A 144,179-nucleotide genomic window follows, 5' to 3' on the forward strand; every position below is an offset into this window, starting at 1 on the left:
CAACGCTTGAAAAGTAATCCTACCTAAGCGAAAACAAATTAAAAATAAATTATACAAGTAATTGGAATCAGTGTATTTTTCTGCGTCGTTTGATCTAGGTTTTGTAGCTCTAGGACGTGTTTAATATCATTCGACTATATTTCGATAAATTAAGAAGTTTCATCATTATGAATTTTTTACTAAAACGAAAATTTTAATCGCTATACCTAAACGTTTACTAATTGTCGCTTAAATATGATTGCCTTTCAAGAGATAATGTTTAAATACAGGTGTTTCTAATCACAATAAGTGACATCCGTATTCATACGTACATTAGGGTCATTATCGAAACTAAGCTTAACGTATTAATGTTGCAGACAGAACTCTATAACTTAAAGTTGTCTGGACTATGTATTGCAGTGGCGTACCTACTGCTTTGGGTGTAGGCAAAGCAGCACGAAAAAAAGATCGCGTCTTCGGTTCATATAAAATGTGCGTTAGAAAATAAAATAGGTATCTAATAATGTATTGCTACCTTTTATCGTGCTCACTATCAGACGAACAAGCCACTAATCGTTTAGTTATATACAAAAACTCAAACAAAGCTTTATTTTTAACAGGGAGTAAAATATTTTTAATAAAACCCTAAAATGAAGTAAGTACGTAATTTACATTTTTGTGTTATAGTTATAAAAAGCATTATCGGACATTTCTAAAATAATTGAATTTCACAATTTATGCAAAGAAATTGTAATATCGAGTTAAAAAATAAAATTTCGGATATTGATGAAATATTTCAAGGATTCCGGGAGTCAATATTACATAAATGGTATCTATAAATCGTTTTATATATCACTATTTCATATATATGTCTATTGGCGTGCAGCGTGGCGCAATGGCGGTGTCACTAAAAGTCGCGGGTTGAAATTCCGGAGACACAAATGTAATCATCAATATTTGTTTATCTGTTATGGACCGTAACTTACCCCTTTGTCTTTTCTTACTACAATACAATAATATGAATTCATTGATATTTTGATTACTTTGTACTTAGACAGTAATTAGGTACTGGCGTTTGTAACACTGTTTTTGCACAGCAAAGGAACCCCACTGCACCTGATAGTAAGTAGAGTTCAATAGAATGTCGACTGACGAGACATGATTACCCCTTGGTAATCGACACAATTATGCCGGCCTGTTGGAATCGCATATACACAAGCTAATCGTGCGACGTAACCCATACCTTGTATAAATAAGTTCTATATGCTAATAATCAGGTAAAAAAACTGCTCCTCACTTTGTTTTGTTTTTCAAATACAGCATGTAATATTATGTAATACAAGTGAAATTTTTGGCAACCAAACATATCTTTCTCTGCAGGAGATTACAACGGCTAAGACAAAGTGTCAGAAAAGTACGAGACGAACCAAATTTAATCATCATACATCCATGTACACTTTGAACACACCCATATCGCCTACTTATAGCCCCCCAGAGAGGGCTGCAGTCTTCAAAACTTTCTCGCGGATATACTTATATAATAATTTTCGGGAATTTATAATATGGAAATCTGAGATAAAATTCGTAAAATAGTTTTCTTTCAACCGGTATTTCAAGTGATCTGAGCGTATAGCTAATATTTAGATAAAGACAATAATAATGAAAATATTTATTTACATTATAATTACACATTTAATTAAATTATTAGACATGTAAATATTGCATCGTAAATATCAAATACTATGAAAGATAGTCATGCGCGTTGTGACAAATATTTTTTGAAGACAAATGTAACGGGAGTCAGGTGAAAAGAAAATTCAAAATGTTTGACATATTTTGTACTACTACTAAAATTACTTCATGGTATGGTATTGTATAAGATATTTTTTTATTTCTACCTTCATGATGGAAAAGTAAAACAGTTCGTAAAATGGGCGTTTATAATAATATAAAATGAGCACTTATTAATAAAATTTTAATTCTACATAAAGGCCGTTATTATCTATAACTCTCTATTATCTCTAACTATTATTATCAGTCAAAAAGTGAAAATTTTCCATTGATAACCCCAAAAGCAATGAAAATGATTAATTGTTTATCAAAACAATGACTTATGTTTATTTACCAGGCTGCAAATTAAAATGTATTAAGCGCCAATTATAAATTTATGTATTTTTTTTTACATAATAATGTATCTTTTAGAACAACTCTATTAAATATATTGTGCAAATCAAGTGCAGTGTATATTCAAAAGATTATCTTTCATTATATGTAAATTATTATTTTAGATTAGTAGGTAGATACAAATGTTTTTCCGAAGCGGAATTAAATTTGCATAACCCCGACCTGTCAATGTTTTTTATCCTTATTTGAACAAAACACCCCATTTAAACTTCTTTATATTAAGGATGAAGAAAAAAAAACCTAGAAATATTAAAAAAACATACGCACCTTTAAAATTAGAATACTAACCAACACTATCACAATATATTCCACGCACTAACACAAAATAAACACTATATTCTATTTTCAAAACCAATTGAGTTTGACACAAGTTTGCGCGGGAACGATCTCACTGAACGGGGCGCGCGCGAAGCGTCCTACCTCAAAGAAATCGCGAATAATACTGGCGATAATCGACGAAACTCAAACATTGATAGATAAAAAATGCAACCGGCCAGTAATATGCCGTTGGTAATTAATAAACGGATTATTGAAATTTATTTCAGGTTGATTATTGAACTTTGACTTTATTACGAATGATATAGAATTTGAATTCACGCAATCAAATAATGGCATCCAATAGTACTTTTATAACAAAATATTATAAGAAGATAACTGCATTTACACTATGTATTATTATGTACTACTATGAATTTGGGAGTTGGTTTGTTAGTTCCTAGAACTATTAACTATGTGTACTTAGTATTATTATACCATGCATTGACATATATTCTATAGACATATATATTTGTTTAAAATCTGAACTAAAATGGCAAACAAAACATCACTGTTATAACCTATTTATTTACTTGAGCAACAAATAATTTTACTTATTTGACTAATATTTTTCATTCACATTCAGGTTTACACTTAGACTCGAGTTCTTACAATATGAGCGCCAGTTCATACATAACCACAAGCTGTCCGTATTGACACCATACTAGTCAGTTTGAATGGATTGCAGTTCAATTTTGTTGAACATTTATGTAATAGATTAACTAATTTATAAAAGATCTTGATGAAATACATTAAAAACTATCCAGACACAGAGGTCTTTATTTCGTGGTATACCCTAAATTAAGCCGAGTAGCATGAATGAAAGGATCATTTAATCAACAGCAATATATTTTAATTATTTTTATAAATAGGAGGAGGTTAAGGTTGAAAGGTTATGCTCTCGAGTGGAAATTTAAAATTAATTTATAAATTATTTTGCGAGCATATAAATAAACTGCTTGAAACAACAATAAAAAAAAATTAAATTTCTTTTGCTTCTCTGTATCATGTGCTGTAGTTTATGTATACCTTAATTTTGAAAAGAGCAACACCAAAGTTTCTTGCCCGTTCTTTTCTAATGAACTGCTTTCGATCTAGTGGTAGAGTTAATATTGATGGAATCTAAATAATGTATAACATTTTACAGATTCAAATAAATTATTTCATTTCATTAAATACCCACTTGACAGTGAAGTTTTCCTCTGGACTTTTCTGCTTACTATTCGTTCGAAGTCTAAAATTTGAATATGGCGATTGGCTTCCTCCATATCCTATCATGGGACAAAACATAAATAGTTGAAAGTGGGTGGCCCTTAGGGATTACCACAGCCGCCACCTCCTAGGTGGCCGATGGTGAAAATAACCCCATATTTGTTCAAGATTAGGTCTACCTATGTGCTAGATAGTCACATCGATTGTAAAAAGTTTGATTGTGGTAGGATATATTTTATATCCGCCCGGATAGCGACCACCGTACATAAGATAACCGCCATAGTGGCTCAAATGTATTGCGTTCCGAGATCAGCCTGTACATCCAACAGGCCGGCATAATTGTGTCGATTGCCGAGTGGTAATCATCTCTCGTCAGTCGACATTCTATTGTGTCACTCCACTTACCACCAGGTGAGGACACCTTTCGTGCCCATACAAAAAAAATACCCTATGAATTAATTCAGATCTTGGCTTGCCCTTGAGCGATATATTCAAACCAAGTTCGGAAATTAAAATCCAAATCTGAACCGCAATTTACAGCTACGTAGCCATATTGACGAGATGTTTGTCAGGGCCAACATATAATAATAATAATAATATCAGCCCTGTATTATATACTTGCCCACTGCTGAGCACGGGCCTCCTCTACTGCTAAGAGGGATTAGGCCTTTAGTCCACCACGCTGGCTTAGTGCGGATTGGTAGACTTCACACACCTTCGAAATTCCTATAGAGAACTTCTCAGATGTGCAGGTTTCCTCACGATGTTTTCCTTCACCGTTAAAGCGAACGATTAATTCACAAAGAATACACACATGATTTTTTAGAAAAGTCAGAGGTGTGTGCCCTTGGGATTTGAACCTACGGACATTCGCCTCGGCAGTCTGTTCCACACCAAACTAGGCTATCGCCGCTTTTTTACATAGTACATCAAACGTTTCGCTACTTAGGGGAGCACTCTATCCCTAAATGATGCTGTGTAAGGGTTCAATCAGATAATACGAGAGTACTAACCCGTAGAATGAGTGTTCATAACAGCTTCCCGACAAGAAATAAATCTTTTGAGGATATTGCGTTTTTCATCATGGCTCCCGTTACGGAATCCATTTTCAAATTCTTTGAGTTATGTGAAAGTGTTAGTGTGAGTAAAAAATTTTGCAATCTGTAGAGGTTTCTTGTATCGGTAAGTTCACGCCTTCACTTTTAGAGGTTAGGCAGTGATAAAAATACGCAACATCACGCATTTATCCTAGAAGCGGTATGCAGATGGTATGTGGTATGCGCAACCAGGGTAACCACTTTTCACCAACTGTGTTCCGTCCCATAATGTGATAGGGATCGAACCTATCGCCATATCGAGCCGAAATTGCAGACCAGGCTCATACTGAGCCAAAAAACCCAGAGAGTGACATAAAAATGCCTGTAATGATAACCGATTCTATTTCCGTCTCATACTTGGAACTCTCATAGGAACCAAATTCACTGTCGTATACGACACAAATAAATCCCAAACAATCTGTATATTTTCGAAAATCTTATGTAAAATTTATTGTATGTTCTGGGTAACCAACCTAATGTATACATCCGTGGCCTTCAGATTAACGATGCGGTTTCTATAATGTATCAAATTTAGACATTATTTCATTAGACACTTAATAACGCTTAAATAACTATTTCTAAAACCTATATACCTAACTTGTATAGAATTACCAAAAAAAATGTTTTATCTACTGCCCATACTGGCCACATGGTTGATTAAAAAAATAATTAATTTTTCTGGTTATCAAGCGTCAATTCATAGTTCACGTATAGTATTCCATATTCATTGATGAACGTGAACGTGATGCGTGATCTACATAATATCAGTTACTACACATCGTAGTCCATAATTTTATGCTGGATTTATAACAGATTTTTTATTGCTTTTAATGACGAGACGAGCTTGCCGTTCGCCTGATGGTAAGCGATACGAACAGTATAAACAGTAGAAACACCATCCAACACCTTGAATTCAAAGTTTTGTTTGTTATTCTACTGCGCTCGCCATCCTGAGACATGAGATGTTAAGTCTTATTATGTCCAGTAGTTACTCTGGCTACAACGTTAACTTGTTAGGTTTAATAAGGCTTCGGTTGCGATCAACAATGTACTTATTTATTGTTTTATACAGAACCCAAAAGAGAGCAACAGTCTCGACGCCATAACCAGAGAGAGAGAGAGTTAATCACATTTAGTAATGTGTCACAACTCTGGCTATGAGCCTTTTTGCCCTTAACAAAACTTTGTCATAGCTTTGTCATTTACATATTATAAACAAATTCTTTTTTTAGTAATTAAAAAGATTTTTTTTAATAATTAAAGTCGATAGGTTTATATCATCTCCATCTCGAATCAAGACAAAGCACATGTCACGTCCGATGACCGTCCAAATCCTAAATCCAATTTTATTTATTTTATTTTTTTATTTTAATAAAATTAAGACGCAAAACAGATTACAATCAAAATTAAAGCTAATTATAAAATATACAAGCATAAAAACTAGACTGTATTCCTAAACATTGCGCCCTTACACTAGTTAATTACTTAAAGTGCGGACTAAAATAAATTAAGACTATTAAGTACTGTGTAAAGTTAAAAAATTTAAACAAGAAAGTAGTATAAGTGTAACTTAAAAATATATGACTAACTATTGTGGGTAAATATTAATTGTTTAAGACCTCTTGAGAATGATCCAAATCTGCCATTCATAATGTCAAGGTTTTTGTGTTTTTTTGCCAAGTCATTATACGACTTTACTTATACTTCTATAATTATTACTTCTCGCTGTCCCATTTAGAGCTTCAGTTCATTAGCTTGTTAGGGACCACACTCGTTTCTCTTCATCACTCAAAATTGACTGGTAATCCGTCACTTAAATAAGAGTTTCGGGGTTTAAGATATATTTTTATTTATGAGAGTGTTATTGATTTTGCCTTCTTACCTAGTTTGTGCGTGGGGTGTAGATTTAGATTTCCATTTTAGATCATAATGAATTTGAGTTATAACGGTTGTAACTTTTGATCGACATAGCGCTGAATGCCTTATTATACTATCGCAAATAGAATAGAGAAAAAAAAATATTTTTAAATATTATAAGAATTTATGGAATTAGAAAATTATAATTATTATTAGAATAAAATCAGATTTATCAAAACGGCTTAACGCCGGCCTCAGCAAGAATATACCTCTAACAACTACTTCAAGGCCGGCAAAATTGTAACAACTGACGAGAAATAATCCCTCATCAGTCAATCTGGACACGCATACCATCAGTAGGTGACGTGCCAGAAAAATAATAAGGATACCCGCCAAAAATCAACACCGCCATAAGTATATCAACCACTTGAGATAACATGGGACATATTAAAAGGCTTATCTACGTTTTTATTAATTTACTTAATATATTAATTGAGTAGCACGTATATCTTATCTACTGATATTGAATGTGGAATTTTGGCTTTTAATAAACAGATTGTAGTGAAATAGGTGGACGTAGTACGGAGGGGGAAGATGACTCATTTTTACAATATAACTACTTTCAGAAAACGGCACGAGTCGTGAGCACAGAACAGAGGCGGGGAAAGATTGCGTATGTAAAAACTGGACGAAGACCTACTATAGTTTGACTGTATTATAGATAGTTGTACCGCTTGCGATTAGAAGAGCAACTTACTCGTCTCATCATTCAAATGCATTGCACGCATTGATCAATACATCAAGCCTTTATCCCAGAAGGGATAGGCAGAAGTGCAACCAGAATACTCACTTTTCACCTTTGTGTTCCGCCTCGAGTTAGGGGCGAGCCTATCGCCATGACGGGCACAAATTCCAGACTCCGGGCTAATAAAGAGAAACCCAATATTACTTGTCCGACTCAAGATCGAACCCAGGACCTCAGAGCGATGTCATACCGCATACGCAAAACTACACCAACGAGGCAGTCAATTATGTGCCCTAAATATGCGTAAATTGACAAATGTCAATGGAGAGGTCGGCGAACATCCGAAGCCTTCGAAAATAGGTCACTTTCGACCTCAGCAACGATACGATTTGTCACGTTAACGCAAGGACATAGGCCATTTGGGTAAATGGGTTAACTCTTAGAAGCATTGTAGGCGTCGTTAGCATTCGCGTTTTGATGTTTGTGTGGAATCAACTGAAAAACTTTTGAACCGATTAAAATATTATCCCGTAAGCTACGCGTTAAATTGATTCACCTAAATTATTAATTGGTCTTAGTATACTATTTTATGGTAGTGAGTAGCAATATGAAATTAGATTGGTATCAAAATTATATAACTCCAATAATGAAATAAAATCAGCGTTGTTTGAGAAAATGATAAAACAAATAATAATCGTATTTTTACAAACGCCTAAATCACCAGAATATATATTTAACAAAGCTTTTATTTCAAATTTACACATGAATGTCGCAGCAAGCAACGCATTGATGTGCATTCTTTACCATTGATGGTAAAGAATGCACATTAACAAAGGGACGGCTGCAGCGTCGTATTCGCGCTGTTTCGTAAATCCATAATATAAAAAAACAAGCGCTGCAGCCGCTATACCACCGCATGGCACTTTAGTCTCAATTAGACGGACCAGATTTCTTGCAGTAAGTTTAATTACAAGTTTGTTGAGGTGAGTTTTGTCTGTCAACGCGGGCTGGAATTGCTTCCATTGTGTTTAGAATTTAGATGGGACGAGTATTTATGTGCTTTTAAGAATAACAGGTGCAAAGCGAGTTTGCTAACATTTCATTTTTTATATTCAAACGTTTATCTGTACAAATTATAAAACAAAGTCCCCTTTTTGTCTGTCTGTATGTTTATTTATTTATTTATTAAGCACTTCATATAAAAATGTATATAGGCGGACTTAACGCCATAGGCATATGTATTGTATGTTATTGATTTTCTCAAAATCTATTGAACGGATTTTTATGAAATTTGGTATGGAGATAGTTTAAGACCTTGGGAGGGTTATTCGCTACTTTTTACCCCAATAAAATATATAATGCGGAACTCGGAAAACTTCTCCATGTTGGTGAAGCTGCGAGCAAAAGCTAGTATTTTATGAAACTATATCTATAATTATGAGTCCCATATATTTTCTTTTTCAAATTCAGATATTTGGATTCATGATTTCCACTTTTAATTTTGTTTTATTCTTAATCGTCGTAAGCACCAAATGACGTCATATAAACGGCTCAAGACGTAATAGCCTATGCTTTGCAGTAAAAAAACGTGACAAGTGACACTTGTAACGTACCAATCCTGACATTGACATTTGCCAAATGACAGTGTATTAGTTTATTTAAATAAATGGTGAGATAGGCCAAGAAAACTAGTTAATTCTTGCTTGACGTCATCATGCATTTTGCGATTTTTCTTTTTTATTCTTCGAAATTAAATATTTAAAAATACATGTCGAAGTCACAGTAGAAAAATTAAGTAATGGAGTTTTTGTTTTAAGCACGTTTAGATTTTAAGTTTAAGTAAAGTTATCACTGCATCATCTCATTGCTGCATCTCAAGCTTTAACAGCAAAGAAGACGCCTTAAGCCACAGAAATCCACACGCCATTTCGTTAATTTATAAATTCAAGCATACACAGAAATAGTTAATTTGCTCGATTCTCTACAAACATGCATATTAACACTGAACTGCCAAAAACCAATATTGAGTAAGCCGATCGAAGTTCATTAGTTGAGATTCAAATACGCTCGAAATAACCGTGACTTTTCCTTTGATGTACACAAAATATAAAGGATTGCAGATCGGTTTAATCTAGATTAATTACCCTGAAAGTTTATTAAATAACAATGTGCAAGATAAACGGATATAAAAGATGGATTAAAAATATATATTATATATTTGTAAACTGTAGGTAAATATTGTAATGTTGACTTTTGGGACGAGCAATACCTTGTCCACGCCATGACCACAGAGGCTGTAGTCTTCAAAACGACCGGAGAAAGTTATAAGAAGCCACGATAAAGTCCGAAAACTAGTCTTATTTAGATTCTAACATTCCGGAAACATAAAAAATCATTACGGAGTTTAGACTTGTATGCCGTATTTTCAGTGTAAAGGTTTTTTATCCGAATCATCTAGGGCGTGGGATGTTCCTTCGCTGTGACCGGTCATTTGGTGAACTAGCCACAACTGCTTTAAGTTTTCCGAGCAACTATCTGAGAGACGTAACCTGAATAACCTTATTTTTTACGAGCACTCCAAATTACCTCACTGCACCTGATGGTAAGATTAATAGAACAATAGATTGTCGACTGAAGAGAGATCATTACCTCTCAGAAGTCGACATAATAATGCCGACCTGTTGGAATCGGATATACATTTTTTTTTGTTGCTGACGAGATAGGAAAAACATTACTATAACTTTTTTAATAATAATAATCATAATATCAGCACTGTATTATATACTTGCCCACTGCTGAGCACGGGCCTCCTCTACTACTGAGAGGGATTAGGCCTTAGTCCACCACGCTGGCCTAGTGCGGATTGGTAGACTTCACACACCTTCGAAATTCCTATAGAGAATTTCTCAGATGTGCAGGTTTCCTCACGATATTTTCCTTCACCGTTAAAGCGAACGATAAATTCACAAAGAATACACACATGATTTTAGAAAAGTCAGTGGTGTGTGGCCTTGGGATTTGAACCTGCGGACATTTGTCTTCGCAGTCCGTTCCACACCCAACTAGGCTATCGCCGCTTGATATAACTTTTTTTGCTAAAATAAAATGTGTGTGTTCAAAAAAGTTGGCAGGATAATTCACATTATCGCAGTTTCCAACCAAAACACCACCATCATCAGCCGAAGGATGTCCACTGCTGAACATGGGCCGCCCTAAAATATTTCCAGCTTGACCTATTGGAAGTGGCCCGCATACAGCGACCTCCTGTGACTTATTAGGTCCAACGCTGCGCTTACCAATTGCAAGTCTCCAATCTAGAACCTTCGTGGCCCAACGGCCATCAGTTCTGCGAGCTATATGCCCATTGCCATTTCACCTTGCTAATCCGATAGGCTATCAGTGGCGAAGCGTCTATACAACCCAATTCCTACCGACTTCCCTTTTAGGGAGGTTAGGTTTTTTACATTTGTATTTTCAGTAAAATTGGCCGCGATATGTTAACTAAGGCATTTTTGTTGCCACGGGTTACCTTTGGAAGAATTTCACACTTCGCCACTTTAGGCTATGTCGACCAGCTACGACCAAAGCATACTGTTGCTAAATTAATAAAACTCTGGTTGTTTTACTAATGGTAGGTTTCTTGTATGCGATAGGTCGTCTGGATAGGGACCAACGCAATATGTATTTCTAACGCCAAACAACAGGATCCATGTCATCGATGTGTACTACGTACTAGATGTGGCGTTCCAAACACTCAGGGTTGAACTGAATTGAACTGCAATCCATTCAAACTGACTTTAGTATGGTGTCAATATTGACTTTTTAAAGCGCTTTAGCGCTACATGTTTTAAAAGTTTGGAGATCTTACGTCTCAGGGTAAGGAAAACACTGGGTTGGACAGTACTGTATATTTCAAAGTTTTGTATGGTGTTGCTACTGTTTATGGGCGGTCGCATCGCTTACAATCAGTAGAGCGAGATGCTCGTCATTCAAATGATATTTAAATTTATTGAACACATAACTGATTATAATATTTTTCCTTTACTAACTCAGTCAGTTAGCACACACCTGACGTAATAATTTTGTATATATTTTTCAAGCTTTTTACACAAAGGAATAATCAATCCTGCTTCAACTAAAATAAATAATACACGATAATGTTAAAAATATAATTTAATTGTAAAAACTAAATCAACAATGGCAATTGAGTTAGACATTATAATTACACACTAATGAACAATATCTTTATAAGATATCATAATTACATATTTATACGGACTTATTTTAAATATACACAATTATAGTACAGCATAGTATTATACAAGCAAGGTTTGTTCACACACATCCGTGCGCAGGCCGTGTGCTATCAGGCACGAAATATAAATATTTATAAAGATGACCTTAGCAAATTCGTCTTCAAAGCGCGAATGCTCCTCAATCAGTCAGAATGCCGCTTAGACATAGCTGCCTTGAAGCTAATTACGACACTCGACCTTAGCATCTTATGTTATCCAGTATTCGGAAATAATGGCTTTGTCTCCATTCGTGACCTACAATTCAAGTCAGCCATGACTAAGTGGCTGTATACTTAACTTCTTAGAAGAGTCAGCTCGTTCTTTTATTAAAATAATATCGTGCTAGACACCCTAACAACAACGTTCCCGTCATTCATCAAATCCAACACGTCTACGTGTGACCAAACCTTTAATCGAATTACTAATAATGATCATATCACAGTTTTGAAATAAGAATACCGGAGCAGAAAATTAAAAAATAAAACATAAATAAAAAAATAAAAATAGGAACTACTAAATAATTGTAGGCACGGGTATTTTTATAGACCGACAAGGATTGTAATGAACGTGGCCAAAATCGGAACTAACGTCCGCTATCTTGCAAAAGGGCATCCGCATAATTGACGTTTTGCAAGATGGCGGGACGAAAAATGTTGCCTCCATCAGTACATACGCATGTATTTTCATATATTTGTTAGAAAAATCCAAAACCTTGTTTTATTTTTTACCGTTATATTACAAAGATTAAGCAATAAAAATGTAATTATATAGTTTTTTAATGAATATTTATGCATTTCTGATAAGGAAAACTAAAATTCGTTTTTAAGCAATTCTCTTTGGGGCTATAATTGTATCCAGTTTTAAAACTTAGATAAAAATTACCTATGTGGTATTTTTATTATATTATTTATTATCTGTTTAAATCATCTACCGTGGATAAAACAAGCCAATGTCGGTATTTATTGCTTTATCGAATGATGTTCCACAAATCTCTTTTCTATTTAATTGTTTCAATTCATCATTCCAAACATACATAAAGGGTTCAAATCAACCCTTGTCGACCTTAAAATACGTATACTTTATTTATTAACAATAATTGTAATGAAGTACTTTGTAACTTAAATTTCTAGGTGCTGTTGCTATAGTTTGTTACCATACATACGTAAAGTAAGATCAATCTGCTGATATAATTAGGTTAATAATTAAAAAAATATATTTTACAAGTAAACTGAGACTTACCCGCTAATTAGGTTTTGTAAATAAAAAATATATTTTACAAAAATCGTGGGACCATAATTTTAGACGCGGCTACCAGTTATTTGTATTGTTATGAAGGCAATATTGGGCTAATCATAATGTAGTCAGTCTTTATTAAATTCCATAGTCTTTTATTAAAATTAATATCCAACAAAAGGATTATTTACATTTTTCACTCATAACGTAGGCAAAAAATGTTATTGAGAATTTTTATAAATCTCAGGGATAGAATTAATTACAAGCGTATAAAAAAAGGTTTCAACCAAAAATAATAAAAAATATTAATTTTTGGGCAGACGGATCAGTATGCAATAGATTCCTTTGCCCTTTCTCCGAAAAAGTATACTTAACTATACGACCATTATTAGCATAAAATTCTTTTTACAGGAACTTTACATGTTACATTAAAACTATTTGTTAATAATCACACATCAAACGGAAAGCACTTAACTCCATATTCAGGAAACAAAAAAATTCAGTGTAAATGAATATCTACCCCCTTTTTATATTTTACCTTCGGTGACATTAAGTTCTAAAAAATATTTGTACTACGGTTAAAAAGAAATCAAATTTAGGTCAAGATTACCAGAAAAAACAAATTGTTATTCAAATCGTCATTTTCGTTACCATTGTGCACGAGAAAATTTATTTCTATAGTTTCCCCATCGGAATAATTTTGATTTATAATTCGTCCCTTTTCACCCCATTGGATCCTATTCATCCGATTTTACCGATATTGTTTTTACATAGTTTTTTCTTTCCCTCAATATGTTGCATAATCAGGAACAGAAGTAACTGAACAAATTAGAAATTTAAAAATCATCTTTAATCCTTTGACTCCGTACCAACATTCGATGTTTCTTCACTAAAAGAAACTAGAAAGTGTAAACTTTATAAGTGATAAAAAAATCCATTGAAGTTTACGTGTAAAGACGTTTCGAAGTTTTTAATTTATTCAGTTACTTTTAGGGCTGATAGTACAATAGTGCTATGCGATGGACTGGGGCTGTCACCCTTATAGGTGCTATGGCAAGGGTATTATCCAATTCCAATCTAAAATAAATATTCGCGTGAATTATAAAATTATATTACAACATATAAAAAATAACCGACCAAATATAAATAACAGCCAAAATTTAAAAACAGCTTTATACATATAATGTAATGTTCGAAATTCAAAATGTTTTGAGCATTACCAGTTTATAGCAGATAATATTTTAAATTTCGAATACACCTACTTGATACTGATTTTATTGTTCTATTCAGTCGCAATGACTATAATAATTACAGCGTGTCGGAACTATTTATGAACTTGTCAGATGAAGCAAAACATACTAACATTTTCGAAAAAACTTGAAAGCCCCCCTCCCCCTTTCCCTCCTCCTTTGAAAGTAGACTATGGGACCACAAAATATATCTAACAGACACATTTGTTTCAAGTTAATGACCACATCATTTTGAAAGACAAAACATCACAGTTGGGAAAATAAATACACGCGAAAAAGATCTTAAATAACCAAATAAGAAGTACAAATACATTTTCAAATTGATTATATTTTAAAAACGGCAATTATGCTGATATTTTATCACTAAAACACCCTGTTTATATTCGTTATAAACATAACAACTAATGAATTATTATTAAAGCATTTACAAAATTTATAGTATTATTTATTATTAAGCACTATTTATATTTTTGTACAGAGATTTAAGACACCATAATTTTGGCTCTATGCAACAATTGTCTATATTTTCTAATATGTAGAATAAATATATTTTAATTTTTTCTACGAATATAGCACAATAAATCCTCTTTTTTCAAATGTCTCTTTTAAATTTAGAACAGCAAAATTAAATATAAATTATCGTATACACAAAAAAATAAGTATATTTTCCGACTTTCTTCTCCTCTATATTTATCCTCTTGCATCCAAGACAAATCATTATCGTTAGCAAACATTGAATCCAAGATAGGTCTAATTTTTTTCTATACATTTTACAATAGCTATGTTTTCAATCTCAAACATTCCATCCTCTCTTTGCTAAACCAAACAGCTTAGACACTTCATTTCCCCACAGTAATCTCCAGCAAAGAAAACCCAATATGGGACAGTATTCCAGAGCACCAAAGACTATTTATCAAATCCGCAATACAAGTTCTGGAAAGTTCAACACGGCTTCAAGGCCAATGTATCCAAGAAACCAAGTATAAGATCAGAGACTTTAGACAAGATGCCTTTCTACAATTATTACCGCTAATAAAGAATGATTAGATAAAAAATATGTAGAAAGAATATAGCAAAGAAACACTTGCTACTTATCTAAGGCCTCAGAACTGTAACACGAAATTCACTAATCCAGTTATTTGACTAGCCTCAGGGTCTGAAGATAACATCCATGTTATTAGACTAGCATGAAAGCTAAATATAGCTGACATCACTCAGTCACTGGACTAGCACCTAGATCTAAAGATGATTCAGTAGCACCAACACATAAAGTATCCAATTTTCCCGTTGCACTAGCAGAACCCAGGGTTCGTATGCTCGATAACACATCTTTTACAGTACTTCTTCACAGCTCTGTACCCTCGCAGCGTCACCGGCGTGTCCTGGATGTTGAGCTGCGTCAACCCTCGGCAGTAGTACGCAACTGCTTCCAAACCATCGTCTCCAACAAGCTCGCAGCCTCGGAGAGCCAGCTTCTTCAGGTTTGGACAGCATCGGGCTAATATCTGTCATAATATTTATCAATTTAATCTAGTTTGAATGTGTAATGTTGACCTTCTTTATTCACTGCCCTAATAGACATACATCATCAAAAAAACCAAAATTTTAATTGGTAAAATACCAAATGATTGAACAAGAAATATTTTTAAATGCATTAGCAGTTTGCGCGCCAAATGGTATCTAATTTATATGCTGCCGCAAAATATTCACGCTATGAATGAAGTTGAGCTGACATTGACTAATTGTACGAAGGAACGAATGAACTAACTTATCGCTACGTGAGTTTTAGTGAAGAGATAGCTACGAATCTGATATTGATGGTACGTCACATGAAGAATCATTAAGCGCCGTGGTGTCATCTTGGTAAGAATGAAAACACAAATGGCATCACCCTGTCACCTAATGTTAAATAATCTTCTTTTTTTACAGACACGGCGGTGACCCCACTACACCTGATGGTAAGTGGAGCAGGGTTCTTTAGATTGTCGACTGAGAAGATGTGATTACCTCTTGACAGTCAACCCAATTATGCCGGCCTGTTGGAACCGAGTATACACAGAGTGATCCTGAAACGCAATACATTTCGTGCCACTATGGCGGGTTTTAACACGGTGTGGTAGTCGCTATCATAAAAGTGGGCAAACTATTGCGTGCGAGTATAAAAAAAAAACTGCAGTTATAAAGTCTACAAACCTGCAGCCCAGCTTCAGAGACATCAGTAGCGCCAAGATCCAAGGCTCGAAGCCTTGAGCACCCTCTGGCAATGGCTTCTACTCCATCATCTCCCAAAGCTCCACATCCTCTCGCGTTCAGATATCTTAACTTATAGCATCGGCGGGCCAATGTTCGAATCCCGGAATCTGATACCTGAGGAACAGTAGAAGTTTTATTAATTGCCGTCAATTTGTAATCATCGCAATGACTTCGTATTAACGTATTTCGTGTGTTAATTGTGATGTTCAGAATTTAATTCCCGCTGATAACAATAATTTTAGTTAGTAAGTGTTTATAATATTTCAATTGACATTAATTATTAATATTATGAATACAAAATACTGTCGATGTTTGGATGTGTGTAAATAGTAAACGCATAAACCTAAATGCAATTTGATGAAACATATACTAACAACAAGAAAGACTATAGCAGCACATAGTCTTTTAATCCCGAACAGTCTCCAATAGAAGTTTTAATCTGAGAAAAGAATTTCACACAAACAACCCATTGGCAAAAGCTAGTACACCAAGCCTTTGACATCCATAATCCTTTGTAAAAGAAACTAAAGACTATAAGAAGGTTTTAATACATTGTGTAGTGAGACGTTACGTTAGTGCCTTCTTCTTTGAAATAAAACACTTAAGGCTTTCGCATCTTTCTCTTATTACGTAGTAGAAACATTAAAGACAAACACGTTTAGATTTTCTTTGCAAAGTATACATAAGAGCAAAATCGAAATAACTTGGAAAAATAGCATTAAGTCAATCTACTTTATGATTGTTGGTAAATATGAAAATATCGTTGTCATAAATATAGCGAAAAAAGGATGGATAAGTTAATTGCTAAATAGGAGGAAGAGTGCCACCATATGAGGAGAAATGGGACTTAAATCATATAGCTGGACTTTTATCTCAGAAACCTTATACATGCAGCCAGAGTCGCGAGCAAAAGCTAGTATTATAAATGGGAAAATAAGTATACATATTTGGAGCTAGAAATAAATATAGCATCTCCCAAATATATTTGGATGAAATTTAGCACTCAGATAAATAATATCCTGGTTGTTAATAACACAGTACTGTATTTCGAAAAAAAATTTCACGCATACAAATCTGCGAACGACACTTAGTATAATTATTCAATTTATATTATATAGATTAATATTTAACGATGTATTACTGGGTGTAATTAAGCAATATATATCCACCAGCAGCAGGAATGTGTGACTGTGAATGCGCGCGCTTTTGTGTGTGTATGTATGTATGTTTGTGTGTGTTTTTTTACCTGAGTACACTTAGCGACGGAGAGGTACCGCAGCGCAGGCCCCAACTTTGCCAGCTCGTACAGCCCGAAGTCCGTGACGCCGGTACAGTCAGAGACGCTGAGTTCTTTCAGCGCGCAGTACGATGGGACCCATCTCACACCCGCGTCTGGAACAAACCGCTTGATTAGGTACATGCAAATAGAGTCCATAAAAAAAATAAAGCTGACGAATTTATTTGTTATGAACTCTTTACTTGAAACTCTGTTTAGTAGTTAGTTACTCTCAGAAACAACAAAACTGATTTTGATTGTTTTGACTAATAGAAAAACTTCTGAATGCTGTAGGCTACTTTTTAGCTGAAGAAAATATAAAGTGAGAACTTTATCCCGGAAAAACTTGGACGCGGGGGGTGCCGCAAACAGCAGCTAATATAATATTATGTTTATACTTATTTTCACGCAGCGATATACATTGCATACCTTTAATAAATGTCGCCTTCAGTTTTGTCTCTTATTTAGCTTTAGTATGCAAGTTTGGTGGTAGGATATATTTTATATCTGCCCGGATAGCGACTACCGTACACTAGGTGTTACAACCCGCCATAGTGGCCCACGTAAGTGTGTCGCGTGCCGGGATCAGCCTGTGTATAACCAGTTCCAACATGCCGGCATAATTGTGTTAACTACCGAAAGATAATCGTTTCTCGTCAGTCGACATTCTATTACACCCTCCTACAATAAAGTACTGTGGGATCACCATATAAAAAAACATTCTGTAGTAAAATATTTTGTTTCAGCTTACGTATATATAAGTAAACAAACATTTAATACAGTTCTCATTTACGTCTCCTCTGCGTAAGCACTTGGTTATCTAGATACAAAATTCCAGCTAAGCAAAAACTAAAGTAATATCACAGCAAATTCTTATACAAGCAAAAGGCGGGTTTATGATAATTTTATGCCAACCACTTAATTGTTGAACGAAGACCAGAAAATTATCTGAATTTGCAAATTTGAACTGACTGGTTACAAAAAACAAGCGCATCGGATTTTATAACACAAATTTACTAACAGGGCCCTTATTCTGTATGATAGTGTAAACGCGTAACGCGGCCGTGTCATGTTATCTTCATAAAATGTGCGTGGAAGGTATTCTGTAAGCCAAATTTCTATAGTTCTAAACATGATGCGTTGTGTTACGTGCTTGTTACGCACTGTTTAAATAACGTGCGGGATAGAGAATAAGGCCCCTGGTCTCATAATAGTTATTTTTACGCAAAGAGTCCTAAAATTATATAGAGCGGACATGGTGGTAGATCTCTCATATGTGAGAGTCCGCCTGGGTATGTACCACCGCAATGTCTATTTCGGCTGCCAAGCAGCAGTGTGTGGTCACTGTTGTGTTTTGGTTTGAAGGATACTGTAGCCAGTGCAACTACTGGACATAATGAGACTTAAAATCTCAGGATGGCGAGCGCAGTGGAATACCAAACAATACGTTGTAATTCAAGGTGTTGGATGATGTTTCTACTGTTTATAGGTGATCGTATCGCTTACCTTCAGGTGAACGGCAAGCTCGTCGCGTCAATCAAGTAACAATAAAAATTAAATTTAAAAAATATAGAAACACATTTAATCCTTATTTACACAGATAACAATAAGAACAATGTTGTTAACGAACAGACACAAACGAAACGCTTTGTGCGGCAACGTTTTAGTCTATTGTTTCATTGTGCCATTATTTGATTGAGGTTTCTTTGGGACAATAACGTGGGGTTTGGGAACACAAATTAGTATTTAACTAGCTTATACTGCCGGGTTTTTGTGAATATCTTTCCCGAGACAAGTTAACCGAGAACTACTTGTAGGTGAATTGACGGTGTCATCGTAAATTTCGGGTTTATGTTCGCCATTATTTATGAATTTACAACTATGTATCTATGTCTTAACCGACTGCAAAAACGGAGGTGGTACTTAAATTTTTTTTTATTGCTTGTTTTTATAGAACTCATTTATTTAATAACAATTTGTAAACATATTTTTTTATTTGAAAGGATTGTTTTTAAAATCGGTTCAGTTTTGTTTTTATCGTAGACATGTTTATATAACTATATTGTGCCATATTGCGTATGTATGGTATATAATATATTTATTAATTATAGATATTACCTAATACGTATATCATTTTATTTATCTTAGTATTATAAATTACTATTATACATATATTACTGTATCTACACCGTTTAAATCAGTGGCGTGCTCCTATGTTTTTGTCCACTGCCCCACTGACTGGTGGAGAATGCCTTCAGCATTAAATCCGCTTTTACATAACTATGTTTTAGTGAGGAAGGGTCCATATAAACGACGTACCGACTTCCCTTTCGTAATTTATGTAAAATATAATTATCATTAGAACGATTTGAAGACCGTATTTATGCATTATAATAATAAAAAAATAATATCAGCCCTGTATTATATGTAATATACTTGCCCACTGCTGAGCACGGGCCTCCTCTACTACTGAGAGGGATTAGGCTTTAGTCCAGCACGCTGGCCTAGTGCGGATTGGTAGACTTCACACACCTTCGAAATTCCTATAGAGAACTTCTCAGATGTGCAGGTTTCCTCACGATGTTTTCCTTCGCCGTTAAAGCGAACGATAAATTCACAAAGAATACACACATAATTTTTTAGAAAAGTCAGAGGTGTGTGCCCCTGGGATTTGAACCTGCGGACATTAGTCTTGGCAAGCCTTTCCACACCCAACTAGGCTATCGCGCTTGCTATGCATTATAACTAGGATTTAATTGTTACTCAAGGGCACACACCTCTGACTTTTCTAAAATTATGTATGTATTCTTTGAGAATTATCGCTTCCTTTAACGGTGAAGGAAAACATCGTGAGAAAACCTACACACCTGAGAAGTTCTCTATAGGAGTTTCGAAGGTGCATGAAGTCTACCAATCCGCACTAGGCCAGCGTGGTGGACTAAGGCCTAATCCCTCTCAGTAGTAGAGGAGGCCCGTGCCCAACAGTGGGACAGTATATAATACAGGGCTGACATTATTATTATTTCTTATTAGAATTAATTAGTTGTATTGGGTTCCTTTTTGGAAAATTGCAACCTTCCCCATTGCTATAAAGTGCAAATAAATAAATCTATCGTTACATTTTGACATGAAAAATGTTCATGCGCTTGCTATTTGTGGGTTATCAAAGAGGGGATATGCCTCTGTGCTATAATTCATCAATTTCGCTCCAAAACACATTGACAGTCGCACAGGGGGTATATTGAAAATGTATCTCGGAAATATATATTCAAAATGAAAACTTTATGTGAGTATGTGTTATTTTCATTGAATATATGTTTTAACCTTCATTGTGAGACTTATATAGGCTAATATAGGTTAACTTATTGCGTGAACGCCTCTTAATTATAATTTACTAGCGACCCGCCCCGGCTTCGCACGGGTATAACATAACAAAATAACAGTATTTCTCCACTTTTTAATGGATGTTATTATACATATAAATCTTCCTCTTGAATCACTCTATCTATTTAAAAAAACCGCATCAAAATCCGTTGCGTAGTTTTAAAGAATAACACACATAGATAGGGACAGAGAAAGCGACTTTGTTTTATACTATGTAGTGATAGTGATATCGTGTTTAATTCGCTGCGCTTGAAATCAGTTTTAAATTGAATTATATACATGTTGAGTTTCTTAGCTTTAAGTTAAATTATTGTAATCATAGTATTAAGTCTGCTAGAGCAGTAAAAAGTAAACTAACGCACATCACACCTTTATCCTCAAAGGGGTAGGCGCAACTTAGTACAACAGGATACCCCGGGCCGTTTCGTTTGTGCCAACGAAGATTCCAACAGATTCTGGTTGGTATGCCGGTGTCAATGTACCCTATGGTGTACAATTGTACATAGTGTCATAGCGAATAATACTGCTCCCGAGTGTTCACATTGAGCTGTTAGGCAGGTGAAATCAACATAACCGTTCCACTAAGTAGTGGTAGCGAAAACGTGTTTTTCCTCGCAAGAAAAAACAAATAAAACACCCTCAAAGCATAAGCTTTTTGGTCCCTGAATTTCAGTCAGTCCTTGCTTAAAACCATTAACCTTTGAAATATGGATACCTTTGAAAACAAAGTCACGAGTAAAGCTACTCCCATCAAATTCCGCTTTACCAACCATTTCCTTGTTTTATGTAAATATCGCCATTTTTCAAAGCATTCACGTTTGATCAGTACCGAATGTGTACGATCGAGGGCTTTACAACTTGAATTTTAAACGGTTTGCTTTTATTTCTCATCTACAACGTTTTCATTTTCTTTTTTTTTTCTTTTATAGCTTTGAATGACAAGGCGAGCTTGACGTTCGCCTGATGGTAAGCGATGCAACTTCCCATAAACAGTAGAAACACCAACACCTTGATTTACAAAGTATTGTTTGATATTCCACTGCGCTCGCCATCCTGACATGAGATATTAAGTCTTATTATGTCCAATAGTTAGTAGAAGTCTCTGACATGTAAGAGACTTACCACCAGTACTTGCTTCGTGTTTTATTTGATAACTATTTAAAATTGTATGCGTCAGCCAGAATTTTATATAATTTTAGTCTTTTGTTTGCGGCTCCAGTCGCCTGAAAAGTACTTCGAGATAAATATTTTCCCGGGATATGTCATGTAACGTTACCAATTATTGTCTATATTCTGTTAACTCTAATGCTTTTCTAATTAGGCCATTGACTCCTGGTGTCTAACACCAGCAACCAGTGCCGAGTGTAACGCGAAGGTTCAAAAATAAAGCTCATTCCACGTAATAACCCTGGTTTTATTTCATTGTCTCACACTATACCTACTATGGGCGGGCCCTAACCGCCGCAAGCACTCAGGAGTAATGTAGCTCCATATTAGTGAAAGAATTTTCAAAATCGGTTCAGAAGATACAGAGATTAATCCCTACAAACAAACAGCTTTTCCTCTTTATAATATTATTATACACAAATAAAAGCAGACCGTGTTTGTGTGTCCTATCTTCGTAAGAGCCGGCGCATATATAGCGAAGCGCAGCGCTGAGAATTTTTTACTGTCAAACTATTATCGACATTGTCTTCATTGAAATAATATTCAAAATCAATAATCACAACAATGTAATACAAATTTATTGTTGTGTTGATGGATTTTGAATATTATTTCATTGATGACAATGTCGATAATAGTTTGACAGTAAAAAATTCTCAGCGCTGCGCTCCGTCATATATCACCGGTCTTAAAACTGCGACTGTGCGTCGCTTTGCCTTTGCTTTATTATCTGCACTACGAAACGGTAATGTGGATATAATAGAGATTTACGATGCTCGGTCGTCATCTATTTGTGATTATAGGGCTCTGTAGGTTTATGTTTAGAACAGCACGTTCAGCCTTATCTCCAATATTTCTCTGACAATATTTTTCAAAAATTAGGTATCTTAATTCATTTTTAGTAATTAAATTTCAGCTCTATTTGTATATAGGGACATTTTGCTACTGCGTTACTACATGACACTACATACTGGTCTTGAAATAATACTTTACAATAAGAAACTCCAACTGTAGATGTAACGTAAAAAAATAAGTTAACAAAATACCAATAAAATGTGATTGAATTTTTACAAGCCCTGATGCCACTAACACACATCGGAAGAAAACCACGAGGAAAATTTTGGAAAATAAAAAACCTCATGTTCTGGTGAAATATGGAACTTTAAAACGAGAAGGCAAACACGACGCCACCAAAGCAGGTTTTTTTTATTTTCCTCATCAAGCTATACTTCATTAAACACAGAAGATTATTATTACGTTATATTAAACTAACTAACTTCTTTAAGTTTTTGTTGGTTATTAAAAATAAATAAAAATATAATGGCATAAGAATTCTAATTTGGAATAGTTACAATCAAATTTTAAATAGTTACAATAAAACATCGCAAAAGAGAGAGCAAAAGTACAATAAATACTGTATAAATCATTTATAATTGATTTAACATTTCGTAGCGATCATTATACTAATTAACTTCTTTGTATGTCACTGTTTGTAGTCCAAAATAGAACGAAATAAAAATAAAATGTTTTTTTTTTGTAATTTTGAGTAGTTCAAATCGGATAAACAATCAATAGTCATTAATAAGGTCTAATTGGTTTTACATTTTGCAGCGGAAATTGTAATATTTTCAGAAACGTATTGAACATCGAAACCAGTTAATAAAGTACGTTCAAGTATTCACTCTTATCAAATTTGTACAGTCGCTCCGGAAGGACCAATTACGACTGAAGGATAGCGGTTTGAATACAAATGACGCATTGATCGACATAACAGCGTTATTTTCTGTGGAAATTTTGTAAATAAAACGTAATAACAAAAAATTATAACCATGACAGTCTCATGCCGAAAGAAGCTATAATTATTGATTTCCCTGGCTAAGCAGTGTCGGTAGGCAACGACTTGGTTGTGCCTCTGCCACAACCAAGAACGTGAAATGCAAAGTCCATGGTGGCGGATGTAGCATACCATCAGGCGGCCCGCTTGCTCGTTTACCTATTAATGCATTAAAAAAAATCTTATTGAATCAGAAACTTCACCAAAAGGATACATGTAAGCATTGCACATACATATAAGTAAATGTAAGGTCCTTTGATGTTTTTTTGTTAAATGATCACCTGCAGAATATATTAAACTTAGTGCGGGGATATGGGACCGTATATTTCATGTTGTTATTAAGTACATTATTGATCTGTTTAATATTTTACTGCAGAAATATGTTGTTATTATTAACTTAATTAGTGTTATTGGTTTATCCGTTCTAATTGAAACAAATTAATAAATAAATGGTCAAAAATATTTGTCAACCTTATAATCTATGCATGTAAGAGACTTGTAACAGGATGATTTCTGTTCATTATCGAAAAAAAAGTGGGAATCTTTATAGTTGGATTGAAGATTGAGATAGCATCACCTATCGAAAACGGCTTTTACATAAACGACTCTACTCTAAATCTTCGATCCGAGAATAAATCAATCAAAACAAGTCATTTGTAAGTCAAAAATAGATTGAAAAAAGAATTTCGACGGTAAGAAAACGACTTTGCCTTATCATAAAAATGCTTAGAATAATTTATTTGGTGAAAAATAATCAAATTTAATCGTATATATTTATGTTTTATTAAATGATTTTTCTTTTTAATACTTTTTAAATGTTATTTCACTCAGTGAGTAAGCCTTAAGTGCATACGAACGTCCACGGCACATAGGCAACGACTGGCCTCACTTAGTCGAAACTAAAGCCGGTCGTAATATAAATCCGGGTTTACGCCTCATCCGTATCGTAAAGCTGGGGCTCTATGGTTAGTGATAAGAGACGAGACGATATCGTCTCGCTCCGCGCTATCCTCATATCACTACATAGTATAAAACAAAGTCGCTTTCTCTGTCCCTATGTCCCTTTGTATGCTTAAATCTTTAAAACTACGCAACGGATTTTAATGCGGTTTTTTTAATAGATAGAGTGATTCAAGAGGAAGGTTTATATGTATAATAACATCCATTAAACAGTGGATAAATACTGTTATTTTGTTATGTAATACCCGTGCGAAGCCAGAGCGGCTCGCTATGATTTTATATACAACGTTCACAGTTTTTCTGTAGCGTATTTAGTATCAGCATTGCACCCGTGCGAAGCCGGGACGGGTCGCTAGTAACTTATATAACCTATCCTCATAGATAATGGAAGCAAAGATTATTCGTACTTCAACGCATAAGTATACCGCCATTTTGAATAAACAATCTCAATCTATTTTGTCGATCTCAAAAATCGACCAATCAGAACAAAGTTATTTGACATGCTTACAAATGAGTTATTTTGATTGGTTCATTGTCGGAATCGGATTAGAGATTGAGGTTTGGATGGTTTATTGAAAACTGATTTTAGACGAAAAGTTTTAATTTAGAGTCGTTTCCGTTTGAGTATATAATTCTATTAAGGCTGTTTAACTTCTATCCCAAAGTATGTATGTCAGTGGATATAAACCAATGCTTATATATTAACGATCTATAGCTTAAAATGACAAAGCTTTGCATTATTGCCAAGCACTCATTACGGCCTATTGAAAACAAATTATCATATATACTAATATATGAAGCTGAAGAGTTTGTTTGAGCGCGCTAATCTCATCGATTGCTAAACCGATTTTGATTTTTTTTCGCTAATAGGCTACATTACTCTTTAGTACAAACAAACTTTGAATAGTTGAATAGGCTACTTTTTACCCGAGGAAAAAATTTATCCCGGAACAACTTTGTCACGCAGGCAGAGTCACAGGTAAAAGTTATAATGAATAATACAAAGCTAAAAGTCTATTCGATTTAATCGCTTCCTTTCATGAATATAAACACGCCCCAAAGGGCACGTGGAGGTCAATTGCAACGCACATCATTGCTAGCGATGACACGTTCCTAAAATACCATGATTTATAACCCTCTATATAAATAGACGAAATTGCGCCCTAAACACACAGTCATAGAATCCATCTTACTCCTTCAACGAGAAACGGAAAGACGGAAAACTAAAAGTCTTTTAACCGACTTCTAAAAAAGGAGGTTCTCGATTCGTGTATTTGTATCTGAATGTTTTATCAGTGGCGAAGGTCCATATAATCCGATTCCTGGCTTCTCTTTCATGTATAATCGTATTATCATTAGAATGATTTGCAAACCGAATTTATGCATAGTACCTGTATGTTGTTTCGGGTTACCTTTCATTAAACTTCACCCTTCGCCACTGACATTTACATCAATTTCTCAGATTTGTTGTCCGTTTTCTGCGATTCCTTTTTTTTATTGTTTGAATGACGAGAAGAGCTTACCGTTCGCCTGATGATAAGCGATACGACCGCCCATAAGCAACAGAAACACCATCCAACACCTTGAATTACAAAGTATTGTTTGGTATTCCACTACGCTCGCTATCCTGAGACATGAGATGTTAAGTATAATTATGTCCAGTAGTTACACTGGCTACAATGTCCTTCTAACCGGAACACAACAGTGACTATACACTGCTGCTTGGCGGCAGAAATAGACATTGCGGTGGTACCCACCCTGGCGGACTCTCACATATGAGAGACCTGCCACCAGTACCACCTTTTTAGTAATATTCACTGTTGTATATCAAACAAGCATCTCCTAATTACCTGTAACCAAAGTACACCGCCGAAGGTACAGGTACTGGAGCGAAGGACAAGTGTGAAGTAGCGCGCAGAGACCCGCGTCGGTAACCAAACCGCAGTCCGTCAGGTCGATGTACTCGACGGGGGGCCGCCGCGACCCCAGCCGCGTCTCCAACCAGGCCCACTCCGGCCAGTCCACGTTGGGACAACCTGGGAATGAAAGGGATTATTAGGACACTAAAATTCATATAAAAGAAGGTATTAAAATTAAACTACTTTTCGGATTTTATCTCGATTTTTTATATTTTAGTTTTCTCCCGACGTTTCGAAGACGAATTTTTAAAAACAATGTCCTTTAAACCGGAACACAACAGCGATTATACACTGCTACTTGAAAACAAAAATACCTTATTTTTAATTAATAAAAGTGAAAGTTTGTCAATTGTTACAATGTAGATATATTACAAATATGATTGGATGTTTGAAACATGGCAAAACATTCCATTGATAGATGAATGATATTAAGATTCGTCCATTCAATGTTATGTTAATATATAAGCGGCGATAGCCTAGTTGGGTGTGGAAAGGACTGCCGCGACGAATGTCCGCAGGTTCAAATCCCAAGGGCACACACCTCTGACTTTTCTAAAATCATGAGTGTATTCTTTGTGAATTTATCATTTGCTTTAACGGTGAAGGAAAACATCGTGAGGAAACCTGCACATCTGAGAAGTTCTCTATAGGAATTTCGAAGGTGTGTGAAGTCTACCAACCCGCACTAGGCCAGCGTGGTGGACTAAGGCCTAATCCCTCTCACTAGTAGAGGAGGCCCGTGCTCAGTAGTGGGCAAGTATAATACAGGGCTGATGATATTATTATTATTATTATAATGTTAATATCAAGTTACAATATTGAGATTCCATTGGTCCCAGTATTCGAAAACATTATACCATTAACATAGCTTCAAATGACATTAACTCGGAAAAACAAACTCTACCAGCCAGCTTCGAAGCTTTATAAAGAATTATGGTTTTACATGCAACGTTACCCCGATACGAGGAGCCAATACCTATAAAATAAGGGATCGTAGAACCATCGCCTTCTCTCTTTATCTAACAAGTATTCATTCACGTACTTGCAAGTCTTTTGTGTAAATCTTTGTTAGTGAATTTTGTACCTTAACACATTGTATTACAGTCTCAATTGTATAGATAAACCAGCTTTACTAGACAGTGAATTTCATTAAAGCATATCAAGCTATAAATCGACGTGGTAAAGTAGGATTTTGCTTACAATGATATCGAAAGAGCATTCATTTTCAAGCGTGATATCAGTTATTAAATGCAAGAAAATAAGCGTTTTGTGTAAAAGGAAAATGTTTTCCACACGTTAAAAACCGTTTTGATCCTTTTTGCTTTTACCATTTTCTGTGACAAAGCATGCACTTCATTATTTAAAAGGTTTGATCACAATGTAATAAAAGTGCGATGTTTTTTTTTTGTTTTTTTCTGTATTATAACGTTCTCTACCACTGGTATCTTTATTATCCTTACTAATATTAGGAATGGGAATCTCTGTGTCACTTACGCTTTCGCAGCTTATTCACTGAAATATTGGTCAACGGTGTAGAGAAAGTTTGTACGGAAAAATACAGGCTACTTTTTATGTTTGTACAAACTGAACACCTCGCGGACGATATCTGAGAAAATGTTATCAATGTTGAATGCATACCTGACGGCATATGAGCTAAAATATAATATCTTACCCCCTTATTCATAGACGTTTTTTATCTAACGACCGAGTAAGGCTGTGATAACAAGTCTGTTTCTCAGTGCTGACGGCATGGCAATCTTCGCAGTGCGTAGACGTAGGGCCGTTGTGATTGGCTAATATTGAAATACAACAATAATAACCAATCACAAAGGCCCTATGTCTGTTTCTCAGCGCCGTTGGGCACTGAGAAACAGGCTTGTTATCACAGCTTTACTCCGTCCTTAGATAAAAAACGTTTATGAATAAGGGGGTTAGTGTTTACCGTTATGCCATCAGGGGCCTTATTCTCTATCCCGCACGTTATTTTGACAGTGTGTAACAAGCACGTAACACAACGCATCATGTTTAGGACTATAGAAATTTGGCTTACAGAATACCATTCCACACACATTTCTCGAAGATAACATGACACGGCCGCGTTACGCGTTTACACTATCATACAGAATAAGGGCCCAGGTTAGAAAAAAGGATACAAATTTCTCCATATTTAAGCCTCTTCTCTGTTATTATTCAATATATTCTTTTGATTAGTTCATAGTATCTTTTACTTCGAGATTTTTTAGTAACACATACATTGTAAGTGTACTCATTGTTTGGTTTAACTTCTGAACTAACATAAAACTGAAGAGTTTGTTTGAACGCGCTTATCTCAGGAACTACGAAACCGATTATGATTTTTTTACTAGTGGAAAGCTACATTACTCCCTATTACTATAGGCTAATTTTTATCCCAGAAATTCTTTTTTACACGGACGGAGCTACAGCCAAAATAGTCATTCATATAGAAACTCTCGCGCTAGATATCTACCATAACAAACAAGATCAGTTCATATCTACCTCTCTTCGTTCCACCTAAAACTCATTTGTAACTTCGCAAATCCTTGTGACAGGCCGTAGAACTTCCTCAATAAATATCACAAGATAACCCTTTACACTTCTTTGAACCTTACTTAATTAGGAAGCCAAAACTTTGGACGTTTGCACCGTTTCCTTTTTAAGAAATACTCTTAACTTATTAATATATTTATTCGGGTATTTTATGGTATAAAATACCCGAATAAATATATATTTAACTTATTAATATATTTATTCGGGTATTATATTAGCATGAAGTCGATGTCTTTGTCTTATAGACAAGCAGGAACCACTTAGTAAATTAAATATGGCAATAGTTAGGTATGTAATATTATTGAACCAATAGTTCACTCGATTTACGTATTAAACTTCTTTCAGCCTAGGTGGCTAGTGGTTAAGAGTACTGGCCGAAAAAATTTCATTTTTAATTTAATTATTTTTGGATTTGGATGTTAGACATTGAGTATTAAACATTCGCGTGAATATAAGAAATCATTTAGTACATTTTAAATTTAGAACATCAAAGGATTGAATACCTTTCTTCCTTTACATGTTTTGAAATGAACTGTTCTCTTGATTTAGTTTACTTTTAAGTACAAGAGATTATTCTTCCGGTTTTACTCTATTCTCATGTTTTACTATAAATAACCTCTAAATAACTGTGGTGAAGGGTGACATTTTCCGGGTAGAAATCCCACATAATTATAGATAATAATATGCAGAGGCGGCCTTTGAGGGAGGCGAACCGGGCAACCGTCCGGGGCCTCGCGCTTACAGAGGCCTCGCACGGTGCCTCGCAGGACCTTTCTTTTACGTTGTTACCGACGAAACTGTTAAAACAGGGGAACGTTTTTTTACTGTGCCCGGGGCCTCGCGTCTGTTTCTTTTTGCTTTCGCCTGGGGCCTCGCGTCGTTTAGGTCTGCCACTGCTAATATGCATAAATGGGGTCTGCAAATCGTTCCAATGATAATTAGATTTTACATAAATTACGAAAGGGAAGCCGGCAGGAATCGGATTAAATTGACCTCCGCCACTACTAAATAATAATTATTTATAAATTTAAATAGAAAATATCAGTAAACAATAAACATTTCTACAATCGTGTCTAGATTGTGTACATGACAGGCAGTGAACGCTTTCCGATGAAACAACGGAATTTAATTTCTATTTGTTTAGCGGAATACAAACAAATTATGTTAAATATATTTTATAACGAAAATAAATATTAAAACCGTAGTTACCAGCTTTTATTCGCGGCTTCGCTTCGCGCGTGAAGGATTTTCCGAAAAAAAGTCCCGCTATATATTTTCCCGAAAGAGAAAGTAGCCTATAACCTTTCCAGGGTCTTAAACTATCTCCATACAAAATTTCATAAAAATCAACTAGATTTTAAGAAAATCGATAACATACAGACAGAAAAGGGGAATTTGTTTGATTATATGCATAGATTATAGACTGAAAGTTTTTGTTAGTTTGTTTGAAGCAATCTCTTGAACTACTTACTGGAGTCTGGTAATGATTTCCTTACTGAGAAGATAAATTATCCGTGAGTGCTAATAGCTACTTCTTTCTCCATGAAAATTTCTCAGCTAAATCATAAGCGATACGTATACACTAACTATATTCTGTCTGGTTTGTAAACATACTCACGCCTTTTTTTCCCGAAGGGGTAGGCAGAGGCGAGTGTGCACTGTGAAAAAGAAATGTGGGTGCAAAAGTTGTGCACGCTCTTTTCCACCGTATGTATTCCGTCCCATGATGTGATGAGGCGAGCCTATCTCCATATCGGGCATAAATTCATACAACCGATGTTTAAATTATGTCCACCATATTTAATTTGTTTTTAATATTTATGGTGTACAATGAAGTTTCAAATAAATAAATTCTAGACTCGGAGCTAATTCTAAGTAGAAAACTACAATATCACTGCCCAACCCGGGTATCGAACACAAGACCTCAGCACTACAGTCGTACGGTATTAAACTACGCCACCAAAGCAGTCTGCTTGGTTTGTACATCTTAATAATCAAAACAAATTGCTCGCAAACCTTTTAAGAGCTATTCCAACAAACTTTGGTACTCTGATGTGCACGAGCGCGTATTCAGAAGACACGAAGGGGGCACGACCTCTAGACATATAATTACAATTGTGCAATTTAAAGATGTTTGCAATTCTTTTTCGCCTTGGTGGTAGTATCTTGTAAAATTTTATTGTATATATTTCGGTTTATTTTCTATATATCGACTCAGAATAGAAAATTTGCATAAAAGTAGTGTATAATGTGTGTAAATAGTTTTGTGATTTATATTATACCTAAGCCGTATTTAACAGTCTATATCAACCATAACCTAAAACTATTTTAACTTCATATTATTATTTCTAATCTCATCTCATCAGACTACAACCCTCCACTGCTGAATATAGGCCTCCCCTTTGTGTAATTAAATTATAATTATTTCTATTTTAAAGTAATATAATTAAACTAGTATGTCCCCAAATAATATTTCCTTACACCCTCTCTGTTCAGAACAGCCCCTGTTATTATCGTTTTAATTAAAAGCACGTTTTGCCGGCCTGCCAATGCCGTGCCAATCGGTTTGCAATTTTATTGTTTACTAGAAATAAATTGCTTTTTAAGTCATTCTGTGGACTTAATTTGGATTGCGATCTCAATTAGCGGGACTATAAAGTATAAATTTTATTTTTCGATAATTAAAAATTCTATGTTTAGTTTTTTTTATAGAAACCTAAAGTGGCAATAGCGTAGTTGGTAATGGAATGGACTGCCGAGATATATGCCCGCAAGTTCAAAACCCAAGGGCATACACCTCTAAATGATGTGTGTATACTTTGTGAATGTATACAAAGTATACACACTACGTGAGTGTATACAATATGTGAGTGTGTATACTTTGTGAATCATTGCTTGCTTTAACGTTGAAAGAAAACGTTGTGTGGACACCTATATACATAAGAAATTCTCTAAGTGTTTTCCGGGTGTGTGAAGTCTGCTAATCCGCACTAGACCAGCATGGTGGACTAAGGACTAATCCCTCGAGATAGTAGAGGAGGCCTGTGCCCAGCAGTGGGACAATATAATAATATAGGGTTGATAATTTATATTATATTTTAATCTATTCAATCTCCATTCGACCTTCTATTTACTTAACACATGGTCAAAATTGTCTCTTATCAATTCAGTTTATGTTAAAGTTCCGCGCAAACGCTGTTATCTTGGCACCCCGAAATATACTACAAACAATGAAATGGACAATCGCTTCGGTAACTTCAGCTCGTGGGGGTGGCATACGTATCCCGTTTAGCGACCAGCGTATAGAGTGTCGAACCGGCCTAAATGGGATCAGCATGTATATATCTCAAACAGGCCGGCATAATAATGTCCATTGGCGAGGGGTAATCATCAATTGAAACTCTATCTGGATCCTGCTTCACTTAACATCAAGTGAAGTGGGATCATTTTGATAAAAAACCACGCTTCAGCTACTTCACCAACTGTTTCAAAATAATCCAGTTTTTCGTCATATGCGTCTGCGCAAGACCTGAAAGTAATAATGTGATTTACCGGTCAAATCAATATGCCTCAAGTCCACCAGGTCGGTAACTAGAGGCGCCAGAGCTCGCGCGTCCATACTGCTGGAGCCGGTCACTGCCAGATGCGTGAGGTTCCTGAAGGTCGCTGCTAGAAGCTGGGCACTCGCTACTGTCACCTGGAAGGTCCAATTACGAACTTAGATGTGAACAAATTAGGTTGACTTTTGTTTGGTTGAGTCACGCGGATGATTTTAATATAAGTTCAAATTACAAACATAGCTGAAGAAAAATTAAGTTGAATCTCGTGTGATTGTTTATTTAGTCTAATTTACAACATGCGAACACAATTTCGACTAGGACTGAATAATCGCTCGTCAGTCGGCTCTTTCTGAATGCCACTCCTTACCATCAGTCAGCATCAATTATCCGTGCCCATATAAGAAGAGCTAAGAAAATTATCTATATTCATCCAGTGCCGGGCGGTGCTAAGGCGATGCCTAGGCCCAAGGCACGGACCCTGGAAGGGCGCAAAATGACCAGACCAAGGATGCTGGAGAATGAAAGGATGAAGGACCATAGATGGGCGCAGTTGCAAAAGCTCACACAGGGCACATATATGGCTAGTTACGGCACTAACAGCTCGAAATACCCACCGCGCAATTCTTCGCGCGCCACTCCTTGACAGCATTAACACACGGGCCCGCGCGTGCGCCGGCGCATCTAGCAGCTATCTCCAAGGGTCCAGCGGCGCGGATCTTCTTCCAGATCTCGGGCCTGGTGGTGAGCCGCGCCACCAGTCGCGCCCAGCGCCTACACACACGAGAGACGCGGCACAAGTCTGATACCTGCAATTCATATTTATATTTTAGAAGTGACAAATATTGTAAATGCTAAAGTTTGGAGATGTTTGGATGTTTGTTAGAAGTAAACGCAGAAATAGCTGAACGGTTTGGATTCAATTCGGCGCAGGAGTAGACTATGTCCTGAACACAAGCTGTTTTAATATGTATAAGCTGTTTTTGGGGACTTTTGTACCGGAAAAGGCTTTAATCGCTGGTGAAACCACGAGCTACAATTAGTGTCAATAAATTAATTTATATTAAAACACAAACAATAAAATCAGAATTTGGGGCTTTCTAGTAAACAAGGAACTACTTATACTACGAACTAGTTTACACCTTTCTAACTACTAGATATTGACTTATAAGAACCAAAGTGTACACAAATCTCAAAAAAAGCTGGTGGAATTGTGCCCGATAATTAAAGAATAGACTCTTCCCATTACATGCCATCTAACGCAGCAAGCAAGGTGGAAAGACTTGATAAAAGTCGCAGAAACACTCTGAATTCAAGCCGCTTTCGACAGGTCCATCTGGAAATCTTTAGGGGAAGCCTATATTCACCAATGGACTTTATGTGGCTGATGATGCAGATCTATAAACACCTCTAAGAAAGAGCAAATGGCACTACGCTGCCTACGGCACAATACTAAGTCTTGAAACGGAGACGAGAGACTATTACAATCGTAACTACGTCACGTAGAATGCGAAACTCGACTCAAGTATTTCAATATCAAAATTCCATCCGCCCTGAAGCTTAGTTATAGATATTTCGTATGAAATCTCAAGTAATATCACTGACAGAGGTTGTTTCGAAGTCCCACCGATGCGATTACAAACGAGGAACACAGATGTCGCGTCTATATTCCGAAAGGGTAAATATAGGTGCAAACAGGCGTCTACTTTTCGCCAAGTGTTTTCTGTTCCTCGATTTCAGGCTCTGTGCTGATTATGACTACAATCGTAATTTTAATATGAGGTCAAAACAACACACTTTACAGGCGTTTTAAATGATACAGCCCTGTATTATGTGTGAGCCACTGGGCATGGGTCACCTCTACTACCAAAAGGGTTTAGGCCTTAGTCCACCACGCTGGCCTATTGCGGGTCAGCAGAATTCATATACCTACGAAATTCTTATGATACGTGAACTAACTAATAACTTTGAAAAGTCAGAGATTTATGCCTTGGGTTTTGAACCGGTAGTCATTCGTCACGGCAAATCGTTTCATTCAAAGTAAGCCATCGTGCGAGCCACTTCCAAGCATTTTACAGAAAGCTGATAGGTATGGACTGAAGAAGATTATGAGACAACCATTCCATCGTGTTTAAAATAGCAAAATACAAGGACTTACAAAACTACATATTTTCTAAAAATAAGATTATGTTATAGTACCCAAAGAGAACATAATTTTATTATAAATTCGCTTGTGGAACGTGTGTCTTGTAGAAACGCACACATGTTGAGCATACATACTATATGTAGTTTAACATGATGTGCCGCATTCAAATAACGTGAGATAATGGTAGATCAAAGAAAAATAACAATAACAAGTAATCTACATTAATGTTATAACGCGAAAAACTTTGTGAGTTTGTTTATAGGTTTGGAAGGAATCATCTGTTGAGTACTAAACCGATTTTGAATATTGTTTCATTAATAGAAATCTGCATTACTGCTGAATTATTTTTTCTAGGATAAACTTTCTCACGCTGACAGAGCTACAATATACAATTGCTTGCAGCAGTTTATATATTTGACATGTACCACCAGTTTTTTTATGTAGAAAATACTTTTTCCCACGATCGGAGTTGCAATAGCAATTTGTACATAAACTTGACGGTTACCAATAGATAATAACATTAAAATTTACAAATGAATTTTAACATAACTATTTTCTCGAAGTTTAGCTGTTAAAACATAAGCAACAACAACCGCAAACTAAAATAAACAGTTAGGAAACAAGTTTGCACAATAATATTTTTATATAGGTAGGGCGTCAATTAGCTAAGTACCAATAGAGTATTTGGGTCGATGCAACCAGTTTCTTTCCATAGTGAGATCAAAGCGAGTTAAGCTTATACGGCAGCGATAGTTGTTACATCGACTTAGAAATAATGGAGAGTTTGGACAAGTTCTAAATAATGATTTCTTTACGTGAATGTTAGATTGAAATAAAACTATTTTGCAGATTTTATCGTGGTTTTTTGTATTATATTTTTTTCCCGGCGTTTTGAAGGCTACTGCGCTTATGGTCACGGGGGGACTAAGGAGCGGGCCGTCAAAACGTAGGGAGAAAATTAATATAAAAAAATACGACAAAATCCGAAAATAGTTTTTTTTTCAATGTCTAAATAATTTACTTGAATGATCACGTCGTTGGAAAGTATAGATTAAACTATTATACTAAGGTTTATAATTAAAAACTTTTCGTGTAAACTCATTGATTTACAAGGTTTGCCTTACAGCTCCTTTATTATGTATCTTTATATTTTGATAATGTCATTTTTGTTTAATTTGGCAACTCACTGCTTAATCTTAATAAACTTAAGCATAAACATAATAAAAGTAAAAGTATCGCTATTCGACCTTACAAACGTAAATTTTCTGAATTTTACTAAATACTCTTAATACAAAGATTAGCGACAACCCTATCCACAAATAACATAAAAGAAACCCAACACACCTCTAAATAAGACAGTATTTTCAACCACAGCGCGTCGTTGAGGGTGTTGTCACGTCTTCTTCGGGGCGGGCCGCAGTCTGCCAGCGTGTGGTAGCCCTGGTCGAGGCTCAGCTCGCTCAGGTCGGCGGCTAGAGACAGGGCTGGCTCGGGCGGCGGTGGAGGTCGCCGACGCGCCCCGCCGCACACCCCTGGACCTGAGCAGCTGCCGCTAGACATGGTGAGAGCCTGGTGATAAAAAAAAATCATTAGGGCCCAATTTTTGTGGAGTTCATTGATTCCTTAGAACACATATCATTTTTTTCTAAACGAGATAAGTAACATAGTGACCTCACTGTATCGTATCGTAAAGTAGGATCTAATATAAAGTAATAGAGTATCGACTGATGAGAGCTGATTATCCCTGGCCAGTCGAAATGTTTGTCGACTTGTTCTATATCGGATATACGCACATATTATTGGGGCACTTTAGTTTTTAATGTATAACTTCTTTCTGTTTCTCTTGAACAAAATAAAATAAAACAAGAACCGTGCCTCGTTATTGCTGACAATTTTAATATCATTAATTCTTACACTTTAGCTTAATGTGAATATCACTGTATTTTGTAGTTAGCATTATATGCCTAACACCTACGTGATTTGATGTTTTTTTATTATACTATTGTTCTGTTTCCATCTTTGTTTGATACGTTTAAAATTATTATATTTACATGTAATGAATTGATAATTTAAAATTAAACTATTTTTCGGATTTTATCGCTGTTTTAATATTTTACTTTTCTCCCGATGTTTCGAAGACTTTGCAGCCCTCATGGTCCCTTCCATGACCAACATGTCTAATGTCTAACATTCGCATAAACATAAGACATTGATAATAATTATTCATAAGCAAATATTTGAATTGATTAGTATAAATTGTTTATTATAAACGTTCTAATGAAATAAATAAATAAGATTATGTTAAATTGATACCGACAGCGTAAGAACACGTATTTACAAGTCTACTATCTCGATGAAGTCAATCTCTACGTTACAGTTAGCATTCCCTTGATTAGAACGCATCAGATTACACGCTCGTTAACATTATCAAACTAAAGGATAGATGGACTTGTTGATATTAATCGTATGCAGACACGTCACTTAGTTTTTCTTTATAATAATTTACAGTTGTTGTTTAAAATGTACCTTACATTGGACGCAAATTTTCTTGCACTAGTATTTGGCGACAAAAAAATAAAGATAGCCATAGATAAACTGTCCTCGGTTCGGTGGCGCAGTTGTATTACGGTTTGCAGTGCTGAAGTCTTGGGGTCGATCCCCAGGTTTGGTAAACTAATTTGGGTTTTTCTACTCAAACGAAGTCTGGAATTTGCGTCCGATATGGGTATAGGATCGCCCCGTATCACGTCACGGGACGGAATAATGGCAGAAAGTGTATATACCTGTTGCGCCTCTGCCTACCACTTCGGGGATTTAGAAAAGGCGTGAGTACGTATGTAGATAGACATTCAAGTAAAAATTAACAATTATGTCAGTCAGTAGTGGACATAAGATATTTATAATTTAAAGGGATTCTTTTACATTAGTGATGAAGAAAGAAACAACGTTTCCTCATACGTATTTATTTGGAGCCCATCCTTCATCCCCACTTATCATTACGACAATTCAACACAGATCTGCTACTTTATACTACACCAAAATAGTCTGTAGTCTTTTTTCACATACCACAAAAGCTGTCAAGATGAATGTTCTACATGGCTGGAATTCGACAGACGAACCACAAATAAAACAAAATTTAATTAATATATTCCCGCATGCCACTTTGTATCGAGTTCCTTTGTTAATTAAACAAAAAGATCATGTTAAACACCTACAATTACAGCTGGTCTAGTGACATTTCAACGTACGGACAGACGTATGAAATGCCTTGAATAATTAATACGTTTATAAACTTAAAGTTTCCATTGTATGCGCAGGGCCCAATCAAACTATGGACACTTCATCGACTTTTTGTCGTCTCGACGCAAGATTTTTTGTCGACAATTTTTACATAATGTTCAATTTATTTCAAGTTGGTTTCTGAGCGTCATATTAAATATAAATATATATCAGTTAGGCTGGTTGTAAAGTTACGACTATTATAGTGCAATTATTCAAATGTATTATTCATTAATGCGTTATAATATATAATTTATAATTAAATTGTGTAGCTACACTGTTTCTGCAGTTAGATATCAGAATTGCAAAAATACAGGATATTAACGAACATAAGTAGTTACTAACTACTAATTCTAAACCTTTCTAAACAACGCCTACGCTACAGGCGACTTCGCTTCATCTTAATGAGTACGTGCAAGACTTCGTCACCTAACGGGAAACAAAAGATGCCTGAGGCAAGTTCTTAAGACAGAGGGATATTTTATTAATTTCATATTTTCATTTACTTATATACCTTACTTCTAATTCTTAGTGTTTAGATGTTGGATGTTTGTCAGAAGTAAATAATAGCTTCGGTGATTTAGGAAGTTTTATAGAGAGAAAGGCTATTCACACGGGCGACTCCGCGAACAATACCTAGTTTGTAAATATGACTAAAACTCTTTAATATATTTTGTCTATATCAAACTTCACAAACCCGACGCAAAACCATAACTAAAAACGTCATAGGAAAGCAAAATTTGCATTTTTGTTTATTTGTACGACGTAACTGTGGTATTTATTTTAGTTAAACTACTGAATTGATATTGAAAAGTCTATGCGACTAATTTGGAGATATATTCTTTCGAATAAAAAAAGATTTTTCCAAATCAGTTCATAAACGACCGAATTCTGATGTAACAAACATAAAAAAAATCGAAGCCGCTTTTTTTTAAGTCATTTAAAAATACACTGATCGATTAATATACGAAAGACTGGCATTTTGTCATCAATAAAATTGTCGTACAACTAAAAGTCGATCGTGTGCGGAAGCCTTACTTATTCATAAGGTGCAGTTAACGCTATAAATTGGTTAGCGCATCAAAGAATCCAATGGGAAATAAAAGCAAAGATGTTAAGTGAACGTACATTTGTGTTCCTTTACTGTTTAATTTACAATCGTGTTTAACGTTCTCACAATGTGACGTGTAAATTTAATTAATATTTTTTATTCGATACACAAATAGTAATAAATATGATTAAAAAGTCTGACAACTGCATTAAAACGTACCTTTTTTAACATGATTCTACGTTCGCCTGGCAAGGGTCGGACACAAATACACCGGACTTTTGGCAGAGTGTTTTAGGCGCTCGCAACCCTTGAAAACTAAGGGACCATGCTGAGGGCAACCTACTAACGGGCTACGAACCTCAACTCGTATTTTACCAGCAATACCAGTTTTAATTATCATTCTACCAACAAAAGAATACACAAGATATATACCTGATAGATATAACGTAATGTATCCCAAATAATTCATGAACGAAGGCGGCGAGAGACTATCTGTGGAATGCACTGCTGAGACAAAAGTCAAAACTCAAGAGCACGCTTATGACTTATTTAAAGTTATGTGTGTATTCTTTGTAAATTCTCACTTGCCTTAACTGTGAAGGAACACATCATGAGGAAACCTACACACCTAAGAATTTTGAGTTTATAATTCATGAGAAGGCACTAGGGAAGCCTTTACATTTGCCTTTTTTTGTCTACATATATCGCTAACTGTAGGCTTTATGTAGTCATGTGTATAAAATATAATGATAATGCGTCAAGCCATAGATTACTAGGAGATGGGCAGGGGAGGATCCCTCGCCACAACACCTAACAGTAATCAATAGCATTGAACGACAAACTCGTTTGATTTATGCCTCCATTGTGAAGACATGCATTAATTGCGAAATAAGGTCATGTCCATTGGCATACTTTGTCGCTATTATATTGATTTATATAGATGCGATGATGTTGATTGAAAATAATTAATGTTTATTGGGTTATTATACTTTACAAATCATGTTATAGTAATTTACGCAAAATTGATTTCAATTTTAATAACCTTAGAATATAATATCTAATGTGTCAAGCGAGTAGACATGTACCAGGGGCCCATCTTTCTGAAAAAATTCAAAAAATATTTTATGATTTGTATGTAATAAACCCGTTCACCTATGACACATTTACTGCTTCCATTTGACTTTTAGCTTTCACTTTTATTAAAAGAAAGGTGAAAAGAGGCCCCAAGATGTACATTGCCTAGGGGCTCCGACATTCTTAATCCGGCCCTACACTCAGTGCTTTGTAATTTGAAGTTCTAGTTTATGTAGCTTCTTAAAGAAAAGCACGGCATTCACTATCGTGTGTTATAGTAACTCGTTGATATGATAATCGATATTTGTCCAATTTAACAAATTTTCGTAATGAAACACGATTTCTTCAAGAGAGACGATCTTCTGTTTACTCGACAGATGGATTTATTTGAACCTCACTTTAAAATACAGTGAGATATAATAGTTTTCTGTTCTTTGAATGAAAACTACTCTAGAAGTAACCTTCCACCTATTGTTTATGCGACAGATTAATTTATTTGAACCGCCCATTGTACAATACAATAAAATGTATTTCTTTTTCGCTATTATTAACCCCCAGTTTGGGGTTAGCGCAACATTTTTTCTAGCACGTTACAGAATAATTTGACCCAATTTTACAACCATTCCCCGTCATATTCCACTAGAGAATTCATATCAATCAAAATGCTCAACAGCTCTGAAAGCATTACCATTTATAAACGTTATTCTAAAATATATTCTCAAACCCAAAGTTTTTGAATACCCCACATTTTGTTGTATTTAATATTCTACAATCGATTTTCAGGTCACAATTTTTTTTTTAAAAGACCACTTTGATGAGTGAAAGGCTAATATACTTAAGCAACATGTTTTTTCGAAAAATTTTACCTTGGTTAATAAAAGGTAGAAAAAAGAGCTGATTTTAAATATTTATGAAATTTAGTATCACAAAAAACATCGCTTAAGCCTTTCACCCGTCGACTTGATTTTCTCGTCTTTATTCCGTAGCCTGTCTCAAGCTCTTCGCACGCAATATGGAATACCGCTAGAGTAACGTGGGTGCACTGGTTGTACTCGCTTATTCCTGCGAGGTTGCATTTTTTTTATAATGATTTTATCTTTTTTTACGCAATCCTACTAGAAACTGGTGCTTTGAGACGAACTACGAATTCAATAGTGTACTATATACTCTTCCCTCCGTAACCCTTAAATTCAAATCACAATTACTACGCTTAGTAAATAAAAATCTGATTAAGTGGCGTAGTTGTATTATGCTACTGCAGTGCTGAGGTCTCGTGTTCGATCCCCGGGTCGGACAGTGATAATGATTTTTTCTACTCAGTGTCAGCCCGGAGTCTGTAATTTATATCGGATATAGCGATAGATTCGTTCAAAGAAAAGTGGGAGCAAAAGTTGCGCCTCTGTCTACCCCTCCAGAGGTAAAAAATCATCTGTACGTGATGACATCATGCTACGAGACGTAAAGATGATGGTATCCGACTTTTTTAAAAGATTGGCTTTAGTAAATAACCCATTACTAATATTTTGACATTTGGTTGCTACATCCTAGCAATCGATTTCTAAGATGGATAAAATATTTGTCTATTTTTAAAACTTATTACACGTAAAAACGTAAATATTTTTCTTTTAACAAAACTGTGTTGGTTCAATGGCAAAGTTTACTATTATAAACAGTATAATATATCACCTCGGTGGCGTAGTTGTATTGCACGTCCGGTACAATAGCGCTCTTAGGTCCTGGGTTCGAATCCCGGCTCGGGCAAAGTGATATTTGGGTTTTTCTGCTCAGTATCAGCCCGGAGTCTGGAATTAGTGCCCGATATGGCGATAGGCTCGCCCCCTATCACATCATGGGACGGAACATACTTGGCGAAAAGTGGGTGCCCTAGTTGCGCCTCTGCATACCCCTTCGGGGATAAATGCATGATGTTATGTATGTATGTAATATATCGCGAAAGCAACAACTTTTTATAACTTTAACTCTTTTTACTCATCTAATATCCACCTTCTTTTATTACTACTAACTCTACTTACTACTTACTGGACTATTCCTTCACCATCCTAAGACTGGGCGAAAACGCCGTTGGCAGTAATACCACCTGTACACTTTATAAACAAAGTGTATTAAAAATATATAGCCTCAAGCAATTTGTCTAGACTTAAGTTGTCGTTTAAAAAAGCATACATATATTTTTTCTTTTTTTTTATTGGTTTGAATGACGAGACGATCTTGCCGTTCGCCTGATGGTAAGCGATACGATCGCCCATAAACAGTAGAAACACCACCCAATACAATTACAAAGTATCGTTTGGTATTCCACTGCGCTCGCCATCTCTCATTTCTTAGGATGTCTCAGATATACTTATAATATTTATTATTTTACTAATAGCAAACCACACCGTCTGTATTAATTTATAGTCATTGAGGTATTGGAGAAGACCTTCCCCGCGACCAGAGCCGCGAGCAAAACCAACTTACAATATCGAAAATACTGCACTTAAGTCTCCAATAAACACAAAAGTCTATCGTCAAATCAATAAGCTATCAAAAGTTAATCTATTAATCTAAAGCTGAAATAATAGCCTATTACCCGCCCGCGCAAATAGCTATTATAAAGTCTAGACCTTCAAATTAACACTAAAAATTCTATTAACTTCGGTATCTTATAACGGTTAAATGGCTTGACCATTGGCTAAGTAAGATTCATCAACTGAATGTAAAGTGTATATAATAATAATAATATCAGCCCTGTTTATATATCGTCCCACTTTTGGGCACGGGCCTCCTCTACTATTGAGAGGGATTAGGCCTTAGTCCACCACGCTGGCCTATCCACCACGCAAAGTGTATATATTTTCCCGGAATGGAAAGTAGCCTATAACCTTCCCAAGGTTTTAAACTATATCCATACCAAATTTCATAAAAATTTGTTCAGTAGATTCTGAGAAAATCGATAACATACAGACAGACAGAAGAGGGGACTTTGTTTTATACTATGTAGTGATATTGACATTAAAGATATTTTATGCCCTAACTTTCAGCTGTTCATCCACTAACTGTATAAATTATTATGAAAACATGTCATTGGCCATCGTTAATTATAATCTACACATCTAAAGTGTTATTTATTTTAGACTAGACCCGACAGACGTTGTCCCGTCTTAACTATGAATTTGCAGCGCTCATTCTGTCCATCGCTGACAGTTGTTTCAAACAATTGACAGTTATATAAATTTCGTATTTTTGTTAAGTTTTCTTAAATTTTATAATTTTCCGCGCAATTTTTTGAATTTTTTCTTTCATAAGAACCTTCTCCTGGCGATAATAAATACAACAAAAAAAAATAGTGAAATCGATCCAGTCGTCCACGCGTGACGGCGCGGCGTGAACAAGGGAAATAGGGATTCATTTTTATATATATAGATGTAACTTTTCTTATAATAAATAAATCATATTTAAGTGTAAAAGTTTTATTTGGTAAATCAATCGAATCAAACTCCAAACGACTCAAAAACTTAACCTCGGTTTTATAGACAAAATAATTAAATTAATAACACCTTAACTAAACACTTCATTCTCGTGTACTGTACCTGCGGGCACCGAAACGAAGTCTATTAAAGCAAAAATATAATCATATCGAGCTGAATAATTTGGCTAGCGTTGTAGAAACGTAACGAAGGCATGATCCGTATCTGGCATTCAAACCGTGAAGAGTGATTTGAACGCGAAGAGTTCCGTACACAAATACAAGTATTGTTTTAATTTTAATTAACAAAGGAGGCCAATAATTTTAGAATCACCAGATATCGCACAGAGGGACAATGATTACTGTACTACTATTATTTGTGATTTATATGCTATGAATTTAAATAATGGCGGCTGTCTATTTATCGAATACTAAAACAAACTATTACACAAGTTATATACGAAAATTAAATGTCGTTGGGAAAATTAATTATTATTATACTCACATTTTCTTTTACATTAAATATTATTGTTGTATTCATAAGTCAACAAAATATGTAGAATTTGCATTTTTTTTTAAATCACTATCTTGGTCCACTATACAGTTTTTCTGGAGTAAATATTTTCCCGGGATAAAAAATTGCCTATATCATTCAGGAGTTCAAAATTAGTTTACTAGTTCCTGAGATTAGCGCATTCAAACTCTTTAGCTTTATAATACTAATATTATGAAGCAGCAAAATCTATACTCATAAAGATATCCGATCATAACCAAATCCTAGTAACAACAAAGGTAATGAACCTTATTCCTTACTATTTATCTCTCGCTAAATGGCGCTATATTTTTTATCAGCTCTTTGTATGTCGGATAGACAGAAATCGTGGTATGAGTATTCTAAATATATCATAAACAGACGCCTCGACGTGGCCCAAGCTCGTTGGTAAGCATCAATAAGGTTCAGTTAATACTCTGAGTGCGGAACTCAAAAAACATAGCTCCTGGCCACAATTACGCCCACATGAATAACTTCGAGACGGTGGTACTTCGTGAGTAACACAATTATTTACCATTAACTTCTGATCGCGACTGCGCCTGCGTAAGTTACGAAAAAATATAACACTCTGTATTAATCTGTCTATTATAATTTTTAATTTCAGAATAGTGTTTCCAGAGATCCTGTTTAGAGAAATAAAGACTTTGCTATTGAATAAACATTAATTAATTATATTATTGTAATTCTATATAGGCAATAATAGATTTTTTATTTGATCTTTAAATAGATGACGCTGGCGTCTTTTAGGTGGTACTATAGATCGCTACAGTGATTTAGAGTCTTGAAACAGGAAAGACTGTTCACACGAGTGAGGCCGCGAGCGACACCTAGTTTATCAACGAGGCATGAAAAGGTCCAATTGTTTTAAATGCACCTGATTTCCAGTGAAGATACTAATGTAGTATCATCAAATATGACCCAAAAGAAACTGAACAAGAACCTAAATTGATTTTCGCATATTAACCGTATAATCTTGATATTATTATGTAAGAAAAAACAAGAGTACAATATATAATATACAGCCTCTCCGATCAGATAAAATATTCAAAAACAACCAAAAGTTTCAGACACGTTTACCCACGATGCAACAACCGCAAAAAACTAAACCAATCGTTTAATACCAAAAAACTATAATTTATTCCGTAAAACATTTTTACATAACTCTACGATAGGGCTGCCATACGTCCCGGCATGCCGAGATATATTTAGTTGCCCCGGTTTTGATTTAAAAATGTAGTTTATTGATGCTGATACGCATGACGCGAAGCAACAAATAACTGATTGTTTATCAAAGTTTGTCATTTTTGTTTATTGCTTTAAATGATGAGACAAGCTTGCCGTTCGCCTGATGGGAAGCGATACGACCGCCCATAAACAGTAGAAACACCATCTAACACCTTGAATTACAAAGTATTGTTTGGTATTCCACTGCGCTCGCAGTACTAAAACATGAGATGTTAAGTCTTATTATGTCCAGTAGTTACACTGGTTATAATCTCCTTAAAACGGGAACACAACCGTGGCTACACACTGGTGCTTGACCGGAGAAATAGATAATGCGGTGGTACCTACACAGGCGAATTCTCACATATGAGAGACCTACCACCAGTTTACATAATATCTACATTTCAGCTGATTTTTGCGGTTACTTAATTTTAACAAAAATATTCCTTAGGTGCTAAAGTTAACCCAGTCCTGTTTTATATCTTCTAAGTAATGCTGTTCGTAAAATAAATGTATAAGCTGACCAAATACAAAAGTCACAACAAACTACGATAATAAAATAATTACTATCTACATTAGCTGTTTAATAAGATAATTGAATTGTAACATATTGATAATTGAATAAAAACATGAAATTTGAGACCTTAAAATATTGTTAAAAGTTACAAATTCTGACAACGAAGCCAGCAGAGAGCCCCTTAGTTATTATAAAAATACCTTTTAAGGAACCAGCAGCCCTACAAGTTATAAAACTAAATGCAAAGTCTAGTTTTAACTCTATAAAAAGCCCAGTAATTTCTGAACAGTAGCTAACCACTAGTTGAGCTAAAGATCAATTTATATAATTGAGTACAAGCATTCTTACGATAAAGTATGTAATGCAAATATTTATTTTCTGACTACGATGGAGCCTTTTTTATAATACTTATTTTAAGACCGCCGTGGTGGTGTAGTTATGTTACAGTACGAGCAATGCGGTAGTCTCGGATACGATCCCCGGGTCGGACAAAGTGATATAGGGTTTTTCTATTCTGTATCAGGTCGGAGTCCGAAATTTATGTCCAATATGGCGATAGGCTTGCTTTCTATAAACCTAAAAACAAAAACATTGTCGATGCTTTTAACTTCAAAGCCAAAAGCAGTATTATACCTATATTCGCACCAAAAGAAATTTGAGGAAATAATTTATCTACTAAAAGCCCTGTCACGCGATTTTCAACTTTAATAAAATAATATAAGATATAAAAATCAGTAGGATAGTCTCGAACACCACTATCAGTTTGATGTAGATAATCCATCAGTGAATCGATGTTAAATACTTTTACCATTCGTAGAAAACTGTCTTTTAATTAAAGAAGAAACTGGTATCAACAATTATAGGAATAAACGTACGCAACGAGAGCTATGAGTTTCCCTTGCTGTCAGGAAAAGCTGAATAAATTAAGGGGCTGCGTAGACTTAGATATTTTTATTCGCAAAATTAATCAACACAGGCTTTCAATCGCAAAAAAGTTTTAGTCTCCGCTTTAGTTATTCGATAACAATGTTGTTTTTAAAGTCAAATCTAATAGCCCGCTTTTATATTATTGATTTTTTTAAGACGGTTATGCAATCTTTGAAAAGTAATCTATTTATGATAAGTTTCAAAAGTCGGGAACATTGACTCAGATAGTCAATGTAACATTGTTTTTAGATACAAACGGATCCGCGCAGACTTTTATTACAAGATGGTTGCTAAGAGACTATTGTTAACAAAACTGTAATTTTATATTAATTATATGAAAATAAAATATTCACTGCAATCGCTTGCAACTTTGTCGTGCAATCGCAACGTCTGCGCAAGCCTTAATTAATCAAACCTATAGTACACTTTCTAGGAAACCTTAATTACTTGTAATCAACTTGAGAGATGTCTTTATATAAGACAAGAGACACAGAATTTTATACCTTCCTGAAAATGTACCGACCGTGCAAAAGAAAGGCCGTGAGATCGGTTCTCATGAAAATGAGTTGAACTCTGGAGCCTTTAAGAGTAGAGTGAACAGGTTTCTTTTAGATGGGCGTGTACCACCTTCGTCTTCATCTACACTTTCCATCAGGTGAGATGGAATACTAACGCCTATTCCATTGCAACTATATAAAAAAAAAATGTGTATTATCAGATCAGTGACGGCCTAAAATCGGATGGAGTAGGGGGGAGGTTGAACTGGGCAACCGCTCAAGCACTCGTACTTACACTATGGGCCTTGGGTGGCATCTGAAAGGTAGACCTTTTTAGGTCACTACCCTATTACCAACCATATTGTTAAAATCAGGCACCTTTGTTTCTGCTCCGTTCTGAAACTTTGCTAACGATGCTGCTGATCAGACTGCCTTTCCCTTTTTTTCCTAATCCTCACTTTGGAGTTCGATAATTAAGTATATTTCTAGCATTGTAAGTTTCTTGAGAAGCGATGATGGGTTAGTCAGGTGACCCTTTAATATGCTCGGCATCATTACTAAAGGTATGATTTTGATTAACCACCTTCAAAAGAGGAGTAGATTCTCAGTTCAACGAGTATTTTTTTTATGTTTGTTACCTCAGTCCCTTCGCCGCTGATTCAGATCGACCTTTACCCTTCTAACCAAGCATGACACATACACGTAATATTACTAAGACGTTCCAAATTCCTGCACAACGACCTTAATCCAGAGGTACCGGCGCCAACATTCACAACCCACGCAGACCCTGGCCCGTCACCCAGTATAATGAGCTGCTATAAATATATTGTAATTATATGGTAGTTTGTTTTGGTTTGTCAATTGATTATTTAGTAGTATTTTGCTTGAAACTATTGGAGTTGTTGATTGTTCAGTGTAGTTTGAAAAATGTAGGGATATCTTGTTTTACTTCTTACTTTTATTTTTTACTAGCGAACCGCCCGGCTTCGCTCGGGTGCAATGCTGACTATTTAATGGATGTTATTATACATATAAACCTTCCTCTTGAATCACTCTATCTATTAAAAAAAAACCGCATCAAAATCCGTTGCGTAGTTTTAAAGATTTAAGCACACATAGGGACAGAGAAAGCGACTTTGTTTTATACTATGTGGTGATACGGACACAATAAAGTGACCCCACTACATCTAATAGTAAGTTGAGTGGGGTCCAATAGAATGTCGACTAAGAAATATGATTGCCCCTCGACAGTCGACACTATAATGCTGTTGGAACTGGATATACACGGGCTGATTCCGGAACACGACATACTTATGTGGCTCACTATGGCGAGTTTTCACCTTTGTGTACGGTGGTCGCTATCTTTACGGATACAAAATGTATCCTACCACCAGCAAGCCATATAATATAAAGTATTATAGTATATAAGTTTTGCCTGCATATCCCGCGTGATAAGGTTTTTCCGAGATAAAAAGCACTTAGGTGTAATGTAGCTACCTATCAATAAATAAAAAATCACAATCGGTTCTGTATTAGCCCAAAAAAAACTACAAACTTTTCCTCTATAATATTAGTATTGATTATAAATGCAAACGTTTGTGAAAATGGGAGAGAATTATAATTTAAACAAACCGCGATAAAATCCGTAAAATATGTTTCAATGTCTAACATTCGTACAAACATAAGAAATTATGATTGATTAAATCAAAATGTTAACACCATTAAAATTAAAATCAATAGTGTTACGATACAAAAATCGTTTACACAATTCTAATCATCACTATCAGCAGCGCCTCGGCCGTGTCACGACTTTTATGGCTGAATATTTAAAACCTTCTTACATAAGATATAAAGTTTAGTACCTAATTACCGTCGTATATTTATTAGGAGGCGCTGCGTTGCGCAATGGACAGCGCCATCTGTGATATAAATTTGGAAACGAGTTAGGGAACGTTAACCCGTTTAGGTTAAGTATTATTAGGATGGTACCAACGGGAGTTTGAAAGGTTTTATGCTCTGGTAAAGTAACTAGAACGCACGATAGCCCAGTTTGTAGCAGTACTGACTGCCGTGACAAAGTTCCGCAGATTTTTAAATCTGCAGAACATACATACCTCTAGAGTTTAGATTCTAGGCGCTCACTTTTCGAAGATAAGTATTTCAAGGGTTGATTTGTGGAGGGTGCAGTCTCTGTTTCTTCACCCTCATAGTCTAGTGAGACAACAATCCGACATGACTGAAGAGAGATCAGGCGCAGGACCAACGGTTTTACGTGCTTTCCAAGACATGGAGGTATCAGACCTATTACTTCCTGGCTCCGAGCTGCGACTGAGTAATATTTAAGATATAAAAACAAATGAAATGAATCCAAATCAAATGAATTATAATCTGACTGATAAAAGTGAAATAAATTGACAACTTTACATATCAAACTGACATCTTAAATTGGTTACTATTATACCTTATATCCTATGAATTATAATTATTATCTGATTGAAAAATCATCTCCAAGTATATTACTTTAGCTTGCTTATACCTGAATATTCTAGAAAAATCTATATAGTCTACAAACTTTATTCCAAGTTTATTCATACTGTAGCCAAATTACAACCGAAACCAGATTAATAGGTTATTAGATGCTATCTCACGACTGGCATAGCCGCTACAATCATAAATAATATTCCCTCTAAAATAAAAACTCAGCGCTGTAATCATAAGCGCGTCTTATTTGCCTTTGAAAACTGACTTCATAATTCACAAAGGAACTAATGAGCGAATCACTGCGAAATTTCACACTATTCAAGTTTTATAAGGGTCGGTTTATACATAGAGATTTTGTCCTAAGGCATAGTTCACACTTTAGGTATTAAAACGATATTAAATATTATTTTGGCAATTTATTCGAATGCATATATCATACTGGCAAATCTAGGAAACAATGATGGTATAGATATTAGGTACTTCTAAAAACAGCTCTGAGTGACGGTGCGATGATGAATGAAAAATATCAAGTAGTACAATAATCTCTATTAAACTCAAAACACATGAATCTAGATAATAATATTATGAATGTGAAACTATAAGATAATGGATACAATGCGATAGAGACCTGAGAGCCTAGTGCAAAAATCACCAGTAATTTTAAATAATGATTGTATCCTAATTTTTAAGACAAATAAATAAAAAAAAAAGTATAAGGAATTATGTCGATTACATTTTCACGGTTAAACACCTAAACTTATTTAGCTAATTTACTAAGCTATGAAGGTGTCTCCGTTTGTGGTAGTGCCAGCTTTAGTGTGGAGCAAGCCGAGTTGCTGCGAGGTCAGGTCCTAGGTAACGCACCAAAGGATCTAGAGTGACGCTACGGGATTATACTTGGGACCTAAAAAAAGGTCGCCAGAAAAAATATTTGGCTCGGGACGTCCAAATACCTAAAGCCGGTCTTAAGCTAGAACCGAAACGAAAATAATAGACTACTTTAAAAAATATTTGACATATATTTATATGTTTTGAATATATTTTCTTTAATTGGCAATAAGTGGATACCTTATTAATATATTTCATGTAAAAAAGATAGTTAAATAACTTCCAAATAAATAACTTCTAAGCGAAACCGCGAGCAAATTATTTTATTACAATTTTTAGTTTAATAGATAATTGTGAAAAAAAACCGCTATTTTATTCAAAGGTTTCACTATTCACGCCGAGTATCATCCACGCGCCGTCGCCACGATAAAAAAAAAATAAAATTCCAAATTCAAAATCCAATCACAATCATTACAAATCCTCATGACAAGTCAATAACAACCGAGTGTAATTGGAACTCTAACAATTGTAATTTATTCCTATTGCAATAAATAGAGTGTGGTACTAAACTTCAATAGGGCGGTAAATCAAACCACTATGACAATGGGCTGCATATCTTTTGACACTATAGACGATTGCTGCGAGCCATTTTGTCGACGATTAATGTATATGCGAATGGTTTAATAAATCTGAACATAATTGATATAAAATATTAGATACGTGAAGATCATGCTTTAGGTCCGAAGAGGTTAGTACAAAACTAATTGGCACATACAGTCTTATTTATAAACTTGTTTAGCGTTAAGAGGTGGTTAAAAATTGCTTAAATAGCTGTCAAAAACATCACCGGTTCCTAGTTTAAACCTAATTAAAAAGCAAGAGGAAACCTGCATACTTGAGAAATTCTCTATAGGAATTTTGCGAGGGTGTGTGAAGTTAACCAACCATCACTAGGCTAGCGTGGTGGACTAAGACCTAATCCCTCTCAGTATTAGAGGAGGCCCGTGGTCAGCAGTGGGACAGTATATAATACAGGGCTGATATTATTATTATTTATATAAAAGGCAAAATGGTGGTTTTTAACGTACTTACAGGTGATTGAGTAAATTTGTGTTTTAACTAAGCATAACTTTGCGATATTGTTAAGTAAGACTGATAATGGTAAAAGAAAACATCGTTGGGAATCCTACATACCTGAGAATTCTTTTTAAGAATTTTGAAGGTACGTGAAGTTAGTCGCACTAGGCCAGCGTGGTGGACTAAGACCTAAAGCTTCAGTAGTAAAGGATGTGCCCAGCGGTGGGACAACACATCTCTGGTATTATTTATAATTATTATCTAACTTATACAAACACAATTTTCAGTCTCAGGCAATACACGTATGTTTGTTCCCCTGAAGACATGATTCATATGTTAGCAGTCATATTAAGGAAATGAATCTTGGACCTCAAAGTAAACCTTCTTGGGCCTCAAATTGGACTCGAATTGAACGGCCCAAAGGAAGATCAGAGCTGGCTTTACTGTCAACATATTGCTGAGTTGGAGCCTTTTATGTAAGAAATATAGTTTTATGTGTTTTTTGTCTGTTTCGTTTCTTAGTTACATGTATGCATGTTGTTTTTGTTGCAAAATAGTTTTCTTTCTTCTTTTTCTTCTTCAAATAAGGTCTCTCATTTGGTCAATGAAATTATACAAAAATAAGCTTTAAGGTTTTTAATTAAAATCTACAGGAATTCAAGTCAAAAAAATAATAAATTGGTAACTACATAAAGGCAAAACACGTACAGCATTAACTAATGCCGGTACGTATATTAAATTCCTTATTTTTTGCTTCATACAACGGGAAATGCCGAAACGCTATGAAATATTAATATCAAACCTTGTAATGACAAATGCGTGGAATTTAGTTCATACCAGTTTTTAGTTATTGCTACTTACCTAATGTTCATGTTTGAACGTTTTGTAGCCTAGCTTAGTGGTGTAGTTTTATGTTGTCGGACTGCAGTGCTGAGGTCTGGGATTCGATCTCCTGGTCGGTCAACGTGATATTGAGTTTTTCTACTCAGCCCAGAGTGTGGGATTTGAAGAAGAAGGAGTGGAAGTAAAGTTTGTGACTTAGTAGGGATTAATCTCTGGAACTCCTAAACCGATTTTGAAAATTCTTTCACTAATAGGAAGCTTCATTACTCCTGAGTGCTATAGGGTACTTTTATCCCCGAAAAATATTTATTTCGGAAAACCATTTTACGCTAGCAGAGCCAGGAGCAAAAGCAGAAAAATAGAAATATCTATAAAATACAACATCTTTTGTTGATTTATGAATACAGAAATTATATTCATATTTTATGCAAAAGGAAATGTGGGTACAACAATAAATAATGTTCCCAACGACATTTAATTTTCGTGTATCACTTGCGTTATATTTTGTCTAACAAAGCAAAACTTTATAATTATACTCCTGTTCCTCACCTTTACTCCGCTAAAACTCATTCAAAATGACACAAACAATAATGAACTTTATTGTTACAGTGTTGTGTTTCTTATTATTTCTTGGAAATAACTTTTTGGGAAGTTTATTTACTTATAAGACGCTAGGTGTCGCTCGCGGCTACGCTCGCCTGAAAAGTCCTTTCCGCTACAAAATTGTCTAAATCAGTGTAGCGACCCATACTGCCACATATGTATACGACAGTAGCAGCATCTGTTGTGGTATTTTCACACCGCAGTTACTTTTGCGGACCAACATTTCCAATTGTTACTCAGCAACATTTGATAACATAAAGATATTTATTGTTAGTATATGTTGTATAGTATATGTTGAGTAACGTTGCCTAGCTTATAAAAGTCAAGATGTGGTAATAATCTATAATATTGTTGTAGAGCCTGGGGAAGTTTGATAACATATGCCGTACAACTAGCTTGTTAAAAGTTACTCTTTGTTTTATTTTGTTAATTTCTCTTATTGGCGGCATGTACACGATAAGTAACATACAATAGTAACTAATAGCCTTAAAAGTTAGAGATAGTTACCTAATGTTGTTAGTGTGTTGCACAGAATTACTCCAAAAGGTAACGGCGTGTGGATTCTTTTAAAAAAATATATTAAAAAACTATTATGAGTACCGCTAGGTGTTCAAGTTGTTTGCCGGCTATGTTACCTTTGGCAAACGAAAGAGCTGTCTAAGACGAAATAACATTTACAATATAACAGGGAAAACTCAACCTGATGGACGGACACTGTCCATAACAAAAACATAGAAATAAATTCATGAGAAACTCAATCCAACGATATTGCATGCAGTCGACTCGACTTCTCCGCGGGCTTTGAATAAAACCCTATTCTAAACTCTATCACAGCTCAATAAAATTGAAATTCACTAACCCGTTTAAACAAAGGGAATATAAGGCATATTTTACATGCCGACAAATTTGAATAATACGATAGGCTACCAGACGATATTTCAATAGATTTGCAATCGTCTTCAATAAACGCGGTAACCGTTTCGTAATACGATCTATATCGGTTGCATTGTCGCTGTATGCTGATCTATTGTCGAAATAGTGTGCGCCGACGCATTGGCGCCCGGTTGACGTGCGGCCAATACGGCCACCAGGCAGGCGATATTGGCCGCACCTTGGTAAAGAGAAAGCTATGACCACGAGCACTAGGTGTTTGATATGTGTTTGAATAGACATATTGTGTACGTTGAACGATATATTATATAATAATAGGAGCTATTATATCCTTATTCACTGCTAGGTACGGACTAGTACTAAGAGAATGTAAACCTTAGTTCATGAATTTGCGAATTGGCGAAAAAACCATAGATGCTAGTTTGTAATGACTGGTTTTATAGTCCACTTTATAGCTTTTGCTCGCGGCTTCGTCCGCATGAAGGTGTTTTCCGGGATTTTTTTTTCCGACTTACTTGATATGTATCGTTATATAATAACCAAATTACCCAAAATCATTATAAATTGTAGCCTATATGGTATTCTCATGTATAATCAATATTACTGTAAAGTTTCATCCAAATCCGTTCTGTAGTTTTTTGGTGAAAGAGGAACAAAAATACATCACAAACTTTCGCAATTATAACATTATTATGATATACCGTCATCACTGTTTGGCACAACTTGTACCCAAACACCGGACACTACTGGCTTCAATTCCGAGAACTTTTATAGGGCGGAATTATAAGCCTCCAAGGACAAATTTTAACTTTGACTGATAAGCATGATGTTTTTCTTGTTCGTTTACCTTCTACAGAGACAAGTACAGTAATTATTTAACTAGTTTATTAACCTCTAATAAAGACGTTTATAACCAGCTGTAAGGCAGATGCAATGAAGCTGTGGCATACTTTATGCCAACATCCTTATTATAAATGCGAAAAGGTGTTGCTTAATTCTTAGTAGGAGACCAAGTATGTGACGTGGTTATTTATAGAGTTTTTGAGGGATATCACATGACAGTCTATTTCTTATGGCATGCTTAATCTTTTTGATACTTACAGCGTGAAAAGAAATTCAAAAGCGGCGAAAATCTAGTTGTTTTTGGAGCGGACTGCCAAGACAAATGTCCGCAGGTACAAAATATCTCTGACTATTCTAAAATCATGTGTATATTCTTTGTGAATTATCGCTTCCTTTAACAGGGAAAGAAAACATCGTGAGGAAACCAACAAACCTTAGAAGTTCTCTATAAAAGTTTTGAGGCTTCGTGACAAGTCTACCAAACCGCACTAGGCCAGTGTGCTAGTCAGAGGACTAAACCCTCTCATTAGTAGAGGTGGCCTGTGCCCAACAGTGGGACAGTAAATAATACAGAGCTATTATTATTATATTTTATTAAAAGAATTTCAAGCGACCTTAGCATTTATAAAAAACCTCAAATCTCCGCTTTTGATGGTGGTGCTCCAGAAATTTCCGGGGGTAGATAATTTTTTTATATCCACCATAGTAGCGGCCACCGTGCACAAGATATTAAAACCCAAAGTAGCCAACGTAAGATGCGTTCCGGGCTCAGCCTTTATATATCCGGTTCGAACCGGCATAGTAATATCAACTGGTAAGTAGGCGCTAACCATCAGTAAAGTCACTTTATCTGCTCGTATCAACTATAATTTGCAACCTAAATACGATCCACTCTATAATGCGAATAATATAACAAAGCCCGTGTAAAATGTCAAACAAATATCCTCAATATATCATTTACAATAACTTCACGCCTGTCGCTTACTTCGTGTCCACAGACAAGGCTGCCCACTCAGTAGGTATATAGATTTTATTTCTAAATCGCTAGTCGACTGCATTTGCGCCCTAATTACACACCGTGACGTTTTAAATTGAATCGTAAAGTGTTATGGAAACGAATGAAATTCAATTGGATTTCTTAATCGAATATTTCTAGGTAATTTACTTCGCATATTTACTTTGATTGAAGGAAAATAGTTAGGCACGAAAATGGTTGAACAAATTCAAAACGCTTCTACATATCGATCGAAATATTATTTTTTCTGTATTCAAAATAAATTAAATCCTTTGAAATTTATTTAGTAAAATAAAAAGATTGTTTATGCGGTTACAAAAGTCTATGGGCTAAGGGCGGACAAATGAGCTCCTTAAGAGTAACAGTAATAGTAACGGACAAAAAGGTTAAAGTAGAATTGGAATGAATTTGTTTGGCTACTTTTGTGACTGACTGTACTTTAAATATCATGTTATGTGCATGTTCTTTTAAACTATTTCCAGAAATTAATGCCATGCCAAGCCACGGTTACCTAAATTCAATAACTTCAAGGAATTCTCATGTTAAAGTTTTTATTGACTGTCTTTCTTTTGATATTTTTCGATTGTTAAACAATATTGGATTTTAGCTACTATACAGATTTAACTGTTCATATAAGGTAATTGTTAGCCAAAACATGGGCACCCATCTTCCACTGTATGTATACCATCCCATAATAGGGGGCGAGCCTATCACCATATCGGGCACAAATTATCGACCCCGGGCTGATACTGAGTCGAAAAACCCAATATTACCGTACCTGACCCGGGATTCGAATCTCAGACCTCAGCACTGCACTCGTACCGAAATACAACCGAAACACTCACCATTCTTTTGTTTTTCAAAAACTTGTTTGGAGATCAGCAAACATATATTGCAAATCTAGGTATATATTAAGTCCAAAAAATCTCATGTATAGCCTGACCAGGAGAATAAAAATCCTGCCTTAGGCGCGCCGCTTTTGGTATTGCGTTTTAAAATTAACCTTAATATACAAGAAATTAGTTCCATATTTTCCTGATCAGGCAATAATTTCTGATACCCTCAATAAACTATGGGATTAAGTTCCTTCGAATTCGATGTTAAAAAAAAGAACACAAAACTATTTTGAATAAAATACAGAATATTAAAATAAAGTCATGCAATAAAAGTAATATAAGAGAACAGTAAGGTCCGTTTCACATCCACAATATCATTCAAAGTCAAGTCAGCCATTCCCACACGGCCGCGGGTTTCTTAGAACTAACTTAAATGTAGCAATAATAAAAACATCAGTAAGTTTAAACGTGGAATTAGCATACTGTGTCTTTGATTTATTAACGCATAGAGATTTCTTTTTATTTTGCTGGTGTAAGGGATTATGAACTTACGGATAAGTACGGTGTAGTCTAAAATCAAGCAATGAGATTCTACGCGAATCAAAACTGGCCAGAATTATGCTAGACTGAATGCAACTTTTTTATAGCATAAATTGAGTCATCCCTACTTGAAATTGGCATAATGTACAATTGCCATAGAAAAAAAAAAGTTGTGTCACTCGAATAGAGTAATCTCCACGACAATTTAACAAACGAAATATTAAATAATATCGCATGGATAAAAATGGAAGATAATAATGATTAAAGCTTTCAAAACGTCGGAAATTAAATCGGACCAGTTACGCCAAAACTTACGACAAATAATCCAAAAATAAGTTATAAAAATTTAACAAAAAAAATTATCGCAAACCAATCGACACAATTTTTTATACATAAAAATCCAGCTGCAACAAATAACAATCCAAAAATATTGTTTAAAAGTAATTGGTACATAGCATAAAAAAACATAAAACCTATATACTGGTTACCAATTTCGGAGTCGGTGCCTAATAAAAAAAAATACAATCGAATTGAGAACCTACTTTTTTTGAAGTCGGTTAAAAAGAAAAAATACTTTCAGAAGGTCAAAGCAAAATGTCACTTCATGTAAGATTTGTAATACATTCGAGCTGAGCATTTCATATTAAATATAAACAATGACTTCGACCTCCACCACTTTCAAAACTACACAGAAAAGAACACAATGCAGGTTTAATATATACGTAAGATATACCAAATATTTCTCATCCAAGCAGTCGTGACCGCTTCGTACTCTATAAATAGCTTCAATTAGCCTTTATTAATAAAAAGGATCGTGATAAAAGAAACAAAACATGTACTTAACATACCAAAGGAAAAAACGAAGATCATTCTTGTAAATACAACTGCGCAAACCTCGCAAAATTATTGGAAATAAAGGTGTAAAAATATTCACAGTGCATATCACTCGGCTGGAACGCATATGCGCTCATATTCATGCACGATGCATATGCGCATGCATGGGAATGCAGACACGTTTAAGAATGATCGGTATCATGTTTTGAGAAAAATATTGGCATTTGTTATGCCTGCTTCGGTGGCGTAGTTGTATGTGACTGCATGCTGAGGTCTCCGGTTCGATCTCCTAATCGGGAAGTGATATTTTTCTACTCAGTATCAGTTCAGAATTTAGAATTTGTGCCGATATGGCGATAGGTTTGCCACTATCCCATCATGGAACGGAATACACAGGGCGGAAAGTGGGTGCACCAGGTTAGCCTCTGCCTATCCCTTCGAAGATAAAAGGCGTATAAGTCTTAATTTTAGCTGTGTGAATGCAAATGTAGAAGTTTGTACAGGATGCAAGAGACGTTCTTTATATTACAAATGATGAGTTTTTTTATTGCTTTGAATGACACGACGAGCTTTCCGTTCGCCTGATGGTAAGCGATACGACCGCCCATAAATAGTAGAAACACCATCCAACACATTAAATTATAAAGTATTGTTTGGTATTCCAATGCGCTCGCATCATGTCCAGTAGTTACACTGGCTACAATGTCCTTCAAACCGGAACACAGCAGCGACAAAAAGTTGAAAAGTTCGTGATATCATTTGAACATACTTCCATTATAAATTCCTTCATCACTTAATTTCCCTGTATTTTACACAAACACCTTCATCTTACAACATTATCTTAATAAAACTGCTTTAATTTAACCGCTATGTCCTTTTATGACACACACACACATGTTAGGCTCATATTAACACGTTGCATACAACTTTGTATCGTGTGTTGAAGCTGTGTTCAAATGTCATCTTTAATAACAACAATGTAATACGAAGAAGTAATCTTGTTTGACGTTTTATAAAATCCGTAGGAACTGCTACTTTTTGTTCATTTGCTCGCGTTTTCTCAGAACTATTGACTTCTTATTTTTTTTGTTTCCGACTCCGCCGTCAACACCGGCTGGAACCTGTGAATGGGATATTAGAATCCGCTGGTTTAGCTAATGCAAGGCCCGGGAGGAAAGTTGGAAGGGGATAACTGGGAAGGATAAGGAAATCTCTTAGGGTGGAGGGGAGAAGGCTAGGAAATGTAGCCCTTGTAAGTTTATTTATTTATTTATTTATTTATTGCACTTAATATACAAATGTATACAGGCGGGCTTAATGCCATAGGCATTCTCTACCAGCCAACCTTAGGGTGGTGCAGAGATAATCATGGTAGGTGCATCACGGCAATATGACACTGAGAAAGAAGAAAAATATACAAAATACCTATAATAACTATAAATACAATATAAGTAACATTATAAGTATCAGAATACATAAAATACATATTATAATTACATAAACATATACATATAAATATACATATATACATAAGAATATAATGCAATATTATAAGATAAGGTGGTGACTATTCCGCTTCATTTAGCAGTAACTGTCGAACTCTCCTTTTGAAGGCAAAACCGAGTGGTCAACGATCTGATTTCGGTTGGGAGTGAATTCCATAGAAGAATGGATTGGACAGCGAAAGAACAGTGAATAAAGTCAGAACTATGAGGTGGGCATTTAAGGAGAAGATTGCTAGCTGAGCGAAGGTTCCTATTGTGACTATTACAGAGGAATTGGAAATTTGAAGATAAGTAAGTAGGAGGAGTAAGAAAAGAGAATAAAGTCGTTAGTGCTCGCAACGAACGCCGTTGACGTATAGGCAGCCATTTAAGTTGTAGACGATAGGAAGAAATGTGGTCATATTTACGGAGGTTAAACACAAATCGAATGCAGTTATTTAGAAGTCGGTCTAGTTTGTTGAGTAAGTCTGCATTCAGATCAAAATAGCACAAATCACCATAGTCGATTATAGGAAGGATTAAGGTTTGCACCAGCAGAGTCTTGGTCTTGGGCGGGAGAAAGTTCTTCAGACGGTAAAGAGCACGAAGGGTACCGGTGACTCTCTGACAGACAGACGTTACCTGGGGCCTCCAGCTCAGAGTAGAGTCGATATGCAGACCGAGGTCCCGAACACTAGAGCTCCAAGGAATGATTGTGTCATTAAATCTAACGGGTGGAATGATCGTATTATCCACCTTGCTGATCATCCTGAACTGCCTACAATAATGGCCTGACATTTCACAGGGTTCACGGATAAACCGAAATTGTCGGACCAGGATTTTATCTTAACTAAGTCCCTGTTCACCCTGTCAACGGCCGCAGACACGCTATCGACTCCATCCTGAGAATATAATTGCAAGTCATCGGCATACAGATGGTACGCACACTGAAGTTCTTGAGTTAAAAGATTGATAAATAATGAAAACAACAATGGGGAGAGTATGCCGCCTTGAGGAACTCCAGAGTTTATATGGCACCAACTGGACGAGGAATCGCCAAGTCGCACCAACTGCTGGCGTCTCTGAAGATAAGACGAGAACCAATCCAGAGCCGAAGGAGAGATCAAGAGGTGGGAGAGGATGGCTAGAAGGATGTCGTGGCTGACAGTACCAAAGGCGTTCGAGAAGTCAACCAAGGCCAATACAGTGACCTTGGTGTCCTCCATGCCCGCCCCTAATATCGCCAGTCACTTTGAGTAGCGCAGTTGTAGTGCTGTGACCATGTCTGAAACCGGATTGCAGTGGGCACAACAGGTTGTTGAGGTGCACAAACTCAGACAATTGTTTATGTGCACAAGCCTCAAGCACTTTGGAGAGGAAAGGAAGAATGGATATAGGACGGAAATCTTTCGCATGGGAAGGGTTAGAAATTTTCGGAAGAGGAATCACAATGGCTTTCCGCCACAGAGATGGGAATATGCCAGAGGAAAGGGAGCCATTAATGATGTCCGAAATGGCTGGGAGTAGGTGATCCAGGATAGGGATTATCATACGACGACTGATGTTATCGCAGCCAGTCGCATTGGATTAAATGGAAAGGATTACCTTTTTGATGTCGCCCATCGAAACTGGGGAAAACTGAAAATGGTTGATATTAGGCCTAGGGAGACCGTCTAAGAAACCAATGGTGCGACGTATAGTTTGGTGATCAGTCAGGATAGATGAAGAGAAATGACGATTAATATCATCCAAACCAATAGTCACCCCACAGGGATCTAAATTTTTATCCTTGCCAATACCTAGAGTCCCAAGGAATCTCCAGATACTGGCCGTAGTAGATAGTGATATATTGCTGAGAATATGACGGCGTTTAGCATTACGCACCAGCTGATTGCACCGATTTCTTGCAACTTTGAAAAGGCACCAGTTTTCCTCCGAACGATTTCTCCTGTACCGATGAAAGGCCCGATCCCTACGTCTCATCGCCATTCGAACCCCCTCGAGTCAACCAAGGTGCAGGGGGACGCTTAAGTTTAATTTTGCGAACAGGGGCATGAATATCGAAGAGAGCAGTGTCAGAGCGATTGAAAATGTCGACTTTATCATTTATAGATGGAGCTGCAATCAAATCATCCCACCTACAATTGGCAGCATCTCTGTCAAGCTTCTCCGAATCAATGCGACCAAAACTACGCAAGTACAGCACCTTAGGAGGAAATTTAGGTGATTTTAGTATGTAGGAAATATAGATGAGGTCGTGGTGAGAGAAGCCAGGAGCCGGAATTTGACCATGTGAGGAAACGAGGGAAGGAGCGGAGGTGAGGATAATATCGAGCCAAGTATCATGTCCGTCCATATTGTGATGGGTAGCTTGCATTGGCAGGACATGTAACTTAACCGATTCAAGGATGTTCAGGAGTTTACGAGACCGAGAGGAGTGTTGAGCAAGGAGATCAGTATTTAAATCACCCATGATGATGTGATGAGCATATTCAGATCCTATAGATTCCAGAACTGATTCCAGACTGGAGAAGTAGTCAAGAGATGGGGGACAATAAACAACACCAAGTAAGGTTTTCACTCCCTTGACCCAAACCTCAAGGAAAAGAAATTCCGCATGGGCAGAACAAAATGCAGAGGAAGAGATAACGACTTTATATTTAAAATCACTACGTAGATAAATAGCAACCCCGCCACCCCTCCTGTCGAGTCGATCATTTCTAATCAGAACGAAACCAGGGAGCGGGTAAAGGGTTGAAGGAAAATGAGGCTTGAGCCAGCTTTCCGAAATCAGAACGGCGTGAACGTTGGCGCTTGTAAAAGTTTCTGATAAATCGCTGTAGTGGCTCGGTACACTTTGCGCATTTATGTGACACACATTTAAGTTGTGAGAAGTAAGTCTCAATGGGAATTGGCAACCATGACCATGATGCAGGGGCCTACAGGAAATTTGGAAAGGGATAGCTGGAAAGGAAGTGCGGGGGAAGGATAAGGAAACCTCTTAAGGTGAAAAGAGAGCAGAAGGCCAAAAAATTTTCGAGAGACTTTATAAGCCTCAATGTGAATTGGCAACCATGAGGTATACACACTTAACCGTGTGTATAGCCACAACAAATATCCCCGTGCATGGGCATGCATTCAATGAAAACCAAGCGCAGATTTCGACAAACTGACAAACTTTATTCATATAACTACTGCAGATTAAAGAGTTAAAGACACCCTCTTCGGGCATCTGGTGTTGCGAACTTTCATTTACAAATAGCTTGATGCTTACCAGCTGTTGTTAATCTCGTAATAAGTTTAGTAACGGTAACGTATTCAGTAACTCGGGAATAAAATAACGAAAAAATCCAATAACTAGTTTTATTTCGATTTAGTAACGGTAGATTAATTTAATCCTGATTAATTTCATAATATTTTTATGATAATAAATAAATGTTTTTTTATACGTGCGCTGCAAAGTGCACCTTAAGGTAAGTGGAGTGGGGTCCAATAGAATGTCGACTGACGAGAGATGATTACCCCTTAACAGTCCCAAATTATGCGAACCTGTTGAAAATGTCTCTCATATGTGAGAGTTCACCTTCTACCACCGCAATATCTTTTTCTGCCACCAAGCAGCAGTGTGTAGTCACTGTTGTGCTCCGGTTAGAAGGACATTGTAGCCAGTGTAACTACTGGACATAATGAGACTTAACATGTCATGTCTCAGGATGGCGAGCGCAGTGGAATACCAAACAATACTTTGTTATTCAAGGTGTTGGATGGTGTTTCTGCTGTTTATGGGCGGCTGTGTCGCTTATCATCAGGCGATCGGCAAGTTCATCTCGTCATTCAAAACAATAAAAATGTTCAAAAGGAATCAAATACCATACAAAATTATCTAAAACCCGATATGAATTTTATGACTACGAAGTCAGTTTTCCAGTATATTTCATTCAGTCGAGAGCATACAAGGAACTATCGTGCTATCTAAAATCAAGCGAAACATCGGTATACCTAAAATGGCGCTACACTACGACTTAATACGAAATAGATATAGAACTCTATAATTGACGTAATAAGCGTTAATATGGGATTAGATTCCTTTATGAAGTTGTTTATTTGATGCCTGCCTTTCTAGATTGTATAAAAACTTGGTAATAATAGCTAGGTATGTTTAATAATGAAGGAAAGTACTAAGCGATGAGATCTATAATATTTTGATACCTGCCTATCTAACTTATAAACTTGGTATAACAATTTTTATTGGTGATGAAATGCACTAAGTGATGAGATGTATAATGACTATTAAGTAGGGGTATTATAACCTAAGTATAAAAATAAAATCCTTGCCATTTTGTGGTGCAATTTGGAATTAAATTCTTATATTAAGTTTAAGGTCAGGCTTCAACGCATATTATATCTAAGTATTGAAAACATCTAATAGCATTAACATGACAAAATATGACGGTTTTATGCAACTATATGACTGGACAAGCAAGCTACTCGCTTGATGGTATGTCTCCTAATTGTCCATAAACAACATAACTTCCAGTTTTAAAGTATAAATCTCTAAGACACTCAACTCATCACTCCAAAACTAGGTTTTATTTTGTCTAAAAATGACCAGTATTTACTCTGGTCATTAACATCAAACTGGAATACACCAATGTCGGCACATTGCAGCTTAACGGTAGGAATAGACAAAACGATTTTATCTTTATAAAAATTAGAGACTTAGTAAACAATTCCAATAGGTAATAAGTATAGACAGTAATAATATAGAATGATCTTACATTCATGCAATACGTGACGTCGACGCAAATGCTTTCAAACAAAACACAAACCCTCTGGCGAATTCAATGCAAACCATGTATTTAATACCAATATTTTAATTCAACATAATTTAATTCCATACTTTTAATAAATTGCATCCATTCTGCCTCGCAGCAGCGACTTATTCACAAAACAGCGCTCCAGTTCACGTTCTTCCCGCGGCGAAAATGCAATAAGATGTATGTATTTTTTTAATATCCATACAGTTTCATAGTTGCCAGGAGCAAGTAGGTCGTAAAGGGCGCCATCTTAATGTTCCCTTATTACTATCTTTAGTTTCTCTCATATGTTATGGTTTCTCGCTCGCACGCACTGATAAATGTATACTCCATCTCTTTCTATAATTTCCTTGGTAGATTTTTTAGTAATATTGCAAGAATAATTTCTACTACAATGAAATATTTGAGGGCGTGTGTGTTATTAAGAGCACTTTTGCGGTAAATGGAATTCGTGCAATTCTTTGTCTTTTTACACATTTAGGTAATCATTTTTATAGTAATATTGACGTGCGATTAATCATATATCGCAGGATATACAAATTTCTGAAATAATTCACGTAGTGGTCGTTCCAAATCGTTGGTAAAGACGGCTAATATAAAAACTTTTTCAAAATCTTCAAGTGTTTTCCTTTAAAAAGCCAATGATTTTAATCGTTCCTAGCCCAATTTCGGCCACGGCGGCCAATATCAATGGAGATCAGCCACGTAGGAGATATTAATACAAGTGTGTGCGCAATACACAGGTGCATTGTGTTCCTTCACTCTCATAGTTCGCTGAGACAGCAATCCGACATGACCGGAGAGAGATCAGGCGCAGGACCAACAGCTTTACGCGCTTTCCGAGGCACGGGGGTATCACACCGCTAACTTCCTGACTCCGAGCTGCGACCAAGTAAATTTTAAGACGGGGAAAACCATTCTATAGTCATGAACGTCCATATAAACTATTTGTTCAAAATCTGAACTAAAATGGTAACCAAGACGTCACTGTAATAACCTATTTATTCACTCGAACAACAAATAATTGTACTTTTTTGACTAATATTTTTTATTCACATCCAAGTTTACACTTAGACTAGAATTCTTATATCATGAGGGCCACTTCGTACATAACCACACGCTGTTAATGTTGAAATCATTCTATAGTCAGGTGTACGGATTGCAGTACAGTTGAGTCGAACTTAATGAGAGTACGAAACGCTAGATCTAGTACGTAGTACATATATATCGATGACAAAAACTCAGTCTCGATCATTTTTAGCCCAAGCCGGGATTCGAACCCATGACCTCAGCGTAATAGTCATACTTGTACCTCTTACGCATTACAACTACGCCACCGAACCAGTCACATTTATAAAAAACATCCAACTCCTTATAAATGATATTTAACTCATAAGTCTACATAACATTTATAATATAAGTCATAACTCAATAGCAATAAGAGCTATCGTTATATTAATCAAAACGATTACCCTTTGTGTTTGGGAATGTTTTAATTAATTCCTTATACAAGGAAGTAATTAAATAATTACATTGTCATCCGTCGCTGGGCGGTTGTATTCCCAAAATGGTAGCGGCGGGACCGTTGTAACATTAGCTAGTAAATTTACAAGGAACACTGGCACTGGGACGGATTTAGAGGTCCTTGGGGGGTCAAATTATCTTTATAGGCACAATTATTAATAGGCACTGTATTTATTAATATACTTACTAGATTTCTGGAAGAACGGGCGCAATGTTTCCCAAAAATTTTTAGGACTTGAATTGATTTGTTTGGAACATTTGTGAAATTACTAAATAACAATTTAAAATATTTTTGGCTATAATATATGCTATACCGCAATTAAAGAACTATATAAGTATAAATAATAATAATATTAGCCCTGTATTATACTGTCCCACAGCTGGGAACGGGCCTCCTCTACTACTGAGTTGGATTATAAGTATCCGCTTCATTATTCTGTGTCTGTTTGATTACAAAGCAATAAAAACAAAAATAAAAAAAAAATGTTTTATTGACTCTAAAAATAACAATCATGATCCATACAAGGCCGTGTATAATTTTTTACGACTTCTCGATTCCTCGTTATATTTTTTTATATCAAACGTTATACAATGTGTGAAAAAGATCACCTTGCCTATATTAATATTGGTTTTATAATATTTACTTTCAATAAATTGCTTTTATTGGTAGCTGTTTATAATTAATAGTAAAAGTGTGGACACAAGACCATCAGTCCAACATTAAAAGGTAAAGTTTTAGAGATTTGAGAACCATTTTATTTTAAATATAACCTTCCTCGATAAGGGCTATTTAACATTAAAGAATTTTTCAATTCGGACTTGTATTTTCTAAGTTTACAAGACCCCCCTGCTCCCAAATTGTGTTACGTAATACTTGAACGGCCCCTAACGACCCCATCACCTGAGTCCGTTCCCGTCCGTGTCATGACCCCAGGGTCGCATTCCGTGGAAAATTGCCCGCGGAACTAATGTCCCCCACAATGCATCAATGGTCGCCGTCAGGACAAACATGGTGTGCTCACGGCGAGATTTATTAGAAAGCCGTGACGCGAAATTTCTATGTCGATTTATGTATGATTGTTTATGGTATGAAGCGTTTTTAATGTATTTTGAAAATGTTATTTCATTTTTAGGTGACGTGATAATATTATTATATTTACTTGATATTATTTATTGTATAGACGTGGTCAATATGCATAGAAAGGATTACTATGATATTTACAGTTGCGAAAGTATGAGAAATTTTTGGTTTCATGGTGTCGCTTAGCTATATGATAACATCTGCGCGGAATCTTAGTTGCTATTACTTTTAAAGCAAACAAAACACATTTGAAATGCTATATGTAAAATACGTTACGACAGCGCTGAGGTCCTGGGTTCGAATTCCGAGTCGTGCAAAGTGATATTTGGGTTTTTCTGCTTAGTATCAGCCCGGTGTCTGGAACTTGTGCCCGATATGATAAGCTCACCCCCTATCATGGGACGGAACACACTTGACCAAAAGTGAGTGCCTTAGTTGCACCTTGGCAAACCCCTTTGAGGATAAATGCGTGATATGTAAAGTATAATATTGACTCGAGCATAGATTTATTTAAAACAGTTACTCCAAAAAACTTTAAAATAAACGTGATAAAAACTGTTATTTTCGCTATGAAAGTGTTAGTAAATATCTATAAATCAATGCCATGTTCGAGTAATGAGAGCCGAAATATTTATCTATAAAACCACACCATAAAATTATAATGACATCTTTGTGTGGAATATTCACGTTTGAATGCTTGAATTAAATGCCATAGTCGAATGAGTGGTAAGGGTTTTTGAAGAACGTCTAAAAGATGGCATCAACTCACACTAGTATATTGATATAGAGATACATGGTTTTGCGGTTTCAATATATATAGAGAAAGACTGGCCGGTCCTATCTGTAGGATTAGTGTTGTTGTATGTAGCGTATGGGAGTGACAACCCTAGCGTATATAATTAAACTCAAGGGTGGCACTGAGTTTTTTTTATAGCACTTCGGAATAGTGGCTTCACTGCATCTGAAATTAAGTGAAGTGCATGCAGCCTATAAAAAGTGTCGATCGACCAAACATACAAGCATCATTATCATCTCTGAGTAAGTATTTTCAAAGTTCCTGAGTACGTTAATACACAGCGGTGTACTTAGGTAATAGTAAATAGTAACAAATTAGTGGACGTAAAGAAATAACAAAGGCGCACGTCACTTTTATATGGGAGGCATGGTGACACAGTGTTCCCGCTTAATTACGTACGTGTACTTATTTAGCTGTGCAAGTGTGTATCCTACACTATCTAATCATCAAATTAATATATAAAAGTGTGAGATATAATTGTACATTCTATGGACATAGAATATGTCTACGTTACAGACATATAGAATTGAGGCATTAGCCGCACATTCGTTTTGTCTCTTTCTAAAGAGTGATCAATTTTTTAATTGTATTTCTCAGTACATTACGTACAGTACTTATGATCAAAATTTAAAAAATGATACCAATAGACTCATTATATGCCAACATAGAAATAAAATAAAACTTGTCTTTATTCAAAAAGTCAAATTCCCAAAATTCCAACAACACGAGTTCTTTAACCTATAAAATTGTGTATACGCAATAGGAGTAGACAGTTTTATACATCGAGCACAAGATTTACAACTTTTTTTTTGTCGAATAAATGCTCAGGCACTGGTCTTATGCCACGTTATATAGCAACAGGTTCTGAGAAATACCTCAAAATTCCATCTCTCCGGATATATAGAAACGCTAAAAACCACATAGATCGCCAACAATATTTTTACCCAACTACGGTAAAACAAACAACTTCCCTCCTTTTCCATCTGGGGTTAAAAACGTCATAGGCCTGGCATATAAATTCGGATGGCTTAATCTTTTTTGAATTTCGAACGAACAAATTTCTGTTACCCAATTTGAATATAGAATCCAGATTCTAATACAAACAGAATACACATTTAGTAAATCAAATATAACCCCAATCAAGATACTATTACATGCTAAAGAAACTTCTAGACCTACGATACAGTCGCTGTACAGCACCTACTAATTCCTGGAACAAGCGTTTGGAATCGGCACATCGGCAACATCGCAGTTAGCTTCGGAGAATTTGAATTTGGTATTGCTTTCGCTCCTGATTTTGCATTAATAATAAGGTGTCCCACGGGAATTATAAACCCACGCACGTAAGAATACATGCAACTCTTGCATTCGACGTGCTTGAATCCTGGATGGGATCGAGTTAGTTTCTAATATTTTGAAGTCCATTTTCAAATAACTCACATTAATTCGATAACAATAAATCTGGCTGGTACGTAGTACTGGCCACTAAATTTAAAAAAGGTTAATTATGAAAAAAAAATGTTTTATAACAGGCCAGAGTAACAGACAATTTGGATAAAACACGAAAATTACAAATTAATACAACATTTAAATCGCTTTGTAATTTCGAAATCGACTAAGCACTTTTTACTATAAGCACATTTAAATATTATCTTATATTTCGCAATCTGTATTGTCTATGTTTCCTGCTAAATATTCAATTATAAATTAGATTTAAAACTGATTAAAGCATTGAATAGGCTGGACAAAAAACGTTCTTTTTTCAATATGAAGGCAATCGAACTTTATATTTTTAGGTTATGTTCCCTCTTTCTCTAACTTAGCAAAGACGAAAGAGATGTGCTCTAACATAAAATGGCCGTATATTTATAAACTAAAAATACTTTAATGGAAGAAATCTCACATAAAAACAGGTTCTGCCACCATTGTCATGCATATAACATTATACAATCGTTACAGCCATATACGGCCTGTTTTTTATACATTTATTGTGATTTAGTCTAGACATCTCGTTAGGCGGCATTGCATGTCAAATTAAGTATGACCTACGAATACTAACATTAAGCATAAATCTACAGATCTATCTAAATTTGACGGCACACATAATTTATAGGAATATTCTTTTCTTTAATTGCGTGCCAGTGATGTTAAATGATATAGATTAACAGACGCAATCGATTGTAATCAATCAAAAGTCATAATCGATTCAATCATAATAAAAATATTTGCGTCCCTACAAAAAATGATGACGGAGTTACTGAGGCAGACAAAATGTGTCGGCAAATTGAGACAAATGGTATTAGAGGTAATGTAACAACTATACATATTAATATGAATAAAGATAATATTTATAAACGTTATTTTAATTAATATGTCACGTGTCCTTCTATTTATTTGAAGTAGATTTTGAAATTCAAAAAATATTTATTTATTTTCATTTTTCCAGCAGACTTAATACTACGATTACAATAATTTAAATATTATAACCTATAGCTATAATCTAAACCCAAGTTGGGAAAACTCAACATGTATATAATTTAATCTAAAACTGACATGTATGTTAGAAAAAAATCTCCAATTCTTTTTTGATTGGATAGTGATCACTATATTGTGGAGGAGAACTTATCATACTGGCAAGTTCTGAAAATCCGCACCAGAGTCAGTTGGTGGACATCAGCAAATACTAACACAATTCTGTCGACCATCAAGTGAAGATAATCCTCAACAAATTCTGATAGCACTTGCCGACACATAATCTACAGATTATCTAGTAACTATTGACGTATATTCTATAGACACGAACGTCCATATAAACTATTTGTTCAAAATCTCAACTAAAATGGCAACTGAAACGCCACTGTTATATTTATTCACTTGAAAAACAAATAATTTTACTTACTAGACTAATATTTTTTATTCACATCCAGGTTTACACTTAGACTCGAATTCTTATATTATGAGCGCTGCTCCGTACATAACCACACGCTATCAGTATTGAAACTGGAAACCATAATAAAGTCAAGTGTACGGATTGCAGTACTGTTGAGTCGAACACAATGAGTGTTTGGAACGCCAGATCTTGTACGTAGTACATAATAGGGCAAGAAATAACAATTCTGTCGACCATCAAGCGAAGATCATCCATTAGTCAATAAATTGGACAGCATTTGCTGATCTATAGATTATCTAGTACCTTTATTTGGTGTTTAAATATAAATAAAAGCCGCCACACCTGTATCCCAGACGCGGTAGCCAAAGAAACAAGTGCACCCACATTAAACCAACGGTATTTCGGTCCATGATCTGATAGGGGCATTCCTATAGTCGAACATAAATTCCACTCTTTGGTACACCGAAAAGCTTACATTCAGGGAACCGAAGCCAGATCCTTACCGTTCAAATGTAGAGTTGTATGTTAGAAAGTTAATGTACAAAGTACCTAAAATTAAGTAACTGTAGGTATGCCCAAAAATTATTAATACGAATAATATTTATTATTTCTAAACATATGATATAATTTGGTTGGATGAAATTAAACTATAATATGCAGTAGCAGTGATTAAAATGTATCAAAAAGGTTTATCTTAATCAAAACAATTAAATTAAACAAACATTATTTTATAAAAGGAGACACAACAACCTCAAAAAAATAAAAATAGACAATGAAGACAAAAATAAAATATAAAAAAACTATTTTATAATAATTAAAATTCCAAAAAATGCTCATGGTACCAAAAATGGACACAACCTACAGACGAAACATTACAACACACGTTTTAGTGAAACTATTTCGTAGTGGGATGTATGATAAATTACCGCGGCTGACTCATTACCTAACCTTTATACGTGATCATAAAAAAATAAGCAAAAACATTAATTACATGCCGGTTTGGTAAGGCTGTTTTGTCAAACATTATATTAAAACAAAAAACATAATCGTCTAATGGTATTTGTATAATATAACGTAGGATATGCTTCGTTAAATCTGTAGCATAATTAATATATGCTTGCATTTAGATATACAGATATTTTTTAATGTAGAAAACTGACAATATCTTGCAAACATCAGCTGTTGAAGGAAAAATTAATAAGGTTTTTTGAGCTTCTAATGTCAATGCATAGTCTGTGGTCGCAGATTACATCAATTAAAAAAGCATAATATGATTATTAAATGTCTTACAGAACAGTGACTGATGCATTTGGTAGCATCTGCTTCAGTACTGCGACCAATTTAAAGTCCTACTATGGTCGCCAAATAACGGCGCTTAGGCCTGCCAGCTGTCATTGAACACTGCGAATGGCCAGAATAAGCCATTATGGCAGGTTTTTCACCATATGATGTCCGCTAACATAACTGGCACTAAAATATTGTTGAGTTTTTTCTGAAGTTCGAATTTTAAAAAATACCGTTTTATGAATTTTAAAATTAGAATCATAAGCCCATGGGAAATAAAAACTTAGAAAACTATTTTAAGTACGTTATAAAACTGTTTTTTTAATAACATAAAAAATACCTTAATTAGAGTTTAATAAACCAATTAATAAAATTTTATCATGTTATATTTTTTCACGTATAATTAAAATGAACAGAAAAACCAAAACAACAAATGTTTTAATCAAAAAATATAAAAATAAAATTAAGACTATTATTAAGTCGGTTATGACTTATAAGTTATGTGACCACTGCGCTTGAGTCATAGGTTGGAATGCCAGATGAATTGTGACCACGTTTAATGGTCACAGTCCGGATTCCTGCTGCGCGTCTGAGACCGAGTTAAATCAGGCATTAGTCGTTAAATTTGACTGGCATTATGACTGGTCAAAACAAGATTAGCCATATGAGTAAATATCATATTAAAAAACACAGGCTTAATTTATAATTTCTTCCACATTTATTGATCAAAATCGAATATGCGCTTATTCTGTATGGGTGATAAGAATGAATCATCAAATTTGAATGAATCCGTTTAGTATATGTTTGTACGCGAATACGTATGAAATTTATTTCGGGTTTGGTTTTTAGGATGCAGGGCCAGGTGTCAGGATTGCGTGTGGATTCAACGCAGCACAAGATATTTAACAAATTGCGTAACAAATACAAAAATATGCATTATTAATATTTATTAAATTTCGATGTTAAGCCTAATTCGCGGTCGAATTTTAATGAGATATAAATCCGAACACCTCAGAAATAACATTCACCCATAAAAGTTAATCTTCACACCCATACAGATCTACTCGGCCATCTTGACTGACTATTATGCCTTAATGTGGATGTCGGAATGCAACAGTTCTCAAACTTTAACTATCCAATACAATATACTTTTTTGTACCGATCGAGTCACTAATTTACTTTTTAGTCACTTTTTAATAGTATGTTACAGTCCTGTAAAAAAGCGGCGATAGCCCAGTTGGTTGTTGAACGGACTGCCGAGACGAATGTCCGCAGGTTCAATACCCAAGGGCACACACCTGTGACTTTTCTAAAAAATTATGTGTGTATTCTTTGTGAATTATCGCTTGATTTAACGGTGAAGGAAAACATCGCGAGGAAACGTGCATACCTGAAAAATTCTTTATAGGAATATTCGAGGGTGAAATCTACCAATTTGCACTAGGCTAGCGTGGTGGAACTAAGGCCTAATCCCTCTCAGTAGTAGAGGAGGCCCGTGCCCAACAGTGGAACAGTATATAATACAGGGCTGATATTATATACAGTCCTTTAAAGGCATTAATTTATATAATTTGATTAATTTTATTCCAGGAATACGGTTGAGCGACATGGCATCCGACGGTAGCCAGAATTATGCCAGCCTGTCGTATTTGACGTACACAAGATGACCCCGGAGTGCAACTCGTCGGAACAAGCCAATATGGCGGGTTTTTCACCGTGCGCTGTGGACGCTATCCAATCGTGTACAAAATATGTTAACGGTGTACCGTACCATTCGAATTTCGAAAATATTGCGACGCCATTTTTATTTCCGCCATATTGGTACTCTCTGAATTTGAATTTCGAATATTGTGACGCCATATTTCGGCTATGTTTTAGAACCGTTGCCCGTTTATATATTTGATTATATTTACATAAGCCGTCGTAAATATTAAGTTACACCGTAACGGACATACATTATTTTATGTAAACTGGAAACGGTTCATACATATGTATATTGTCGACGCAATTATTACAACTTTCTGATTTTTCTCACGGAAGTGTTTTCCTAAGGGCCGTTTTAGAAAACATTATCGGTTCCGGTCAAAGTTTTTGGTGTTAACTTATTTATATGCTGTTAAAAACTTAATTTAAGAATTTTATTGGATGGGATAGGAGTCCCATGGAATAATTAATTATATCGTTGATGTTACTTCACCATCTTGTACTATGTGTTAATTTTGTCTCCACGTATAGGATTTTACATTTAAAAAGACCACCGCCATCTGGAAATAAAAAAAAACTAAATACCAATAACATATTTAATTATGATAAATTTTTGCATTTATTTTGAAAACTTAACTGGATTTTTTTACAAAACAAATTTCATGCTAAAGGCGTGCTTTACATATTTGTTTAGGTTTGATACTCTAACAAATCTAATCTGATGAAAATCATACAGCCCGTCTAGCCGATAAGCCGCTGTAGCATCGAACACAAATATTCGTGACGCTCATATCTGATGAAAACCTACAATACACGAATAAACGAATAAATCAAGATCTAATCGATACAAAGAGATCAAAAAGCACATGCCGTTCCCACGAAAATGTAGCCCGATGCGATGTTTCGCAAAATACAAGATACACTTTAAATATTCGGCACGCGATCCGAATTCAAACATGAATATGATTTGAATATCCTGTTATTATTTCTGATTTATAACACTATTATGTTATTAGAAGAGATTAACCCTTTAATCGTAAATAGTTTTGGATTTAGAATGAGTCAATGGCTGTTTTAAAAATATATATAGAATCCTTTAATTTTATAGTTCTGAAATCAAAAATAAGTCGATGTTTGAAAAAAAAATTACTATGGTCGGAATCAAAGAGTTCCTTATAAGTTTAGTTTATAAAAACAAATAATGCAATCACATGTCACATTTTTTGTAGGTATCCAAATGCATAATATCATATTATTTATTACTCCAAGTAGGTTGTAGGCCTTTGGTAACATATATCTTTTTGAGGAAGCAATGCTACAAGCAATCATTTTAAAAGTCAGGAAACAAGGTGACATACACAATCTAGTACAATGAAAAGCTTTTCAATTAACATCTGGGGTGTTTTTGCTAGATTTTAAAAATTCGTCAATGGCTTTAAAAATATATAGTTTGTGAAGTACTTAAATGCTATGTTATACAGTTTGAAAATAGTAATTGAATTTGTTAACAGAATATTATTTAATAATATAAATTGAAAAAACACAGACAGTAGCTTAATTGTGAATTAATATTCCAAGCATGTGTGCTTCTGCTCACATCTTTTTAAACCCACATCTGTACAACGGTTAATGTGGAACCAAATGTATTTATTTAATTATACGTATCTAGCTACAAAACATGATGTCCTTGAGTCGTATTGTAATAATTGATTTGAAAATTATCAATAAACTCCAAAATGTTTTATTATCTAATTAAATAGTGGTATTATAATTATCACTTTATAATTAAAGTAAATCAGTAAATGAAGTTTGGAACATAAAAATTAAATATTTTAGAATGGCAAATTAAGCGATGCCGAAAAATTTAATTTCTGATCCTTTCCTTATTTCGTAACCTGTAATTTTCCCAACATAGGTTTATAGGCAAAAATATTATATTACTTCAAATCCCAGTTTTAATTTGTAATTCGCGATTTCTCTGGCATTCTCTGCTGTAGTGGCCTTACTAAGTGTTCACTTAGCTTTAAAAAGACTCCTTCAATGCATTCGAACTTTTTGCCTTTTACCTTGTTTTTTAAACCAACAAGCTAACGATCTCCATTGAACCACTTGACGCTAACACGACGCATTGAGAGCACATTGTTTTATGACCCTTTTAGTGCAAATCTTGTACGCGCTCAGTACGCTCTCTAGTTTAATGCATCTTGCCGTAATCAGGGGCCTTATTCTCTATCCCGCACGTTATTTTAACAGTGCGTAGCAAGCACGTAACACAACGCATGATGTTTAGGACTATAGAAATTTGGCTTACATAATACCATTCCACGCACATTTCTCGAAGATAACATGACATGGCCGCGTTACGCGTTTACACTATCATACAGAATAAGGGCCCAGGGGACGAATAAACTTTTTTTGTACGTAAACGGCCAAATGATCCCACTGAACCTGTAAGTGGAGTGGTCCAATAGAATGTTGAGTGACGAGAAATGATTACCACTTGCCAGTCGACACAATTATGCCGGCATATTGGGATATATACCAGCTGTTCTGGGACGCAACACACGTGACAATGGCGGGTTATAACACCCTGTGTACGGTGGTCGCTATTCGGGTGGATAATATATCCACTCCACTTACCATCAGGTGCAGTAGGATCAATTTGCGTGTTAGTATAAAACAATAAATATATATCAGCTTGTTACAAGGGAAAATCTACACAAATTGCTACGATCCGTCAAAATTTCGGTCTCGTACAAACTAAATTGTTTTGAAACTGAGTTGTTACAACTAACTGTTAAACTAGTTAAATATAACAAACTTAAGGAACTATAAGAATCTCAATTAGTTGAACTATCAAGAACTTCGTTCAAGTGCACTATTACATAATGTAATTGAATGAAGAGAAAAGAAAATCAAAAACATAGAGGTTAAATTGCTAGAACTTTAATTAAAAATCTATGTCGACGTAGGTGTAGGTAGAAGGGACGCTGTGACACCACTTTCCTTCCCTTAGAAAAACCTTTGCGCATGCGCAGGCCTCACATGGTGCTCGCCTTAGTTGAATTCGACGATTTCTGTTTTTGCCCCAACTGCCTCCTCCCCCTCCCTTCACCCTTTAAAAAACCATAACCACACCAATGTATCCCGAAAATAAAAACAATTGAACTTAAAAGTATTCTCCCTGTGAATGATGAACTGCTCTTAACTCTTTTTTTTTCCTCTTCTTACTTTATCATGTACTGTAGTCTTTACCCTAAACTGATTGAAAAGAGCAACACCAGAGTTTCTTGCCCGTTCTTCTCTGGTGAAAACTGCTTTCCGAACTGATGGTAGAGTTAATATTGACGGAATCTAAATAATGTATAACATTTTACAGATTCAAATAAATCATTTCATTTCATTTCATTTCAGAATACAAAAAAGTTAAGTGATCGCCTTTAGCTGACTTCGGTGAGTTTTTTTGGTCCCACCAAAGGCCCCTCCCTCCCCCCTCCCACAACCCACCCTCCCTCCATATAAAAAAACCGAAGTCACACCAATGTATCCAGAAAATAAAAACAATTGAACTTAAAACTAATCTCCCTAGCCCACAAGAATTACAAAAAAAGTTAAGTCTCCATAAACCCTTATCTTACTAATACTAACAAAGTATTTTTTCAGACCTAATTACACAAGCGGTTAACGTTCCTTACTAAAGCAACATTGTAGAGTTATTAGAACTCGTGCAAGCCTAGTATATACTCGTAATATTGCAAAACTGGGCCCTTAATACCGTACTCGGTTAATTGAATTGTATTAGAACGCTGATTGTAGGGTTAAAGTATCCTGAGTTCCACTGGTTTCTAAATCCGAGATTATTAAGATGTTAATTAAAGGGTTGGCGGTCGTAATATCTTCTTTGCAGCTCGGAATTTCTCGATTTATTTGGTATGTATTAACAAGAGTGTCGCCAGCCGATGGCCTAGGAGAAGGAGAAGTAAGCAAATTGATATGAAGAATGAAAAAAGTATGAATTCCTCCTCCTCTAGCGCTTTGAAGATAAAGCATTAAGAATGGTGAATTCATTCGAGTTTCGACGTACGGGAGTAATCGATCAAGCAAGTCCAATCAAAGACTTAGGACTTTTTTTGGCAATTTTTTTTTTAAATCTAGGGGGGACAACTGCCCCTTGGCGACGCCCTTTGTTGGGTTATGACTATATTTTAATAAAATTGAGTAAGATTTCTTGAATATACATTTATTAGTTGTTACGCTAAACGAACTGTTCAATACATATTTTGACACACGGAAGACAACTACGCTACTCGGCGGATATCAAAAGAAACCATATATGTTTACGAAGACACCTTTAAATATACTATATATATAAAATACGTTTACAAAGACATTATCCAACCTTTAAATTTATCTTTATTCAACACCCTTTTGTATTAAACTAGTTAACTATTTGCTTTGGTGATCCTGTAATTAGTTTTTAAAATGACTGAAGTATAGAATTAGATTGTTAGGCAAATTATATATTTATTTAAACACTCATTAACAGAACTTTCAGCCTTGAATGGTTGAGAAGGGGAGATAGGAAAAGCGAGAGGATTCGTTGATCCTACAATAATTACAAAAAGAAATAAAAGATACCAATGTTGGCTCTACAATCGATTTGATTATCGATTCAATAAAGAACATCATCTCATACTTCTGAAAGCTGTCACGTTTAACAGATGGCGTTGGCGACCAAATGTACAAACACGTATTGTTTTGTTTTTTACGTCTTGTTCGAGTCTGGTATGTCTCTATTATGAACGTCTGTTATTTTTAAAACACAGGCACCTGACTTTCGCAATAAAAACTCGTGTTACCATTTAAAATAAAACCAATGGTATGTAAGTATAAAATATATTTTACAATGACATAGAAAGAACATGCAGTTAGCAGCATATTTCAAATATCGAATAATCTTTAGAGTTTATTTAAAAATGGAATAAGATTTAAAAATAGTATTTGTTTTTTAAAATAAACGAAGGTCAAAATGTATACATAAAGGAGGTTGAAACTCACTTTGCAGTCGCCTACCTCTACTAAAATGTATTATTTATTAGTAAATTATATTATTTATTTCGACCAAAGCCTATCTATGACATCTCTAAGAGACCGCGAATAGTATTACATTATAATTAAACTTGTATTTAACATTTCAATGCTACAAATATACGCGAACTTAATCCGAATAGACCGTAGAGGATTAAAAATGTCGGTTGATGTAAATACATTTTACTTTCATTCAAATCCTGATATTTCCATTTATACGGAACTAATCCGTTGAAGATTTCTTCATTTCATTCAGTGTTTTTGTTGCTTTTTTACTACCGAATAAACAATTCGCAGAAGTGCAAATTATCTATGCATAATTTGATCAGATTGAAGTTGCATCACTGTGTAACTTATAAAAATAGACGAGTTAATTCTCCCGCCTAATAATATCCAATACTAACACCATCCAAATCTTTATATTATCAACGTTTACCACTAAACATCTTGGTGGAATGTCATGAGTCTTAGTATCAAAGTACACTGAGTACAATGGGAACGTTGTACTGTAAAGACAAAGCTTATGCAAACGGAATCTTACGCACGAGATCTGTCAGTTATCAGTTCTCAAAGAAAGCAGACGAAACGTCAGTGAGTGTTAGATCAGAATCTACTAGAAGATCGGCGACAAACTACACCATAACAACATTTGATAGAATGATTTGCCAATTTAAAAATGGAACGTGTTTGCCAATAACAGTTCAATGCCTAAAGCTTTATTTACATTAGCAAGTTCTTGCCGCAATATATTGCGAAAGAATTTCCAGATGCGTTGCCTTTAGCGGCATTTTTCAATACACACACAATTTCCGCAAGTCATGCAAGTGATTGTTTTCATAAAAATTGCTCACGGAAGTCGACTTCAGCAAGTTTTCTGGTTAATAAACCTCGCTTAAGATGCTAAGATTGCTGTGACGTGATTCCGAGTATTCTGTACGTTGTCAGGTTCCAACTATAAATTATGGGCTCAAAAGCAAAGACTTTGCTTTTCCTTTTTCTGAGTACCGTCTAATCGATTGGGGGATCTGGTGTTTGATTTTTCGACTTCCAAAAAACGCGTCATGTTCGTTTTGCCCAACTAACTGATTCATTGATAAGTATTGCGTACGGTTGCCTGAATATTTTAAATATAATGGACATTATATTCTAGTTGGAATTTTGTAATAAAACTCTGTGACCGATTGTAGACTTTCAACAATTTTTTGTATGTGCACAGCAAATTTGCCCCACAGCACCACATGATAAGTAGAATAGAGTCCAATAGAATATCGAGTCACCAGACCCCTCAGCCGTCGATTATGCCGGCCTGTAGGAATTGGATACAGGCTGATACCGGAGCGCGACATACTTACGTTGGCCTCTAAGTTGGCTTTAAAAACCTTGTATACTGTGGTCGCTGGCCGGGCGGATATATAATATATCCAACCACCAGCAAAGTGTAGTGAAATGCCGCGGTATCCAAGCAGATCATATGAGAGACTGTAGTGGCAACATTGTACACACTTGGACTGACCTCAACTCCAATTATCACTGAAGGAGATATCTTAGAACACGTTCATAAACTAAAACCAAAAGCTTACCGACGCTTCATAAAAGGCCATGCACAGGAAGATGGTTTTAGTAAAAAATGAGCCTTCCATGTCTAGATATGATTTATTTGTACCAGGCGAGCAGAAAAGGGTAACCAATGAATCCGTTTTTCTATGTCATTTGTAACGAGTTTCTTCGATAAGTTTTCACTGAGACGGTTTCCGCTTACGTTTATGGCACAGCGCTAATTAGAGATAATTCTTTGTTTTTGCTAAACAAAAAGTGATGTTGTTGCGTGTTGAATAAAGTATTAACTCGTACGTTTACGATCCTTGGATGTGATTGTTGGGTTTTTGTTTCGTTTGATGTATTAGATTATAGGTCATGCAGTGTATTATTATTTTGATCGCATATTAAGAAAACCTAATTGTGAATTAAAAATCATGTTTTTTGTGTTTATTTAATAATTTTAGATACTAATTATAAACAAAAAAAAAAGTATAAGACTAAGAACATATAGAGTTTTTTTACCAAATTGCCACGAAATAGAATTGATTTTTACAGATCTAAACTGTCGTCAAATGTCCCACCCAATTACTGGCAGTAATAATTTCATTAAATCATTTTTAACAACTCGTCTAATATCGGATAACATACGCATAGGAATGGCATGCAAAGCTCCATAATTCTAAGGTCTGGACAGAGTTGCTATTTTTATTTTTGGTGTGCTCACCAGGCGAGACTTTCTCGTCTAATCCTTTAATTGTATAAAAAACATAACACTATTTTCATTCAAAGATGATAGATGAAGTCTAACGCAAGACAAATTACCTATAAAAAATAGCACACAAAAGAGGAAATTTTTCCAAAAACTCATTAGTCCGCGACAGGAGTCGAACGGCGGTCCGAAGATAAATGAACCTGTATCGACGTGGACAAGGTTTAAATTAAGTCTCTTAATTAATCTGAATTTGAATGAGATACTAAGAAATTTGTAACGCACCTGTGGAATGCAACATCCTGGAAGTTGGGAAGGTAAAGCAAAGCTGGAAGGCTATAGATGCCTCTTAGAAAGGTAAAGCTTACTTGATACTGTAGATTGATAGTATCAACTTCTTTTTTCCTTTGTAGGCAAACGAGCAATAAGCCGCCTTATAGTAAGCAGCATCCATTGACTTTCCAATGCCTAAGGCACAGCCAATGCCTACTGGACCAACTTACATTACTGTCTTAGTGTTATGTTTGCATTTACTATGTGATAGATCTTTGTACACTTGTTTTAGATAGGTCTACCGGCCAGATCAATGCAAAAAACTTAGGGCATATCGTTTAAATTCAAAATTTTCAATAAGTTCAAATTCATTTTTTTTTTATTATTATATCGGGTTAATAGGTACATTGGCCTTAAGTAGTAACGATAAAGTTCGCCGACATCTGCTTTTGTAGCATAGTAGTAAGTAGAAGTAGTCAAGTACTTTTCGGATTTAATCAATAATATTACAGTTCTGGTCATGCTTTATAAATGCTTTTACAAATAAGTTGCATTATATTAGAGCTACTTTTTTGTTCAAAGAATACGTGGACATAATACACACCGTTGCCTACAGTATTGTTTTAGCATAAATAGACTGCCAAAACATGATAAACCTTTCCGTGGCTTGGTACATGATTTTAATAGAAATTGAAAAACCCACTCGCTCGACATCACAATTCCTACGTTTTCCACAAAAGTTTGACAGCAATTTCTCTAGTATTGTGAGTGATACTCAGTTAAAAAGAATAGAGGCTAGTTATGTCACTTGCCTGATGGTAAGCCAAAACTGCTATAAACAACAGGAAAACACAGTGGGCCACGTAAGTGTGACGCGTTCCAGGATCAGCCTGTGGATATCCGGTTCCAACAGGCCGACATAATTATGTCGACTATCGTGGGGTAATCATCTCCGTCAGTCGAAATTCTATTGGACCGTACTACACATACCATCAGGTGTAGTAGGGTCATTATGTCGTACATGTATAAAAAAGAATCATCCAGAATTTTAAATTATAAAAAATACTCTGGCACTAGTTTGCTGTCGTCATCTTAAGACTTTAGACAGATATATGATAAAGTATTATCACTAAAGGTATTTCACCATCAGAAAATACTCTGCCAGTTCCATATTTAAAAAAAACGATTTTAAATAAAAAAAGAACATAGAATTTGACCAAAGAGTTTTGATATTAAACAAGGAAGGCACCGCATTCCACTGCGATACCTAAGTGTAGTGAAAGTCCAATCAAAATTGGTTCAATTAAGATAAGCGTTACTACTGGCTGGAAATCGCGTTTAAACAAGTTCGATATTTGAAATCTGCAGCTGCAGTTCGGAATACTTGAGCGTTGCGGTTTTTATACCTACCTACTTATATATATTTTATTTAAATACTACAATATTTATTTGGGGCTTGTACGTAAAATTGATAAAAATGTTTGTAGTTGATCTAGATTCTAGGTCTCTTGGATAACTGGGATTCAGGTACCCTGCAAAATCCGCAGAAATGAGGACATGTTTATGGATCTTACAGTTATATCGATAATTTAGTATATTCTTCTTCTAATTTATATATTCTTTTCAGCTGTAGTTGAGATAAATAAGGCATATCTCAACTGCAGCTGAAAAGAACAAGTAGCATTTTCTAGAGAGGTCGCTTTACCCAAAAAAAGAAAATTAAATCTACAGTCATATCATAAAAACAAACATTCAACAGCTATTCAAATTACAATCCAAAACGGCAATCGTAAAATTGCTTAATTACAATCAATTAGAATCAAAGTTCTAGTCTACAATTACATGTTTAGGAAGTTACTTAAGAGTTGTATTAGTTTGACGTCCTTTTCAGTGTTTTATGAGATCTAATTGGATACTGCTCAGTAAATTTACAAATTAAAAACTGATTCAAAATGGGATGTTCGATGAAATCTTTTTTTAACTTGCTTATTTTTTTTGCTGGCCAAAAACTGACTTTACGGCAAAGTTTTATTCCACCTTATAAGTGCATCTATCAACAATTTTCTATCACTTCAGTCCACATGAATACTAGTAAGACCAAGCCTCTTCTACTGATTATGGTGATACAAAGACCACGCTGGTGAAACACAAATTGGATTTTATTTAAAAACATGTAATAAAATTCTTTCTTTTATTATTTTGATATCATCAATAAAATTATTTGAATTTTGCATAAGAATCTTAGAGAAATTTATTTTATTATTGTTCTTAATTATAATAATAATTTGGAGCTCAACTTCAACTAAAAGTTCGTTTTTGTCTCACAAAAACGCAGTTTCCAGTCTGGGAGTAAAATTATAAACTTCTTTGTGTAAAAACCAAATAATATGGGAAAACGTTCTATATTTAAAATATAAAAACAGTGATAATAAAACATTGTGTAAAGAATGATTAATTCTAAATTCGAATCCAAATAAAGAACGTTTATCATCAAAAATTCCACAATTTTACGACCAGCACGAAGTTTTCAAACACACTCCGGTATGTGGTAACTTACCTATACACTGGCCCCCTTTTTCCTCACAGATTTAACGTAGAAAATGATCTTCCACATTTTTCAACACACGACCATATCCAGTATAAGTAAATGGCGCATTATCACTCACATAGTTTCACTTAACACTTACAGAGACACTAACACATCTTAACACAAACACTGTTTGATTTTTGGAAATATATGTGCCAAAAATGTTTTAGTTTGACGATAAAACGATTGTTGACCCCGAAAGTGGCCTAACAACTGAACGTTGGATGCAAAACGGTTGGTTTCTGTGCGCGCGCGCAGCTCGGTATGCGGGCGTGGATGTGTGCGTGAGTATGCGGACGGGCGGGCACGCACACACGCAAGGGCAGGCTGCACGGTTTTTGTCGATGTCCACGGGGCAAGTAACGTGAGGTGTGTAGTGTTGCAGCTCGGTTTGTGACGAATTTTTGACATTTTTTCTAAGCTTTTTGAATATTGACAGGTGCGTCAATACTCTTGGGTATAATCGTGTGACATTTAAAAGCATTTAAATCCATCTGCAGCTAAAAAGGTGTTTTAAGGTATGGTAATATAGTTATCATACTTTAAAGATGTTATTATTGAAACATAATACCAAAGCTCCTAACTTAAAAGACTTTTGTTTTAGCTCTTTGTAGCAATCCAGTAACAACTTAATATACAACGTGGCCTTTGTCGATTGCCACACCTTCTTTCCAAGTTTTAATCAATACAAAGTGCTTTAACATCGCAACTTTCACAAACAAAATTTTCGAGTTACAACACTATTACACTGTGTCAAAGTTTTTCTGAAAGCTGCTGGTCGATGTCCCGCTAGCGAGGCTCAAGCGCTGATGTTCTCTCTTTCTGACCATCGTTTAACTTCACATTAACAAGAGACAGATATATTTCCTTGCCTTCACTATAAATTTGCAGAACTTGAAGTGGCTTTACCACGGTATTACGTCGGAGAAAATGACTGTCGTTTTGGTAACAACCGACTTATTTGGGAAGTCGTTCTGCGGTATGGGTTTGTTCGGCGTGTCGGGTCCGTTTCATAAGTCGTATTAACGATATTGTCATTCGTAGGTTTATATGGATAGTGCAGTGATTGGGTAGGGTATAACATTACTAGTTGGTTTTGATTAGCTTTGACTTCGTTTAGTGAGCGTATTTTATAAAAAAAATATTCAACATTTTTTATATACTACTGTAACTTAACCAGTTGGTTTTCGTTGCTTTGACTTGGTTGTGTATGTGCATTTTCTAATTAATAAATTTTAAAAAATCTAATTCAATATACTACACACAAAAGATATTTTATGTTATTTTTTTTTCTTGTATTAATAAGTAAGATTAGCGTGTCATGTTTTTAATTTATTAACACAATATAATAATTAATAATGCTAAAAAAGATAAAAAATATGTCTGACTTTGTTCCTCCTTAGACCCATACATAATATTCTTTTTACATTTACTTACGTGTATATAAAAAAAAACTTTGTAAACCTATATTTTGAAATATACTCTAAAATATAAATTACCAAATCTAAAAATACAAGAGGACATAAATACAAAATAAAATTTAATAATTTTAAAACTAAAAACACACATCATGGAAAAAAACACGTGTCACTTTCAGAAATAACAATGAACAAAAGCGACACGTATGAAGTAGTCAAGTTATATAATAGCACACATCAAAGCAATATGAGGTTGTCCTACAGAATCTGTGTAATTTGTTAAACCGATGATTTAAATAAAAACTCTTACGTAACCTAATATGCGTAACTGTTTTTATTTTCACATTAAATTAGTACAAATATTATGTAAATATTTTTTTGGGTCATTATTTAATCCCATAATTTTGGTTTTGATTTAAGAATGCTATTTTTGATGCGAATATGGAATTTTAGTTTTTAATCTGTATCAGTAAAGTTTATAATCAAATATCCAAGATCAACTTTAATAATTTCAAATTACTATAAATACAAACATATAAAACAATTACTTACAATGGCTTATAAAATATACTCAAGCAATGAATAGAAAATAGTCATACTAACGCAACATAAAATAATCTAACGTTTCATATCAATAATAAAAATTAACAAATTCAATTACGTAGAACAGTGGCGCCATTCGACCAAAAACACGTTAACAAATTCAGCAATACAAACTTTAATTAAAAAATAAAACACATCATAATTCATACGAGTTCCAATCCTATCAAAACATTCAAAAACCGATCGGCACTTGAATAATTCCGCGATGAACTTATAACCAATTTGAAAACAAAGGTTAGGCCAGTATGATCCTGTCATACGAATAAATAAATATATTTACACAATTTTTAATAATACAATTTGAGGGCCCATCTTCTGATGTCGTATAAAGACATTCCTTTATATTGGTATCTCTTTTCTTCTTATTATCTGCGCTACGATGGAAAGAGACACCGATATCGAAGGAAACACTCCCTTATCGTTCATTCCAGGAATAACTTTCCCATAGATTGTGATGGTAGAAGGGTTATGCGTTTGGAATGCAAAAAGTATGCGCCGGCGCATATTTGTGCCTCGTCATACGTCATAAACATAATATATGATGACCTAGATACATATGGAATGTTTGCTATGCCAGTAAAAGTGGTGTGGCCTGCACGACTCTAACTTGCGGCATCGACTAGATGTTTGTGATTTAAAATTTTATTTTATAGCATCCATATACCATTTCAAATTCAGAAAAATTAAACATACATTTTGAATAAAACTATATTTATAAATGAATAAGCACACAAAAAGCAATAGGATTGATGTTAAATGAAATATTGATATATAAAAGGTACCTCGTCAAATGTGTGAACCCCTCTGGATACATTGTCTATTTCTAACACTAAATAGCAGTTCACAAATACTGCCCAGCTTAAACAGCATTGCATTGAGTGCTACTGGCCTGTATTAAACTAAACATTGACATCTTAAGGCGACGATAACATTGCAATACCTTATATACTTACATAATATTTTTACAATATCATATTATTACAAGTTACAGAGGGAAGTGGACAATTAATATTTCCAACTCCTCCCTATCTTTCTATAAGATTCATTTCGTTGCGGGATAAAGACAAATTAATTTTCCCTGGGACTCGCCGAGCTTCACCGCTCGGTGTCTTAATGCGTGCCACTGCTGATCCTGGCTTACAAAAGTGTAGCGGCGGGTGGGAGTGCGAGAAATTATCTTACTACAAGTTACAAAGCATACATTTTTTAGGTTTTGGTAGTATAAAGTATTTATAAGTATGGAGTTTCGCGCCGAGCAAGTTGCTCGTATTACATAAAATTGGAATAAATAATGTTTTCCAAACTATAAAAAAAAATAGAATTGTTCAACATTTTTACTTAGCACATACGTAATGTTGTTTGCTTTCCTTCTACTCTATGTCACATTATTCAAACATAAACCATAGACTAAATGATGATCCATAACATTTATTTACAAAGTTCCAATTCGCCTATAGAATTCAAATAAAGCAATAGAATGATATTCTATTATTTATTTTAAAGCATGTTAACATATTTAAGTACAGACGAAAATTTTATAGTTTCCTCTTACTAGCAATGTATCTAGTCATTGTTTTCTTCCTTTCTTTCTTATTTTAATTTAAGGGTCTTCTAACAAAAAGCTGATCATAGTAAGGTTCCCATTTTCGCGGGTATAAAATGCTATATCGCTACCATCACTTGGAGGGTGAGTGGAATGGTTGTGTTTGTTTCACCGACCTTACGGCCCAATGTCGACACTCGGGAGTTTAACATCATCCGAGCGAGCATTGGACCGAGTCTCTAACCCCTGTATACCACACCGGCATACCAACCAAACCGCGGTGGCCTTCTGCAGCGCATACGCAACATAATGATGTGCCTTAATAAATACATACATATTATTTATTACGAAGAACCTTTCTATCACTAATTTAATTATAATAATATTGTATAATAATTTTAACATGTCGATAACATATAAGGTATCATAGCCCAGCGTTAATTCTTTGAAATTCTCTGTTTAAATATGTGATATTTTAAAGGAATTGTTGTTTATGAACATGACCCAAATAGCATATTAGTATCGTACATATTGTTATGTGCTCCATGACTCATTTTGTGCAACAGCGGTTGACATAACAATAGATCAATCATACATTATTCAGTTTATCTGTACCCGCATCTGCGCTCTACATGCAACCTTTATACATATACATATATATTATAACTCCTAACTCACACTACTACGTAAATCGCCGTATGTGTGATCTTGTTATTTATTAGTAAAATCTCGCAATTATAGAACCACATTTTATTAACCAGGTTTTAATAAAGTTTTTTATGGTAGGTAGCATTTTCGCTGTGCCCCTGGCATTGCCGACGTCTATGGGAGATGGTGACCACTTACCATCAGGTAGGCAATTACCTGCCTTCGAGGCTAAAATAAAACTTGAGCAAATATCATATCAAAATAGAGACTCTACCAACCTTTAATCGTGGAGTAAAAAGGAGTAATAAATACGAAAAAAAATTCTATAAAAACTGTTGATAAACTTTATAATTAAAAATTCCGCGGCCATATTGATAAAAATAGTCGTGTTTTAAATGCATAAATAATCCCCTCTACTCCAACAATAAACATGTCTCTACTATGTTTTACATCAAAGTAATGACAACATGATGGGAATTTCTTGAATATTTTATTAATAAAATGCAAATTTAAAGTTTAAATTCACTATCGATGATAGAGCTTTTTACGTCGTTCGTACGTTTTTTCATTTTATTACCGTTCAATTTATGGTCTTGTAAAATGTCTATCAACGGCCATCAATAATTTAAATTGATTTAGATGACATTATTTATGTAGCTGTTTAATATTTTATTGTTTCAAAACTGTAATATTTTATGTAGTCTGTATGTCTTGGTAACGGATGGATTTACGGTTTTGAGCATTTCCTTTGAATGTAATAGGATTAATTAGACCTAATTTGAAGTAAAAAGGTAGTTGCTTGGACCTTAACACAAGCGCAATAAGGCGGCCTAAATTTACTTAGAAATAAAAGAAAATAATAGAAATCATTTATTACAGAATGTAGGTACTTAATATACAGGTGGCTTTTAAATATAAAAATGTTAATCCATTTTTTTAATATCATCTCTACAATATAAACTATTCTGACATATACTATCTCTGGTTGCAAGCTGTTGAAAAACATTTAGCAGCGACAAAATCGCCTGCGCAACTCAGTGACTAAATATACGAAGATTGATATTTATGATAATAATTCTTTACTCCGAAATACCACTATAGTCTGGTTTTCACTGAGCATGTGACCTTTACTTTACCTTTGCCACTAACTGCTTTGTACCGTTACACAAACCAATTCATCCAAATATTTCAAGTATAATTAATTGCCTTTTTAAAATTATCGATCCATTACGTTCAAACTTTGGCATTTAAACATTAACTCCATCAAACCGAACCGTAAGAAACGGCCGACATCCGACAGAAAACGCATTTCGCTTACTCATATCCTTAAAATTCGTCGCGCAGTATCGGTCATTAAGGGCTGTCGCACACAGACGGGCGGCGTGGTAGAGAATTAATAATTATTTTTTCCGTTGATAAAATCAAAGATCAATGGAATATCTCTTTTAACAGAGAAAATCAATGTTGTTCAAGTCTAAAAGAAAATAGCTTTCTGAGATGTGTTACTGTCTTCATCTATCTTAATCCCTTAATAATAAAACGCATTATATAACACTCGTAAATGCATACTGGAAAACTTTTCTTTATTTCAATAAGATTATAATTTAAATGGAATTAAAAAAGCAATATAGCTTGGCGAACTAAAACCTAGTCTAAATCCTCTCAGTAGAGTAGAGAAGGCCCGAAAGTGTTACAATTATAATACAAGACTGATATCAGTGTATCTACCTTCTTACTTAATGTTATAATACATATTCGGTGAAAATATTTGGATATTCATTAGAAGTAAACACACAAATAGCTAAACAGATTTCAATAAAACTTGCCACATATATAGTCTATCTCCCGAATTAACACTACTTTTTAAACTATAACTTGCTTCTGTGAGATTTTTTTAAAATAACTTAAAGTCATACAGATGGCGCTATACATCAGAACCATAATTAAGAGACATTGGTAACGGAAAAGGCTTTTAACACGAACAAAGTCGCGAGCAACACCTAGTCCTTTCTCTTAGAAGAGGGTCGTACCCAGTACATTAAAAGGCTGATATCAGGATCCTGGTATTATGATTACATCCTATACCGCGAACCCCACTATGCGTTAACCCTAAAAGCGACACAGGACGCTACGTGACGTCACGCAGGAGAGGGAAGGCATCCGCGCCGCAGCCGTTACCCTAATTAAAACATTCCCCGCACTGCCGATTATCTGTACAGTATGTTGATCGATAAATTTATTTGTTGGCGACGTTTTGGACGCAAAGTGCAGGTAGCGTGGAGGTAGAGTGCGCTTCGGTAGCTTTTAAAGTGAACTTATTATCAGTCGAATAATAAATCTACGCTTATTTAGCATGGGGAGGCCTCAGCTTTATTGACTCTTGTTGACAAGGGAGATGGAGAGAATTTCAAATTTTATTTATAGTTTATTTTATTTTGATATTTACTCCCAACCGAATGTGACTCCGTCTTCATCTTCCGCATCTAGATGGCTACTACTAAAAAGTTTTAACTAGTCACTCACGACATAATCACTTGGACATCAAGAAAATGTATTCTATAATAAAATTAACAGGATCTTGGAAAATATTTTAATGAAGATTTAACAAAAATGTTTAATTCCTAGACTCTACATAGATAACAGTCTCTAAAATTCCACAAAAAACTCATCAAAATGACATTTCCAGAACAAACATTAAACAGTTAAGATATAAATCAATGGGTTAAGTTGAGCAATCTCAAGCTATCATTAGTTAAATCTTTAATCTCGTTACGGTAATGAATTCAATAACACAAGCCGATGGCCAGCTGGTTAAATTAACGGACAGTTAAAACAGTGGCATTTATTAAATATCATTTTAATTAAGTGTTAAGATAGTAGATAACGCAGGTGATAAATATGTGATAAAATGTCAGTTATATTAAATGGACATTGGACACATTTGAAACGTAACCTTGGGACCTAGAGCCAACTCTATCTACGCGATACTTTGGTCGTGGTTGTCAGAAACTGAGACCTTTTCTACGCAAAGCCAAATATTTGCGAACTACACAAATATTTGTCGTGGTAAACTCACAGGGACGTACTCTATTCTCTCTTAGACAGTTTTTTAATGATGCTGAAGTTCGAACTCAAAGCTCTCTTGTGTAAAAATATTTTACACAATTTATTTAAAAATTAATATTAATAAGTATAATTAATTAATAGCGGCGATAGCCTAGTTGGGTGTGGAACGGACTGCCAAGACGAATGTCCGCAGGTTCAAATCCCAAGGGCACACACCTCTGACTTTTCTAAAATCATGTGTGTATTCTTTGTGAATTTATCGTTCGCTTTAACGGTGAAGGAAAACATCGTGAGGAAACCTGCACATCTGAGAAGTTCTCTATAGGAATTTCGAAGGTGTGTGAAGTCTACCAATCCGCACTAGGCCAGCGTGGTGGACTAAGACCTAATCCCTCTTAGTAGTAGAGGAGGCCCGTGCTCAGCAGTGGGCAAGTATATAATACAGGGCTGATATTATTATTATTATTTAAAAATTAGAATTAATTTATTTAAATATTATGACCACAAACATGTTGAAATAAAAAAAATTAAATACCATGTCCAAATTTCATATAATCGACAATTTAAATACACGTCGAAAGTCTAAGTACTTAATTAAATAAGTTATTGGACAATTTAACGAACAATGAGCGCGTTGATGTCTTCTACATGGAGCGTAGCAAATTATTTTTCCCAGTCGACAATGGAATGAATTTTTGTAAATGTTACCATACAGATATACTTTGAATGTGAATTGTGTTCACTAATCGTTTTGTTAATCTAAATTACTTCATTTTGTTCTTATTTAATACTAATTTGAATATTTTTTTGTGTATATTTCGTGTCAGTGTAATTAAAACCTGTTATATTTACAAATTGCCTGTTATTTTTGCAGTTTGATGTTTTAAAATGTTTTAGTACTATATTTAAACAGCTAAAATTAATGACTTTTTATGTTTACGAGAATATTCAATATTTAAATAAAACTAATTTGCAGGTTTTATCGCGGTCTTTTATATTATAATTTTGTGAGGTTTCGAAGACTTTGCAGCCTTCGTGGTCACAGGCGGACTGAGTTGTTGGTCATTGGCTACTGGCATATTTGTAAACTACGAAATGCAAGTGACAATATTCGAATGATTGATTCGACAGTCAAAAGGCTGATACCGTTAGCAGTGCGTGGGTGTGATTATCGAACCTCAGTCTGTTTGAAGGTACACGTGACATTAACCAAAATTGACGTGTAATCAAAACATTATTATTTCCGATTAAATTTACTTTTAGGCATTATATTTTTAATTACGGTTTTATCCAAATAATTAATTAATCGTTTTAATGTTAATTATAATTATATAAATTCGTCCAAATTATTGGTTGTTTAATACAATTTAATGTGGTATGCAGTGGTGAAAGGTTACATTTTCCAAATGGGAACCCGAAACATATGGATAGTGGATGCTACTAATATGCATACATGAGGTCTGCAAATTGTTCCAGTCATATTTACATTTTACATAAGTTACTAAAGAGAAGTCGGCAGAAATCGGGTTATATGGGCCCATTTCCACTGATAATACGTATAGTGTATACACATTCTAATTGGATTACTCTGAGTGTAAAAAGCAAAGTATGAACTATCTAGTATATAAACTTAATCAAAGTATTGCTCTACATTGTAGTACGTTCTCTCCCATACATGGATTATCAAACAGTCATTTCCTTTTAGATTACGATATATTGTTCACTTGTCTATTTATTGCCCAACAAGGTTGGTCAGAAATAAAGTGTCACTTATGCGGGCTTTCTCACGACAATAATGTCCAACTGCAGACAGACATACTTACGGACACTTAATGTGTTCTCTGAACGATGAATTGCGAAAGAAATATTTTTACAAAGAATTGTAGAGCTATTAACCGACTTTTTTGACAACGCACGTACTTTTAAGTTCATTTCTCTAAACTATTAATTTTGAAAAAAATTTACGTATATCAAAATAACTTCAATCGAATAAAAGTCTGATCCCAGAATAAAAGTAGTTTATACCGCTGATATCAAACATGGCGCTTGATGCTTGTTACTACTCTACTATAACGCGGTAGTAAGTATCAAATGAGAATATTACTCTTTATATCAAATCATTTTGATATTGCGTTAATAAATGGAACCATATACTCGTCTTTAACTTTGTTAACATTTTGCCGAAATTGTCTATGAATAACGAATATTTTCACCAAAACCTCAGTTTTTACTTCATATTTTTTATCATTTTATACTTTATTACAAAAATAGTGTGCGTATCAATGTATTTCTGACTGAAAGTGTGATGTACCCACTGCGACGTACAGTGGACTACTATTCTACTAAGTGGCATTAGGGCGCGAAAAATTAAAATTACTTTTTATTGGCATTTATTTTGTTCGAAATTTAATTCTTTTATTTTAAACATACGGTTTGAGTAACTTATTATAAATTGATATTAAGATGATAAGTAAGTAGTTTCATTTAGTAATGCAATGTCATTATGAATACTAAAGTTCTTAGTAGTTCTTGCATATTAAATAACTCGATATAAGTATAACTTAGTAATTAGCAGTGTTTTACAGCTTGAGTCTTCGATATTATAAGCAAAAGGACTTGTCTTTAAGCCTCTCAAAAGTCCTTCAAAACAAAAAAACTCCTACCTCCTTATTTCCTTCACAAACAGTCCCTCGACGTCAAATTCCTTAGTTGTGTGCGTTTGGAGCTCGTTAGGTCGCGTCATAATTAACGCGCTCCTAAACAAACGGGTGTTGCGGGAACAATGGGCCTCGGCCGGCTCAATACGCGGGAATGGTAGGGATGGGACGGGAAGAAATAGTTTTATTGTTTTTAAATAAATATTCAAAGTGCATTTTGAACAATAAATAAATATTGTTTTTAAATAAATATTCAAACTTCATTATGAAGATGGTTTTATTATTGTTATATTGTTTTTTTCGTTATGCCTATGTAGAGACATTCTCTTTAGCCGCTAATATTTGTATTTGATTTGTTATGTTGTCGAGTGAAAATATATGGTCATAGTTTAAGTAATTACTTTTTTTAGAATTGGTCGGCAAATGAGCAAGTCGGTGACAGATTTTTTTATAGGAAAACCAAACCAAATTTTAAAATAGTAATTATTACAAGCGCCAAACAAAATTATACGTCTCAAACTTTAAATTACTTACTGAACATAAGCCAAATTTTTAAATTCATGCCATTTTAAACAATTTTCAAGACGTTCGTTTTTAAGATTTTTGCAATGTTCCTTAATGGATTATACTATAATGATTATAAATTACCATAAAAAAATAGGGAGAATAAAAAAAATAATCTAGATAAATTTATAAAATATCGATTAAAGCAATTCCACGTCCGTCACATCCCTAGCGCAGGGAAAGTGAGAACGTTGACTTTGTAATTGCTTGTATTAATGTCGAATGGTGCGCTTTGAACGTCTCTCATGTAACGTTATCTCACCACTTATTACTAACTTAATTTCAAATACAGGAGCGGGTATAGAGACCGTAAGAAACGTGTCGTGATTACTGAATCTTATATTACTCATATTATAAGTCTATAGCTTGTTTATGCGGCAGTGGCGAAAGGTGAAATATTCCGAAAGAAAACCCGACACAATATATAGATACTAACATGTATAAATGAGAATTGGTTAATAGCAAAAAAAATCAAAAAAATCTCTTTCTAGTAATAGTTACATTCTTCATAAATTTTACATAAAGGTAAGCCGACAGGAATCGGATTATATGGATCCTTCGCCACTGGCCTGCGGCTTCATGTAAAAGTTTGAGGTAAAATGTAACACTCGAATCAGTGTAGATAAAATTCCCGTATAGCACTGACGGATAATATTATGTCCAATATAAATTATCTTTAGTTATATAAGCTTTATTTAAGTAATAATAAAATATTCTCGTGTACATTTGACTTATAAGCGCAACTATGTTCGCCTACGTAATGAATAAAGCATTTTATTTATTTATTTTAATCAAATATGTTAGTTAAATTATTTGAATTATAAAATTTGTTTTAGAGATTAACGCTTATTAGTAGACATAAAGAATTTTCAGCACTGGGTAAAATTAGTTAATATGATATTCCAAAACCTTTATAAGTACGTGCTTTTAGTTTTAAGATTCCACGCAAACGTTATCTTCTGTTACATCAGACAGACAATATTTAGCTTTCATATAATCTCTACAAAAATTCTTAGTCAGTTACATTTATTGTTAAACAAAAACAGTAGGTTAGTCGATAGTTGCTTCATAATATATTCTGCAATTTACTTAAAACAATTTCATAAACTAATCCGGTTAGCAATTTTGAAGCCCTTTTTAAATCGCCTTAAAAAAGGAAATTATCAATTCATGTTTTTTTTTATATTTGTTATTCAGGACACGATCATTTATGAACCGATTTGGATTTTTTTTTCTATTCTAGGTAAGCTAGTTAAATAAATTAACAATATCAAGATAATGTTTTATTTTAATTAGTCACCTATTCCAAAATTGCTAACCAATATATTCTATGTAATTTTTTTTTTATTTTTATTGCGACTGTTGACATCTACTTTTCCTTTTTTTTTATACATGACCCTATATTTGTTGGTCTGACAAGGGGTGGCTTATACAAACATACCGAACTTTTAGGTGAGCGCTTTAGGCACTCACAACTCTTGAAACATCTACATGCTTGATAAAGATTAGTCGAAGTTAATTCTATCTCAGAAATAAATGATTTATGTTTTGACATACAAATTTGTCACAACATTATTAGAATCAATTTATCATGCAATGTATTCGTGACAGTGTCAATAAAGTTCATAATTGTTTGTAATATCATGAACAATGTCATGTATTCGTGACAATGTCAATAAAGTTCATAATTGTTTGTAATACAATATATTTAGACCACAAAATGCTATAACACGTAATGAAACATTGGAGGAATTTGAGCTTTAGTTGATGGCTTGAAGAAGTGATAGATGTTCTCTCTGGTCTAGAAACGGAACTAATATCATTACGAGGGATAATGCACTGTCTTGATGACTACGAAGTTGGATACAGAAATATTGTCAGCTTATATTGAACAAAGATTTTTTTTTAAATAGCGAGAACCGATATTTTGTTTTTATCGACAGTCAATTGGTTTGAAATTACCTACATTATTTATTCTCTGATAATGTCATAATACACACACATCACGTATTTATACGGCTATGCAGAGGCGCAACCAGGGCACCAACTTTTCGCCAAGTGTGTTCCATCCCATGATGTGATAGGAGACGAGCCTGTCGCCATATCGGGCACAAATTCGAGACTCCGGGCTGATACTGAGCAGAAAAGCCCAAATATCACTTGGCCGACCCGAGATTCAAATCCAGGACCTCAAAGCGCTGCCGTACCACGCATGCAGTACAACCACACCACCGAGGCAGTCATAATTTCATAATAGTCTGATAAATAATAACTATTTATTAAATACAACACCGGTGTACTTTTTACTATTTATTAGGTGCAAAGAGAACATGTGGCCGGGCCGCTCGCGTATTTATATAATTATCGAGAATGAATCTTAAACTACCCTCTAATATCTAACACTATTTTACCAAAAGAGACGAGTAGCAATGTTTTACTAACCCAACAAATACCCTTCAACCTAAAACACATGGTTATCAACACACAATGAACTGAAAAATTCGCAAATAAACGAACCCACATACCTTGTTTCACTGCCTCTTCTAGACCACGATAAAACTATTTCTGCATAGAGCCAGTCTCCTTGGAAACTTTCTCAAACCGAACTAATTAACTAAATGGTAGACATAAATAAAGGCAACGTTGATTGATATAGAGTAATAAACATATTGAAAAATGTCGGCGAAACAACAGTTATACAATCGTTGCTGCATATCGTGCAACCGGTGAGCTTAACAATGCAACTCGATACACACGGTTGGCAAGGATGGACGATTTTTTTTTTAAATTTAGATGGACATGCAACGAGTTTACTACAGTAAGTATAGTGCTTGTATATAACTATAGTAAGAATATTATCGACCAACTATTTTCAACATAAGTATATCTCTACGATCGCTATAATTATGTCGGCCTCTCAAACTGCTTACTTTTGTTTCTTTAAAGGGAAGATAAAACATTTATCATTGTAAGGTAGGTTGATAAATATTATATTGATATGATTGTGACACTCCACTAACTGGTAAACATGTGCCGAGGCATTTTTTTTAAATATAGGTTTAAAATTAGTGTCTTTGACCCTATACGCATATGGTTCAATAATAAATAAAATATCTAATTAATCAATACATAGAACGTTTAAAAAGACAAACTTATAACCGTATTAGGTTTAAACATTGCTCTACCTGAAAATAATAAAAAAAAAAAACAACATTTTAAAAACACTTTATTAACCTTTTGTAATTTAGATATAACTGTGTATACCTTTAATGGGCATATATATCAGCCAAATTTTATTAACCAATACATGCTGTTGGTGTATCATAGAAATAAATAAATAAAATCGAACGCAACGCCCAGTCGCAGCCCAAACTGCCACCAAACCAAAAACACGACATTATCAAAGTTGCTCGCACAACCCAGCTGTATGCAGCAAATATGTCCAGACTCGGGCGCCACGCCGTGAGTTACGAAGCTCTGTAATTCATGCAGGCGGTTACATTGCTAGCATTGTTCCAATACATTGTTTCTAATTACGGACAACGCGTCATCGATTTGCAATTGTGTAATAAGTATACCATTTAAAGTCCCTATTTGTTTCCAATGTACAAGATGCAAATTATATAGATATCCTATAAGATAGTCGATTTGATAACAAACCTATATTATGTTTAAAAATAATTACTAATTATTATAATTTTCGGTATCCCTATTTTGTTGTAGATGTTAATAAAATACGAGAGTATTAAGTTTGAAGTCACGAAGTGACAAGTCTGTTACAAAATGCATAATATTATATGTATGAGACTAAGACTATGACGTCAACGCCTTTAAGGTATCGTTGTACGAGAGAGATAGCAAGAAGTTAACTTACAATCTAACGTATATTCAAAAGGATTGCTGCGTTTTGTACAATTTAATGTCGTTGTGACAAAAGTTTTTTTAGCATTTGCTATAAAATAATGTAAAATATACTATCGTAGGTATGTAATATTTTATTGATCAATCGTCTCTAATCAATTATACTTAAAGCGGGATATTTTAAAAGTATATTATATGCAGTATAAAGCAGTACGAAAGATTATTATTACATTAGCAATAGAAGTGAAGTGAAAATGTACAAGTCTATTACACAAGCCTTAATAACGCTGCATAGTGAACGGAATGATAAACACTTCCAACCTCCGATATCCTTTTGCATAACCCGGTTTCTTTTTTACATTTAGTACCATATATGTCTTTTTATAATATATGCCAATTTTTTTGTAATTTCTTGTGACACTTGGAACGTATAAATGAGGCTTACATTTATTATAATAAAATCTTTTAATATATTTATTCTAGAAAACGCAAAATAAATTGCGTCCATTTATTTTTGCACACACCCAACAGATACTCACCATCTAAAACGCATTACCCTCCTTCCTTTAGTCGGGTAATTCCGCTTTTCACAACACAAACAGCCTGTCTATAAACCATTTCCTATTTTATGTCAGCCATCATTCATAAATCACAATAATCTGAATTATAAATAGACTAAAGTATGTTTAATTTCAAAAGTAGGACAGTTATTTCTGTTCCGGATTTACAAATACATTGATTGATCAGTTTGTCTTTATCTACTGCATTTAAATGGGAACTTACTGTCCTAGCGTTTGTAATTTAGATCAAAAATAGACAATAGTGATGACGTCATAGTGTTTAATGTTTGAACTGTTTCTATTAATATCAGCCTACATATAAGTTTCCTTAAACATAATAAGAGTTTTGCAAGGCTTTTGTGTATAAGATATGATCAGAATATCGGCTTCCCAATGGTAAGTAACATCCACTGTGGAGAGATAATGTATTTATTTATTTACACTTTGTACATATGTTATACAGAAGGACTTAATGCTATGGGCATTCTCTTTCAATCAGCCTTGGGTTGGTATAGAAACGAAGGCAGGTGAATAATAAAAAAAGGGAAAAATATGCATATATTTTTAAAATTATTAGGTATTCTAGAATTTCCGTAGTACTCATCGGAACGCCTTTGTAAATACAGTTGTCTATGAGAAGGCAGTAATAAATAAAGCCGGCAAAATTGTAGCGATCATCAAGGCACATGACGTTGCTGGTCGACATGGTTTTTGTACATCACTTCACTCAAATCATGAGCAGTAAAATTACTTCGCAAGACTAAAAAAAGTAGTAAAATTTTACTATAGAGTGCGTTCATCAATTTAACGTTATCACACCCTCATCCTTGCGAGCCATAATATTCTATCTTATTTCTAATAAAATAAGGTTTAATTAATTTTCAGTACAGGAAGCAAGAACTAATAACCATAAAATGTAGATTAACCGAACAAAGATGAATTTACAGTAGTAATTAAGGATCGATTGTGTACCTTAAAACCACAGCAAGATACACAAGCACACAGTGCAAATATGAAACATGCTCTTTAGAACAAATAACTTATGTTCACGTGTAAAGCCGATTGCGCACTGTCGACAATCTAACGAATTTTAGGCGACCATTTTGAATAGTTATGTCTAATTGTTTTTCCTTAACAGTATAGATCAGTTGACTGTTATACATTGATATATTTAAAATTCTAATGATTTAATAAGACATCTTAAAATTCTTTCCTCAAAGCGATAAATCCTGTATCTGAGTATGAAACACTCATGATATTCTTTCCTCAAAGCGATAAATCCTGAAACACTTTTTAAAATACGACTCATTAATTAGGGACAAATGACCACCGAATTTCAATTACTCATAAATAACTGAACCTGCATAACCTACTAAAAGGCAGTCTAGTATATTTTCTCCAAGTTTTTATATATTCTCCAGCAGATATATGAACTTAATGTTATAATTAGTATGTCACTTATATTTAAAACCGACAAATCGGCAATTAAAAGTCGCTCATATGCGCACACCCTAAATGATTGCTAAAGGTATATATTTCAGAAATACTATACTGTTGGAAAACACTGTGTATTTTTGCGTACCATAACTATAATTTACTTTTAGAGGCAATTAGCTTGACTAAGTGCTTAAAATATTTATTGCATATAGTTTTGTCCTGGTTTGTGCCTTTACATAATGGAACGGGCTCGAAACGTTATTTTATTGTGTCTTTTAGAATCTTTATGCATCGCTCTGTAAGTGCTGCAGTAATTTGCAAGTTCTAATTGTCTCACCTAGTTGTGCATAATAACATATCTTTGTTTAGAGCCAAAGATAGCGTGTCTACATCCATAATTATAATTACTACTATAGATATTTGTAATAAAATCATCAATCATCTATTTCTACTATTGTTATCATTCATTGATCTGAAATTGATCACAATTGTGACTGGGTTTTTTCATCTAAAAATTACTGAGTCGCAGCTCGGAGTCGGGAAGTTGACGGTGTGATAATCTTTTACCTCGGAAAGCGTATAAAAGTCGTTGGTCCTGCGCCTGATCACTCTCCAGTCATGTTGGTTTGACGTCTCACCGAACTATGAGAGTGAAGGTACAGAGAGTGCACGTTATTACGCACACACTTGTGCACTATAACATCTCCTGCGTGGCTGAACTCGGTTGAGACTGGTCGCCATGGCCGAAATGCGGTTAGGAAGGATTCATCAATTTATGTTCACTGCTAAACTACCTTTAGAAGTACACAATACTCAACTCAATCTTAACCTCATTATTTTCCCAAAAAACTAAACACACTTTTAACTACTAATGAACTAAACGTTCAAAAGTACATGAAATACTTATAAAATATACATTTGAAATAATTCAAATCAATAATTAATCAATAAATGCATTTAAGTTCAACATTTGCAATACCTGAGCATTACCTAACAACCATTGTTCGTAATTGTCTATCAAAAATGAAATCAGTTGCAAATAGTGCTTGGAACATAAGTAGCTCTCTGTAATACGTGGTTGACCCACTTCTATTGGGTGTGTTGCTAGGTCAGCGATAAATATTGTTCACTGATTTATCTTGTAAAGGAAACCGAGAAACAAACTTGAGTATAAGAATAAGGTTCTTTTATTAGGCGATATAGTCGATAACGACAAAACATTTCATAAATAAAAAAAAAAGGAAAATTAGGTGAACAATTTCGTATATTTTTTGCATTATGTGTAAAGTTTCTTGACTCAATCTTAGACTTTTACGTATTACTTTGTTTAGGACGAAAACAATGACATAAAAGATTTTTGCATGGCAAAATGGTCCCACTGCACCTGATGGTAAGTGGAGTGGGGTCCAATAGAATGTCGACTGACGGAAGATGATTACCCCTCGACATAATTATGCCAGCTTAAGCCGGATATACACAGGCTGACCCCGGAACGCGACACACCTACGTTGGCCACTATGGCGGGTTTTAACACCTTGTGTACGGCGGTCGCTATCCGGGCGGATATAAAATATATCCTACAAGCAAAGATTTTATAGCAGTAAGATTACTAGTACCTATATAGGACATGAGTGTATAATTACATTATACATAGTTTATAATATATTTTTTTACCATTTTATATATTAATGGTGATAAATGCCAATAAACCATACCACCAACCTTAACTTTACAAGGGTCTACAAGACAGTTAATTGCGTTCGACATTTAATATTTACTCATGATCTTCATTACCCAGTTATTACAGGCTACAATGTTCTTTAAATAGGAACTCTATATTGCTTGGTAGCTTGGCAAGGCATTAGACTAAACAAAAATATTGTGTATCTGAACGTACTGCAATGGAAACCAACCAGCTCGTAGTATTGTTATTCCATACTTTACAATACCTTTTTTTTTTTTTTTGGTTTCGCGGAGAAAGTACCTTATTACTACCGCCCAGCCTTCACGGGGGGCGACTGAGCGGTTATGCTGGGGTAACCGTGCCTTACGGCCCGGCGTTAGGCCGCCCGGATTTGATGGTGACCTTCGGGCGACCGCCGGGCCGAGTCCCTAACCTATATACAACTTAAACCTATGCACGGCCTACCAGCTAAAACTCCGCGGTGGCCCTCTTCGGCGCATTAGGGACGGCTGCGGGCTTCCTCTGACGTTGAAATGTCTAGTCTGCGACCGCAGCCGCCCCTGCGCGGTGCCGCCTTGCGGCCCGTCTCCTATGGGGGGGGGCTCAGAAGCCCCCGCGCACCGAAGGACGCCCTCGGCGTCTACGGCAGCGTGAGGCCAACAACACGCTACCGTCCATCCCGGGGGTCAACCGAAAGTGTGCGATGAACGCACTACACGCACTGAAAAGTGCATGCGCACTAGGACGGGCAGCCCCCTGCTGCCCGCCGACGACCCCCTTCGTGGCCCCTATTAGTCGCCTTTTACGACAGGCAGGGGATACCGTGGTGGAATTCTCCAAACGCCCCCATTCCACAGGGCGGGAGACGCCGGTCAGTCGTCCACCCGGCGCCTCCTACGTCTCCTCTGACGGCGGGAGGGATCCTCCCTCTCTCGATCCCTCTCGGCACTCTCCTTCTGCGAGAGGACCACCTCGCAGAAGTGGGCCACCGCACGCCAGGCCTCCGGGCTGCCGACCATGGAAGCGACCACGGCCGGCAGCGAGAGATCTCCTCCGACGATACTTTACAATACCTGTTAAATGTTAATTCAACATGTTAATACCAGCAATTAACAGCTAAGTATGTTTTGGCAAATTTCTGTTTTGACGATAATTTTTTTCTTTTTTTAATATTTTGTATGTCAGCGCTGTGTTATATTATATACTTTCCCTTTTCTGGCCAAAGGTCTCAATGTTAATTTAATAAAAATAAACCTATTTTATTGCCGACAGACATTACGAAAATTATAAATTTCATGAAAGAATGCTTTTTAAACATTTAACATTCCCGGAACAACCGGCTTGTGTGCTTATTAAGTAAAAGTGACTACGTTAAGTAAAAGTACACAGAACCAATAGGTTTAATTGGACTATTTATTGAACACGACGCGATACTTTCTTTTCTCTAATTATAAACACCAATTAGAGCCTCGGTAGGCTTAACTTTTACTAAAATTGAGGTACTTTTAAAATTATTATCGATACAGCGATATATATTATATGTCGCTATTATGACAGCATATTTGGACTGTAAACCGAAAATAATAAATTCGATATCCAAGTCAAAAAATGATGTATGCCCTGGTACCACCACTGCCTATCCCTTCAGGGACAAAGGTGTGATTTGTGGGTGATTTTCGACACCAAAATATATTACTGTATAACTGAATTGCAAACTCAAAAGAATTTGCTTTTGACACAGCGATATGCTCACTCCTATCATACGATTCATAAGCAGAACATAAGCGGGGCGGACGAAAGCCACTTCTTTTTAAACATTAGAGGAAAACATTACCGCTTTATGCTTATCTATATTAATATTATAAAGAGAAAAAGTCTGTTTCTTTGTAGGTTTTAGTTTTTGGAACTACAAAAACGATTTTTTAAAAAAATCTACTAAAAGGAAACTACATTACTCCTGAGCGCTAAAGGCTTTTATATCCCATTAAATCATAAAGCGGATTTTATCCCGAAAATATTTTCACGCGGGCGGATCCGCAGACAAAAGCTACTCTATTATCTATATATATAAAAATGAATTGCTGTTCGTTAGTCTCGCTAAAACTCGAGAACGGCTGAACGGATTTATCTTATCTTGGTCTTGAATTATTCGTGGAGGTCTAGGGAAGGTTTAAAAGGTGAGAAAAATTCGAATAATTGCCGGGAAAATCCTCAAAACAGCATTTTTCTATTTCCCATATAAACGTTTTCTAACTAATACGTAGAGTCAATTTGAGCTTTATTGCTATTGTATAAAGTTCACTGTTGTCTAAGCAATGAAGGTGTGTTCCTAACATCAAAGCAGTGTGCGTTGGAGCACAGAATATAATAATGTAATGTCGCGTTCTGAAACTCAACAAAAGTGATATCGCGGACCCGACTAAATTGAACAGTCACAAAATTTAATATATCATTAGTTATTTGGTTGGCTTCACGATATTATTTCTGTTTTCGTTATGGACAATTTTTGAGCTACTTTTGCATATCTATACTTATAATAAATCTGTAGAGAGGTCAATTCTGTACATGAAATATATTTCCAAAATAACTGGGGGTGATTAGGGATCGATACTGATGCCAAAAATGCAATTAGTAAAATTTTTGTCTGTCTGTCTGTATAACCGTTATAGAAACAAAAACTACTCGACGGATTTTAACTTAACTTGGTACAATTATTTTTCATACTCCTGAGCTGGTTATAGTATACTTTTTATCACGCTACAATTAATAGGAGCATAGCAGTGATGGAAAATGTTGGGAAAACGGGAGAAGTTACTCCATTTTTTAAGCTTTCGTCATTTCGTGTGCAACCTTAATGGTTAAAAGTTCATTCGATTTCACCAGGATCCCATCATCAGACCCTGACCGGACAATCGGACCACCTGCATACCACCATAAATTAAAAAAACATCCCGACAAAATGAGCACCTCCTCCATTTTTGAAGTCCGAAATCCACGCGGGCGAAGCTGCGGGCGGAAGCTAGTTAATTATACGAATACCCAAAACACATTTAAAATAACCCAAATACCTTTACAAATTGACAAAACAACTCCATCATCTTAATTATTTCCACAAAACATAACATTTGAAAGCAGAACTCGAATGCCACTGTTGTTAATTGCCGAAAAACGTTTGTCGGGCCCACACGGAATCCGCGTAAACTGCGTAATTGTCTATCACAATTAGGGCAAATGAGAGTCTTAGAAGTGACGCCGTGTGCGGTAGACGTTATGATTATTGTAATACGTGTTCTGATGCGGTTGTTTTGGTTTGGATGGTTTACATTGCTGCGTTTGAATTTTTAATAAATTTTTGAATAGGATATTTAGAGCAGGGTCAGGCAGCTCTATAGAGCAGGGTCGTGAAGCAGCGTTACTATAGTAAACCAGTTATTTTTAAATGATTCCAGTCCATTCGAGCATGTTTTAAAAAGTATTGTTTGATTTCTATATAAATCATCCTTCGAATGTTAATTATCCCGAGTCCGTATGTTAATTATCCGGAGTTTGCGAAGACTCAAGGACATTGCTTTTAGAAGTGGGACAAAATTGGTTATAGCTCGTATTGGATGATCTAATAATTTCTATATTCAATAAATAATAGTTCGATAAACCCACGCCTGTAATGTCAATGTAGTAAACGGCAAGAAAAAAACCTGAACACTAACGTATATTTTTCAAAAATCTTACAACAACTTAGATTTTTGCCCCAACGCTCCAAACGGGACATCATAGGTGAAACTATATTAATAGCCCAATCTTTTTAAAAACATTTTATTCACCTTATTAAGTTATTTTAGATACCTATTTATAAAAAATCAGGACCTGGCCTGTTTCAGAGCTTACATGCCTAAACATTAATCTATCATCACTGCCCTCTTGTTAACTCAAAATCATAATTAGACAAGCAATGTAAAGCATCCATATTGAAAAAAATTTAAGGATTTAAAATAACAGAGTCCTGAGTCAGATGATTGATAGGCACTCGAGCGACGGGTGCAAGCGCTGTAATATCGAATTAAAACCTTCAGCCATTGTATTAAGGACGTATACGATGACGTCACTTGTCTATGGCTGGTGCGTATTCAGGAATTTACGAATTAACTTGTGCTTATCTTTGACATTTGAGTACTTTGTGGTTAATGCACTATGTGCAGTGATGGAATGAAGTAGTGTGGAAGAGAGATTTAATAATAACACCAGCGGTATATTATATACTGCTCACTACTGACCACGGAGCTCCTTCCTCTTCAAAGAGTTTATGCCATAGTCCCACATTGGTCTGGTAAGAATTGACAGGTTCAAAGCGAGATATAATAGCTAAAATTGTGATTCTCTTAATGCAACAGCTGGTAACTAAATTTAAAACTCTAGATTTTTTAATGATTTCTTACATTTTTATGAATGTTAAAAATTGAAATAAAACTATTTTACGGATTGTATAGTTCAGTGCATTAATATTAGTCCCCCCTCCCCCCTTGACCACGAAGGCTAGTTTTCGAAACGTCGGGAGAAAATAATTCTTAATTTAAATAACCGACATAGAATCCATACAATACTTTTATTTCAATGTCTAAATTTCTTATTCAGTATGGATGTATTATAAAGCGATGTTATCTGCGATATCTTTCATGTCACCATCACTTTTAATACGCTCATGAAAATGACGATCAACAATTTGTAACTCAATAGTCTGTTTAATTAAGGCAGCTTGTCTATTGTATGCTCTGCCTAATAACGGCTGTAGGCAATACATCGTAACAGTAGGATAGGCGGATTATAAGGGTATATTGGTCGCTATGCAGTTTGGTGCACCATGTGTCCATTAGCGAGATGAAACCGATCATTCTTCCGTCAACATGTGATGTCACTTTACGATGTAGGAAATAAATGATTATATTTAATATTATTTGAGAAAATCTTTCAAACGTTCCTTAGTGTAATTAAGTATTGGAAATAGTTTTAGTGCTTTTGTAATTTTTTTGAATTTTATTTTATTGTTATTGTTGTCATTAGTATTTTTTAATTTAAAGTTAGATTATATTGTTTGATGTAAGTGTTTTGGCCAAGTGCTGTAAACTTTCATTCAATTTATAAATAAATAAAATAATTAAAATTGATGTTTCTCCCAAAATTCCCTTAATTGCATACCTGTGCACAGTATGGGGTTGGTGAACAATTCCTTTACGTTTTGACATGTCCCCGATTTAGATTGAGATAAGATGGGTCTCTGCCGGCCCCGTAAACCAACCCGCTTTATTACATGTGTCTTTTATATTTTATATCATATGACACTCAAGAGGAGTGCTTTGTAAACGCCGCACTTGCGGCTTCGGATGTAAGTATCTATTATTCTTACCTTCATCTTCTGATCTTATTCTTTTTGGCCAAGCACCCACAATTTTTCCAGCACTTTGAGTGCTTTTGTTTTGTGAAAACTTACTATATAAGTCACTTTATGTAAAACCCCGGGCAGTTTGTTATATAATGTCGCTTAAAATGAAATTTGTAGGTTTATATCTCTTGAAATAAAATTATTTTTATTTCAAGATAACTATGACTCGATTCTCGTGATGGGTGAACTTTTACTTATATACTCACAGGTTTGTACGGAACCATCGGTGCACGAGTCTCACTCGAACTTGACCGGTTTTTTTACGTTATAATTTCCTCCCGACATTTCGAAGACTGTAGCCTTCATGGTCACGGGACGGATAGTTCATTTCAGTGTCTAACATTCGCGTAAACATAAGAAATCATTATATGGAATCTAATATTAATACAATGTATGATTGTGTATAATAAGAATTACCTAGCGCTCTATCTTTAGAGATCAATTTCAGGCAGATGGCAGATCGTAAGGAGGAAGAAAATACCTCTGGCACGAACTATCCTTAGCAAACAAGGTAAATGCACAAATAAAGCATATTTTTGTTCAAATATTTACCACCCAAGTTTTTAAGGTAAAAGCATTAAATTAAATTTATTCACATTAAATATTATCGTTCTTATTCAAAGATTTTGCTTAGAACATTTTGCATGTCATCCTGTTTTTTATCTCTCAAACCCGTGGCAGTAAACAATAACTCCTAACAATTTTTATAGGTTTTATTGAGTCTGTCAACCCCTCTGCGGTCGGCGCTATCGCCGTTTGCTACAATGTTGCCATTGCAATTCGAATCAATTTTCGAATGCCGGCGCGTACGATCGATCTTTTAAAAACTTATGTTTTAAATGTTGCGGTCAAATTAACAGACATTTTTTATTAGTAATGTTTTTAATTGGTATAAAAATCTTTTTTTTTTGTTTATTTCTTGGAGTAATTCCGAAGTCGAGGGTGGGCCGTGAGATGAAAGAAAAAATGTATACACAACTATTTATACAGTAGTAGCCTAGGCCTTTCATATGTGAGTGTCCGCCTGGGTAAGTACCATCGCAATGTCTATTTCTGCCGCCAAGCAACGTCGTGTAGTCATTGTTGTGTTCCAGTTTGAATGACATTGTAGCCAGTGTAACTACTGGACATAATGAGACTTAACATCTCACGCTTTAGTATGGCGAGCGCAGTGGAATACCAAACAATATTTGTATTTCAAGGTAATGGGTGGTGTTTTTACTGTTTATGGGCGGTCGTATCGCTTACCATCAGGCGAACGGCAAGCTCGTCTCGTCATTCACAGCAATAAAAAATACCTAACTACAAGTGATCAATCATTGAACTCATTCATCTAGTCATCCTGGCATTAATTCCATGAAAACAACGCTTCAAACTAACTCCAGGCCGTTCATAAAAATTGGCGAATAATAAGTATCGAAACAGTAATATCTTTCCTTTCATGGCTCATCCTTTTTGCATCGCCACGCCCATGTTTCATTTAATTATCATAACCATAATTCATTTTAGGAAATAATGAGAAATGGAAGGCACTCCAACATTCATGTGTAGGAGGGCTCTTCAAATCGTCTGTTCGAACTTCAAAAGGAAGGAAGGAAAGAAGGAAGGAACCTACATATTACCGACATAAAACTCAATAATGGAGGGTTGAATGACCTATATATTAACGGTCCCTATTAAAAGTCAAAAAGAGACTTCAAAAACAAATTAAGTTAGAATATTTCATTGTGTAAAATCTTTGGCCTAAACTGAGTATCGATCAAAATACCTAAATCACTGTGCAAAGGCCATCCCTAGACCAATGCGACTGACCCGACCGAATTTAACTCCAACATCAATCCGAAATCATTCACTCACTTCCCGTTCCGCGTTTGAATTCCGCAAATCTTGTACAATCTCGTGACAAGCGTCGACATCGACACGAGACGCGGACAAATCAGTCTAATAAGGCCGTTTCTACCCAATTATGGACATTTAAGGCAATCCTTTTAGTAAACTAATGGTTTAGAACGAGGAATTATTATGTTGTTACTGATTAGGTGAGAAAGTTACACTTTTGAAATATTTAGTACCTTCTTTGTTTTACAATTATAAAAATTAAGGTTCTTAGATATTCTCAAATTAATTGATTAGAGAGAGAGACACAAAACCAGTAAATTTAAGAACATAAATTTAAAATTAGAACAGTTTATTCGAAATAAATCGAAGGAGTAGGTGGAACGGCAGCATCCAGCTGAATGTGAGGTGCCGTTGCTGGTATTTGATATTTTTTTATTTTAAGTAATCATAAGAAACATGTAAAATATAATAATAATAATATCAGCCCTGTATTATATACTGTCCCACTGTTAGGCATGGGCCTCCTCTACTACTGACAGGGGATAGGCCTTAGTCCGCCACGCTGGCCTAGTGCGGATTGGTAGACACACACCATCGAAATTCCTATAGATACTTCTCAGGTATACAGGTTTCCTCACGATGTTTTCCTTCACCTTTACAGCAAGCGATAATTCAGAAAGAACACAGACATCATTTTTAGAAAAGTCAGAGGTGTGTGCCCTTGGGTTACGAACCTGCGGACATTCATTTCGGCAGTCCGTTCCACAAACAACTATGCTATCGCCACTTTTATAAGAAGAAAAAGCTTTTGTAAGAAACATACTACTACTAAAATACGTATTTATATATAGACGTCCGTATTATTTTCTTCTGTGTTTTAACGCAATAAATATATCTTTCAAGGAGAGAATTTTATCAGCTTTCAATTGAAGTGCCTCTGTTTTGTGATTATCTCTACGTGTTCGGGGACGCGCAGGGCCAAATCTCGTTGGGCGCCCCGTCGCGCCGCGTCCGCCATGCAGACGGAGGATAAAGCAATAAATATCGTGATAAATAGGCGTACCATCGCTTAAATTAATTCTGGACAAAGTTGGATGAAACAGTGCTAAAGGGGTACCGGAGATTTTCTTTGTAGATCTTTTAGATTTGTTACCGAGACCCGTAACATTGTGCCTTTGTCTCTATCCATGGACATGAGATATCCACTTACCAATAGTAATGGTAGTGTACAGTAGTGGACTATATGCCAGCGTAGGAACTAATAAACAACGTTTCCATGGATCATGTTATATGAAATTAACTGTTGCACAAAAAATCTTATCTACATTAAGATTTAATGTAGAAATCCGATCATACGGACTTTGGCAGAATCCAAACAAATGTTTTTGCAGAAATATTTAGTTTGTGTCGGTAAGGTATTCGAATCTGTAACCTCATTTTACTACTGAGTCAGTACTCATTACTAACTCAGTAGTAAAATGAGGTCACAGAGTAAAATGAGTTTGGAGAATCTGAAGAGAGAAGAACCTGGACAAGATTAGATTTGTAGAGATTCATTAGTTTTACCATGTTTAAGTGGAAAGACTTTTCCAAATATCCCAAAACCCTTGTAAGGACGCACTAAACAAAATCCCATAAAGCCCAGACACGTGGTAACCCTAGTGTTAAACAACCAAACTCCCACAAAACAAACGCTATTGAAATAAATATTTAATCATTTATTAAGTTATTGCTTTCCGTATTGTCTGCGTACTGAACCCTTTGAGATATGACATCCGGCTCGAAGGACCACGGGCGTTTTATCTATTGAGCTCTATTGTTACTAACGCCTTTGGTATTTTATCTGTTTAGGAAATAGGTAATTTAATATTTACCTTCTTCAGTTCTTAGTTGACTTTAACAATGTAGTGTTGTGGTTCCTAAATATCGCACTCTTAATAAAATAATGACCTATTTCAAGATTGTTCATTTGTGACATTCGTCGAAAAACAAATTTTTGTTTGCTACCTTTTTTGAAGTTGCTATAAAATTGAGCTTATTAAAGATAGGTGAATAATGAAACCTATAGTATGAAAAAAAAGCTGTCTGCATCTATTGACTAAGATTTAAAAATTATGTGTAAGCACAAACAATTTTTATGCATATAACTGCATGTGAATTATGTTATCGTTTAATGTTATGCCAAATAAAGTTTTTTATTATTATTTATTATTTAAATGATCTAACCAACTCGCCTACCTTGCGTCCATCCAACGCGGTCCTCGCCGGTACATCATCTCCATTTAAGAAGTTTGCTATCCCATGCTATCAGTTCTACGACCTATATGGTATATCCTCTACCGCTTTAATTTATTAATCCTTTGGGCTACATTGCTGTTAACATTAGCAGTTTATACATCTATAGATATTATAAAACAAAGTCCCTTTTTCTGTCTGACTGTATGTTATCGATTTTCTCAAAATCTACTGAACGGATTTTTATGAAATTTGGTATGGAAAAGCTTTACGACCCTGGGAAGGTTATAGGCTACTATCTATCCCGGGAAAAAAAGCGGGACTTTTATCCCGGAAAACTTCTTCACGCGGGCGAAGCCGCGAGCAAAAGCTAGTTTAATATAATTAAAAAAAACTCATTACGTTGTAGAACAATTAACAGCATACCTACAATATTATTTTTTATTCTGGGATGACAAAATTGACTGCTCTGCACCTAATGGTAAGCGTAATGCTGTCCAGATAAAGTATGGAATGGCAACAGATGGCTATCGCATGCCATTTGACACAATCATGCTGGTCTGCCAAAATGCTTCTTTACGCTAAGGCGGAAGGCCCCAGGATTATAGGAAGGAGGAAACACGCGCTGACAAATTATTCCAATTCTATAAAGCTTGATGATGCGGCTAAGAAGAGTTGGCTAACTATGGGTTTGGGCCGAGATAGTTTCAACCATAAAGCTATGACTTCGCATGCTAACACGTGGTTCTGCTGAGTACTACAAACTAACCCGGACTTTTTAATTACTGTTTATTATGGTATTCCAATTTTAACAAATACTGACGTTGCATTAAATACCCATATTATGATGAATGTCTTGGAAGAGCTTTGTGCGAATACCGATCAATATTGTATCTTCTAAGCAATAAGCAAGTATTGTCATGTAACTGACTTGTCTTTTTGAGAATAAAAATTTCTTTAAACCCATTCCTTACTTCTTTGTCTACTAACCCTAAATAGTACTAGGCAAGCGTGGTCGTATTTCAGTTCTATGACAGTGGTTCTATACCTTTCAAGCAGTGCCAAGACGCAGTGTTTACCGTATCAGGTTAAAAATAAATAACGTGTAAATAAATCCGTAGATTGTAAAGTTGAAAATAAGTTAAATTTTAAGTAAACAGAATGCTTTATGAAACAAATAGTAATCATAACTTATAACGTAAAATTCTACCAAAAATAATCCTCTAGGCTAGTAATAAAACTTTCAACCTAAAACACAACCCAAGATGATACCCAACAATATTAATAAAAAAACTCCAACTAAATACATTTATTAACAGTCTTATTATATCTTCACTAACTAATCTACAAGGGGAACCATCTCTGCGCACCGTCCAACCTTATCACTTCACCGTTCAACATTGGGTTCTCTACTATACTTGTTACTAAATGTGCATACTCTTCTGGCTTGCCAAACCTCGACGGGAAGGGCGTCATCCGTTTTATAAAGTCTTTAATTTTATCTGGTAAATATGCTATTAAAGGTGTGTCGAAGATTCCTGGAACAATTAAGGTGATTAAATATTTCGTGTTAATTCTCTTTAATTACTGGTGGTAGGATATATTTTATATCCCGAATACCACCACCGTACCCCCGCTATAGTGGCCCACGTAGTACATATGTCGACTACCGAATTCTGGGATCAGAATGTGTGTATACGGTACCAAAAATCCCGCATAATTGTGTCGACTGTCGAGGGGTAATCATCTCTCGTCAGTCGACATTTTTTTGAACCTCACTCCATTCTAACCATCAGGTGCAGTGAGCTCACTTTGCGAGCCAGAATAAAAAAAAAACAATTCACGCCCTAATTGTGATGGCCGGTTTTAACTTTAAAACATAGATTTACGAGAGGGGTCTATACTTTACTATGAAGTCATAATTCCAAACAGTTTGTGAACTATTAGAGATGTAGTGAATATGCAGCCAATATAGTTGTCTTTTCTAACAAGAGATAATATGTGCAATGCACTTTGTATCTTTTACAGAATAGTCATTTTTATGCAGTTATTTTATATACCGTCTACACTATAACTATAATTTAGAGTTGAGTAGACAATAATAAACACACCTGGTGCTATAGTAACTACTCTGATCCCTTGAGGCGCTAAATCCCTTGCGATAGGTAACGTCATTCCAATAATGGCAGCAGTGGAGGCCGCATACGCCGCCTGGCCGATATCGCCCTCATACGCTATTGTGGATGCGGTGTTTATTATGACTCCTCTCTGGCCGTTACTGTCCGGATTATTTTTGCCAAGCATGCCTGCTGCTAGACGTATTGTGTTAAATGTGCCTATTGTGTTTACCTGTAAGCAATATATTAAAGGGTTTTTACCATGTAATTAGCACTAAATATTTTTTTATAGCTATGAATGACGAGACGATTTTGCCGTTCGCCTAATGGTAAACGATACAACAACTGGAAGTGACTGTTTATTTTGCATTTTATGTGTCATTTTTTATAATTGATACTGTATTTATCAGTGGTATGTTAGTTAGTTAGTTAGTTATGTGGTTTTATGTTACTGTAAAATTTAGTATATTTAGTTTATTGTATTATATATGCGTGTCATAAACAAGTTTCCGCTAGCCGTTTGGCCCATGTAGAATTAGGTTTGGCACACATAATAAAAAAAGGCAGTATTTTCTTCCTCTTCTTCTATAACAAATCAAAATTGATTTAGAGGCAGATAGTTACTTTGTTATTCATAATATAAGTAAGGCTATTATAGTAAATGAAATCGAAGCTGTTATTTGAGTTTAGACCATCAAATTAAGCTGACCTTTATAACATCAGCGAAGTCCTTCAAAATTGAAGGTTGGTCTTTATTAAAGTTGTATACTTGATGTACAATTGATTGTCCAGCACAATTGACCAGTATGTCCAGTTTACCAAACTTCTCTTTTGCTGTGTTGAGAGCTTTTTTTACATCATCTTCAGATGTTATCTGAAATGTAGGATTTTCATCTTTAGTTATTATATTAGAATTAAAACATGATTCTAAAGACCATAATTATAGTAGGATAAAAGTAAACTATATATAGTAGTCAACCTCTAACTTTTATCACGCTTATAGCATCTATGCAAAAAATCATTATGTTTCTGCAATGGAAGAAGAAATCAACAAATGAGTATGACTTTCTGCTTATAAGTATTCTAGACTTCCGCATTAAAATAATAGTTTCCGATATAGTAACTTACACTATTAAATATAAAAAATTAGAAACTAATGTTTTTCAGATGATATTCTCAATTTGAATGATAGTAAGCAAAGAAGTGACCTTTTTATTCTAACGATTTATGACTTATGACCTCTTAATTCACCTGCCCATTATTTTATAATTAAAATAAAAAAAAAATAAGCTTACACAACCAGGAGAGACAACAACAGATTTCCCTAATTGTTTGGCCAGTTCTTGTGCTCTTGTGGCTTGAATATCAAGTACGACGACACTCCCTCCATTTTTTACAAATCTTTCTACTGTTGCTCGGCCTAATCCTGAGGCTCCACCGGTTACCAAACTCACCATTCCCTGAGACAAATAATGTATAGGTTATACTCGAAAACTAGTGATAATTAAATGAAACACATACTTCCAATACTCTTATAATATTAATATACCTTTAACATTTTCGTGGTTAATTATGTTTTATGATTTAGGTCAGTTTTAATAAATATTTTCTGAAATTCAAATATAACCCCAAATAACAATTGCAACTGTCAAACGACACACGTTCCAATTCAGGTACTACTACTTTTGTAAAAAAAATTATATGCATGATATTAAAAAAATGCTTGATGATAATCAGTTACTCCCTATTAAAATTAGCAATTTGACCATATTTACAAAATTTGAGTTTTATAGAAATAGATATTTGTCTAGCTATACATTTTCTGTAGATATACAGTTAATATTTTAACTCGTGCGATAAAATTCGATTTTAGCACGTGTGCCTCAAAAATGCCGGTTTAATAACCAAGAAAAATATATTTATCTCGTTCTTACTCGCTTCAAATTGGTTCAATTTACGTCCGCGTTCGATCATTCAACTCTTCACCTAGTTCTTCTTTATTTAATCGCGTAGCCAAATAATGGCAGACGTTTTGTTGTGTTTGTTATGCGGCTGATTGTAAGATAAATTATACAGTTTTTACGTGAAAGTTGTGAAATATTGTGATTTGTATAGTCCTAGCCAGAATGGCTAAAGTGGAACAGCCGATATTTATCTTGCCTAAAAAGCGCAACGGAAAGAAGCAGAATAATATACCCGCTCACGTTGACCACATAATTACCGTGCAGGTATTTTGATTTAACTTTTATTAACTGATTATTATTACGCTTTTTGCAATATAAACGTTTCTTTATAATCCTCTTTAGTGTATTGCAATAATAAACCACAACGGACCTCTTCTAATTCACTTTTTCATTCAGCTTGCTTTATTTCTTTATTACGGAAAAAAATATTGAATATATAGAAAAAAACCGTCTTATCAATAGATCTGTTAGTTCCGCTATTTACAAACGATACTTTGGACACAAAACCTTTAATTAGGTCTTTAATTCGCCAGAAATAGATTTTTTTAAAATAAAACCAACATTTTACAAAGCCAGAACACCATGTATAAGAAACTGCTTTTTTAAACATTGGTACCTAGCTACTGGTTTCAAAGTAAAAGAACGAAAACCTAGCTCATATAAAAATATGTACTAAGCTTTAAAAAAATTTAAGTAGGGCAAGGTGGCTCGACAATAATAAAATATATTTTTATATACTAATGTTTTTTTTTTTACTGTTCCTAAAGGAAAAAACCTTGTATATACATTCCAGGCATTATCACAAATAGATCTTAAAGGCAAATAGAAGATAATAAAAAAAATCTCATTCACAGGGTGCAGGAGAAAACGAAGCTCCATCAAAGTATTTAAATGGACTTTCTCCAGTATCAGAAAACATGGCGAACGGCATAATTCACTCCACAATGGAGGGACTTAAATCTAACATGAAGATCAACCTGCCTATCATAAACGATGTGAATGATGAAGACATCAATGAAACAAATATTGATGATTCATATAAGAACTTGCAGAAGAATGGGTATCAAGTCCTCTCCACCAATACCAGCAGGGAGATTATAGACTTGTCTCCAATCTACGAAAATTCTTCGGATGCCTGCTCCAGTCATGGAGACTTGCGTGACAATGACAATGATCTCCAAAAAAGCTGCAAGATACTCAACAATGATCAAAATGAGAGTTCTTCTGCAACACCAAACAGCCTGTCTCAGACACAATCTGAAAACAGCTTCGAAATGGGCAATATGACTGATAGCCTCAAAAACAGTGCAAAAAGAAAAAAACGAGTCAACATTGTCCCTGGCATTCTCGAATCGGAGAATACTGATACAGAAGTTACAGCTCTGAGAATGGAATCTGAAGGTTCAATTTCTCCTGAATGCTCCCTGTCTGAATCCAGAGATGGTTACTTAACCATGACTGGTACAATTAAAAGAGGCAAGAAGAAAGGACAGAATGTTGATGTTAAGCTGAACATATCCAGAGAAGAGCTGGAGATCATCGAAGCTGCTATTGTAGCTGATGAATACAATAAGATGGATATTTCTAAATGCTCTCTGTATAACGGTCCTCATATATTTCTATTCAGTTTAATCTGTATACCATTTGTAGCATTAATTTCAGCAATTTACTCATTTTATATGGGTACCATAACTTGGTACAACATATTCACACATGTAACAGAAGATTTTAATTGTATTAAAAAGATCTTATTTGCACCGATAGTGATTCTATCGTATCCCTTTTTGATTGTGATTTTTACAATCGGCCTAGGGCTGTACGCTGGCATTGTCCAGCTTACATTCAGTGCTGCCAACTGGTGGAAGGATGTTTGTGATTTTGAGAAAGGTTTTTACGGATGGCTCTGCAATTTGCTGGGCATGTCCGAATGCAGTCCATATGAAGTTGTTGTCCTCATGGATGTGAAGGCTTAAATTTTTCGTCAATATACACTGCCGTAATTTTCATATCTAGTATTTAAGTATTCCGCTAATGGAAAGAGAGTTTATCGATGTGATTTAATGTATTTGAATGTAACGGGATGGGAACAAACTTTGGAGATGGTATTTTAAAAATAAGATGTATCTATGTAATGTTAAGATCTTCCTTTGCTCAAATTCTTCCAATATAACATTCCGTGAAGCGCAAATTTTTCTAGTCAGTGTAACTTGCAATACTTTGAAATTTATAGTTGATTATTTAACATTTGTAACATTTAATGGATTTTAGATTGTAATTTTTTTACATATCCTAAGTTAGTGTTACGTATCTTTAAGATATATTTATTCATAGGATAAGAGCTACTTGCAAATCATTGCTATCTTAAATTGCAATATTGCCAAAATGCATTTTATAAATGTTTATTTATAGCTTAAAAGAATTTATGGATGTATATCTAGTCATTATGATGTATGATATAAAAACAAACATTATTTGCTTAGCTAAATTTATTGATTTCTAAATATATCAGGAAAACAACAATAACATGTTCATCTATCAAGTATCATCGATGGCAAATGGAATCATTTCTTGTAATTTTGCAATCATTACGCATAATCAATGTTGTTTATGAAGACTGATGTATTCTAGTCACTATTGTGGATGTTTTCTACGTAATAAACATATTTTACAAAACACAAGTTGTTTCAGCTAAAACAATATCTACAATTGAAAATAAATATCTAACATTCAGCCTTGTCTCACGACGTGTCTTTCGGCGGACTTTGATCCGGTCGGGGAGATTTTTCTTTTAATTCAGCATCTATTCTTTCTTTTGCTCTTACTATTTTTGATTGTAAGTAGAATGAACCACCTTTCGCTTTGTCGTTGGCTGAAAAGAGGTGTTCGTACTGTTTCTGGATTTTTTCACTCTCTAATTTGTCTAGATTTAGTATTTGCATCGCTTCTTCTAAAGTAAGGCCTGTGGAAGCATTCGCAGCGGCTCTTCTGGCACCCTCAGGACCACCACCGGCCCTCTTCGCTGCTTCCTGCGACGCGGCTATTTCTTGCTTCAGGGCTCTAGCAAAGGCTCGTCCAACAACTTGAGCACCCAATACTATAATTTGAGCAATATATTTCGCCATTTTTCATTGCTAAAGGAGTCTCTAAAACTTAAACTTATTGACATTACGACATAACCATCACAACTGTCGAATTTTGCAAGGTTAGGATGCGTTCCATATTTTTAAAAGTAAATGCTATGAACGCTTCTTATGACAGACAGGAGTAGAACACTTGCTTCTAGAAATTTACGAAATATTCTAATATTTACATGTTAATTTTATTATTTTATATGTAATATACATCTTTTAAAATAACGCAGTCTTAATCATGACACATTTTTCATGTAGAAACCCTTGGCAAAAGATGCGTCAATCATTCACTATCATAAGTCAATAAAAAATGCACCGTATGTAACGGTAATAAAGTCCAACTTCAGCAGTTTTTGATAGAATCCGTTTCGCGCGTTTTTTTGACAATTCAAACTTAACCTCAATAAACCAGTTTGTTATTTTAGTAACCGTCGTGCTTTATTGTTATTCTTTGCATTTGCTTTGTTTTGTTGTGTTTATTTGTAGTATTAGTGCATTATTTCATAAAACATGGTGAGTTTCATTTCTAGGTGATCTATATGTCATGTAATATTCGTATCAATGAATTTTATTTATAGATTACACTGAGCCATAAGTTTCCGGATATTTCTTGGAAGTGCCATTATAATTCTGAACCCCTGGCGTACTGTGACCTTAGACGGGAAAGTCGACGAGTTCCTGAGTTTAATTCATAGTACTCCACTTGATAGCGGCGATAGCCTAGTTGGGTGTGGAACGGACTGCCAAACGAATGTCCGCAGGTTCAAATCCCAAGGGCACACACCTCTGACTTTTCTAAAAAATCATGTGTGTATTCTTTGTGAATTTATCGTTCGCTTTAACAAACCTGCACATCTGAGAAGTTCTCTATAGGAATTTCGAAGATGTGTGAAGTCTACCAATCCGCACTAGGCCAGCGTGGTGGACTAAGGCCTAAACCCTCTCAGTAGTAGAGGAGGCCCATGCTCAGCAGTGGGCAAGTATATAATACAGGGCTGATATTATTATTATTATTATTATTACTCCACTTGAAACACATTAAGTTTAATATACTCAGATATTCTGCAAAATACAAACATATCAATGCCTATACTAAAGTTTTAGCGGATCACACTTTAACGGTACCCATGACCGTTTACTACTCCAGTTAGTTGCATATAAACTCAATCCTTGATATCTTCTCTAAGTTTAATTTCACTGTGATCCCTTACCTCCCTAATTATCTATCACATAACATTATATAAAAATATTTACCCCACTCTACCCTAAAGAAAGTGACAGTCACAGCAAACAAAGTGTCCAAACAGTTAAATACTGATTTAAAATTTTATACTTGGATACTAGATAGTCTAAATTTACCTTACACTCCCAAACCAATAAAGAAAATGACCAAACAGTTAAATACTGATTTAAAAGTTTATACATGGATACTAGATAGTCTAAATTTATCCTACACTCACAAACCAATAAAGAAAGTAACCAACCAGTTAAATACTGATTTAAAAGTTTATACATGGATACTAGATAGTCTTTTTTACCCTACACTCATAAACTAATAAAGAAAATGACTAAACAGTTGCACACTGATTTAAAAGTTTATTCATGGTCGGCCTCAATTTACAGAGTTCCCCAATCCCCGACACACCAGACAGAGATGGCGCCAGGTCGCGTATGACGTCACCAGCGCGGGATTATGAAATGTTTGAAGATGAGAGCGCCATCCTTGGAGACAATCCTGCTGATGAGGAGGAGGATGATGGAGAGGAACTATTCAATGATAACATGGAGGCGTAAGTGCCCTAATATTTAATATTATCACTCAACTAACAAAACATCATACATCATTTTTTCTAGATAAAAGTTTTGTCTTGTAAATGTATTACGTATTACTACATACACCTGCAAACAAAAAAGCGGTCTACTGACCTTAATTGCTCCATCATCGTTTCAACACTGTCAATTCCAAAAGAAATGTTTTTCAAAGTTATCTGAAGAAATAAAGTAGCATTAAAGAATCATATTTGTATACCTCAAGGTAGACATTACATAAAATTAAATGAATATATTTATTGATTACATTAAAATGAAAAAGCCTTTATCATTCCATACAATATTGATACATATTGATCCATAACTTAAAACAAAATAAATAGCAACAAATATTAAGTCAGGCAAAAGAAGGTACAAAGTATTAATAATTTCTTACACTGTTTACAGAGACTACCGTCCAATGCCAGCGCTGGATCGCTACGACAATGAAGATCTGGACGATGATGAGTATGACCCCATGTCCATCCAGGACCGCATGGCTGCTGAGCAAGAGCTGCGCAGGCGCGATAGGGATGACGGCAGGATGAGAAGAGATGACAGAGATCTGTTGTATGGTAAGTTAGAATAGTTGTGACAATGTAAAGATAATAGAAAGCACGGGCGTAGCTACCGCCGTATCAGCCGTATCAATGATACGAGGCCCCCGAGGTTTGCGGCCCCTCTCGGCCCATACCTACATTAAAACTAAGCAGGCGCCCAAAAGTTCACATTGCCCTGAAGGGACCCCAAAAAAAAATTTGATATAGGACCCCTCTATGGCAAGCTATGCTACTGATAGGAAATTTGATTTGGCAAAGACAAATGTATTTATCTGTATGCAATGATAGCTTGGTCACTTTTGGTAATGGATTTAATTCAATTAACAATTAATATAGGCATTTCGATTTTATCAAAAAATTTAATGTTCAAAGTGTATAATTATCTTCCTTACATTAGAATATTTTAAAGTACCAATCCCAGCACAGCATTAACTGTTATAAATCTTTTTTATAGTATAAATTATATCGGTTTTTATTTTTATATAAATTGACCAAATAAATTCCATCCATCATCTACAGATGAATCAGATGACGAAAATGCAGATGCCCCGCGCGCTAAACGTCGTCGCGCGGCTGAGAAGGCTGCGATGGGCACAGAGGAACAAGTAGAGGAGGGGATTGAGAGTATTGAGAATCTTGAGGACACAAAAGGCTACACCACTAAGGAGTGGGTGTCCATGTTGGGGCCTAGGACTGAAATTGCTAATAGGTAATTGTTTTCTACTTGTGTTCAATGTATTAGAAATGGAATGAATGTTGATTAAGTACTTTTACGCTAGACACAAACTAATAGTAACATATAACTTTATTTACGTCTTCATTATTGAAGGAGGCAAAGTAGTACTGAAAGGTCACCCCAGCATCATATCAGCATCAAGTTACAAATTTTTATTATCTAACCTATGATATAAACTCATGCATTCAACAAATTATACAGCATAAATTGTCACAAGACCATTCACAATGCTATATTTTACTATACACATTTTTATAATGTACTACAACATAAATTACTCCATTGATTGTATTCATTCTCCCAGGTTCAAGAACTTCCTCCGCACATACACAAACAGTAAAGGTCAGTTTGTATACAAGGAGCGCATCCGTCGCATGTGCGAGCATAACCAGGCTTCATTCCACGTGGAGTTCGATGTGCTAGCGCGTCGGCAACAAGTCCTGGCGTACTTCCTGCCAGAAGCACCATTTCAGATGCTGCAAATATTTGATGAGGTTTGTAAATCTATAGTTATTTTTTTTAGTTTTAAAGGCAGATCGGCTGACATAAAACAACATGGTGCATCATGTTCTAAAGTAAACAGTTTAAGATTTCCGCTTTAAAGTGATATACATAGTAATAGCAGTCTTGAGACCAATGTGAGGCCTCGGGTGATTGTCCACTTTGCTCCCGAAAATCTGTTTCTGACAGTAAAATTCAGCATGATGTAAATAGGAACACAGGACTGTAAATTGAATATTGCCCTCTAAAGCCGCCTCTGATGCATAGTAATATTCAGTGTAATATAAATAAAATGCAGAAGTCAAAATTAACTATTCATATTTGTAAGCCACATCTAACAATAGGCTTCAGCTGTTTCATCTCTTTAGTAAGAACATGGAATATTTTAGTAATAAGGGTATTATATTTGCGAGCTAGAAATTCTAATTAACTTCTATATCTATTACTTTTAGGTGGCAAAAGACATAGTCCTCCAAATATTCCCAAGTTATGAGCGAGTCACATCAGAAATCCACGTCAGAATATCAGATCTACCGCTCATAGAAGAACTGAGAACCTTCCGCAAGCTGCATCTCAACCAGCTAGTAAGGACTGTAGGCGTCATCACATCGACGACCGGCGTGCTACCACAGCTCTCGGTCGTAAAGTACGATTGTAACCGCTGTGGTTACATTCTGGGACCGTTTGTGCAGAGTCAGAATTCTGAAGTGAAACCAGGATCTTGTCCCGAGTGTCAGAGCTCTGGGCCTTTTATGGTAAGTATGGATATATCGTAATAATAAAATTTGTGTAAAATGATAAAATTTATGATTTGTAATATGAGGGTTTTTATAAGCTGTAAAAAGGTAAAGCATATGTTGAATCTTTTGGATGATACGATAATATTCTTGAAATCATAATTTCTTTGAAATTTATTGTAAATATAATGAATCTAATACTCAACTGGTCAAGAAGATGTTAAATACTATAGCAAGGAGTATACAAATAGACTTGAAATTCACTATAACCGGCTGTAAAAAGCAGATAGATACATAGCTATAACAGTTGATTGCAGATAGTAAGTGAAAAAATTGTGAAGATTAAATTAAAATAATGGAATACAAAATGCAGCAATAATGGTTATAGACTGAAAATATTTATAAAATTTACCTCCACGATGCAATATCATAGATAGCATGGTGTATAGAAAACAAGTATTCATTTAGTAATGTTACTACCGTCGAGCCTGCGTGAGGGGCGTCTGACAGGTTATGGTGGGGTTACCGAGCCTTATGAGCTAACGTTGAGCCGCCCGGAAAGATGGTAAACATTGGGCTGAGTCCCTAACATTTTTTAAAAAATGACCTCATTACATTATTATTATTTCAACTTTCGCAGGTAAACATGGAACAAACAGTGTACCGCAACTATCAAAAAGTAACGATCCAGGAGTCGCCAGGGCGCATTCCTGCTGGACGGATCCCTCGCAGCAAGGACTGCATTCTGTTAGCGGATCTGTGTGACCGCTGCAAGCCTGGGGATGAAGTGGACCTCACCGGCATTTACACTAATAATTACGATGGGTCACTGAATACAGAACAGGTATATTTCTTTTCTTGTAAGTTATTACGTAAATCATTCAAGTATTTAAACCATATAAGAAAAATCATTTATATATTTGCATTAATAAATTAGAAGTTTTATGAACATCAAAAAATTTACTGATTTCACTTAAATTTTTTAAAATATTTATGACACAATTATAAAATAAACATTGGTGGTTACCCTTCCCACTCTAGTACCTTTTGTCCTTTAATCTCTGAAATATGAATATCAAACTGCTCCTGAAATAGTAAATATAAAAAAGAATGATTTTTAACGTCATGATCAATTTATTAATTTCAGGGCTTCCCAGTATTCGCAACAGTGATTATAGCAAACTACATAGTAGTGAAAGATTGCAAACACATTGTAGAATCGTTGACAGATGAAGATGTGGCAAACATTGTCAAACTGTCCAAAGATCCGAGAATAAGCGACAGGATAGTGCAAAGTATCGCGCCTTCTATTTATGCTCATGATTATATTAAGAGAGGATTGGCTTTGGCGTTGTTTGGAGGGGAACCGAAAAATCCAGGTAAATTAAGATACAGTAATCAAAAAACATGGGGGGGGGGAACTACGTATCAAATATCAGGACCTCGAGGTGGGAAATACTTTGTCCACATATTCTACTCAAATTAAAGACTCCTTTGTTGACTCATTTGGAAAAAATAACAAAATATTGATGAAGTATCTACATGGTGTTGCATTAAGAAGGTATCAAACTTAAGCTATGTGTGAGGCGAGTGATAAATAACTTATTTGTATTTTTTTTTCTTTATTAAAATCATATATAATTCTTTTGCCAACTGTTTATAAAGATATTATATTGTGGATATTTAACAGCTGATCTTAGGAATAAGGTGAGTATTTTAATACAAATTTATAAATGCTGTTACTACTAATTTTTGTCATTTTAAAGGATTACATATACAATTGTATCAATTTCTCCTGTGTGTGACGTAAATTACTAATCCTTATTTTGTAAACTTCTGTATAATATAGACTGCCTCGATGGCGTAGTTGAACTCCATGCGCAATACGGCATCTGAGGTCCTGGGTTCGAATCCCAGGTTGGGTTAAATGATATTTGGGTTTTTCTGCTCAGTATCAGCCCGGAGTCTGGAGATATGGCGATACGTTTCACATCATATCATGAGACAAAACTCACTTGACAAAAAGTGAGTGCCCTTGTTTAGGCCTCTGCATACCCGTTCGGGGATAAATGTGTGATGTGTGTTTGTTTACTTCCGTACATTATACCTTACGTTATGTATTATATGTGCACGCTATAAAATATAGAAGGAACCATTATAATACGTATCCTTATTCCAGGCGAGAAACACAAAATAAGAGGCGACATTAACGTTTTAATTTGCGGTGATCCCGGTACGGCCAAATCACAGTTCCTGAAATACACTGAAAAGGTACGTTTTATAAAACTTTATAAAAATAAGTTTTTTATATTGCTTTGAATGACGAGACGAGCTTGCTGTCCGCCTGATGGTAAGCGATACGACCGCCCATAAACAGCAGAAACACCATCCAATACAATTACAAAGTATTGTTTGGTATTCCACTGCGCTTGCCATCCTGAGACATGAGGTGTTGTCTCATTATGTCCAGTTACAGTGGCTACAGTTCAGTGTATAACATTATTTTGTATTGCAGATCGCGCCGCGGGCTATATTCACGACAGGGCAAGGCGCCAGCGCCGTTGGTCTAACAGCCTACGTACGGAAGAACCCCACCACACGGTAATTATAATTAATATAAATTTCAGTGTTAATAGGCGTGTGTGTGATGCGTATACGTCGAAAAATATCCCATTGTTAGCAAACATTTAAATTTAATAAAAAAAAATTACAACGATAATAAGTATAATTCTATTCACAATTAATTTTAAATAAATTTAACAATAACGCCAAAATATATCTTACACACTTATTTATTTAAATAGTTTTTTATATACAATCGACAAGAGTTTTGACCATGTACTGAACGCTGCGCATACTTGGCAAGGAGTGAAGAGAAACTGCGCGTACGTCTTCCCTCCGCGACTGAGTCGATGACGTCAGCAGTCAGACCAATGCACGATAGTACGATCGTGATGCGCTGGCCACGCCTTCTCTTCACTATTTTACGCTAATACCATATTATATAAACTTTCATGATTATAAGAGCCGAGTGACGGTCAAATCCATCCACTATTTGCAGACTTCAAGTCGGTCTTTGTACAGCAAATAATTGTAAGCAGATTTGTTTGACATTAAATTTTTTTCCAGTGATTGGACGTTGGAAGCTGGCGCGTTGGTGCTGGCCGATCGAGGAGTGTGTCTCATCGACGAGTTCGACAAGATGAACGACCAGGACCGCACGTCCATCCACGAGGCCATGGAGCAGCAGTCCATCTCCATATCCAAGGCTGGCATTGTCACGTCACTGCATGCAAGGTAATACTATCAGATGCCTTAGCGAGCCGGACAACTGCCCGAGGACTCGCACAATACCTTGGAAGACCTTTCTTTACGAACTTACCGATGAAACTGTTAAAATCGGGGAACAGTTTTTGATCTGCAAAAGGCATCAGTTCTTTTTTGCTTTCACTTGGGGCTTAACATCGTTTAGGGCCGCCACTGTGCACCGTTATTTTATTTCAGTTGAATGACAAGACGAACTTGTCTCTCGCCTGATAGTTAATGATACGACCGCTCATGAACAGTAGCAACATCATACAGAACTTTAAATTACAAAGTACTGCATGGCACTACTGTACTCTTCTTCTTGAGACATGAAATGCTGTAAAATATTCTTTGGCCCGCAGAAGGCCTCGGTTTTTTTTGCTTTCGGCCTGGAACCTCACATCGTTTAGGACCGCCAGTTAGTTGAACGACGAGACGAGCTTGTCTCTCACCCGATTTAACAGTGGTAACACCGTACAAAACTTTGAATTATCAAGTACTGCGCACATTACTGCGCTCACTTTAAGACAAAAGATGTTAAATCTCATAATGTGCAATGATTTCGTAGGTTTACGCGAAAGTTAGACGTTGAAATGGCTGCGTGTCTAGTCCGCCACGTGACCATGAAGGCCACAAAGTCTCCGAAACGTCGCAAGAAAATTATAATATAGAAAAACCCCATAAAATAAAAAAGAAACAGTTTCATTTCGTTCTCATAATGTAATTATGCTGGATAAAATGTCCTTAATATTTTTTATACGACTTCGGCAGAGACCCTACTGGCCTGATGGTAAGTGGAATGCGGTCCAATAGATTGTCGACTGACAAGAGATGATTACCCCTTGGCATTCGACATAATTATGCCGGCCTGTTAGAACCGGATATACACAAGACTCCAGAACTCGACACATTAATTTTATACTTTTTTCTTGTTCCATGGTGTAGTCTCTGATGTACAATAAAATGTAATAAATAAATAAATAAAATTTATTTGGAACTATCATTGAAACCGAGCAATGCACTTCCACTGCTACATAGTAGAAATAGACACTCCAGTTGTACCTTAACAGCTCCTCGCATACGATTAACCTGAATACTTGTTACAGATGCTCTATAATAGCGGCTGCTAACCCGATCGGCGGTCGGTACGACGCATCGCTTACGTTCAGTGAGAACGTGAACCTCTCGGAGCCGATCTTGTCTCGGTTCGACGTCCTGTGCGTCGTGAGGGACGAACCAGACCCCATGCAGGACGCACATCTCGCCAGGTTAGTTTTGAAATACTTTCTTTGAGGATCAATAGTAAATAGTGACATAGATATCGATATTTTTGGCGATTGAGTTAGGTTCTCTGCAGAACTGGTAAGTTACATAGTCAATATGGCCGATTCCTATAGATATTAATGCAACGGTTGGATCAATAGCAAAATTGTTTAATCAGAATAAATCAGTAAATGAATTTATTGGGAAGCAAGACGCAGATGTCTTCTATGACATGTCTGCTACGATAATGTATATATCTAAAAATGAACCCCTATTTCCCTTGGTCGTGCCATCACGCGTGAACGGCTGGACCGAGTTCACTTTTTTTTTTTTTTTTAGCTTTGTTATTGTCGGTAGAAGGAACTTATGAAAAAAAAAATTAAGGAAGTTGAGTGGAATGTTAGAAATTTTAAGAAAAGTTAATTTCATCGATTGACAAAATGCGCGCTGCAAATTCATAGTTAAGACGAGACAACGTCTGTCGGGTCAACTAGTGTTATCAGAAATAAAGACGAGTATGTGGTTTTATTAAAGCAATTTCAAAATTTCAGGTGTTAGTTGCCTTCTTTGTCATCATCTATACATATTATAAAACAAAGTCCCCTTTCTGTCTGTACGTGAACGATTTTATCGAAATCTACTGAACGGATTTTTATCAAATTTTGTATGGAGATAGTTAAAGACCATGGGAAGGTTATAGGCTACTTTCTATCCTGGGAAAATATATAGCAGGACTTTTATCCCAGAAAACTCCTTCACGCGATCGAAGCCGTGAGCAAAAGCTAGTTTAAGAATAAAGAAGAATAAGTGCTAGTTTGCTAGATACAACACAACTGAATTCTCTACCATATTTAATCTGAACAGGTTTGTAGTGAGCTCTCACATCAGACACCATCCGACACAGCGCGGCACAGTCCTGGAAGATTGTAATGCTCCAGATCCAGAGTTTATCCTGCCACAGGATCTCCTCAAAAAATACATAGTCTACGCCCGCGAGAATGTTCATCCTAAATTACAGGTAAAATACTATAATTTTTAGCATCCTCCGTTATGATAAGGTGGGGTCAGCGCAACAAACTTATCACATTTGCTGTAGAGAGGATTTAGGTTAGCATTCCGATCAGCTGTCTGTCTAATTAATAAGGGACATTTTTAAATACAATACAGACAATTAAGCAGGCCGACATAACTGTGGCGACCGTCCAATGTTTATCTTTTGCCGGTCGATATGTTTTTGAGCATGTCTTGATTTACCATCAGATGCAGTGAGGCCAGTTTACGGTGCCTTCGATAAAAAAAAGATATTTCAAAACTCTTCCTACCTTTTTAAATCAGTTTTCTAAAGGATCTTTTAAACTGTCTATAACAATGTTATCATGTACTATCAGTATAATTATGCCACAAAATAAAAATAAAACGTCACATCCCCATTTGTAAATAATTTTCTAATTCTAAATATATTTGCAGAACATGGATCAAGACAAAGTGGCCAAAATGTACAGTCAACTGCGGCAAGAATCGTTAGCCACTGGCAGCTTACCTATCACCGTCAGGCATATTGAATCTGGTGAGATTAACCCACTTAATTATTTAATAATTAAAATAATAAGATAAGAAGTTAATAAGAAGTCTACCATTTCTTCTGGTTCTCCTGATTTTGTTCTGGGTAAATATTTCATTGTGTTAAATACGGTGCAAACACCTATTGTGTTATTAAGCGTGCAACGCTATTATAGCGACACAGTGAACACCCCTAACCTTTAAAAAACTATAAGAATGCGGGTGCGCGTACCTAGTGTTATAATTAGCGCAACACCAGTCCGCAAATTACATAATATGTTTTGCCTAGATGTACAAACACATTGGTCATGTTAGCTGATTACTCGTAGCGCTTAATTTCACACGCGACGTGTGCAGTCAGTATTTCATTTACGCCGCAGTCAACGCGTTAATATATTCCCAATATAACAAAATATGTATGTTATAATAAGACATGTAAGCGGCGATAGCCTAGTTTTGTGTGGAAAGGACTGCCAAGACGAATGTCGGCAGGTTCAAATCCCAAAGCCACTGAGTTTTCTAAAATCATGTGTGAGGTGTAGTAGTATTAATATTATTATACATATATAAAATGTATGGTATATAAATATAAACACATTGTAATCCAAGGAGAGTAATAAATGATATTTCAACCAGAACAGTTGTCTTCATCTCCCCACATGGCGACCCTTGCCATATTTGGGACGCGTCGCGCCGGTACTGTCTCAGTGTAATATTACGTCTCTACAGTAAATAAATTGAACTTTGATCCAAGATGACTCCTTCAAAACACGGCGAAGTGTTCACGCAAGTTGGTAAAATCAAAGGCTAAAATAAAAAATACCTATTTAAAAATCCGAAGATGTGTCAATCAAAAGTGGACAAGGAAACGGTTTTCTTAAATCAGAATGCTGCTGGATCAAATAATGCCAAAATTGAAGAATTGAAGCTGCATATGTCTAGTATTAGTATTTTGCTCGTGGTTATATGTATCCTACTGGGTCTCGGAGCTATCTATTTAATGTGGAAGCAATATAAGAAATGTCACCATGCCTGGATCAATGACCAGATTACGCAAAATAATTTTCGTCGATCATTTAGCCGCGCTAGAGCCAATCGGGAAGAAGACAACGGCGTGCGTGATCCAATGAAATAGCAGAAGAGTCTTTTGTGTGCGTGAATGTGTTTGTGATACCCATCAAATAAAGTGAAATGTGAAAATCAATAGTGCAGTAACTCAAATATTTTATACATATTATTGACGGAAACAAATGTAATTTAAGGACATTAGAATTATACGTAAGTTATAATTTACTAAATTGAATAATGTAACATAAGACTCACGGCCCCTACTAAGGTAACAAACAATCAGAATTTGGTTTGTATAATATCATATCACCATATCATTTTATGAAAGGTTATGGAAGATGAATTACTTGAGAGTTTAGATGAGCTTAAGTTAATAAGAAAATATTTAATTAAGAAAGGAAAATCAAGATTTAAAGGTAATGTTATTAAGAATAAATTATCAGAAACGGAAAGTTTATATAAAAAGTGTACGGAATTAATTCAATTATTATTGTCGAAGAAAGGAATAAAAACTGAATTTTTGTAAATCGTTAGCTTTATTAGAAAGTGAGATAAAATTGAACTATCAAAAAATTGTTAATTTATGTGCGGAAGGCAAATCAGATAGCGGTAGTGATAGCGAATTTTGTAAAACGAGTTTATATCAAGAAACAATTATGGATTTTGATTTTAAGACCGCATGTAACTTGATTCCGATCATGAACGGTAAGGAAAATAACACCAAAAATATTATAGACACTGTAGAATTGTATGCAGAAACGTTGTCAGAACCAGGGAGAAAGATGCTCATAAAATTTGTTTTAAAAAGTAGACTAACTGAAAATGCGAAACTGCGTATGTCCAATGACTATTCATCTACGGATGAGCTTGTCAAAGATTTACGTAATATTCTGTTAAGTAAAAAAGTCATTTACTGCAATACAATCACGACTGCAAAACGCAAAACAAGGCTGGCGTTCAATTGACCAGTATGGTACAGAGTTAGAAAAATTATTCACTAATTTGACAATATCGCAGGCTGATGGTAATTCTCAAAATTATACTGTTTTAAAACCGATTAATGAAAAATTGGCTATTAAACGATTTGCAGATGGATTAAATGATTCCCGGCTTAGCACAATTATCGCAGCACGTAACTACAACAGTTTGACAGATGCAATTCAGGCTGCAAAAGACGAGGAGTTGACGGCGGCATCTACTTCAAACGGTGAAAATATAATGCAATTTCAGCGTCGCAGTGGAGGTAAGTTTCAACCTAATATTTACCCTTATCATCAACCATCATACAATCAACAGTCTCGCGGACATCGGAAATATCCTCATCACCCAACTTCAAATAATTACAGAAGAGGTAATTATAATAATTATACAAATAATTTTGGTAGAGGTAGAGGAAATTTCAACAGTAATCGTGGTAGATCATTCTATAATTCTCGCGGTAACTCTCGGGGTTCATATAATAAAATAGATCGAGAGCGAACTAACCAACCAAACGAGAATCGATCGAGATATAAAACTCATGGTAGTGGTAATCAGCATCGCATGTTTTATACCGAACAGATAGATCAGAATGAACCTTTGAAATCCGATAACGATGAAATAAAGTTTTTTCGATCTTAAACGTAATATTTTAGCATTAACTGGTAACGCGAAATTTTTAACTTTATATGTTGGCAAAAGGAAATATTTTTGGTTAGTAGACACCGGAGCATCAATAAGTGTGATAAAGAGAGATGCATTACCTAGCAACAGTATCATAAATAAAGATGAGACAACCATAAACGGTATTGGGGGTCAAATTCAATCGATTGGGTTTAGTCATCTTAGCTTGAATCATCATAGTGACAAACACTGTGTCGAATTTGATACCAAGCTTTATATTTTCAATAACATACCATTAAAGGCGGATGGAATATTGGGTTTAGATTTTCTGTGTCGTTATGCGGCTAGTATCAACTTAAAGAATAACATTGTTACTTTGTTTAAATACGGAATAGAATATATGTTAAAACTTCATGACGAAATTGATTATTCTAATGAAACATTACGTATTCCAGCGCGCAGTGAATCCATTCACTATTTGTTTTCAGATACTGATTTTAAAGATGATTGTATTATTAATAATAAAGTACTGGCAGAAAATGTTTTTCTTGCGGGGTGTATAGCTAGAATAAAAAATAATAGGATTCCAGTAAAAATTTTGAATACCAATGAACATGATGTTATAATACCAATGTTTCAACCGGAAATACATTCACTTCAAGATTATGATTTATGCAATTTTAAATGTATAGATAATAACTTAGAGCGAGTAACAAAGTTATTAGATATTTTGAAATTAGATCATCTTAATGTAGAGGAACGAGAATCCATTCAACAATTATGTGCTAAATATCCGGATGTTTTCTTTTTACCCGGAGACAAATTAACAACTACGAATATTTATGAACAATCAATAACTATCAAACCAAATACTGGTCCTGTTTATGTTAAGCAGTATCGATTGCCTCATTCTCTAAAAGATGAAATAAATAGACAAATACAAGATATGATTAATAATGACATAATAGAGGAAGCAAGAAGCGAATGGTCTAGTCCTATATTGTTGGTTCCCAAGAAAACTGAGGGAAATAAAAAAATGGCGGCTAGTAGTAGACTACCGAAAACTTAATGATTGCATTATAGACGATAAATTCCCTTTACCAAATATTAATGAAATTTTAGATTCACTTTGTGGCTCTATCTATTTCTCACATTTAGATCTTGATCAAGGCTATTATCAAGTAGCTTTAGATAAAAAGAGTAGAGAATACACTGCGTTCACTACGAACACTGGGCAATACCATATGAAGAGATTACCTATGGGACTTAAAACAAGTCCAAGCGCTTTTAGTAGAGTCATGTCAGTAGCTATGTCTGGATTAACATATGACAGATGTTTTATATATTTAGATGATTTGATTGTTTTTGGAAGAAATTTAGATAACCATAACAAAAATTTAATGGATGTTTTACAAAGACTGAGAAAAGTTAATTTGAAATTGAATCCACAAAAATGTATATTTTTGAAAAAAGAAATCCTTTACTTAGGACATTTAGTAACAGAAAATGGTGTTTTGCCCGACCCAGCAAAAGTTGAAATATTACAGAAATATCCAGTACCGACTAGTACAGATGAAGTTAAAAGATTTGTAGCGTTCTGTAATTACTACAGAAAGTTTATTAAAAATTTTGCAAGTATAACTTATCCTTTAAATAAATTAACTAGAAAATATGAACCGTTTATATGGACTGACAAATGTCAAAGTGCATTTGAAACCTTGAAACATGCTTTAACAACTCCACCAGTCTTAGAATTTCCAGACTTTTCGGAGAATAATGAATTTATTATTCAAACAGATGCATCAGGTACGGCCATTGGAGCAGTTCTGAGCAATAAAAATATGAAACCAGTAGCATATGCAAGTAGACCACTTAATAAATCTGAACTGAACTATCCAACTATCTAGAAAGAATTAGTGGCTATTGTATGGGCTGTCAAATATTTCAGGCCTTATGTGTATGGCAAATCATTCACAATAATGACCGACCACAGGCCTTTAATATATTTATTTTCAATGAAAGATCCCTCTAGTAGACTTTTAAAATTTAGATTGACATTAGAAGAATATAATTTTAAAATTGTGTATGTGAAAGGAAAAGAAAATAGTGTAGCAGACGCATTATCCAGAATTGATATTACTGTAGATACTTTAAAGGAAATGAATAAAGAAATAATGTTAGTTACGACTAGAGCACAGAAAAAACAACTAGATAAAAATTTAAATACACGTATTTTTAGTAATTCGGATAAACAGTGGCCTGATCAACCACGTGTAGTTGAAATACTAAAAATACCAAATGATTCTGTAGAAATGACTTTTATAGGTAATGAAGAATTAAATCAATTAAAAATACAGAATAACGTAGATGAAGAAAAGGAATGTTTTGTTTATAGTCATCATAGGAAAATATTATATATTAACCTTAACTTTAGGGCACAATTTTCGCGAGCCGAATTTGTAACTAAGTTAGCAAAGTTTTGTAGACATATAAATATAAATGAACTATGCATAGTAAAAACTAAAAATTGTGAGAGTTTTATTAAAGATATATTAAGAGAAATAAAAGATAACAAGGATTGGACAGGTCCACGAATTTATGTATTAAGAGGAGTTAGAAGAATAAATGATGAAGCAGAAAAGAAGTATATTTTACATGATTTTCATCTGTTACCCACTGCAGGTCATGCAGGTGTACGCAGGATGACTAATAATATTAAAAGAAAATTTTACTGGCCAGGCTTAGATAAAGATGTTAAAGACTTTGTAAGTAAATGCGTTAAATGTCAAAAAATGAAGCATTGTAGATATGTCAAGGCGCCCATGGAGATAACTACAACAGGGGCCTTATTCTCTATCGCGCACGTTATTTTGACAATGTGTAACAAGCACGTAACACAACGCGTCAAGTTTAGGACGATAGAATTTTGGCTTACAGAATACCATTCCACGCACATTTCTCGAAGATAACATGACACGGCCGCGTTACGCGTTTACACTATCATACAGAATAAGGGCCCAGCTTCTTATGCTTTTGAAAAGATCTTTCTTGACATCGTAGGTCCTTTAGAAAGAGATGTAGACGAAAATATTTATATTTTAACACTACAATGTGAGCTTACTAAATTTGTAGAAGCTTATCCATTAAAAAATAAGGATACGGTAAGTGTAGCACATGCTTTAGTTCATAATTTTATTTTAAGATTTGGGATACCAAACGCGATAGCGACTGACCGTGGTACAGAGTTCGTCTCTTCAGTAATGGACCAGGTATGTAAATTATTAGGAATAAACAAAATTACATCCACAGCATATCACCATCAATCTATCGGTGCGCTTGAAAATTCACATAATAGTTTGAATACATTTTTGCGCATACAGTGTGATGGACAGAAAGACACATGGAGTCAGTGGATACAATACTGGTGTTATAGTTTTAACAATACTGTTCATACGGAAACAAAGTACACACCCTTTGAATTGGTATTTGGCAGAGCTAGTGTAATACCATGTAGAGTAAGTCATCATATAGAACCGCTATATAATCCAGATAGTTATCCTTTAGACCTTAAGTATAGGTTACAAGTAGCACATCAAGATGCTCGTAATAATTTAATTTTAAGTAAACAAATGCGTAAACGTTCATATGATAAATATCTTAATGATGTAAAATACAATAGTGGTCAATTAATATTGGTTAAAAATGAAACAGCCAATAAATTTGAAAGTCAATGGAAAGGCCCATTTGTCGTATTAAAAGATTTAGGTGTTAATGTTAAAATTATAAAAAATAATAAATGTGATGTAATTCATAAAAATAGAACAAAACCGTTTATAACTTAAATTGTATTAATTATATTATAACGATTAAATTTAATATAGCATATAAATATATAAAAAAAAAATGTAAAAAAAAAAAAAAAAAAATCATATAATATTTTTTTTTTTTTTTTCACCCCTGAGGTGAGGTGTAGTAGTATTAATATTATTATACATATATAAAATGTATGGTATATAAATATAAACACATTGTAATCCAAGGAGAGTAATAAATGATATTTCAACCAGAACAGTTGTCTTCATCTCCCCACATGTGTGTATTCTTTGTGAATTTATCGTTCGCTTTAACGGTGAGGAAAAACATCGTGAGGAAACCTGCACATCTGAGAAGTTCTCTGTAGGAATTTCGAAGGTGTGTGAAGTCTACCAATCCGCACTAGGCCAGCGTGGTGGACTAAAACCTAATCCCTCTCAGTAGTAGAGGAGGCCCGTGCTCAGCAGTGGGACAGTATATAATCCAGGGCTGATATTATTATTATTAATAAGGCATTACTATGACCCCTGGTACTAACGCGTGTGTTGCGGTGCAGTGATCCGCATGAGCGAGGCGCACGCGCGCATGCACCTGCGCGCGCAGGTGTCGGAGGAGGACGTCAACGTCGCCATCCGCACCATGCTCGAGAGCTTCGTCGACACGCAGAAGTACAGCGTCATGCGCGCCATGAGACAGGTAACTACTGCACTGTGGACGGTAACTTACACTACAATATGTCATTAGGAGAATCAGTTACTAGACATGTTCTTTGTCATAGTCTCATTAGAAATTTAGGTTAAATTTAAATAACTTATTAGTCTTATGGCTAAATTGTTGTCAAAATTATGTATTGCATAGTCGGTATATCATAGAAAACCAAATAGCAGCAACATCCTGTAACACATTGTTACTAAAACGAAAATACTTTTTTTATGGTGACAAATTTATTTACAGTATGGACAGTGTAAACAAGCCGATTAGATTAGTACCGCTATTTCAGCCAAAACCAATGTAACGATCCGCTGATAAATATAAATATTTTTCTTCACAGACATTCCAAAAATACCTTTCATACAAGAAGGACCACAGCGAACTCCTATACTACATTCTCCGACAACTCACAATGGACCAACTGGCCTACATGCGTGGCCTACACAATCATTCACAATCCACCATCGAAATATCAGAGAGAGACCTCATCGAGCGAGCAAGACAGATTAACATAACAGACTTGAAACCATTCTACGACAGCCGAATATTCAAAATGAACAACTTCAGCTATGATCAGAAGAGGAAAGTCATTGTTCACTTGATGCCTGAAACTCCAAGTAGTTCTTAAGGATTTGTAATGGCAATTATTCTGTCAAGCAAATTAATGCATGTAGTACTAAGATTGTGTTATGCGGATTTTTATTCGACACGCAATTTTTTATTGTTTAAAATATAGATACGTAGCTGTTGATAAGTAAACCCAGAACATATCCATTTAAAAAAGAAACAGGAGAATTCAAATTGTCATAAGTTTTAATACAGTTCAAAATGAATTTTCTATAATAATAATATTCTAGGAATCGCTTTTTCCCCGTAGCTCCGCCCACCTAAATGTTTTCCCAGAATAGAAATCAATACACTTAAAATATACCTTGTTATTCAGCGACAGCGAATCTTGCCATTACAGAAATAATAGTTCATGTTTTCAATTATAACTAACATACCCACTTAAGTCTATCCTTTCATATTATTGTGAATTACAAATTGCTAGTTGAGGGCTATTCCGTCTACCAGGGTATATCCGTCTTTTTGCAATTACGGGCGTTGTAAGCGACGATAGCCTAGTTGGGTGTGGAACGGACTGCCGAGGCGAATGTCCGCAGGTTCAAATCCCAAGGGCACACACCTCTGACTTTTCTAAAGAATCATGTGTGTATTCTTTGTGAATTTATCGTTCGCTTTAACGGTGAAGGAAAACATCGTGAGGAAACCTGCACATCTGAGAAGTTCTCTATAGGAATTTCGAAGGTGTGTGAAGTCTACCAATCCGCACTAGGCCAGCGTGGTGGACTAAGGCCTAATCCCTCTCAGTACTAGAGGAGGCCCGTGCTCAGCAGTGGGCAAGTATATAATACAGGGCTGATATTATTAATTGCAGAGCTTCTTTCATAATAATATAGGTCAGAGTAAAAAAATCCCTAATTACATATACAACTAAAAAACTTCCGAGTAGAACGCCCGTAATTGCAAAGGCGGACATCGCCCATAGACGGAATAAGGCCACCCGACTAGATATCAGTATTGCCAAATATTATACGTATTTCTATTGGCAGTAATTTTAGGTTATAACACAAATGCCAAATAAATATTTATAAATATCGCATCCATCAATCGTAATTTGCCCTACATTATATTAACTTAGTGTAAAATTTTAAAGATTTTCGACTTAACAAAACCCAAAGAAATAATTGCGTTATTGCGTATTTACATTTAGTGCACTAAGAAACTCGCGACCGCATCGATCTGTTTTTGTAAAACGTGGAGAACCATGAAAGCAGTTGAAATCAACAAAACAAAAGCCATTTATGATATCCCAATAATTGAATCCTTTTAACTAAGTATAGATTAAACACCCACCTATTTTCTAGACTTATTTTAATATTTTTAAGATTTAAAATCATTATGTTACAAATTTTACCAATCTGTTTTATCCTAACTAATAATAAACTGTATGCTAAATATAGATCAACATCACTTCAATATACACCTTTCAGTTAGGTATTAATTTGAGTTAAATGCAACTAGAATTTTCTAGAATCCACCCCTGCTTGCGGGCAATTCCGCCCACGTACGCATCCGTTCCGAACGATGTAAAGGTTAAAGAGCAATGCTATGACGTCACAACTACGTCGATAACATTTGCACGTAGGATGGACCTTTACAGTCAAAAATACATCACATCTTCAATTTTAAATGAGTCTTGATATGGAATCCTATGAAAATATAACCTATTTTATATTTAGATTTTAAGTTCATTCATTGAAACATTGTAAGAAATCATATCGTATAAAGTGCAGCAGGAAATGAGACTGTCTAGCAAAACTCCAAATGAAAAGAATTTCAGTTGAAATTGAGTATAAATGTAATATTTAAATTGACAATCACAATAATGCTAATGCCTTGTAAACAGTACAAATGTAAGATTTTATTTCAATTTTTACTATTTCATAAATAAAACCATGTAATCTATATAATCATAAATAAATGAGGAAATAAACACTAATCGTTTCATTTTAAATAAAAAGCGCGTATACCAGTTAAAAATTAATATTTATATAAAAATTCATGACATCTCTAAGTGAATTAACTATGAAACACTGGAATAAGATAGATACTGTTTTTTATTACATACAGTCTTGCGAAATTCTATTTCTAATGTCTATGACAAATCTAAATGATATACTACTTCTAAAATTCAAGAATAAGATTTATTGAGAGCTAATTTTTACAAAGCAAATCAACCATAAACTATATCATTCTTCAAATATGAAAATAAATATTCAATCACTTAAAATAACTTGAAAAATAATGTCCTCACTAAAAACATTTTGAATAATCTCTAGCCTTGTGAAATTATAGTGCCAAGTTAGTACCAAAGGGTTAGAAATACGATAATTAGCCTCATGACTCTCGCTGGTGACATGTTTTGAATTGCAGTAGAATAATTCAATCGCGCGTAGAGATGTTTTGGCACTTACACTAAAAGTTGTCTAGGTCTAAACTAAGTACAGTTAAGAGTTACATATTACATCTTATGGAATCCAGAAATACACATACAATCACAACATTAAAAATTACATTTAAAAACTTATCCTAAAGCTGAGACCATACTTGCCAACTCATCCCACCTAAATTTTTGGGTCAAATAAAGCCAATGTTCCTTTCGCGTAACCTGATCGGGCCAGTAGTATTCGAGAAAATAATTTCTAGCAGTTGGCATATACAGTCGTTTGCCTGCAGGTTTAAGTGAAAGACGAACAAACATCTATGTGACATCATTTATAATGAAGTTTCTACTAAAACATCTAGATATTTTAAAATGACCAGCACTATTAATCCAAATTATATCAAACCTGCTGACAACGGTACCTACCTGGGTCAATTCTTACTTCCACTTGTCAAGTAATTGATACACTCTTCAGCTAATACTTGAAAAAGAAAAATCATTTGTCATTTGATGACCTTTCACATTACAAAATTATAAAAATTAAAAAGAATTACTTGGCCACACAAAAATAATACTCGAGAAAAAAATTCAATGAGTAAAGAAGATAGGAAAAGAAAAAAAATGATTAAAATAAAGATATAGAAATAAGAATGTAAATATAAAATTAAAATGAAGGTAGTCAAACATTACCAGTAGAGTATTTAAAATATATGAAATTCTTAAAGTCCTTAGAAATAATAAAACTAGAAATTGTTCGCATTACAAAATATTACTCAACATATTCTTGCAATATAGAAATTAATAAAAAATGCTTACAAATAATGCAATTATACTAAAATGTGCATCACATTGTTGAATATCCATTTCAAGTATTAGCGTCCTGCTCGCATACCGCCTAATATTTTTAGCATTCGCTGCACGAGCCAGAGCCGCTGCTGCTGTCCGAGTCGCTCTCAGAGTCACTGCTGCTGTCGCTCTCCGAGGAGCTGGATCCACCCGATGAAGAATCTGAAGAACTCTCCGATGAACTCTTCTCAGAGCAGTCCTTGCAATCGTTCTCACGTTTCTTCTTGTTCGGTATTTTGCAGCTTCCATTGCTGTATAACGATTTATTTATTTACTTACACAAATAAAAATTGCAAAGCATTATTAACAACCGCTGTGAGTGCATTATTTTTTTTTCGTAAAAATATCTGAATTATAAATAATCACTCATTATATTACGCCTAAAGGCCATGGAAAACGGTTTTTAAAATACAAACAGGTACTTATTAATAATTTGAGGGTAGATCTACATTAGTAGTACATTCTGGAATAATCAAATATAACAAACCTGCATTGTCCCTCATCTTTCGCCTTTAGGTTCTTCTTCAGCACCTGGGTGCGCGAGGGGCGCACCAGGATCTTGCGTTTTCCCTTGCACTCGTAGCTCCAGTGGCCATACTCCAAACACTTCTGGCACCGAATGCCTTGAGGGAAGGCAGCTGCCAGCGCCGCCTGCCTATACAAAAAAGCAAATAAAACAATCAAAAACTGCATAATTAGCACAAATAAACAACATATTTTGTTAAAATGTATTCATCCATACTTTTTTCTCTCGGCCTGATGTCTGTTGTATGTTCCAAGAGTCATGGCGAATATGAAACGGCTAAGCCAACCTTAACCCAAAAAAATCGGACGGTAGGCCGAAATACACTTTTTCACTGATTACAAAGGACCTTTCGCTTGCTAGAGCTCTTCAAATGCAAATGATTGCACAAAAAAATCACCAAAACATCAAGCGTGGAAGCAGGTCATCTGTCATAAGTATAAACAAAAATCCGGAATTGATAGATTTGTCTACGGTTTTATTGGAACGCGATAATTATGATCCGATCTATGTGATAGTAATTATGAAAATTAAATAGCTATAAATATTTATTTAACTTTATTGGTAAAATATCACAGCTTTATTTAATTGGAAATAAATACATAACTTATTGTAAAAAGACATAATATTGATTGGAACAATGTATCTGTGACTACATAAACTAATGGATCTGGCATAACAAAATCAAACACATTAGTGTAGATATTATTGTGTAGGAATTGTGAATTATGATGCATTGGAAAACATTTTTATTTTAAATTTAATGTAAAGAAGTTTAGATGGTCTGATAAAGCTTAAATCGTAGATACTACGTAAAACTTGAATATGTCTTATTACAAAAATCAAAATATATGGATACCTAAATAAAACCAGAAATTTTATCCCTGAAATACCCATCTAACGGATTATACAAGCACTCCGGACTTTTGGGTGAGCGCTTTAGGTGCTCGCAACCCTTAAAAATTAAGCAACCATGCTAAGGGCAACCCATTAACAGGCTACATACCTCGGCTCAGGACGGTCACTGGGAGAGAATTAGAAATCAACGATTATGGATGCACGTAGTCGTAGGGAACTATTCGTATGCGTCGGCACGCGGACCAGAACTATTAGAAGGGTCGAGGGAACGGGGAACGCGGCAAGGTCTTCGGCGGCGAGGATGGAACTGCGGTCTAGTGAAGTGTAAGAGTTTTAGGAACTAGTGTTTTCACGACGAATAGCCAGAGTGATATCGTCCTTTGGGTCTGTCAGAACTGAACGCGGCCATCTCCATTTGGCGCAGTTGAATGGATATGTAGACTGAATTTGCCTAACTAATGTATTTGTATGATTGATCAGCCGATCGAAATAGCGTCTGCTGGCAGAATGCATAAAATGCCTGATGATCGGCATATTGGTGTCGAGGTTGCGGTTGCGAACGTACCACGGGGCACTAAGTGCGTGCCTTAGTTGTAAGACCTACAGACGCTAAAGTTGAGCAGGCAGTATATGGGCGAACGCGGGCCACGAGTATGTCAGTATCGGCCTGATGCACGTGGTAAAGATGTGAATTTTGTTGCGGGTGGACATTTTACTATTTTTATTTATGAGCCAATGTAATTGGACCATGCTCGAATACAGCTCGCGTGCATACTGTGTTTATGTAGGGGACGAAGGACAACTTCTGGTCAAGGATCACTCCTAAATATTTGAACTGCTTATTGGTCCAAGAAATGAATGGTCTGGTCGGAAATGTTAACTGATGAGGCGCTTGGACTTTCCTTTTCTAATTAAAAAGAATTGCCTGGCTTTTGGAGGGGTTGATCATGATGCGCCATTTGCGAAACAACGCACCGAGTTTGTCGGCTGCGGCCTGCAAAATACGCACCACCTGATCTGAGTCTCTAAATCTAATTATTGGACTTTTTGTGATAAATCATCAAATATCCCGAAAACGCAATATGTCTTAAATCAAAGTTTAACGGGTTACGGCTGCTTAAAGGCGTTCATTTTGTTATTTCTAACTATATCGAAGATGTTTTGGTTTTCTACTGGTAGATAACACATCCAACGTTTCCATGGTCGAAGTATATCTGACACTGGCAGTTGACAGCAGCAACGAGTGACAGCTGACAGTTGTTACGTGGACTTTGGTGATTGTGGACTGCAGTCAGCTGCGTCTATTCCTGTAATACTTTATAAAGTTTCGTAATTAAAATAAATAGCCGGCGTAAGGTTGAAATGTCCGAATTTCATTTAGCAATAATAAAATGTCGGATTGGATTTGGCGAATGATATTGCTGAAAAGTGCGTTTCTAACTCTTACCTGCAATATTAGTTATCTACGTGCGGACGATGTAGTGCAAAAGTTACCTTTTTGCAATCCCTCCAACGCCAAGGATGCACCGGCGTATAATGAGTGAGTGTCATTAGTGCTAAACTAAATCATAAAACGCTTTATTTTACACTTTGAACGTAACTTTTTAAGTTATTGAAGTATTTGTTTACAAATATTTCGCTCATGCGACCAATCACATTTACCAAAATGAAGTCAAGGATAAACAGTTCATGTTTGGACAAGTTGTTGAATATTCATGAAAACTTTGTTTTTGAGTTTAAAAGTCAGTTTAATGAAATTAAATTATTGTTTATGCGGAAAGTAATGTACATTGATAAGATTAAATCATATTCATATATTGTGTGATGTTAAGATAACTGGACCTGTAAATGAACGAAACAAGTTTAAGGAGACTTCTTCTTCTTGAATGTATCATATAAATAATTTTCTGTAGGCTTGTAGGTCTCTTGTATGTACAAATGTGTATATTGTCAGTATAGTCTTTTTGTCTATTTTTGCCATCAAACAGCAGTGTATGTGCACAAGGATATTAAAACCACTTTTTTCTGCTATGATATCAACTAAATATATTCACTTATTCATATTATCACTACAACCAAAAATTACAAATTTTGTATTAATACAAAAATGTATTATCTAAGTACATAACTAAGGT

The 144,179-nt window shown here is 35.1% G+C and overlaps 8 protein-coding genes across 9 annotated transcripts in view; 3 read left to right on the plus strand and 5 right to left on the minus strand.

Annotated features, from left to right (window-relative positions):
- Positions 1-2,589, minus strand: part of LOC115440485 (atrial natriuretic peptide receptor 1) — a 362,779-nt gene extending 360,190 nt beyond the window's left edge. Inside the window, exon 1 of the mRNA XM_030164819.2 lies at positions 2,431-2,589. The gene's annotated coding sequence lies outside the window, so the exon portion shown is untranslated. The remainder of the gene's footprint in view (positions 1-2,430) is intronic.
- Positions 2,590-11,547: 8,958 nt separating this feature from the next.
- LOC115440515 (F-box/LRR-repeat protein 7) lies at positions 11,548-84,653 on the minus strand. The gene is made up of 8 exons (XM_030164855.2): positions 84,354-84,653; positions 36,573-36,797; positions 33,700-33,891; positions 33,078-33,222; positions 26,889-27,074; positions 17,667-17,812; positions 16,361-16,534; positions 11,548-15,672 (listed from the first exon to the last, which is right to left on the minus strand). The coding sequence occupies exons 2-8, from the start codon at positions 36,786-36,788 to the stop codon at positions 15,460-15,462; spliced, it is 1,272 nt and encodes a 423-aa protein (XP_030020715.1). The 5' UTR covers positions 36,789-36,797; positions 84,354-84,653; the 3' UTR covers positions 11,548-15,459.
- A 28,573-nt stretch (positions 84,654-113,226) lies between these two features.
- On the minus strand, positions 113,227-115,722 carry LOC115440509 (3-hydroxyacyl-CoA dehydrogenase type-2). The gene is made up of 5 exons (XM_030164850.2): positions 115,599-115,722; positions 115,345-115,509; positions 114,759-114,923; positions 114,044-114,281; positions 113,227-113,470 (listed from the first exon to the last, which is right to left on the minus strand). The coding sequence occupies exons 1-5, from the start codon at positions 115,605-115,607 to the stop codon at positions 113,277-113,279; spliced, it is 771 nt and encodes a 256-aa protein (XP_030020710.1). The 5' UTR covers positions 115,608-115,722; the 3' UTR covers positions 113,227-113,276.
- A 304-nt stretch (positions 115,723-116,026) lies between these two features.
- Positions 116,027-118,686, plus strand: LOC115440510 (transmembrane protein 169). The gene is made up of 2 exons (XM_030164851.2): positions 116,027-116,277; positions 116,868-118,686. The coding sequence occupies exons 1-2, from the start codon at positions 116,176-116,178 to the stop codon at positions 117,984-117,986; spliced, it is 1,221 nt and encodes a 406-aa protein (XP_030020711.1). The 5' UTR covers positions 116,027-116,175; the 3' UTR covers positions 117,987-118,686.
- Positions 118,482-119,215, minus strand: LOC115440511 (mitochondrial import inner membrane translocase subunit Tim16). The gene has a single exon (XM_030164852.2). It carries the CDS (start codon positions 119,133-119,135, stop codon positions 118,752-118,754), a length of 384 nt encoding a protein of 127 aa, XP_030020712.1. The 5' UTR covers positions 119,136-119,215; the 3' UTR covers positions 118,482-118,751.
- A 316-nt stretch (positions 119,216-119,531) lies between these two features.
- LOC115440514 (DNA replication licensing factor Mcm2) lies at positions 119,532-138,469 on the plus strand. Its single transcript, XM_030164854.2, has 16 exons — positions 119,532-119,657; positions 120,768-120,934; positions 121,362-121,528; positions 122,033-122,222; positions 122,554-122,743; positions 123,203-123,505; positions 124,128-124,331; positions 124,635-124,866; positions 125,667-125,758; positions 126,003-126,088; positions 126,617-126,784; positions 127,900-128,061; positions 128,921-129,074; positions 129,524-129,623; positions 136,656-136,795; positions 137,151-138,469. Exons 1-16 carry the CDS (start codon positions 119,655-119,657, stop codon positions 137,436-137,438), a joined length of 2,646 nt encoding a protein of 881 aa, XP_030020714.1. The 5' UTR covers positions 119,532-119,654; the 3' UTR covers positions 137,439-138,469.
- Positions 138,470-139,401: 932 nt separating this feature from the next.
- LOC115440491 (zinc finger CCHC domain-containing protein 10) lies at positions 139,402-141,658 on the minus strand. The gene is made up of 3 exons (XM_030164825.2): positions 141,406-141,658; positions 141,151-141,318; positions 139,402-140,914 (listed from the first exon to the last, which is right to left on the minus strand). The coding sequence occupies exons 1-3, from the start codon at positions 141,447-141,449 to the stop codon at positions 140,722-140,724; spliced, it is 405 nt and encodes a 134-aa protein (XP_030020685.1). The 5' UTR covers positions 141,450-141,658; the 3' UTR covers positions 139,402-140,721.
- A 1,635-nt stretch (positions 141,659-143,293) lies between these two features.
- The window catches only part of LOC115440484 (eukaryotic translation initiation factor 2-alpha kinase), a 30,550-nt gene continuing 29,664 nt past the window's right edge, over positions 143,294-144,179 (plus strand). For both annotated transcript variants that reach the window (XM_030164808.1, XM_030164809.1), the window contains exon 1: positions 143,294-143,584. In XM_030164808.1, coding sequence (XP_030020668.1) covers positions 143,436-143,584 — 149 coding nt within the window. In that variant the 5' untranslated portion in view covers positions 143,294-143,435. The remainder of the gene's footprint in view (positions 143,585-144,179) is intronic.

This window comes from Manduca sexta, chromosome 6 (assembly GCF_014839805.1).
Source record: "Manduca sexta isolate Smith_Timp_Sample1 chromosome 6, JHU_Msex_v1.0, whole genome shotgun sequence".
In the NCBI taxonomy this organism is placed as follows: Eukaryota; Metazoa; Arthropoda; class Insecta; order Lepidoptera; family Sphingidae; genus Manduca; species Manduca sexta.

Bases quoted from the DNA above. Each gene is read 5' to 3' on its own strand.
- LOC115440515 (XM_030164855.2), bottom strand. From the start codon at position 36,788: ATGTCTAGCGGCAGCTGCTCAGGTCCAGGGGTGTGCGGCGGGGCGCGT. The intron at 17,813-26,888 runs GTAATTAGGAGA...GGTTTGTTCCAG, and splicing joins GCGGTGTACTTTGGTTACAG to ACGCGGGTGTGAGATGGGTC. The intron at 15,673-16,360 runs GTTTGTAGACTT...ATATTATGACAG, and splicing joins TCTCTGAAGCTGGGCTGCAG to ATATTAGCCCGATGCTGTCC.
- LOC115440509 (XM_030164850.2), bottom strand. The intron at 114,282-114,758 runs GTCAGCTTAATT...TATTGCTTACAG, and splicing joins ACTTCGCTGATGTTATAAAG to GTAAACACAATAGGCACATT. The intron at 113,471-114,043 runs GTGTGTTTATTA...TAATTGTTCCAG, and splicing joins AGTAGTTACTATAGCACCAG to GAATCTTCGACACACCTTTA.
- LOC115440510 (XM_030164851.2), top strand. From the start codon at position 116,176: ATGGCTAAAGTGGAACAGCCGATATTTATCTTGCCTAAAAAGCGCAAC. The intron at 116,278-116,867 runs GTATTTTGATTT...TCTCATTCACAG, and splicing joins ACCACATAATTACCGTGCAG to GGTGCAGGAGAAAACGAAGC.
- LOC115440511 (XM_030164852.2), bottom strand. From the start codon at position 119,135: ATGGCGAAATATATTGCTCAAATTATAGTATTGGGTGCTCAAGTTGTT.
- LOC115440514 (XM_030164854.2), top strand. The intron at 123,506-124,127 runs GTAAGTATGGAT...CAACTTTCGCAG, and splicing joins AGAGCTCTGGGCCTTTTATG to GTAAACATGGAACAAACAGT. The intron at 124,867-125,666 runs GTAAATTAAGAT...TCCTTATTCCAG, and splicing joins AGGGGAACCGAAAAATCCAG to GCGAGAAACACAAAATAAGA.
- LOC115440491 (XM_030164825.2), bottom strand. From the start codon at position 141,449: ATGACTCTTGGAACATACAACAGACATCAGGCCGAGAGAAAAAA. The intron at 141,319-141,405 runs GTATGGATGAAT...TTTTTTGTATAG, and splicing joins CATCAGGCCGAGAGAAAAAA to GCAGGCGGCGCTGGCAGCTG. The intron at 140,915-141,150 runs GTTTGTTATATT...ATCGTTATACAG, and splicing joins AAAGATGAGGGACAATGCAG to CAATGGAAGCTGCAAAATAC.